Below are 144179 nucleotides of genomic sequence, written 5' to 3'. Positions count from 1 at the left end.
CTGTGCCTTTGGGAAAGATACCCAATTTTGTCCTGAAGGTTGCAAATAATAAGAACTCACCATCTCCTTACATCATTCCACAGTTTACTTAACATAGCTTTTAAAATATATTTCTAATAGAAGTTTATATAACATCAGTTTCCAACTATGCATGCCATGCCTTTTTGTGTTGGGCTAAAATGCTTTCTATTATTAGGAATATCTTCTTCATGCTGTTCCTTGTAGACTATAATCTAGTAATCTGTTATATTTCATCTTCACTAAGCAAATTGATTTTTATTCTGACTACAACAGATGCAGGTATATTTAACAATCAAACCTGTAATACCATCACAAAACAAGATGAAGATTGATTGTTTTCCACACAACCACATTCCTCTACATTATGCTATCACCTTCAATTCTTCACTGGTTACATCACATTATTACCATTACTTAATACAGGATTCATGTCAGCAGTATAGGCTAGAGCCATGTAGACTTTTCTTTTTAAGATGTTGGCACAATATTAACTTTTTCAAGATTTGTTAAAAGTCAACAGTAGTGTTTCATGAGTTTCCTAGCCAACATTTTTTTGGCATAAACTTATCCAGTCCTACAGATCTAAAAATATTTAATAGCTGCTATTTAACATCCTCCCTACTTGTTACCAGGGGAAAGTATTTTGTCTTTTTTATAAAATAGGAATGTATCATCTTTCCAGAACATAAATATTTGTTGAATGCTTCTTCCTCTTCTGCAGATTGATAATTTTACATTTGTTGCATAGTAGACATCTGTCATTGCTAGGTACTATTTTTTCTTATATATTACAAAAACAACAACAATATTTTTACGAACACTATGGGACATAGAGTTTTTAGATCTTTCAGTTACATGCATTCTACTGTTGATTTTTATTCACTATAATCAATGTCTCATTTCCCCCCCTTTTTTATTTATTTCAAAATATTTCATTCCTGATTGGGACAGTTTTCAATTTTGAAACAAAGTTTCTGTTTTGTTCTATGACTAAGCATCTTTTTTTTTTTTTTCTTTTTTTCCTTTTTTTCTTTTTTTCTTTTCTGGTAATCCATAAGGCTTTTTTAAGCAACTGCCAATTATCATTTGCATCTGTCTTTTAAATGCTCTGTTCCTCTTAAATCTGTTCAAAGCTGGTTTTGGCTGTATATATGTGTATATCTACTGCACCAGGGGTCAGCCACCCTCATTGTGAGTGATAAATGGAGAGGTTTTGAATGTCACATAGCAGGGTTGGTCTAGTGCCATGAACGATGAGCCATGAGATCTTGAGAAAGGTAGTGTTTCCCAGTTCTTAGGTCCTACTGAGTTCCGAAATCAGCAAGAGCTGGGAGCCTCTAACTCAAACAGACACAAGACAAGATGGAAAGAAAAATACAATCTGATATATCACTCCTGAAAGGCTGCTGGCTGTTTTACTACCAGATGGGACTGTAGTTTGTTTGCACATAAAAATGAAGTTATACAGTGCCCACTACTACCTTGATAACTGTCAGGAAATAATTTGTTATCCATAAGAACAAAGTCTCTTCTAGAACATTCTTGAATTTCTTTAAATACTTTTTTAACCAGAAAGTTGTCAAGAGTTTTCAGAGACTCCAAGGATATTTCACTGGGTAAAATTTCCTGCACATAACTCCTGATTAGCATCCTCCACAATGCAATTTTTTACCTAGCCATCTCAGATAGATTTTTAAAGAGTGGTTCATCCTCCTCCTAAATTTAATCTGGTAGCCTGCTGTTGACTCCTGCACCAGTACTCTGTCTCATAATTTATCATTTAACATGTTGATCAATAAGCATTCCAAGTCCTATTTTTTTCTACTTTGTCAATGATTTTAGAGCAGATAATGCTATCTTTAGCGTACACTATCCACTGCTTGTCCTTTAGTTTCACTCTCTTTCCTAACAGGGTACAGCCAGTGATTTTAACATTCCAGTGATATGAATCACTCTATTGGATGTGGTACTAATCATATATAATTACTCTCTATAAATTAGTGTATCTACCTAACACGTTTTGTTTATTACTCAGACTAGCATTGGCAATTAGGCAATTAAATATTTTTTTTTAATGTCTCTTGGTGCCTTAATTCTGTACACACATTCTGTTTTCAATGAAAGTTGCATGTTTGAGCATATACACTGTGTTCTAGCCATGGGCAACATCCCTTTAGATGCTAATGTAAAGCCTTCCCAGCTACTTCAGCTGGTTTAGCACAACATGGAAGACCACGAGTGAGTGCATGTCTGTACGCTGTCTATTGGACAGGCTTCCATAATTACTCAGCTGTTTTCTAGCACGTTATTTTTAGAAGTTGGCTTAAATACTATCATAACAACATTAAAAAGATTCATTAATTCAAGAGTTTGGAGTTTTCTTCTCTTTATCAAGAAAAAGTCATGAAGGAGTTGTGAAAGCACTATGATGTTCTGTTGGTCAACATACATCTTTTTTTTTAGGTCCTTTCAATTTTTATACAAATAACAGCACTAATGAAGAGTTTGGTTGTGGGATGGTGAAAAGGAAAAGCAGAAATCTGATACCAAAAGCAACAATGGATCTGGTTCTTGACAGGTTGCGGGATATGCTCTGAGTTTTAGTATATTACAAGAGCAGCACAAATATGCTGAAACATGCTCAAACATACCTATAGATGAACATATAGAGCTTTTTAACTTCCAGGCTGCCAGCATTCTCAGTAGTTGGCTCCATCTTAAGACAGCTTTACATTGTTAAAGCTTTCCAAGTTTATAAATATCTTGGAATCCATGATGTCCTGCCAATTTCCTTCATTTTCATTCTAGATGTCGGTGGTTTCTGGCATAAAATTACGTGTATGAACTGAGGGTCTGTCTACACATATGTAGGTATCCATACTCTCCTACCATCTACCCTTATACATACCACAATAATATGCACTAAGTCTGAGCAGGCCAGTTCCCCTGAAAGTGTGGGTGAGTTGCATTCATTTTGCAGCTTGGATGTAATTTGGTAGGAGTACCTGGACTGATCTATAAATAGTTTGTTAGTAAAATTCTGTTTACAGTTACCTGTATCTGTACCTTCCGACACTTCTACCTGCTTACTCTCTATTTATTTCCTTATTTTCCAGAATCTTATGGCCATACAATTTTCTCCCTGCTTCACATTTAATCTTTTGGTTCTCATGAGCACTGTTCAAGCACAGACATAGCAAATCCCTGCTCTCTTTGCCAAACAAAATATTACCTTCACACATTGTAGCTGGATAACTAGAGGAGCATACCAGGAGGTGTGCTCCAGCATTTCCAACATGCTCCAGCATTTCCAACATACTGCAGCATTTCTGGAGGTGATATTCATATGAGTATGATTTAGCATAAAAATATCTATTATTACTAGGCCATGGGAAAGAAACTGGTGGCATTGACCCATTACTGCACTAAACTGCTTTGCTGAGTACAGATCAAACACTTTCAGCAGCTGTACTACGAAACTGAGGATGCAAATCAAACGTTCAACAATTTACCTGTGTATTCTGGGTTGTCTCTGCTCAGGGGTACTTGACCACAATTTTTCAATGCCTTGACGAAGACCTTGCAATACATGTGACCTGCTCTGTACCCAGCAGGGTGACATGCAGAAAAAAAGGTGGGATAATACTGAAGAGGAATTCCAGGAACAGTCTGCACCCATCTCAGTGCAGACTTGTTCACATCCTCATAGCATCAGTCCCCTCGCCTGGATTATTTAGAAGATATCTGAGAACCTGTAGTTGAGTGAACTCACATAGGCAGCCACTTTCTACATCTGTAATAATCTAATTTTAAAAGGAAGATGTTTTCCGTGTTATAATTATAAAAGATGTTTAAGAGTTGAGCATGTTCAGCTTCAGGCAACAGCTATGCTATCCATTTTTAAAAATAACTTGTTAACTCCTCCTTGTCTATCCTAAATGCATGTTACAAAGTGGACATCAAGCATAGGAAAAGGTTCACACAGACAAATACTGCATATTTCAAAAGGTAGTTTTTACAGTATTTAATACTGATAGGATGGCAGGCTTAGCAGGTAAAGAATACAGAATTTTGTGAATGGCAATAATTTTTGCTCCAGTGCTACCAACTGCTTGCTAGTAGTTTAAAAATCTCCAGAATATAAACTGTGGAGTCTCTGCTGAAGTCCACAGCCATTGCAGTCCACTGCTCATCTTCCCTGCTCTGTCACTTCACTGAAATCCTGTGTGGCCTTGGTAAAGTCACTTTTGTGCCACTAAATACTGTCTAGTTCAGCAGTTCCTCAGAGTTCCTCCTTTTTCTCATCCCAAACAGGATGCTTTTCAAGCATCCAAACAGGCCCATCTCATCAGCTGGTTGGCAATTTAGATGTTCACTCTGTTCATTGATCCACTACCTCATCTCCTGTATTCCTCCTATGCGCATGCTGATGCAGGCTTAGTTTCTTCTGTTTCTCATTGTGGACATTCTACTACCATTAAGTCCTTAATATTTGGGCTACTTAAAAAAAAAAAAAAGAAGAAGCCAGCTCAGACAGGTTTGTATACTGGGAAGAGTATGTTTGTTTGGACTTAACCATCTTTTTACCTTAACACCCCAAAACCCAGATCTTTTTTCCTTAATCTTTTTTTTTCTTTTAATTCTCTTTTCTTGAATTGGTAAGTGCATGTTGGAGCAGCCATGAGGGTGAAGCTCAGCAGTGACCCTTCTTTATGTTGAAGATGACATGACTGCAAAAGTATGAGGAAAGAAGGAGGACTAGAAGTATCTCTCTGGGTTGAAGAAGTAGGTGGCATGAAACACAAAAAGGCTGATGAAAGTATTCCATAGATAGATACATATTCAGGAAAGGGAGCTGGGCTGTGTTTGGATAGAAGAATACACTGAGGTCTTACAACTTTTCGTTTGTGATCTGCTTGAGGTATTATATTGATCTGAATCAATTTGTCAAAAAAATCTTTCGCTTTCCTTAGTAATAATGGCCTTTGAGATGAACAGACATGCATAAATTAACTAATTGAGTTTAATTTAAAGTGAAACCCTCCAAACACACCAGTCCCTTAATACAAAGTCCATAAACAGGTAGTACCTGTATTTGTATAAACTAGTATAAAATTGATTTCAAAGGTCTTCTTCACAAAAGCACTCCCCAAAAATAAAAGCTTTCAATTACTAGAAACTTAAAATGAATACAGCAAAAATAAATTAAAAAAAAAAAGACCGCAGCAGTCAAATGTAATTAATTAAGCATCACATACCTTTCCCATCTATTACTCATCATCACCAACCTGTGTTGACAGGACATGGGCACAGACAGCAGCCAACCTATCCTTTGCTTGTCTTGAGCCTATGCCATGGTGGCTGCAAGGTTAAGACAGGATACATTCAGGTTACCTGTACTGGACAGCAAACTCACTGTCCTGGATCCATGACGTGACTCGTTAGTTACCATTAACCTCACCAGTACTGTGTTCTGTGTAGCAAGTCCCAACCATCTAGAAAGGCTTTGTCACTTTAGCATTGAACAGATAATGCAGGTGACATTGTATTCCCTTATTACCTATACATGCCTTTTTCAGACAATTTTAAGACCTACACTTTTAAGTCCTAAAATGATAGAAATGTATTTCTCTTGTTTCTCTGTCCCATGGGCCAAACCTAAAACTGAGTGCAGTCAATGACTGGGATAGATTGTGGTTCATGTCCTAAGAGAAAACTCCCGATATTTTTTTGGGGAAAAAAATCAAACCCCAAAAAACCCATAAAAAAATGTTCTTCATACATTTGTTCTCTAAAACTAGTGACCTTCATGGGTCTTTATTTGATCTATAGTATTTCAGGCATCTATTAAAAGCCACAATTCAATATCATGGTCAATCTAAATCTGCAGGGGCTGGTGAAGTAGATTATATAGGATGCACTTATATTTCAACAATAGCATTTCACTACTTTTTCTGATATATTTTTAGATTATGAACAGATTCCTCCATTTGGAGAAATGATTTCACTAGTCTTATTCATTAGTTGTAGTTTGGTATCAGCATAAGTGTATTAAACTTGTAATCAGGTGTGTTAGCATCCGTTTTAAAGCTAATATTATATATATAATATACATAACTATATATATGTAGAAGAAGAGTTTCTTATTCTTGTCAGGTTGCGTTAATGTTCAGCCAGGGATTACTCTGTTTGATGGAGAAGCAAAGAGACTTGGATGTTTAAATCTTCATTAATCTTTTCCTTGCTGTAATGAGCAAAGGTGTAAATATTAACACCTCTGATTTTCAAGCATTAGTTCAAGCTATCATCCATAAATTCACTTTCATAAAGACAACACACTTCAAAATTGAACTACTTTGCCCTTAGTGAATAATTTGATACTTGAATCTTTGATTTACTCATATTTTGGTTTCCAAGATTTCTGTTTCTGATATATTTTTAACCATAGCTTTTTTGATTTTGCTGCGCTAATTTAGAATATTTGAAATGGCATCTTCCAAATCATTCAAAGGTAATGGATTAATTTTTGTTATTATTTATTTGCATAGTTTTCTCTTTATAAATTATTTGTTGCAGCCTTTGTATTGTTTTCCTGCTAGTAATTGACAGCTTTTTAATACCTAGGGGCATATTTGAGGTCTCTTTCTCTTTTCAAACACTCTTCTCTATCCACAGCAATGGCTGTTTTTCTTTGTTTCTTTGCTGTCTGTGGAAAGCAGATCAGAGGGTGTTACTGAACGTGGTAGAATATTACAGTCTGTGCAACTAGCAGTTTACTTAAGCTATGTAACTAAGCGTCCTGTAAAAGCAAAGTGCAATTGCCCTGGCAAATCTGATGTTTTCATAAATCATGAGTAAAACTTTTAAGGTTGTGAAAACCTGAAATATTTGTATCCACTTTTTAATTGTTGATGTGCTGATGTCAAGCCACCATGCAGTGTATTTTTAGTAGCTCTCCCCATGACTAGTTACATGTAGAAATAAGAAGTAAGGGGTATCACTTCTGGCAGAACTGGAGTGAATTAGAAATTCTTTTTTCAAGACATTTTAAAATGTTCACTTTTTAAACTTCCTTTAAATCTACCTCTTGCTATATTTTGCAACTGTAGGGATTTAATGCATGATGCCTACATATGTGTACATAATATTCTCTACCTTTTGTCTTTAATATTCCTTGGTGTTTAATTATTAAAGATAAGTATTTGAATTATAAATATTCTAGTTATACAGGAATAGGCAAAGCAGGCACATACCCTCAGGCAAAATTCTTCCATTATCCATAATCCTTCTGCCTCCTGCCTCCATTTCTCTACCTCCTATCTTTATGTCGTCTCAAAAAACACAGAGGCATTCTTTTAAACTAACCTTCTCCTCCCCACTTAAACCATAGAAATCCCTTCTCAATATGTATAGGGGCCTTTTCCTTGAAGTGGGATGTCATACTTGTCCTAAATATAATAAAGTGCTATCTTCAAGGCATTTCTGCATCCAAAACACTCCCCAGAAACCTGCCTAGTCCTCCCATCTAACCAGCCTGAATGTCACAAATCATAGCACAGAAGCTGCTTTATAGTGAATCATTAACATTGTCAGGAATGAGTTGGCAAGGAAAGAAAAAAAGCTTTCCATTAGAGAACTGAGGGAGAATATACAAATGACAGCATTGTCATTTCTCTTACATTGTTTTATAAAGCACAAAACTGATTAGGAAGAGTTTATTATAGAATATATATGCTGTGTACGCATACATGACAATTTTGTTTTCATCCTGTACTGTTTACAAGTATGTATGGATGTGCTTTGGATTAACTGTCCTACTTTAGGTTTTTGAATTATATGAGTAACAGTTTCATTATGTGCAAAGACTGTCTAGCCTTAAAAAATATGTTTGGAAACTAAGAAGTACAAAATTGCAAGATATATGTGGAAGGTATTTTTAATCTACATAAAGATTAATAAAGATATTCCAAACTCCTGTTAGGGAGTATCTGAAAAGGTCCTTTAGGATAATATTGCTTCAGTATATAGACACTGTTATCTGATTACAACTTGGAGGTATGTAACTCCAGTGTATGTAGATGCTTTCTTGTCAGTTTTCCTGTTTGGCACAGCTTGAATGGGATACTTATAACATGTAATACAATTAGTTCTCTTTTGAGCATCAAATATTGTAAAGAAAGTCATTTTGATCAATACATGTGATGCTTTTTATATAAAAACCTAATATATTTGTGTTGTAAATTAGGTTTTTTTTCCCTTCATATCTTAAAAGACAATTGCATGGAATTATACATGGCTTTGTTGTTCAAGGAGATAAAAACGTGTCAAACCATCAGTGGCAAAAAATGTGTGAGGATATACAGTATACACCTAAAAAAAAGGAAGATTGATTTTCAAAGAACAAGTTAATTTGCTTTGACAACGCTGGTAGCTTTCTTTAAATAGTTGTAAATACTAATGAAAAGTATGCAAAGCAGACAGTACTCTTCAGAATTTCACATGCACTTATACAAATAATTTTAGTGTGCTTGTCTTTTTCTTAGGTGGTCACGCATGCAGTTAGGTCATTCTGATTACTGGTTTGGTGTAAGCCTGGAGTATTTAAGCCATTTCAGTTGAGTTTTGGATTTATGCTCATGCCACTGAGCTCAGAATCTGGCTGTATGCTGCATAGTAATTGCTAGCCAAAACCAACGATTCCCCAAACTTTCAGTCTCCTACTGGTATTTAGGTGTGGTTTGAGTGACAGCATTACACAGGCAGAGGGAGTCCATTTTTTTCTCCTCTCAAATAGGTTGATTGTGCAAGGGCTCCTTCAGACAGAACAATTTGCATGGTATCCTTCAACATGCAAACTACTTCCTTCACAGGGGAACTGCCGGGAATATATAGGCTCCAGAGTACTGGGAATGGCATGATATCTAAGACATGGCAGTCTAATCATGCTAATACTTACATGATGTCGCCTCTATAATCCCTACATCTTGTCCCAAAACACGTTTGGGGAGCTGGGTGAAAACTAGTGGTGACACTATTCTTTCTAGCTCTTTGCTGGTGTGGTGGAAGATGATTTTAAAGAAACGTAAGGTATGAATGTTAACAATAATCCTAATAAAAATAATAACACAAGAGTGAGTCTTTTGCTTTGAACATTATTCACATATTCCTTTAGGGGATTTGGGGAGATCTTTGCATAAAGTAAAGGCTTCATGCAATGGCTAGTCAACTCATTTCTCCAAGTACTGTATGAGGTTCTAAGAATTAAGACTTACAGAGCACCGGCAGGAGGTACCTATTATCTACTTGTTTCTTGTATGAAGCCTTCATCTTTCACACAGGAGACAGAACTGCTAGAGCCAGAGCCACTAAATACAGGTATTTTATCAGGCAGTGAGACTTTAAATAGAAATACACCAGAAAAGGAACGGAGAAAGAACAAGATCCCAAACTCCATCAATTCTCCAAGACAGTAAAAGAGGCACACGGAAGAATTCTAACTTAAACAGGCACTAAGATTTTCCCTGCACTGACATACTCTTTGCTTGATCAAGAAAAAAGAAACAAAAGGAGAAAAGAAAGAAGCCCAATGTGATCTACTGACTGTTGATAGAGAACTCTGCCTGATGGGTTAAAAAAAAATGCACATGTATGTTTATTATACATGCATATAAGCGAGTATAGATTATTTAATTACTGAATAAAAAAAATATAAGTTGGTTGAAGGCCATCCCAATGAAATAACTGTTGCATCAATTAGAGAAAATATAGATTTTTCTTCAGAAAGTGACATTGTTAAAATGTTACTATTTTCTGTATGTGCCCAGAAGAAATAATAAAATATTTCGCCCCAGGAAAGCAGGGGAGATTTTTTTTTCCCTTTGAGATTGGTCCTGAGTACAAGGTGAATTTTATCAGAAAGCTGTGCAGTTACACAGTGAATGCAGTCAGGTTATCAGGAAGACAGGCAGGCTGGGTATTAGAGTTCACTGCTTGGTTAATTCCTCAGAGCCTGACCCTGATCAGGTCAAACACCCTCAGCTCTCACTTAAAGACACTCTACAGGTTAAATACTATAACCTGAATTGTTTTTCATTTTGCTCACCAGAACACGTTATCAGTAGCAACTACCTAAACCTCAAAAATAAAATCTGAAGGAAATAATAGTCAAGAAAGTGTGGTGTCAGTAAACAAAAGCCTCCCATCCCCTCAGCCCCCACCAGTGATTCTGCATCAATGACAAATGCAGGACTGAGCCTTGGGTTTTAATTGACAAATGTAAAATATTTCCCAGTCATCACATAACACATGGAAAGAATAACCATCCATGCCCACATCTTCATGCTTACACGTTCCCCTCCCCTTCTCAGTATGGTAGCATCAGTCAAGAAGAGAGACATGATAAAAATGAGTAATAGGTGTCAGTAGAAAGAAGGAAAATATTGTAAACACATGGAAACATATGGCTCAGGAATCCACTGGGAAAATATACTCAGTAACTAGCATCAGACAAACTCTGACTAACGTGTAAGAGCCACCAGCAGCGCACTGGAGCAAGAAGGCAAGAGGCAGAGAACAAAAGGAGGATGATGTTGAAAGGCATGACTTCTGTCTCTAGAGTCTGTCCATACAACTAATCCCATAGCAGAATGCCAGAACCTACACACATGGGATAGCCTTTACTGCAGCATCTCACAGTGAGATGGAAGCATTTCTCTGCACATCAGTTACCCAGCAGTGGAAAGTCTGAATGAAACTGAAACTGGAGAAGAACTTGCAAGTGGATTTAGAATTCAAAGCAGGGGAGAAATGCTGGATGGGGATGCAGACTCGAACAGAGGACAGTGGTATGGGCAGGGATCAGAAGGGACATGGGAAGGAACAAAGTTGCATCTGTTCCCCTCCATATCTGTTAGATTTTCTCTTTTTAGAATGCAAATTCTTCAGAAAAGCAGAGATCGTTCCTGCCTTTGCTCTTGTATAGTGTCTAGCACTGTATTATATGCAGCATAGTTTAACCAGACATCACATATAGATCATACTTTTCCACAGAATCATTTCTAATGCAATTACAGATTTTGTTAGGAAAGCTTTTAATGAATCATTTCACTCTGGTATGCTGAAATTGACTATTTTAAAAAAGTGAAAATATTGGGTTTGAGAAGATAATATTAATTACTGTAGACATTAAATTTTAATTCATTAATTTTGATTTTTGCCTTATTTTGAGATAAAAGTGAGCATTACAATTTTGGTATTTTCTATAGGAAAAAATCTACTGTTTCTTCAGAAAACCTAAGACTCTGAAAGATTTTCTTCTAAAATACCTAGCTGATTTTTGAACTACTTAAATGCCTCCATGTATGGGCTGACAGGTGATAGAAATATTCTTTATTTTGTACTTATTCAGTGGGGCTTTATAGGAAGATGATATGGGAGATACCATTCAAAGCATATCATACCACTCATTTACCAGTTAGAGATTACCTGCTGCATGGAAAAGTAATCTGAATGAAATCACAGGTATTTTGTGTATGGTGTGCTGTGCACAATAAATAGAAATTCTTGCTTATGGAATCAAATTAAAAATACCTCTCTATATTTTTTATGACAAGAAACAAAGACTCTTACCATGCCACTTTTCTCCCTAAGGGTAAGGCCAACTTAAACCACCAACAACGTATTTTTGCAGGGAAAGTTGCCAAGTTATTGTCAGAGAAAATTAGTAAGAAGAAACATGAACCTTTGCCACCAAGATTAGAGGACCAATAGAAGAACTGAAAAAAAAGAAAACAAAGCCCCCAAAACCACATGAAAACTTGATTTTCTCTTTTAATTACTGTTTTCTTCCTTTACCTAAGATAATTAATTCCTGCTTGGTTACTTTTGTTAAATTTAGTAGTTCTGCTTTTCAAAGTCTGCAACCATTTTATTCTAATTTCACTTTAGGTGAGCCTCCATCATTTGAGTTCCACTTTCTATTTCAAATTTAAATGATTCTAAGGATATAGAAGACCTCTTTTTCAGAACTTAATACCCTACAGGCAAGCTCTAATCCCTGTCTCGTTGTTTAAATAGGTATCATGGCTTTAAAAAATTGCTGATAGTAATGCTGAACTCACTGAAGTAATACAGAGCTGTAAGGTGTTTACTAATTTTGTAAGAGTAAACAAGAGCATAAGAAATTGTCATAACGCACAAAAATGAACAAGTAAAGTTTCTTGCAGTGCATTAAGTATATGCAGGAACAAATGATCAGTTCATTATAATTTCTCACTTATCTGTTATCTCTTATTCTCTATTGGGATGTAATTTCCAGTCAAGCCATAATGTCAGTCTCCATTGCCCATTTGTTACACTTTCAAGTAAAAGTTTTTGTATTGAGCTGAATTTGATTTTCTATATAAAATGTCAGGATTCTGTTAGGTTTGTAGGAAGGACATTTGATGCTCCAATCTCTAGCGAAATTTGATGTATTTGTGTAGATAGGACCAATTACATCATTAGTATACTTCTTCGCAGTCATTCAGAGTAAAAAATGAACAATAGAGTAGCAGAAAAGTTTGGGAGCATAGACTTTCCCTTTCATCCAAGGGTGCATGGTTCAGAAGAACTCATTTTCGTCTCCCTAAATAGGAGAGAAGCACTGGCTGCTGCTTCTTCCTTTCTTTTTTATTTTCCCCCAGGAACTGTGAAGCAGAGCAGAGTAGGCCAGAGAATCTGGCCCATGGCATGTTGCTGGCTCAGTCGGATATGATATCCATGTCTAGTCCCTTCATTACCTCATTCCTCCTACATCAAGAAGAAGCCAATGTAAATTACTAAATGAAGAAAGCTATGTGGTGTTTCAAGTTAAACAAAACTCCTTGCATAGATGTTGCATCAGCCATTCATCCACCGGTATACATTGTTTTGTCAAACGAGGCATTTTGATGAATCTCCTACCAAAATGTAAAATGTAACAAAGATTAGTAAAGTCCAGAAAGTTGCCTTTTGCACAAGTTCCCTTTTTAGTCTCACTCTGGTTGCTTTATTATTTGCAAAAGGAATCTCATCTCAGATGCAGCATCTGTTTTTCAGTAAAGTCCTGCTTTTTACCCAATTTTCCAGCTGGATTGATTGAGGCAAAAGCAGGTCGAGTGACTTGCCAAGGTCAGATGGCAATCTAATGCTTTACCAAGGATTAGAATTTAGGAACCTCCTGATTAATAGAACAAATAACCTCCATGCACCAAATCCCCATGGGATAGGCAAGTCACAGAACTGGGCAGGATTAACCAGAAAGGACTTGTCTGCTTGGGTAAGCAAAATATACCCAGCACAGAACAAATACAAACATTTCCAAGTTGCTGAGGCATAACCCCAGGAACCATTTGCATGTGTGCGTTTGTGCAGTTTGTGGAGGTCTTTAAAAGACCAGTAAAGCACGAGGTTAATATTTGAAGCCATCGCATTAAAAGTAGCATACACACATCTTTATTTTAAAAAAATAGAATAACCCATCTCAATTCACTATTATTTTAATTATTTAAAGAGGCTCAGCCACTGACACTGGAGATTTGCACCACAGAAAGCTCTGTCTCCTAACAAAAGGGCACATGCTCAGAACTGCAAGTAAACAAACATTCCAGACATGCCTTGTGTTCCAGCAGCAGTGTCTTTTAAAAAAATCTTACTACTTACAGAGCAAAAATGGAAACTGTCTGTTTTGATTTAAATCTGTCCCCGAGCGATTTCCATGAGTTAACACAGCAGAAGTACAAGTACAGGAACAAATAAACAAACAAATAAAGAAACTTGAGCTCGCCTCCAACAACTGAACCGCCACCAGTTTCCAAAATGCAATCACAGAACTGTCCATTCTTGCACCACAATTAAGAGCAGCTCACAATGGAGGCGAACCGCTCCACCCCAGTAAAGGGAGAGGGCGTTGAAATGCTAATTGCACACAAAACTTCCGTGGTGCTGGTGATTAATATACTTATTGTTATTGTTAAAATTGGAATGACAAAGAGTATAATATAGCAGTTCTTTTGTGTCCTCTGGCTGTTCAAAAGTGTCTCCCTGCACTTTCTTTGGGTGCCAGAATTACTCAACTTCATTTTACGGTTTTCACTTGCATTGAATAGACAGGAGACGTGGAAGAACAGCTACTGGAGTATTTTAAATAATGCAGAATAGGTAAGAATGGTTTTTTGTTTAGGAAACCTGTAGTGGGGAGGACAGAGGGAACTGGTAAGATATGTTCTCCTAGGTGAAAAAAAGAATAGAAGACCTGGAGTTCATTCTAATTGACAGAGTCCGGATTTCTCACTCTTTCAGTTTTACTCGTCATAATCCCCTACTCATTCCTATAAACTACTGAGATTTCCAGCACAACCCACCAAAGGACTTACTTGTATGTTTAAAAATGACTATGAACACCAAATTAGCTGTTACTGGCTGCAGTTATATGCTTAATTTTAAACATTTACTGAAAACATTTTTCCGAGTAAGGTGAAGACATTTTGCATCTTGCAGAATCAAGCTTTCAGAATCTAATTGCTACAGAAAGATTTTCAAGGGAGAAGTGGTTGTTCATACCCTCTGTAAAGCAAGACCCTCATTCATTTCTGTAGGAGTCATAAGAACAACCACTGGAGTCAATATTTACAGATCCTTGCTATATGTCTAGGATGGGACAGCTTATAATCCTGTAACAGTAAGTAGCCTATTTCTGTGCTCACATGCTCTACATTAGCATAAACTAATAATTCTAATATAATAAAAATTGAAGACAAAGAAGGCTGCAACAAATCATAAGCCATTTGGGGAGTGATACTTTTTAAAAAGAATACACTCAGATTCTCTGTCAGAAGACTTCTGATTGCTCACCTCAGTCTCAAATGTCTTGATTCATTGCGCATCATAATTGTCAGTGGCTGTTTACGGTTGACGTTAGAAAGTATTGACTGTACTTTAAAACCAAACAAGTAAATAAACAAATATACCTACAGCATAGCCAGGACACTGTGATAATATGGCTTCTGCAACAAAGTTCTTGCTGACTTTTAAAAATCAACTGATTGCCAGAATGAGGACAAGGAACTTCAAATCAGGGCTGAGGAGTCCAGCTTCTGCTCAACTGGATGCACAGCTGTGGAGGAGCAGGAGAAGGAGGAGGAGGAGGAGGAAGAGAGCAAAGAGGAAGAACCCCTGAAGATCCAGGAAGCTGAGCTCTGGTAGCACAGCTCCAGGGAACAGCAGCAATAGGGAGCAGAGCTTTCTGGAATTAGCCATAAGCAGGTAATTTTGAAACAATCTGTGATTTTAAAATCTGGTTCAGTCAAGCAGAACTAAACCATAGCAAGCTCAGCACAGGTATGTAACTGAAGGTAGTATTAATTTGTGTTAGTCAGGATCTACTCAAAATTAATTTGTGTAATTCAGGATCTACTGAAAATTTCACTTACTCTCCTCAGAAAGATGCTGAGAGAATTAGATCTTTTTAAATAACTCTTATTTATTTATTTCTTCAGACTGCTGAATAAAAATTATTCAAAGAGCACAATAAAAGAGCAGTAATTTTTTTCCCAGGATTGCTAAATGGCAGTTTGGCTTTACGGTCTTTTAAGGATGAGTACTGCCAAAAGAGACTCCCATTTGTATACAACTTTGTGAGAGTGATTTTCCTTCTTCATGTATTGTCCTACAGAATGATGCACAGAAACATGTCCTACTCAAGTGAGGAATAAACAAGACATTCAACACAAGACAGCTGGAGTAGGAAATGGTTACCTAAGCACAGGTTCATGGTGCTGTTTTATATCATCCCCATGGGATTGGCAGATATGGCACAGGATCTATAGAAGACTTGTCCTTCTGGAAAGACAGCTGGAATTAACTATGACATCTAAAGCACAAGTAAATACTTACATACACTTTATGTGTATGTACTTCACAAAAGTAACTATATGAAAAATATTGTAAAAGGTGACAGAATTATTTCAAATGTCCTTAGTACTTCTTAAGAGATACATTTTTCCCATCATCATAGCCTCAGTGTTAAATTTTTTAGAACATACCCCATCTTGAACAACCCTCTGCGTCTGGAAGATGCTCTGTATCCCTTCTGTTTGAGTCTTTTATTGCAATAAAGGAAAATTTAGACAGTCCCATTCACATATTTCCAATTGTCCATCTTCACTCCCTAATAGACATGCCTTAGACTCAATTTATATATCACAAACAGAACTACAGCTTTAAATAACACAGGAAATTGAGCTCTACCTGTGCTAACAAATTAAAAGCCAACTGTTGACTTTACACAGTGAGGCTCTGAAGTTCCATATATCTGTTGCATTAAGAACTTGTGTCTTAGACCCAGATACAATGACCAACAATAGGTGCTGTAATCCTTAAAAACACGTGTTCTTTCTTACCTGAAAGGCACTCCATTTGTGTATCTTTAGCACAAATTGAGAAACTGCACTTCTTGGCACACACGTGGATACATATTTACACCAGGTGCAGCTAGCCTGGGTCTTCCTTTGTGGCTGTGATTCCACCACTTGACGTGGGAGTGCATGGTGCCTTGGCTGCTGCTAAAGGCAGGGCTAGAGCTTCCTTGATTCCCCTGCTAAAACTGCACTCACTTAACATGGTGTTTTCCCATCAATGTGTTTTTCTTCTCGTGCCTGGAAACAGATGCTAATTTGCCAAAGGTGTACATTCAGCATTAGAAATTTACCCCATTTATGCTTGCAAAATCCGGGTCTGATTCTGCCTGACATGTCTTTGGTTTAGAGTGAAGGCAGGGCAAAGGACTCCCTCGTTTCCATCTACCTCCAGACTCCACGGTCCAAATTTGGTGGGCAAGATTATGGGACTGCAGCACATGGCCTGGTAAAATTGCTGCCCTCGGGTGTCCCTGGGGGTGCGACACCTGGAGTCAACCCAGAGAGAGAGCACACCAATGGTGCTTCCAAAGGTGCTCGGTCTATCAATGTACGCACAAAACAAAATGGCTGCACACGTGCAGAGCTACCCATATGGAAAAAACACCAGACATGCATACAGATGATGAATTAAAAATATTAAGTACATATTTCAAAAGAAGGCCACAGATTGGAAAGCAATGCTGAGAGATTTACCTGCATTGTTCCTACGCAGAGCTACACAGTAAAAAGTCCTCATGCTAGTTTCAAGGTACTCCCTTTAGTGGCACAAAGAATATTTTTAGCATTTAAATTCAAGCAGGATTAAATAGGGAACAGACTGAAGAAGAAATTTAAAGATTTGTCGCTTAATACAGATGTTAACTGTTTAAAATGTCCCGAACAGTCAGAGAGGATGAATTCTCCTTTCTTTGAGAATGTCAACACCAGAGGTAGGAGCAACGGCTTTAACCTTGACTTTCATGGCATTTATAGGTTTCTGTCAGACTCTGGCTGTTATTTTAATTGTATATCCAGTTTAGTTAGCAAATGAAGTTTAGTTACTGAAATAAAAGGTCAAGATATATGGACCATGAAAAACTTGATCAGTGAGATATTCTGCACAAACATAAAATAATGATGGAGTAGAGGAACTTCATAAAAGCTGTGTTTTCTTTTCTATACAGTAGTGAGACAAGGAAAAATTAAAAGCAATTGTTTGCTGTGAGGGTTGGCTTATTAGTTTTTGTTAATGAATAAATTATTCATCATCAGCATGTATTTTAGTTAAATTATAAATCTCTTTCCATTTTCATTTGGTCAATGGCTGAGAGATGATTTCATGCCTAGAAATAAACAATTAGGTGACTTAGGAGATGTACTTCCTTAGATTTTTAATAGTAGATTTCAGTTGCTGTTTAATACCACGTTTCCTCTGACAGTGATGTGATTATTGCTGCCATATGTATTGCTATGCTAAGCAATGTATATCTCGTATTTTGTTATTTGCATTTCTTATTTCACAGTGCTTTGCAACCCAGAATTTTACTTCAGGAAAATGTATTTACCATACTCTGTATACGCTGTGGTTTAAGGATCATGACAGGCTGTACCAAATAGGTAGGAGGTCAGTAGTTGGCATTAGCTCTTAATCTGGCATACAAGAGGGGTCAAAGCATTGCTATCAATGAAAACCACACTGCTACCATCGATTATATGGTTCAAGACTTTAGAAAGTTCCTTTCATGTATCCCTAAAGGCCTTCCAGAATTAAATGATATGATTACACAGATGAATGATGACAGAGAGTGAGCCAAACCCAGATATTCAGTCAATGAGCTGAGATTTGAAAGGAAGAACTGGTACAACAAACATGTAAAGCAAAACTGCTCCATGGGACAGATGCATCAAAGGGGAAGACCTTCACACACAGTGCAGACAGAAACCACCACTAGTGGAGAAGTGACAATGATAAGTGACAATGCTGATGAAGCAGCATGGATACAATATTTTCAGACCCTTGTAAAGAGCTTGATTCAACTTTTATGAGTAGAACTTATGATATATGCATCTTCCAGTGGAAATATTGCTACTGATCAGCTGTGCAAAGTCCTCTCCTGGTGCAGATACCATAGTGCCGTTAAATGCACCAGCTTATTCCTCAGATACCATAATTCAGCTTCTATGGAATCCCTGCCTCACTAAAGCTTCTTTATCCCAAAAAGTAGCTTTTGGTAATGTTGGGACACTTTGTTGGTTTTCCTGCTTCTGCTGACAAGCACAGGGCTTTTGATGAGACTTGCAGCTGCTGGACCATCTTGCTTGGGCTATAAGTGTCTTCTAAATATTAGGATGGTTAGAGAGTTTTATGATATTTCACCCTTCAAACTGCAAATATTTAGGTGCTACAGTCTGTGAAAGAAACAGTGAGAACTGGAAAACATGGAAAACTTTTATCTGATTTTCAGAATTACTTTTTATTTTCTGCACTGGGTTACACAAGATTTTTAAAAGCTGTTTACCCACACAGACAGATTTTTACCAGGTTCAGAAGTGCCATAGAGTCATATTTAGGGCACCTACCTGTGATGTGGGAGACTGAGAATAAAGGTTTTGACCGCCACTGCCTTGGCTATTCTGGTCTGAGTGAGACCTTTTGCTTTGACTACCTTGTCTAAAAGCAGTTTAGTCATGCTGTGCTCTGTGTGTGTATCTATGCTGTAAACTCAGGCCCATTTAGAAAGGTCAGTTTGGCTTCCCAATATTTTCCATGTAATATTGTTGTAAAGCAATGCAGTATCTGGTGTGGAGGACTCAAGTGGGAAAGCACAGCCAGGACTATGACTAGTCTGCTCATGCTTGTGCTTGTATTAGGGGTTAGAACAAACTCAGATTGTTTCTCCTGACACGTTTCAGCTTTGTCTCATGTTTTATACACCCAAATATAATCAATACACAGTAAAATTGGGTTCATAATTGTGAGTAAATTATAGAATAGTTGTACTAATTTTGACCAGGAGCTCCACCTTTGGCATTGCTGTGTTTATGTTCCTTCAGAAAGTCTCCAGATAGACTTTTTCCAGAGAAGAAGAAAATTTCTGTCCATAGTGATGGACAAGACATGAATTGATAATGGCACCTTTTCTTTGCGGTTACCTTCATGTTATCTTGAAATATTCGAAAGCAGTCCCAGGGCTGTTTTTTACACTACACTGGTTGATAGTGGCTCCTGAGGGAAGATCTGTCAATAGCCAAAGAGCAGCAGAGCTGCAACCATGACATCTCCCTTCATTTGCAGTGTTCTGGCACTACATCAGCCCACACTGAAGGAATTCACATCTAGGGAGGTTTGCCCAGTTTCTGATCCTTTGGTGCCAGATGACACAAAAAACTGGATCAGAAGAGACAAACTGATCTAGTTGTAAATGGAAAAGCAACATTTCCAGACCTGGTTATTTATGTGAAAGGGACAAGGATTTACTGTAGGTGGAGCCAGAAGTGCTGCCTGCGGCCAAGTTAGTTTGATGCTTCCCTTTAGACTACCACATTTCAGTTGCTTAGAACTACATCCAAACATTAATACGTTGATATAAACTTTTCCTTGCAGAATTGTCTCATTCAGATTCACTTTTTTCCCCCTGAAGATTTGCATAATGATCTTGGGTTTTTTAAGTTTGAGAGAAACTTGTTCCACCATGTTTTAAAAAAATAATCTGCATTTTGTTGAGAATCTAGGGAACAATAACATGAAAGATGACCGGAGAGTATGGGAGGAAGGGTGTCTGTACATAAATAGGACGAACTGACATAAATTGTGTGGAGCTGAGAGCCAGGGCATCCGAAGGTGATGAAACTAGGACGATGATACTGGGATGCTGAAGAAGGGGGAAAAAGAGGTCTGGCACAGTGACAAAGAGGAGAAAACACAGCCCAAATTGGAAATTAGGCTTGGTAGACAGGCAGAAAGGTCTGAGCCTGAAAGCACTCTGTCCTCTAAAATGTAAAAATGAATCCAGAATTCTTAAGCCTTACCAGCAAATATTTGTTGAATGATAATCAAAGCATCTGTCAAAGCACTTACTAGTGCAGAAGAGGACCAGAAAGTCACAGAGAAACTCTCACTGGAGGTCATGGTCCTCCATTGCACTAGTAGATGATGAGATAGATAAGTGGGTTGAAAGCTGGCTCTCTTGTTGATAACCAGTGTTGATGTCAGTATGATGCCATACGATGAAAATTTTGTTTTTCTATTGCCTTACAAAGAAGTACCAAGAACCCCCCCAAAAATTACCATTGTAAAGCCAGGCACTCAAAAGTTAGGAAATGCCCAAGATGAGTTATGCAATCTTAGTTGATCAAATATGCTTCTGCTTTATAATACATCTATTAACGGTACAGTTTTCCACAATGTTTCCATGGGGCTGTGTCTCATGCAATGTACTAGCATGCTTGACTCCCAAAGAAGGGATGGGCTTACATGCCCAAAATGTAAGGATACCCTAAAGATGCCCTAAAAGCAGTTCTTCATATAATATACAAGAAGTCATGAAGCAGAAAATCTTGGCTGTACCCAGAAGTCCTTGATGGAGTCAAGGGGGTGGAACATCTCCTTGATGGAGTTAAGGGGATGGAACATCTCCCTTATGAGGAGAGGCTGAGGGAGCTGGGTCTCTTTAGCTTAGAGAAGAGGAGACTGAGGGGTGACCTCAGTAATGTTTATAAATATGTAAAGGGCAAGTGTCATGAGGATGGAGCCAGGCTCTTCTCAGTGACATCCCTTGACAGGACAAGGGGCAATGGGTGCAAGCTGGAACACAGGAGGTTCCACATAAACATGAGGAAAAACTTCTTTACAGTGAGGGTGACTGAACACTGGAACAGGCTGCCCAGAGAGGCTGTGGAGTCTCCTTCTCTGGAGACATTCAAAACCCGCCTGGACACGTTCCTGTGTGGTATGGTAATCCTGCTCCGGCAGGGGGATTGGACTAGATGATCTTTTGAGGTCCCTTCCAATCCCTAACATTCTGTGATTCTGTGATTCTGTGATTCTGTAAAGAATCAGAGGAATGTAGTGTGCCAGATAGCCCTACTCTAGGGAGGTTGAGATTTATGTTATTAAGGATCCTATCTTCTACAGAATGGTTCTTTGACTATACAGGTTGTGTGGTGAATGAGATGAGGAAACGCAAAAGACAAAAAAGATTTTTTTAAAAATAAGGCAACTGATCCAAATAATTTATTTCTCTTTCTGTCTGCCCTGGGTCCTCCAGATCCAGGACATTGACTATATCACTTAATGCAGGTTTTATACAGCTGGCTACTACTTGTGTTTTACTCATTTTGTGATGCTTAGGCTGGAACTCTGACGCCAGACTGGCAAAAGTTCTGCAAGGTAAGTTAAGGCGAGCAGCAATTCTGACAGCACGAAGGGACAATCTGTGCCATGCATTCTGAAACATTAAGTTGAAGACATCTCAAACTGGGCATCCAAAATAATGGATTTTTTCCAACTTTAGTCTTTGTGCCTTATTTCTCTGTATGTTGCAGAAGGAATCATATGGAAACATATTCTCATCTTGCAGGGGTTTTGTAGAAGTAAAATAGTAAATATTTGTGATGATGCAAATACAGTTACAGAAAAACCCATGAGAAAATTAATAATTCTGTCTTCATATCTGCGTCTCAATAGTATGCAGTAAATAAGGCCTGAGGCCACCCAATGAACAGTAAGAATAAAAAATATATTGGATCACTGCTCGTTAAGTGAGCACCTGTCCATCCTGTGCATAGAACGAGGCAGAGGTCCCAGGGAAAAAATATGATGGCATCCTGTAATTGAAGCCTTTTTCATAATGTACCCAAGAAAGCTGAATTAGCATAGCATGTATCGCCTTAATAATTCTGGGTTTTCTCACATTGACAAGTTTGCCTATTGAACTGCAGCATTCTGTTACCATTGTTGTACATGTATGCTAAACAAAACAAAAAAAAAATCCAATCCAACCCAATCTGAGATACACTGCAGAAGGTGATTGTACACTATTGGTTACTTGACCATTTTCTATTAAGTTAACGAAAAATATTTTTGATTCTTGTGAACAGGTGCATAAGGATATGTCTAACATTTTTTGGAAAGGCAAATAGTTCTGACATCAGAGTTTGGGGATGAATAAAAGTTAAGTAAGATACATACTGTTTTTTCCTTTTCTAAAAAAAAAAATCAAACCTTAATCCTACAACTGCATATTAAATCACTTATTCACTGTGACAGGCAGGAGAACACAGATATAGTAATCTACCAGTCTGGTATCTGGTATGCATTCGGAGTCATGAAATAGATCTCGGCAGGCTGAATGCTGTGCACCCACTCATTGTACAATACTGTTATTACAGTAGGTAGGTGGTTTGGGTAACAGTGAATTTCAGATATGCAGGAGTCCAGTGTAATGTGTGGTATGATTTGCAGGATTTTGTTAGGACACATCCTATAATTGTATGCCTGGTATAAAGTCTGATTGGCTTGTCTTTTGTGCCATTAAGAATCTAGACCCCTTAGGAAAATGATGTCTTTTCTGCAAAATTTTTTTCAAAATCCATTTTAAGAGAAATAAATTAATCAAAACTGATTACGTTGTGTGCACTCCATTTCTGTAAAGCAAATCAAAGTAATTTACACGAGTCACATTTTTGTTACATGAAACATTCTAAAACACCTATAGAACAAAAGCCACTCATAAGGGGACAGTTTATAACCTCACAACTACCTTCAATATAAACCAAAAAGTTTTCAGTATCCTATACAGGCAGTATCCTGTTAACAGAGTTTTGTCTGAATATTATTGATAAAATTCCTCAGGACTGTTAACGGTGTCATCCAATGGACTGCTCTTCCCTTCATTTGGTCATACCTTGCTGCTTTCAGGTATTTGTCAGTCCATCTGTATGGCATGCTCATTATCCCTTACCTTTATGTAGTATATGTTTTAAAAAATGCTGTGTTACTTATAATTAAAATCATAGGCACTACTTTATAAGTGGTAAAAAACCCTGCCAAGGAGTGCCTGCATCTGATTTGGTGGGAGCAGAGAAAGCTGAACCCTTGGTAGAATCATTCCCAACGTTACCAGCTGGTGGCCCATACCACTTTTTGCATGAAATATTCCCCACATGGATTTACTTTGAGGGGGTAGTGCCACTTCCATTCTTGTCACCCGAAGGCACAGGGGTCAGGCTAGGCTGTTTTTTTCATAATTCCAGTCCAGAACTGTCAGATCAGCACTTTCTGTAGTTGGCTATATACTGCTTGAAAAAACTAAGTAAAAAGGATAAGCAAATCTGTTTCCTCATAAAAGAAATCTTTCAAATTAGCGTTTCTTTTAGGTCGATTATGTCTTTCAGTTAGAGGGGAATCTTTTGTGGTATGTTGGGCCTGGTAGCCTAGACAGATGGACCTTTGTTTGGTTGTGTATTGCAATAGTCATCCTTCACATTTAGAAGAGGAAGGTTTAGAGTCTTTTATGAAGATGTAAATAGGCAAGATAAGCATGCACACGTGCAAGACATCCACCTGTTTCTTTATGCCACTTTAGGCATCATGTCACAAGTTATGTTAGTTCTCACCGGGTTGACCAAATAGTAGCTGTTTTATTCTTTTTCTTCAACAGATTGTTCAGAAGGTTTTGTTTGTGACAGGAGAGTCCTATAGTTGGTCAGTTTTGATGGTGTTATATCTAGAACTGATGATGGCTTAGCCCAGTATTCTAAATCCAAATTGTGAAGAAATGGGTCAGGTGAATGTCAGAAAAATTGCTGTTAGGAAAAATGAAGTGTTTTCTATGCTTTCAAATTTGGCTTGCTTATTGTAGCAACTTACTAATTATTAATTGTGCATATCTTCATAAGATAAACTACTGTCTTTTTCTTCAAGCAGTAACCAAATAATGCTGTTGACTTTTAAAATACCACTAGATTGTAGATTTAGCATCATGTTGTGATTAGTATGGCATTTCTCACCTTTCCCAGAGCTATTGTCTCAGATTGTCAGCAGATATCTTTGAAACTGCTTACAAGTCATACTTGAAAGGTTATCTTTGTTGTACTTTTGTAAAGGTTGGCAACTTTCAAAATTAAATATAAATCAAAATTTAGCATAAATGTACCATCATGCTCCTGGCTGCTCTGAGCTGGCAAAGTCTAGATTCTCCTTTATTTTACTAGGAAGAGGTGCTATGCATGTTGGGGGCTATTTCTTCTGAAAGTTCAGCATAGACACCTCTGGTAGACTGGGACATACTTATTGGAAACTTTTCTGCTGAACTAAAAATAGTCGTACTTTCCTCTGATGAAACACGTGAAAAGGAGCATAGCAAGACATACAGGTCTGGCCAAAGTCTGGAAAGAAAAGAATTATCTCTTTCTGGCCAAAAAAAAGACCACACTACCTCTCTTGTGAATAGGGGTGAGCAGCATGGGAATCCTGAGTCAGCTGCAAAGTAATCAGCCTTTCATTGTCTTGGCTCAGGAAAAATGGAATTGTGATGTGGGAAACTGTGATGGAGTTCAGTAACAAAGAATTATTGTAGAAAATCACTAAAATTGAAGGTGGAAAGGAATTTATTCCTGTTTCTCTTCAGATGCAGACTAGAGAGAACCTTCCCAATGTCATTGACTTCAAATTTGATTGAAACAAGTCATGCATTTTAAGAGTGTCTCCTCTGGGCATTTGAAAATCTGGCCACTTTATGTGGATCTTTGAATAGGTTCCAAGCTCATTCAAATATCTGATCCTATACTTAACTTTCATCTTATATATTTAGTTCAGCATTTAAGCTTCTTCACATTCAATTCTCTGTCTTTCAAAACAACATGTAATAAGCTCCAACAAACACACAGCATACAAAATTCTTTCCTAGTCCAGACTCCTTTAATGAGTGGAACTAATCCAAAAATGAAATTAAAAGATTCAGAACCTCAAAAGTAAGGTGTGGATACACACCTCAAGGCTAAGGGAGAAATCCTTTAAAATTGAGGTACCTTAATTGACTCCAGTGGGTCTAGGCTAATTTACATCAACAGAGGACCTGACTTGATATGATTACGTGTCTTATCTGCAATTGTTCAGCACTGGAAATACTGGAGTGGAACTCTTACAAGCAGCATCATCATTATGAGATTTCCAGTACCCCTCTCTTCAAGTCGTGCTATTCTAAAGGAAAATATGCCTGCCAGGACGGGGTAATAACTCTGACAGATTCCCCCATTCATAGCACTGAGAGCTGCAGTTGGGCTGGGTACAGCGAGCATCCTTGTGATCTCCTGCCCCAGAGAATTCCCCACCACATGTAGCCAAAAGCCAACCTCTCCCAGAATACTAAATCCACTGAAGCAGAACCTCAGCAACAATTTATAGCAGGTTTCTAGGTGCTTAGCAGCCATAGTGCTTTTCTTGTTTATGGCCCATAGTTTCCTCAGCCATACTCTGTAATTTCCTACTGAGGTCTTACTCTCAGGTCTGCATATATTTACATGTTTTACTCTGTAAGCTTTTAAGCAGCAAATTATACAAAATAGAGGTGAGACCTCTGCTAGTTGAGTCTTCCTTTTATTGTTTCCATTGTAGTCGTGTCTGGAAAATAAATACAAACTTGAATTGACATAAAATAAATGACAGTTCAGGTTCTATAGGTTCATGTTTATGACATGATTGGCCCACAGCCACTGCAGCTATTTCATAGTCTACAAGATGTCCTTGATTTGCTCTTCCACCAGTATGATAACAAGCACATATAATCTTTGCATACACTGCTAACAGGATTCTAGCCTCTGCCTGATTTTACACATTCAGCTTTTGCATTATTCTTTGCAGAACTCTATCAGCTCTCTTAAATAATCCTTACATTTTCCTCTATATTGTTTTCAGCTTTCAATCTAAGTTGGTTGAATATAAAGAGAAATTCAGGTAAAGAAAATATGATAAATCAAGACACTTGTGAAATCACAGAATTAACAGTCTTCATTTATAAAAAGGATGTAATTTTTCTTCCACAATATTCAAATTATCATAACCCAAACAGCTACCTTAAATATTTTCTGATCTGTAAAAACATCTTCTTCCACTGCCTTTTGAGAGTAACTACACAAAAAAGCCGTATAATGATGGAAGCAATATCGAGACTCCTGGTGCATCCCTGTTACATGCATCTGCTTTTGACACCTCGGTCATGAGATTTTTCTCTCTTCTTCATAAATCTCACAGAAATAGTCTTGGTGTCTGTGGCATGACTCCATTCCTTCCTCACTGATCATATATTGGAGCCTGATGAAGAATTTTTTTTTTTCCCCTCAAGGACCATTGTATAGCCTTCCAGGGGTTCTCATTTTGTTTGCCCTCTTGCTAGGAAGCAGACAGCTGAAATTTCAGGCTGGTGATGGCCCCATATTTACAACTCTCTTGCACCTGACCTTGCTAGGGCTACTGAATGTGCAAGCAGCTTTTGTAAAGGGGGAAGGCATGAATAAGAGCTGGCTGGAATTTAGTAGAGAGACTGAGGCAAGATAAACAAAATGGGAAAGTAACAGCAACTTTATAATGGCAATGATCATCTGTTTGCCAGTTCACGTGGGAGCAGAATTGTTGGAGTCTCAGTAGCTGATCAAATAGCATCCTTGTCCAGGGATTCTTTATTTCTTTGCATTTGCCTTGTCTGAGAGATGACATCCTGGTATGGATATGGTTACTCACTCCAAGCTTTTGCTCATTTCTGTAGTGTGTCATATATTAAGCTGCTCTTTATCTTATCTTGAAATAGTAGCCCACAAAATATTGCAGCTCACACTTGGAATACCTCTGAAAGCAACCCTTTGCCTAATTTTGTCTGAGCTACAGTGGCTTCCTAGTTTCTAGCTAGAACTTCAGCATCAGTTTTGATCTGTGGGATGATATAGTCAAAGGTGGAATGAAGTGTCAAAATCCCACTGAAATTCAGTATGCTTTAACTTTTGCTAAACTCTTTTCAATTCCTCTGAACATCTCTACCAGAAGAACTTAAACAGGGACCAGGCTACTGTGGTTTAATATTCAGGATAGATAGTGACTATTTCTTTTCCTGGAGCAATCTGGGCAAACTGAAAATGAGGCTTGTAGCATTATCATCAGTTACTGACAATCTACTTTCTTTTTCTGAAAATTCCCAAGTACTTAGAATTCTATCTCTGTGCAGTAATTAAGGAGGGTAAAGGTTATTTTGCTCTTTTGATTAAAAATTGAATTTACTTTGTGTTAATGTAAAAGCAGGAAATGTAATAGCAAATTAGTTTTTGTTCTTTCCATCTGCATTCAAAATTAATATTTATTACAGATTTTCTACTTAATTTTCAGATAATCAGAACACACAAAGCTAGTGAGATTGTATCGCCACTTCTTCTCTCAAAGAATTTTTTGTAATTACATGAGAAATGAATCTATATTAACCTTCAAAAGCTACTATTCTTAGCTGAATGACACCAGAAACTCAAGCATTCACATGGTAGCATTACGATTGGCTTGAGAGCACATATCTAGAATATGTTGAGAGTTTGAGGCAGTTCAGGTAGTGGATTAGTTAAGCATAAGTGCAGAGAAGCCCGTGAGATAGGTTTTATGGAATCATATCAAGACAAAAAAAAAGCCATAATGGGCATTGGCAACTGGCAAGTGTGCTGCCTTTGGGCTGTCATCCAGAGAGCACGTAGTTTCAGTAAGCGAGAAGTGGGATTGCTCTTTGGTGTCCAAGTGAAAAATGAATGGGATGAAGAGGTGTCTGGATGAGGTACATCTAATTATGCACTATAAGACTTGGGCATTATATATATATTAAGAAAGAAAGAAAGAAAGAAAGAGAGAGAGAGAAAGAGATAGAAAGAGAAAGAAAGAGAGAAAGGAAGAAAGAAAGAAAGAAAGAAAGAGAAAGAAAGAGAGAAGGAGAGAAAGAGAGAAAGAAAGATAAAGAAAGAAAGAACGAAAGAAAGAAAGAAAGAACGAAAGAAAGAAAGAAAGAGAGAAAGAAAGAATCGATCAAAGGGTACAGAAGAAGAAATCAGACTCTGGAAACATCGTGTTCATCTTTAGAGCTAAACTCTAATTTCCTGAAGTTGAATAGACTTGTTAGAGGGAGCTATAGTTTGACACAAAAGTCAGGAAAATCTTGACTTTGAAGTAGAGGTAGTTAGGAAATTCAGAATCAAGTATTGATGCAATATTTCAAAATGGTGGTAGTGAAAGGAGACACAGAAAGCTGCTGGAAATTTTTATAATTGCTGCAAAAGAAAGTAGAATGTTTAAAATTATCATTTGAAAAGTGAGTCGCCCCCACAGGAAAAAATCTGTTGCTGTATTGACTCTTACAACATCAAAATTCAGCCCTTTGCTTGGAAATTACTATCTCTAAAGGCTATGCATCATGTGTTCCCACTCAAACAGATGAACTATCAAGGATACTTTTTTAATTGCCTAAAAGCTGCTTAGTCTATCACTTATAAGTTGACCACTCTGTTTCTTTAAAAAGTATGTTTCTTTATTGCTTTAGTGAGTAGGCTTAGTACTTACAGTGTCATAGATATTTGCACTAGTTAAGTTATGGCAGCTGTGGATAACATTTGCCAGTATTTTCTGACTCTTACATAAGTATGTCAATAAAATTTGCATTTGAACAGGGCCTCCCCTCTTCCTTCCCCCAGAGTAAATTAAAAGGATCATAATGACATAAAATATCAATGTGTTTGGGGGAAGAGCAAAATTACCAAGTCAGCTCATAATTCAGATTCACAAACATTGATGAAGACTGTAAGACTGCCTTTATAAAAAATATTTTTATGTTGACAGTCCTTTAATGACAGACTCCAACGAAGATTTTGGCTTCAGCTTGTTAGGTAGTGATGATACTCAACAAGGATATCCTTGTTGCTTCCCGTCAGGAGATAGACAACAATTGGGATCAACTTTGCATTAACAAAAAGAGAATTTCTCACTGGATTCATAGTGATAAAAAAAATGTATTTTATAAATATTGCAACGATTTTGAAGTACTTTTTGGCTGTTCCTTTCAGTTGCTTGTAGAACTGGGACTGATGAATCAATACAAATAAATTATGCTAGATCACATAATGGAAAAAGATTATGTGATAATTTTTTCATATTAATATTTGAAGACATGAAATGGATACTCAGAAAATATGAGGGATTTGAAGCCACTGAAGGCTAAAGTTATTTGTTTTCCAAAGATTAGATGGATATTTAAGTATAAGCTTTCGCAGTCAGTGTACCTGAATACTTCAACTGGAAATCTTCAGTACTTTTAAAAGATGAAAGGGTAATTCACTCATTCTGTTTCAGTTGACATATTTTAAAATGAAATACAGAAAAGTTTCCCATTTTTTTCCACAAGATTGCAAGGTACCTCACACATCCTTCCTCTGTAATTTGTTTTAAAAGTAGTAAAATACTCCCTTGATTTACTGAATTTTCAGACATGTAAATTAGTACAACTTTTTGCCATTTGAGTAACAATCTAAATGTCAACCTCCAGGAAAAAATTGACAGCAATTCTAGTCAAAGCCAAAACATTAGCCAAAATATTCTTGTCCTTAACTACATGTATCACACTCTTTGGAATATCTGAATAATGAATGCAATGTATGAAACAGAACAAGTTTTGTCCTGTTGTACATCCTTGTCTACTGAAATGAAAAAACCTTATCTAAGTGCAAAATACATTTATGCAGGGTTCTTTTCAGTCCAATAGCAAAATTCTATGCGAAGACAACTCTGCTTTGGCAGAATTCATATATGTCCCTTTGCAAATCCATAAGTTATGTTGAACTATATCAGATAAAATAACCTAAATATTTTTTTAAGAGGGTGCATTTCTGGTTAAAATTACAATCACACTTTACACACATTTATTTCTTCTAGAAGGAATTATTTACAATGATGTATTATTTAAACTCACCTTCAGTCTCCTAACATTGTAGCCAACTCTATTTTTTCCTTTAAATTCCACCATCTATAAAAAATTGTCCTCTCAGCTGGTTTTATCCAGTTATCAGTGTAAAGGTTGCCAGAGACTTCAATGGGAATATAATCAAACCCCAAATATGTGCCCAACTTGCAACTAAGGTGCAAAAGATTGATTCGTTCAACTAAATCCTCCAGGACGTTGATTGTGTCTTAGTATGTGTTTGCACAGAACCCAGCACAAAATAACATGACTGGAGTCTTTGTGTGATGAAAACTGAATGAGCGCTCAATCGAGACTTTACTTCTGAAACGTCACCCTACAGACAGAAACCACTCTGTGGTCTGTTCGCTGTCTCCTTTGCTCCTGGCACTTGGGTCCCATGTTAGCTAGGGCTTGCCATTCTAAAAACAATTGGCAAGACCAAAAATAACCAATTATTTTACATTTTATTCCCCGATGGATAGCTATCTCAAAGTGTACAATGCTGGTATATTAATGAAGACCAAAATTCAGTGTGGATAGACCACCTATTTTCATCCTTGTATATTTCTCAAATCTCTTCTCTCACATTAGATTAAGGCTCTATCCACATCTAAAGATGTTGAAAAATAAGGTGCAGGGTCTTTGGTTACATTTTTATCAGGTAAAAATGAATTATTTTCTTCTAATTCATTTATGTAAAACCGACAAAAATAACTAAAACCAATGGCTAATAAGCCAGGCTGCTTATTAATCGTTTATCTGTTGAAATTCCTACTTCAGATCCCTGTTGTGTGAGTAATTTGTGGGATGAATTCTTATGGGATGCAAGATAAAAAAAAGGCATGCTTTTTTTTCTGTTTATTTTGGAGAAAATGAAATGTTGGGTTTTAAGGTTGCATTAAAAATCAGATAAAAACAGTTTTTATCTTTATGTGTCTTCAGGAAAAAAAATTCTACCTCAAGAAATTTCTTTAACAAAGAGAACATTATTTCAGACTCTAACATTTCTGTCTGCCTATTATCATTAGTCATAAGCTAAGCCCTGCACTAAATGTCTAGTGAGCACAGATAATGTTCATTTTGTCTGGAAGACAGGTTGCTGCCTGTCAAGGAGAGATGGAATAAATGACAGGTTTGGACTCTGTGCCTTGCAGGCATATTAGGCTAAGAAATCGCCAACATGATGAAAAATTATTTTGTCAAAAATTTGTAGGTCACCCATCATTGTCTAATGTATTCTGTGATTAATTGCTAGCATAGATCAGCATTATGTCTTTCCAGTGAATCGCTTAATTGTTGCCTGCTTCATGCTCTTAATGTAATGACGAGGCATCTGGTCCTTTCACATGTCCTTTTAAATGCCAGCTTTTGCATCCAGGTTACGGGAACTGTAACATTAAACTTAAAGAACTAGTTGAAATTAAAACTTCCGGAAATCCGTCTGTTCTATCTTTTTTTTTTTTTTTTTATGGCTGTGTGCTCGGTAGGCTGAGTGTTAGTGTTAATGTATGTAGATTTTATTTCTGATGAGTGATTATTTGACTGCTCATTTTACGAAGATTTATGGTGTGCTTTCTATCTCCTGACTGCAGTGCTACTCTTATCTTTAATAAAAGAGATGAGGACATTAATCAGCCTTTGTCAGGAGTCCTGACTAAGACATTAAATGTACTGTATGGGATAGGTAAACACGCTCCAGATCCTTCTCTACTCCAGCAGATCAGGCAAAAAAACACTCATTATATTTATCATAATTTCACATCTGCTGTTTTTGAAGCAATGTACCATGAGGCCATAAACTGTATTACAACTGTGCATAAATTCAACTGATTTGTGGCTGGAGTAACTAATTCCTAAAGTACATTTTAGAAAAACAAGCAGTGAGCCCTGAAATTGCAATTCCATAAAGGCACTAAATTACTGACTGCAGAATCAAGAATTTGCTTGATGTGATCCTGCAGTGACCATTTTATAAAAAGTGACAGTGTGCCTGTGATTGAGTCAATAAAATAAGGACGAGTGAGCCGTACACTCAAACAAGATTAAAGAGAAAGAGAATGACAGAGGACAGACACATGGGATATAAATAGAGGAAAGTGTAATGTTCTTCCCTCCAAAAATGGCTTCAGGATGTAGCTATTAATAACAAGGACGTTAATTTGTAAGTAATCATTTAACTATGTGAGAAAAATACAGATGTTTTTACCTAAGTTTTCATCAGATACAGTGTTTCTGTAAACAAGGATGTATTTTTTTATGGCATAAGGGTTGTAGCTCTTATCTTAAAATACCTTATATGTTTAAAATGACTGGATTCTCTCATCTGAAAATCGTAAATAGTTTGAGCAAAATCAATGGGACTGTACCAGCCTCTAACTGTGGTAATCAGAAGAGCAGTTAGGACTGCACCTTTCAAACTGGATCTTTACTAAATTGAAAAGAATGTACTCTCAGGGAGTCCTGAGATGTGATATTTCATGAGCAGCTGAATGGAATTACTTTTACTGCTTATGTTTCAAAGCAAAACAGCGACATGAACAGCAAGATTGCACCTGGCTTATCCCAGACCTGTGCTTTACCTCTTCTGGTAGCAAAGCAACGAGAAGTCAAAAGACCTCTCGGTCTAGGGAAGTGATCGTCCCTCTGTACTCGGCACTGGTGAGGCCGCATCTTGAATACTGTGTCCAGTTCTGGGCCCCGCACTTCAAGAAAGATGTTGAGGTGTTGGAGCGAGTCCAGAGGAGGGCGACCAAGCTGGTGAAGGGTCTGGAGGGTCTGACCTATGAGGAATGGCTGAGGGAGCTGGAGTTGTTTAGCCTGGAGAAGAGGAGGCTCAGAGGTGACCTTATTGCAGTCGACAACTACCTGAAGGGAGGTTGTAGTGAAGTGGGAGTCGGCCTCTTCTCCCAGGCAGCTAGCGATAGGACAAGAGGACACAGCCTCAAGCTTTGCCAAGGGAGGTTCAGGTTGGACATTAAGAAGAATTTCTTTTCAGAAAGGGTTATTAGACATTGGAATGGGCTGCCCAGGGAGGTGGTGGAGTCACCATCTCTGGATGTGTTTAAGAAAAGACTGGACGTGGCACTTAGTGCCATGGTCTAGTTGACATGGTGGTGTCAGGGCAACGGTTGGACTCGATGATCCCTGAGGTCTCTTCCAACGTGGTTGATTCTGTGAAGACTCAGGAGCTGCCAAAGAAGGGGGAGTATTGTTCCAAGTACTATCAATGCTCAACATTTTTGATGTTCATTTTTGGTAAAGCCAAACTGAAAAGTATTAGAATTTCAGTTAATGGTGATATAAGATGGTGTTTCCCTTTCAGTGATATCCGAAAGTTGACACATAATGCTCATGAGCAAAAAATCATTTCTCTTGGAGTATTTAAAAAAGAAAATATTTTCGAAGTCTAAAAGAACTAGCCTTCAGTTATGGTACGCATTGCTCTCATCCTATAGGTAGATGTATAAAAACCGAAACAAAGCTGCAATATAGGATGCTTTTCAACATCCTCCTCTCAGGAGTTAATGGCTTTCCATAGTGTGTCAACCGCCCCTGGTGTGTGTTGGTGGAAATATACATTATGTTCACTTTGGAAAATGAGAGTAATATAATACCCTCTGGTGTTAAAAAATGTGTGTATAGCTTAGTTTTAGTACTCTACTTGACTGCAGTCTGCTAAGCTCGGTCCACTCTTGTGGTTATAAATCTGTAGGGATTATGCTGATATCTTTGTGCTCTGGCCATGAGAGCAAGACAAAAAAGTATTTACTTGACACCAATGCATAGTTTCTATCTAATAGCATCAATCTGTGCATCACTGAGCGTTTCTTTTCCTGACCTTATTACTTTACTGAAATTAAGCTTGAAACAATCTGATGTCAGATACTGTATATCTACTTTTATTGCTAGCCTTGCTGGGCCTCTCCATATTGCTAGTGCTGCATCTCATTTTAGATAGGTTGAAGCACATATATATTCTTCAGTTTATTGGAAGCCTGATAGATTGTTTTCCACATTCCACAACGGCAGGCCAGTCTTTTTCATGAACACTGGAGAACAAATGTAAATTCACATGTATACAGCTGACCAAAAATCATAGTATTTTTCTTGGCATTATGAATAAATCCAGCATATCACTAGATATGAGTGAGAATAGTACAGTGAAGTTGGCTTCAGTTCAGCTTTTCTGATTCAGTGGCAGTTTCAAATGTATTTGAAGAATCTGTAAATTGGTTATGATGATAGATTCAAAAAGATTTGCTCAGACAACAGACCCACACCAGAATGAATTGTAAGGATTGAATAAAATGCAAACTACCTTCAAAAGGAGGCAAGCTTTTGCTGTCTATCCACCCCCTCACCTCCTTCCTCTCCCTCCCCATTACCATATAAACTCAGCAGCTTCCTGCAGAGTTCTACTGCAGTCAAATAAAATTCAATGATAAAAATCACTCAACAGCTCCATTAAAACACAACTAAAATTATTCTCAGGACCATGTCTAGGGATTAATATATTTAGAAGCTATCCAATATTTACATAGCTTTTCCTCATGTTGCTGATCCTGCTCTTTGAAAAGTAGTCAAGACTCATGTGGCAAGAGAGGAAAAGATTTTTCCCCAGCAATCTAACCTCCCCTATTCCATATCCTTGCTGTACCAAACACCTGATCCACACAGAGCAGATGTCTGAAGTAAGGCTGGTGAATCAAAGGAAAATGTCCCTCCAGCCACAGCAGATACAGCTTGACCCAAACCTAGGCTGATTTCCACTTTATTACCCTGTAGGTGATGAACAAAACCACGTTGAATGGTATCCTGGGCAGATCTATTGACTTCCACTGATACGGTATGTGAATGCCTACCAATGCCATGTGGGGTTCCCTATCCGTACCTAGAAGGAGAGTCGTTGTTTAAGGGGATTGAGCCTTCAGAAATACTGCAAAATTCACTGATCAGGCCGACATTATGAAGCAGTCTGGGAACTGTCAGCGTGTGATGTGACTCCGGCAGTGTGCTGACTGCACACAGCCAGCTCTGTTATGCAGCATTGCTGGGAGCTGGGTTGGGACCTGTCTTAAATGAGGGCAGAGGAAGATCCTGGTTCTGAAAAATGGCTGCAGCTCACTTATTTGTGCAGCGGAGAGCATCTGATTGCTGAAAAGGTCTACCCATGCTCCCTTCAAACACACCTCCTTTCACCATCTACCATGATGCTTTCATGGTAGCAGAGCCAGGAAGTGTCGGGGTCAGGGGAGGTGTGAACACATGCTGAGCGAACTGCATTTAATGCAACATATACTATCCCTGCCTGCTGAGACAGCATGAACACCTGCTCCGGAGGCCAATTCCTTCACTTAGCTACTTAAGCACTGTTTGACCCTCTGCAGGACTTCTCTCATCATAGCATGTACTGAAAAACAAAAAAGAGCACTGGTTTCAAACGAACGCTTTCTGTAGTTTTGTCATTTTGCAAAAGCCTCTTTTCCTATTTCCTTACACACCTAATTCTTCACTCTGCTCCCAAGGGAGAAGAATAGTAGAATGAAAAAGAAGTGTTTACTGATAAAAACAAACAAAACATACTTATTCATATGAAATAATGCAATCTCTGGTATATTGTTCTGTGTATCAGCAAAAGATGTGTCAGATTTTTAACTCTGTACTTCAAGTACAAAAAATGTTTTCCTCTAAACAAAGGCGCTTTTCCCCTCTCTATATTTACCTTTATTGATTTTTGTTCCCCTCCAAATGCAAAAAAGCATTACATTTTCTTCTCCTTGAAAAACTGACATGATATGAAAAGGGAGAGAGAATGTAACGGCACCTGACTATTAGAGGAGATGGACTTGTTTGCAGCAAGGGGCAACTGGATTTTACAGCGGGCTTTTTCTTTTAGCCTGCTATTTTGCTCTTCCTGAAGCCTGAGCTAGAGGATGGTGAGCTTTAAGGAATCAAGATGCTACATGACAGACCACTTACTGGTAGATGATTAATTCACAGGAAGCCTGTCCCAAAACAGCTATGTTACCTGGCTCTCTTACCTTTGAAATCTGCATATGCAGAAGGAGGGAATTTACAGGGGTTAGAATAAAGGGATTCCCCCACACAATGACTACACAGGACTGTAAAAGTCTACCTGGGAATTTATCTAGTACTTCTGTGGATAATTATTTTCAGGTAGTCATCCATAAGAACACAATAACTTTTTTACATCAATATAGAATATAGATTTCTATTTACAGAAGGCAGTAAATATATTCAGTTCAACATGCCCAAACACTGGCTAAGTGAAATGGAATTTGACTACTCTCAGTCATGTGTTAGATTTGCCTCATGCCTAATCTGTATTTCATGGAAAAAATCTGGTTAATGTTGTTATTTACATCTAAATATATATGTGTGTAACTTAAAATGACACTGAGCAATAATGACTTCTCAGTTAAGCAAATTTATCCACAACCATGTGTATTTTGGACAATCTAAACATCGACACACACATAGAGCCCCTGGAACAAAGGGAGAGACAACAGTAAAACATTGAGGTCTTTGTATGCGACAATACTTTAAAAGCACTTTCAGTGTCTTCTTGCAATTTTAGTTATATCATCTTATGTTTATCTCATTTATGGAAGCACAGTGTTGAAGGAAGTAAGACCCAAAGCCTGAAGATTTAATCAGTTATTAATGAACATGTTGTACCAGCAGTTGTTCTGAAATGAAATATAGCATATTCATCATTGTAAATAGCTGATTAAATTTATAGCGTAACATTAGGTATTTGGATATGTCTGTCATACTGTTACTGTTCTTTGCTATGCTGACTGCAAAATATAGTAACTTCTAAGCAGTGTGTAAAACAAAGTGCTCAATTCACTTTATTAAAATATCCAATAATAATTGATTTAAAGGCAATAAAATGTGTTCATTAGAGGGTTTATATTCAAGAAATATTGAAAGTATACCTAAAACTGTCACTTTTATTGTGAATGAACAGGATAATATAATTTGAAAAGAGTGTGATCATACTAAAGATTTGTCCTGCAGCATTATCTGATAGCTCATAAAGTGATGAAATTTAATATGATGCTTTCAGTCAGTTTAATTGAAATTTAATTGCCACTTTGGGCAGAAGGTTTAGATCTGATCAATAAAATATTAAAGATTTTGCGCTTTCGCTTGGAACAATTTCTTAGCCAATGCATCAAGTGTAGCCTATGTTTTAGGAAATATTTGTTTGTTATAATTCACATAATGTTCAATATCACTTGCTAATCTGAATGTTTTAACACACTGCACAGATAAATAGTGGAAATAATAAAGCTATAGTTGATCCATTTAATTACAAGATGAAAGAAATAACGGTCACCTTCAGATTCATGAGAAAGGCATTAATGTAAAAGAGCTATAAATATTTTGAAATGTCAAACCTCAGAAAGAACAGAGTCCAACATGAGCCTAGCTGTAAATCAGGCACATAGAAGGACCTTGAAAAAAAGATGGTTCTTTGGTATTTTAGAAATAATTACTAATACAAAAAGGGTAATGATGAACCTATAAATTACATTAAAAAGGGCCATTAGAGGAGGATTAGTTTATAAAGCTGAGAGATGGTTCCTGAAAATTATCCCGCTAGTTATTTCTTCTTTTCATTTCATATTATTCACGATCCCCAAAATTATCTGATTAATGATTAACTAATTGATTGCTACTTTGCAATTCAAATGCAATGGCCAACTTTGAGTCTCCCTTTACTGTAATCTATAGAGTGCCTTCATTTTTATTCGTCTTTTTTGGTAGCAGTGTAAAGAGGAATATTCTAACTTATTCTCTATAATGTGTAGGGGCAACTTCAGTCTAAGCGGCACTGCCACAAAATTAATCTGTGCAGTTGGCTCAGGCCCCTTCATGCCACCTCTTCATGTCTGGAGAGAGCCTGGTGTCTCTGTTCCTCCATCCTTTTCCCACCTAGACACTCCTACAGGACCTTGGTGAGAGCGGACACAGCTGGAGGTGACTGAAATGCCACTCTCTTAGTTTCTTCCAGGTCTTCAGCAACGCTCTTGAACCTAAAGCCCACAGTGCGTCTTATCAAGACTGCAGTTTCCTGCATGAGACGATACCCTATCTGATGACTGGCTACCATTCATAAAAGTTTTCATCCTTTCAGATAATGAGCAGTGCTTCGAACAGCAATGCCTGAGTTCAGCTCTGATCTGTCAGGAGTAGAGTAAGAGGCTGGGGGAGCATCTGAGGAACAGAAAACTCTCTCACAGGCATATATGCTATGATGGCCATTTCATTGCAAGTTACTGCTTGTTTGAATAAACTATAATTTCCAATATATGATTTTTTATACTTAAGATTGATACAGGCATGCATGGGGCAGAGGACAGCACTGGACAGCACGGAAAACAGCTGATTTATGTTGCTGCTGGTAACAGAAACACAAACACAGCAGGATCACCTTTTTGGCCTGAAATCAATGGTATCTATAGTGCTATGTCCCAAGGATCACAAGAAAAGATGAAAAAGTACAGTAATTCTCACTTCCTCTCCCACAGCACACAACCATTATCTGAAGAATTGATGAAATAGCCCATTCAAAGTCCTCTGAAGATTGCAGTGGTCTGTTTCTCCCTTCTGTGGGGTTTCCTGCAGGAAAGGAGTTGAAGTTGCAAAGGCAGATCTCTGAAGATCATTAACTTTTCTATACTGACTTCTTGCCTACTTCTGCTGACAGTGGTACGTCTCTGCCATTGTGAGGGGCAGTATGAGTGTTGAGTGTCGGGAGTAATTTAGGTCTTTGGGAATTTGATTAGCATGCAGAACAAAATATCAGCTAATCTGACAACTAATAAAACTCTTGGCCACATGCCTGCTAAAATGAAACATTTCCTGGCTTTTTGCCTTCAAACAGAATTTCAGACTTCTGGTTATAAAATTAGCAATTTTGGCTCATAAATTTGAATAACATTGGAGGCAAGAATCTTGGGAGACAAAATGGTTGGATGGGTAGAATTTGGAAGTGGAAAAGAGGACTAACATCATACTTCTATACTTGTTGGACCATTTCCTCTATGCCTTTCTCTGTCTCCGGGATGGGAAGATGATACTTCACCAACCCACCTGTCTAATTGTGATTATTGGAAGACTGAATAAAATAATACTCTCATGGACTGTGCAAGATGTTAGGTGCTGCGCTGACCAGGACAGGCCTGTGGCATTAGATTTTTTATGATCTTTATTTCCCAATTTTGCAATCTTTTCTTCAAGTTCTCCAGGATGCATTACTCTGGGAATATTTATTTGGAACCTATAATTCATTTCTGAGGCTACTGAAGAGTACTGAAGATGGTTAGAAGGAAGCAGTAATTCCACATGTTGCAAATTGGACCTGGCTGTTAGGCCTCTAAGCAGCAAAACTGACATTCCTCCTTGCCAAAGCAGCAAGATGGTACAAGTTCCTTTTCTATAGTACTGAGAGAAAAAATAGTTAAAACGCATGATATATTTTGTCCTTTCAAAACAATAAATTTCTTTCTTAGCTTGCCATAAGTAACTTAACTTTCATTAAAAAATACAAAGGATTTTTTTAAAGTTCTGTTGGCTAAAACTCAGGCAGAAAGCCCCCAAATCTTTAACACAGAATCCCAAAAGTTTGGCAAAGACCAGATATGGATTTGGTTTGGATTACTAAAAAGGTAAAGGCTGACTCTGACATTCTGTTCAGATGATGATTTGGATTTTCAGCCTCCCAAAATGCTTCCATTAGCCCTAGGGTTTTTTTCAGACCCTTTCTAATAAGTGCGGTGTTTCAGCTTGAATTTTATGCACTGTCTTTTTTTGAGACTAAATCACAGTCCTTAATGGATTTAAACCTCATCCTTTGATCACAATATTTTTGTATACACTCAAGTAGCATTAGACAAAAGTGATTCCTTCATTTATTCCTTAATTTCCTCACATTCCCACTTCAAGGGCACATTTTTCACCTGGAGGACACTAAAACTGGTGTCACCTTTCCTCTGCATTGACAGTAGAGGATTAAAATGGTTGTGCTGAAGCATCTTGTATTTTCCCTTCTTCTTCTAATTTATCACAATGACATATTCCACGAGAAGTTAAGGTGGAGAGTGAGAGAGGGGAGGAAAGATGCCCAGCTGATAGACAGCACCTCTACCTTGCAGAAGATTCATTCCACTGCACGTTTTGAATCTGCTGACAAGAAACTTGCAGCACAAGTAATCAGAGCCTTCACAAGATTGATTTTGTCCCCTGCTGGTATATGGCATACAGGGGAAAAGGGTTCTCATCTCTCAGTGTAATCTTAACTATTTAGAAGCCATTATTGCAGGATTACAAATCATCTGAATACCTTTCTTGTGTAACTTAGTTATTTATTAGCAAGGCCAGCAAATTAGTCAGGTAACATTATATAGTGTTCCAGTCCTGAAGCTCTTATTCAGTGTGCTGCTGGATTATTCCCTCAATTTGCAAATGCTAGTAAATCTGTGAAGTTCAGTAAACAATACTTCATAGTGCTGAGTGCAAATATTTAACATTTTTTTCTATTTTTTCAAATTACAGGGAAGGCTTAGCAAACTATAAATATATACAGTTCACTTTTCAAAGTGACTCAAACAAAATTGCACATGTATTCTGTCCTAGGTTTGTAAGAAATGCTTAAAGTCAACTTGTCATAGAGACTAAATTGAATCTGCTACCTATACAGCTCTGGAAGGGAAGATGTAGGAAAAAAAGGAGAAGCATGAGATTTATCTGATGTTTGGTTGATGTATGGCTATATAAAATCTTAAGTAATACAGATAATGTCACACAATATTGCAACATATATTTTCAGTTGAACATTATAAGACAATAAGGCATAAATGGAAATTAAAGGAAAAAAATCTGAATGGTTGTCAGGGAACACTTTTTCATTCAGAGAATCATAAACATATGGAATGGTGTGTCAGGCAAAGTTTCTGAGATAAGAAGAAGGGAATAATTACAAAATGGATTTATATCCTGAGGAATAAAGTACAGACAATGGAAAAGTGCTTTAAGTCAAATGATTTTTAAACCTCACTAGAAAAAATGTTCATGATAATCGTATTTAATAGGTTCCATCTAATTTGCTGAAGTTTGCCTTCTATTCTTTGGTCAGTAATGGAATATAAATAGACATACGTAAGTCATCTACCCATGCTCAGAGCTACCATGTACTTTTAATACATATCAGTATATCAAAACGCAAACATAGAAACTGAGATATGTTCTGTAGCTCTGTCCCTACTGAAATAAATTACTTGTTGATGTGACGATATTGGATACTCAAAGCATACAAATTTTTGATATTAGAAAATATGGCACTCAGAGTGACTCTTCTGTAGTGATGTGTAAAAATAAATAATAGATAAATGTGTTAAAAGGCAGCCTCCAGGGCAAATAAAAGCAGCAAACATATTTTCATGTGTGAAATAAGTAATTAGAGGAAAAGTGATAGAAAAATGCAAAGCAGAACATTTCCCCATTGCTATTCCAAAGCAGGGCGGGTGTGGGAAGGACGTCTTTCAGCCCTTAATCCACTTCACAAGATTCAGGCAGGAGCAAAAACTTTTGTAGAACATTTATAGTCCTTAGTCATAACAGTAATGGTGGGTTCACAGATTCCATGTTTCCTCATAATCTCCCAGTATATATACAAATTATGTTGCCAAATTAAGTAAAGCAAACTATATTTACATCTATGTTCCAAAGAGCTATGGAAAGACATGAGTTTTAATTAGTTAGAAGAGAAGCCCAACTATAACTCACATACCTAACTGACAAATCCCATTAGAGGTGTGTCCAGTGGACTGTTCGTTTCTCTCAGTCATTCCTCTACTTTCCAATCTTACTTGCATCTTCACTGGGCCGAACTTTTTTTTCCTTGGTCAGAAAGATATAAAGTAGAGAGAGCATACTATCTAAATGAAAAGGGAACATGCACATCTAAAACTCCTGCAAAACATATCCAAGGTCCTATTTTTTTTCTAAACTTTTCTGGCCAGAAATATATGTTTATATGCTACACAACTGCTGTGCAATGAGGCTGCATCTTACTGCATCTTGGACATGGAAGACCTACCATCCAAGTTCTGCACAAATAGCTCATATATGGACAGTAAAGTCAAGGCAATCTTCTTGTCAATGTAGAAATTTTTCTACAATGCATGTACAGTGAGTACAGTGTACCAAAATCACCATATGTATACTATGGCCATTTGTCTAGGACCCTGGGACACTGGGCATACCCACTGGAATTATCCCTTGCACAGACAATGACTCCAGAAATCCTAGCCAAATGGACAACTTTGTCTTTTTCTACTTAAAAAAAATTCTGTGGGTGAAATATAGAAATAGAAGGGGAATACCAGACATTCAATAGTCCTATTCTAAATAATCTCATATGCTGAGGATGAAAAAAGGTGAAGCCTAACAGAAGGCTACATGTCATGGTCCTTGAGAAGAAAAATATTCCTTTCATACTCCTGAGAAGAAAGAAATTTTCCAGTAAGGCAAGTTAAATCACTCTAATGAGGAAAACCCTGTGGTTAGAGATAGGAAAAGCTAGATTTAACAGACAGCATGAACACTGTCTGTACCTATCACTAAGAGATCATCAATCATAGCTATCCCATAACTGTAACAAAATCCATGCTTAAAACAGAATGGCAGGAATCAGAGACACCTATATTATCAAAATGTGACCAAAGTTACTCCAACATTACCTCTCAAATACCTCCAGTAAAACAAGAGACAGATTTCAGCACGGCTTTTTTACAAGTAGTGAAGGGCAGGGGTCCAACTAGTAAATCATTGGATGTAATTCTCTTAGTATTTCTAAGACTTCATTAAGAAAAAGGATGAAACTCAAGCCAGGAAGCAGCACAGTTCAAACCTGCCTTGACTCTGCTCCAGTTCATCAGTGCAGATTGAAGCTTAAAGAAAGAAAAGATGTGAAATGCCTTGCAGGAAGAAAATATTAGCACTAAAATCAAGTCAAGCAAGTCACATTCACCACAGCCTTCCATCTGAATGGTTCTGCTGGACAAAAAATTGTTGTGGCTGTAGCAAAACAGTCTTCTCACTTTCACAGTTATTGGATGGAGGGTAAAAATTTTCTAAGCAGAAATCTGAGTTTTTGACATCAATGAGAATTAGAAGCATGTAGTACCTTTAAAATGTTACTCATAATCAATATTTTAAAGGTTACTGCTACTTTTCTTGCATTTTTTACAAACAAATTTTTTATCATAAAGGCTAGTTCTAAGTGTTGCCATGAATATGACATTTGTTATTTAGCAGATACAAATTAATTACCTTAATTGAAAAGAAAAATTATAATAATAGCAATAAAAAGTGTAATTGTATTGTTTGGAAAACGGGTACTAAAGGCAGAGGATATGACTAGAAATAGAAATGGTCCAATAAGACCATATGTGCTGCTAGTGAATGTGGAAATATGAATTTTGCTCTTCAGTAGAAGTGCCTTGCTTCAGATGGAAGGTAATGAGCCTAAGTTTAGAGGGGGTCTAACTCAACTTTTAACCAGCAAAATGGCAGCAATATTGCCAGGCTTCAAAGCTGGAGAACTGAAAGTTTTAAGAGTGGTTGAGACGCGGAGGTCCCTCACAATTTCAAGAATGGTAGAGATTTTTCTCATATTTCAAATAAAATGGAAGGAAAAAATGTGAGTCATCCAGAAACTGGGAATTAGAAATCAAAGCCCAGGCTCTAAATTTTGATTAAGCATGAGACTACTCAAATGGAGCCACATTACATATGGAGCCAAATGGGCATCCCCTTTCTTTGTCAGTCTCCAATATGAAAGTGGTGTTTGAGTTGTGGTTTCTTTAGAAATTATATGACCAAATCCCTCTCTCATTTAGCACTTTTTCCTTACATTTTTGTAAAATTGTACCAAATGCATACATTACTAATTTTGATTCCTTTAGAAGGTCTTTCTGTCTTTGGGAGCTCATAGGAATGATAATTTCCATATGTAAAGGTAGAACTTGCATATTGGCACTGCCAGTTTCAATCTGCTCCAGGTCAGACTTCTATTACTGAGAGTTAAAATCTCACACATGGCTGTGAAAAAATATTTGGAAATCCTATTTCTGTTTGACAGTGTGAAGTGCTTGAGTGTACATCACACGGCAGCTGTAACAATTGACTCCACCTGCACCTGTCTTGGCTCTCAGATCTCTCAGTTCCCTTGGATGATCAAGCTGCAACCTTTCATGGGATTTCACTGAAAATAATACAAGGATATATTCAGTTTTGATTTATCCAGAGAAGCATCAAAGCAAGCTGCAAAAATAGTGTCCGTATGCAGCACTGGAACATTTTGTGACATGTAGGACCAAAACCCAGCACCAACGAGGCAAAAACCCATGAGACTAGAACATGGAATGAAAGGGTAGTTAATTTAAGACTCCTTTCATGGTGATTTCCACAGACATGCAACATATTTTTTTTTGCATTATTATCTCAAATCTGCCTCTAATTTTGGAAATCTCATTAATATGAATAAACCAGATTTTCACCAACTTCTGCATGGCTGCTTGACCAGTGGTCTGCAGTTCAGAATGAAAGCAGACATGAGTAATCATCATCATTGTGTAGTATATTTAAACTGTAGGCAGAACTGTGATGTGAATAGAAGCTAGGATTTAGCCTTAGCGAATAGTTCCATTGAGGAAATAAAAGTGATGAAACAACGATATTTATTCCTGGGTTGCAAAAAGAGGGCTGTTTGTGCCAAACAAAATGAGTACTTGAACAAGACATATTCAGACTGTAATGCATATGAATCGCTTTGTACGTGTTGCTTGATAGGACACCCGTGCATGATGTTGTTAGTGTCACTCTAGGCATGTTATGGATTTACTGTATTACATACAATGCAATTATTGATTTACATAAGTATTGCTATTTTTCCTGAAATGTAACAGATTTTAGCTGAAAGGACTATAAACTGAGAGACTTGCTATGGTTTAAAATTGGCAGCTGGTCGGGAGATGAATGCCAGGCAAAGTGAGTGTACAGGAGGTTCCTGCTGTTTCCTCAGGGAAGCGTCCCTGGGCGAGACATCTGCTGCTCAAACTTCCCCACACATTTTATCAGGTGACACTCTGTTGATAAGTAATCCAAATTTCTTCTGTTGTAAAATGTCCTGGTTAAATGAAAATATAACAACTTTCCATTTTCTATTAAAAATGGCAAATCCACTTGATTTTCCCCAAAAAATGTTTTATTAATGAACGTATCTTTTTATTGGCATTGCAAGTCTCATACACAGTAACTTACTTTCCATGCATATTCATAATTTTGTGGCATGAATCATAAAATTCAAACCCATACGTGCACATTCTATTTAAAATACTTATGCTGCATTCACTACATCAGTATCTGAACTCTCAGTCTATTTATCTGCACGGTGGCTCTTTTAGGTAAAGAACAATTGAAGCAGGTTCAATATGGGATTTAGAAATCTAAAATTGTCGTGTATGTGTCCCAAACGCCTAATGCTGAGAGATTTGCTTCCCACAGTACGCTCTAGATTCGCAAATGGGATTCCCTAAAGCATACGTGGGAGTTATGCATCCTTCTTGTCTTCCACAGGCTCTGGAATTTTTTCTGCACAGCAGCACTGCTTCAGCAGAAGAGGTGAAGAATGTTCCCACCCAAAATAAGCTCTAGTCAGGAGATTAAATGACTCTTGAGAGGTGGGAATTGAGAGGCTGAATTCCCTCAGGAAGCGAAAGAAACTAAATCTGTGTTTCACACGTCCTGACAAGAGCCCTCACCACTGGACTATTGTATAAAGGGGCATGTCCTCTCTCTGTACGTTAAAATAGCAGCTGCAGCTGCGTTTGGTGAGGATTGCTCTTCTGTCTGCGTACCAGATGCACTCTCAGAACCAGATGGAGCCTTCCAGTCATCTTAGGTGGATGACCCTCTAGTTTCTGTATTCCAGCCAGGCTTAAATACAAGATTGGTGACAAGCTGCTCAGTCCTATTAATTTGGAAACACCACGAAATTACAATGTAGGCACCCAGAGAACTTTTAAAGCAAGGAAGTAATATGCTCAAGTGCTGCAGACACCTTGAGGGTTAAGAAGCAGCTAAGCAGGAGTTTTCAGCAACACTGTTTTTGAATTAGATGTCTCTGTAATTTCCGTGAGAACTGGGGAAGGCTAACTAAGGTCATAAAGGGAGTCTGTGGCAATGCACAGTAATGGATCCAGAAGTCTTAGGTTCAGCTACTGGAGTATTGTTTTATTTTAATTGCGTAACTATTAAAAATGTTTCTGTGGAAGAAATAAAGTTGCAAGAAACAGTTGGTGATACATTCTACTCATTTTGGTGTGTTTTAGAAACACCGTTAGCATAAATCTTCTAGTGTGATTTGCACTTCACTTAATTTTATAAATATATAGACAAGCCTCAGTCTGCACATCAGAACCAGGAATGTTTTTGTATCAAGAACCTCAAATGAGAAAATCTGTAAATGAGTTGGCTGTTTTCTCATCTGTTCTGTGCCCCTCTTGCTGCCCCTTCTGCTGTCTAAGAGGAAACTGCTTTTTTTTTCTTCCTTCTCCCAGGTTCTGTCTCACAACTGCTACTGCTTGACTGATGGATGGAGGGACACAGTAGAAATAAACACAACCTTAAATCTCTAACACACAGCAAATAAGCATACCGTAGCAAAACACTTTAAGAGCAAAAAAACCAGCAGCTGAAATCAGAAAGTGGTTTTACTCCATAAACAAATTTCTTCACTCTGATCACGTCAATTCCTTTTACAAAGCTTTCCACTTGCTTTAGCTCCTATTTTGGGCATACTTCAGCTCCTCATCCTTAAGTCTTTCCTTGGTTCTAGCCAAGGCCCAATTTCAATCTCTTGTCATCTGCTCAGTTTGTTCGATGTAAGCCCTTCTCGGTGTGCTTGCTATTCTTATTTTTGATTTTTTTTTCCCATGCCTCTTTCCAATTTCTTGAGTCGACTCACTCAGCCAACCTTTTCCAAGCCTTTTCTTAGTACGTGTCTCACTACAGAATAGGAAGATACATCACAAAGGCAAAAGCCAACATTTTCAGCTGTTGTTTATGAGAGTAGGTTTATTGACTTAATGGGCTAGCTGAGGATCTTATCCCTTCAATTAAAGCAAAAAAAAAAGCCTCTCTCCCTCTGTCCTCCCACAATGTTCTCTGTTTTTTCTCTTAAGTAATTCACTGAGGATAGTACTTGTATCACTTTCCTTGTCACACACAGAGTTCAAAACACTAAGCTACCAGCAAGTGATAGATAAATATCACTTAGGGCTTGTTCCCTTGACGTTCTTTTCTGAATGAATTGTTTATGAATTATAAGAAATGCCTCTTGAAATAAACCTTCTATAAATCCTAACTGTAGATACTATATTATGAGTTTGACAGAACTAGAATGGGAAAATATTGGATAACTTAACAAAATGTCCTCTTTTCTGCTAGGTACTACAAAATATAATGTATGTTACTTCGCAGATTCCACTTGCTACCTCTTGTACTTCTTGGCATTGAACATACCTCTCCAGCACTTCTGTTCTACCCACTTCCATACAACCTGACTGATGACACATGTGTGAGAGGAAATGAACGAAGATACAGGATTCATCTTACTTTTGCAACTCAAAAGCTTGGTAGCACTGACAGTGTATAAGACTTGTGGACCCTTTGAATAATCTGTTCAGTGTGCTCATGATGGGAGGCAAACCTCAACTCAGATATGAAGATGACAGGAAACAGTTTTATGGACCACATGACATGCAGCACATGGCTGACTTCAGTTATCTCCAAGCACCTCAAGTTCTGAACTCTTATGTCTGGGGAAATCACTTCAAACATACATTACCTGTTTTACATTGCTTGATGGATTGAAGTAAATAAGGAAAGATCCTCATGTCTACACAAATCAAAATGAAATTGAAATGAAATTCATTACCAACCTGATAATTAAGGTAACATCAGGAAGAAAAAGATGTTTTCTAGCCTTTGTGTAAATAGACCTTTTTCCTGTTTCAGAGGGATAACTAATACAGGGAGGGTCAAATCACTCCCAACTCTAGGTTGATATTACAGCTATGTCTTTAGTGCTGATCAGGCAGTTTGCCCAAATTATTGGTAATAAGATAATGGATAATCTTCTCTTCTTCAAATTATTAATGTTTAGATGATAACTAGAATATCTCCCTCAATAACACAGGGCTTCATGAAATATTCAAATCCCATTCAAAATGGTACAGCTTGTTACATTAAAATAAAATAATTTTAATGATGATAATGTCACTTTTCTAGCTTAAACATTCAACTTCTCAACCAATAAGACACCCATATGATCATTTTAAGAGTAAGATTACTTAACCTAAGGCTTTTTCAGTGTTTGCAACGCTATTCTTTTAGCGCTGTTCTCAAATAGATTATGTGGTTTTTATCAAACACACACCCACTCTTACCATCTGCTGGAAATTTATAAAAAGTATAAGAACGTTGAGGTATATTTCCTCCATTTATAAAATCTGGGAGAATTTAAATCAGAAAAAAATATAGCTTAAGAGGGCTGTTTCAGTTCTGACGATTTCTTTCATTTAGTAAGATGCTGATAACTGTCTGAAGCTCCAACAGCATGCAATACTGACCCCAACCAACAGCAAGTTGGAAAGGGTTAGTGAAAGACATGATGGCCTTCCTGGCTGTGACTCCACTGCAGAGCAAAAAATGCCACTGTAAAAGACATCAACTCAGTTTAAAGGAAGTGGTAGGTTCTTCAGACCGGGATGACAGAACAATTGAGGTTTGGAAATCATCTAGTCCAACCCCGCTGCTGAAAGCTGGGTCAATTACAACAGGTTGCTCAGGGCCCTGTCAAACTGAGCTTTGAATGTCTTCAAGGATGGAGACTCCACAACTTCTCCAGGCAATCTATCCTGGTGTTTGACCATCCTCATAGTAAAAGTGTTTAAATAGAATATCCTGTATTTCAGTTTGTGCCCATTGCCTCTTGTCCTTTCACTGGATGCCACTGAGAAGAGTATGGCTCCATCTTCTTTATTCCCCTTCATCAAGCATTTATACACGTTGATAAGATCTGCCTGCTCCCCCATGACCTGACTTCTCTTCTCCAGGCTAAACAGTCACAGCTCTCTTGACATATATCAGATATTCCTACCCCTTAATATCTTTGTGGTCTTTCAATGGACTTGCTCCAGTATGTCTATGTTGCGTTTGTACTGGGGAGCCCAGAACTGGACACTGCGCTCCAGATTTCTCACCAGCGCCAAGTAAAGGCCAAGGATCATTTCTGCCAACTTGCTGACAAAGTTGTTCTTAATGCAGTCCAGCATGCTGTTGGCCTTCCTTGTCACAAGAATGCATTACAGGCTCATGGTCAGCTAGTTGCTCACCAGGGCCCCCAGAGCATTTTCTCCAAAGCTGCTTTCTAGACAGTTGTCCTCCTGCCTGTACTAGTGTGTGGGGCTATTCTTTCCCAGGAGCAGAACTTTGCACTTCCCATTGTTGAACTTTACAAGGTTTCTGTCAGCCCATTTCTCTAATGTCTCAGGGTTCCTCTGAATGGCAGCACACCACTCTGGCACATCAACCACTTCTCATCTGAAAACTTGCTCAAGGTTTGAGCACCTCTGTCCCATCATCCATGTCATTAATGAAGATTTTAAGCAGTATTGGCCCCAGTACTGACCCCTGGGGTACACCACTAGTGACTGTCTTCCAGCTGACCTTTGTAATGCTGATCACATCCCTTCAAGCCCAGCAATAAAGCCAGCCTTCGATCCACCTCACTGACCACTTCAGTCAGTCAATGAGGATGTTATGGGAAACAGTGTCAAAAGCTGCACTAGAGCCGAGATAAACAACATCCACCACTCTCTGCTCATTCATTGAGCAAGTCATCTTATTGTATAAGGCTATTAGGTTGGTCAAGCATCAGTTCTCCTTCATAAATCCATGTTGACTACTCCCAGTCATCTTCTTGTCCTTAATATATTTGGCAACAGCTTCCATGTGATTTGCTCCATGACCTTCCCAGGGACTGAGGCAAGGCTGACCAGCCTGTAGTTCCCCAGATCCTCCTTCTTACCTTTCTTGAAAATAGGAGTGACATTTGCTCCCTTCCAGTCCTCAGGAACCTCCACCAATTGCCATGACTTTTCAAAGATAATCAAGAGTGGCCTTGCAATTACATCAGTCAATTGTGTTCCTAAACCTGATCCTCCTTTACAAAGAAGTCCTCACTTAGCCAGAATTCTGCGACTTGAGGCTCCCAGTAAAGAAAGAAGTAGAGAAAGCACTGAGTGCCTCTGCCTTTTCCATGTCCTTTGTTGTCAAGTCCCCTATCCCATTCAGCAGCAAGCCCATTTTTTTCCCTAGTCTTCCTTTTGCTGCTGTTGAACCTGAAGAAGCCTTTCTTGCTGCCCTTTGCATCCCTCAATAGATTCAACTCCGAGTGGGCTTTCACTTTCCTAACACTATCACTGAGTGCTCAGGGTCTCTGTATTTCTCCTGTCCTTGGTTCCACCTCTTATACGGTATCTTTCTGCATTTCAGTTTTGTCAGGAGCTCCTGGTTCATCCATGCAGGCCTCCTACACCTAATTGGTGGTTGGCCAGCCTGTTGGCAAAGATGCTTTTGCCCCACTTGGGCAGGTGGTCCCATCTCTTCCTAGCAGTTCTCAATCCCCAGAGAGGGTCCTGACAGTTGTAAAAGCCAAATCCCTTCTGTCAACAGCACCTGAGCAACCTGTTGTTGACTTCACATGGTGTGCTCACTTCTCCTGAAGCTCTTCACCCCTTCCAGCATGATTGAGGACAAACTACCTGGGCCCCAATGGTTTTGACACATGGTCACAGAGCCATATAATCACACTTGCTATGCTCAGGGTCACCCTGGCAATGCCGTTGGTGTCCATGCAGAAGAGCAACAGAAGTTATAGCCCAAGGGTCGGACAAGCTTCAGCATTCTCTATAACATCCCAGATCTGAGCCCTTGGCAAGCAGCAAGCCTCCCTAGGCAGCAGGTCAGGTAGGAGGACAGGGCTTTCTTCCCCTGCAGCAGGGACTCTTCCAATTCCATCACTCAGTGGCTTTCTCCTAGTGCTCCTGTGTGTCTCAGGCTCTGAAGGCTCAGATGCTTTCTTGGACATTGCTCCCAGCCCCTTGTCTATTACGTGGGCATGAAACCTATTCTGTAGTTACAGATGGAGCAGGAGCCTTGTTCCTGGTGCCAGAAGTCACAAACTTCCAGCATTTGCCATCACAGGACTCTTAATTTCCCAAGCTAGTAAGGACAGACCTTGCCTTTCCCTCCCTCAGTACAGGTTGGGGGTTGATGATCTTGTACCTACAGGGTCTCAGAGAAAATCTGACCAATCTCTTTTTCCTCATCTCTGACACTGTACATACAGTCTGCTGACCTCCTCCCGCAGCTCCTTTACTTGGCAGCAAACCCATCACCAACATACATGTCCTGCAGGCAAGGACACCATCTCTCCTTTCCCCAGCCTCTGCGAGAAACCACAAGCCACACCAGACCTGGAGATCTGCATTCTCCTGAAGCTCTGAGTTGAGGTCTCTCATGTCTCAGCACCTGCTGGGTGCTGGGAACCATGCTTTATAGTGAACAAAAGCTCAAACATCCTTTAATCAAGAACAGCTGACAGAAGCTGCTAGATTTTCCTTGAAGTCACTGCCCTCATGGAGCTACCCTTTCCTGGCAGCAGGAGGCACCATTAGTTTCTTCAAAGGATGCACAGGAGTCACTCACTGATCCCTGAACGTGTTCCCAGAAGAACTACAAGATCTAGAAGCAGAGCCTGGAAACTGCTATACAAACTGCTGTGTCTGTTGGCTGCCTCTGTTAGGTGCACTTAAGGTCATGGGATGTGGTCCTGGGATGTTGAGTAAGAACGGTGTGGGAAAACACACTGACAGTTAGGGGAAAATAGGAAGGGTGAAGCACAGAAGTCCTCTGCTTTTTCAAGTACACTGTCTGGGCTGGTCCCTGAAGGAAAGAGTGGTGTTATGCTTCCTGCCTGCTCTAATGCATAAAAGAGTAAGCAATGGCTCAGGAGATCAATGACTGGGAGCTAGCAAGCAGCTACTATAGGATGAAGCTTTGATCTGGACAAATGTTTCTCTGGATTTGACAATATGAGTTTTGGTACTAGGAAAAGAGGGAGGCTTTAAGCAACAGACAGTGGTTATGAGTTTTCATAAAGGAAGGTGATCTGGTCAGTAACTGAGGATCTTGAGAGCTAAACTTTAGTTGTGCTTAGATACCTAAGCCAAAGAAGAGTCCTTCAGGATTCCTACGTGACAACTTATGTGCTGGAAAATCCATTTGTAACATGGCCTGAGCAGCTTAATGTCTACATAGCTTAGTTTGCATTGATCTACTAAGAAATGATCTAATCTGTGCTTTCAAAATACCCAGTGAACTGATCTCTAGATGCTGCAATGTTTAGTTTCCCAGTACATTTATCCCTTTAGGACTTCTCTTTAGAGACATAGCTCTTCCAATATTCATCTTGAAACAGCAAGTTGAGTATTTGTTTATTTTTTAAAAAAAATCACTTGGCTTCCTTCACATTTCCAGCAGATCACTTCTTACTTTTTTTCTATATCCTCCCTCATTCATCCACACTGCACACTTGTAAGATTCTGCCCTTCCTCTTGTGCAGCATGCATAGAACCTTAATTATCATATGAATACTTCAGTTTATGAATAACATACATTATTTAACATCAAAATCATGCCCCACCGTTGTTCTGTGCATGCAACACAAAAAGAGATATTGACTTTGAAGGTCTCAGTAAAAATATAATGTAGACACCATTTGTTTATTTAAAAATGTCTTTTCAGTATGAACTAAGCATTTCCAAACATTAATAATGAATATTTACCTAGAAAAAATTACAATGTAAGAACTCTATTGCCTGAAGGACAATATTAATTAGTAATAGTAGTCCATAACTTAGTTTCAGAAAATGCCTTCTGTCTTCTCTGTGTATGGAGAATTATTACACTACCATTGGTCAAATTATGTCACTTTTTTGAGGCTTTGTAAATATCCAGATGTTATCTTTTTCACCTATGCAGCCAAGACTGATTTTAGGTATTTTATTCCTTGTTGCAAGCCTCCAGTAAAGACAGAGAATGACCCTTGTGATCCTCTAGGTTATATTCTACCCTCTGTATGCCAGCTCTTCTGTAGAGGGCGGGAGCTATACATTTGTATCTTAGAATAGAATATAATCCCTAGGCACTGTGTTTTAAAATCAAGCAGTAAATATTCATCCCATCTGGAAGCAGAATGCATTTAAACTTGTTAAAAAGATTGTTTACAGAAGCTGGTGGGAAGAGTAGGTAGTATTTATTTTAATTATTTATTCCTTCATTCATTTTCAAAGTGCTAATGAACCCTTCCCCTTCTCCCTCCACCCAAAAAACCCCATCTGTTTAAAAGCATATGTTGTTTAGGACAAAAGTAATAGTAACAAAAATGGATCAATATTTTTTTTTGCTATTGTTGAGATCCTGTGAATATAATTCTTTACACAGTTTTGTGACTGTTGCCAGCATTTAAAACTCTCACAGGTAAACCTTCATCTTCTTGATTTCAGAATAACCCTTGCAGAGCTTCCCTTTGTGTGTGAGAACACCTGGCCTAATGAGGTCTGCAATGCAAATTCTAGCAACTATATATGCAGGTGATAGTGTTCAAAACATATGTGTACACCTGCTTTTAAGTATGTAAAAAAGGCTTTCCCCATCTTGGATCCTCAACACTTCATGCATTTCAGGACACTAGTACATAAATCCCGTGAAATTAAAGGCTAAAAAAAGTCAATCAGAAGAGAATGCTTAACTTCTTAGGGTATATGTTATGTCAGCAGTGGACATTTTAAGAAGGAACAGTCTTCTATAGAGACAAGAGTCACTTGCCCCTTGTTTTGAAGAAGAATTTTTGCTTCTTCCCAGTGTGGGACTCTGCTAACAGCAAGAGATGGAGGAAATATTTTTTCTAGTCATGCTGGAGTTTCTGCTATATTTGAAAATAACATTTTTGCTGCTACTCAAATATCCAGATACAATGTATGACACCTCAGTACTGGGAAACTGATTTAGGGATAAAATTCTAACCATTTTCTGAATTTACATCAGTCTTTTAAAATATACTCTTGTAGTTTAATCTCTTCTTGTTACAGTTACTTTTTTTCAGCACTCACAACCTTGTTCATGTTTTATACAATGTCAGATAGCAAGTGTCAAGTGAAATTTAAAATTATAGTTCATTTACTCTAGTTAAACATAAGGAAGCAAAAGCAATTACCAGAGCAAAATGAAGGAATTAAAGATTCTTCTTGCAACCTAGTTAGGTATTTAGTGTTTGATGAGTGTTGCAAAATATAAATATATTTTTCAGAGTGGACTGTATCAATCTACAATCATGAATGAAAGCCACTGAACATGATTTAGATATCAAATATATGGTTTGCAAACAATTATCAGTCTTGGACCAGGAGGCTGGAGTTAGCTGAGAGTATAATTTTTCTTTGTCCTTCAGAAGACTTTTTTTCTTTAAGTGGTAAATAATGTCTTATAAACCAATTTGATATTTATTACTGAACACATGCTTAAACAAAGATTAAATTTTAAAAGAGATCCTGCAGATGCTCTGCTGAAGAGATATATATATATAAAATCCCACATAAACAGAATAGATGAATTCTTACTATAAGGATAAAATGTTAATTAGTTTAGTTTAATTAAAAACTTACTACATGCTAGAAGTTGAAATTTAGTGGATTGGTGATTCATTTTGATGGATCATAAAAAGTGAGCATAGACTTATTGTTGTGGTGACTAGTCTAAACTGTATGCCATGTGCATCTATAATTTAATCTGTGATTCATACTATATGGCACATTACACATAACAAAATCTTTTTGATTGTTAAATATAGAGAACATAAATTCATCTAAGCCTTACATATAAATATCAGATGCTGTATAAGAATGAGTTATAAATTGAATGCTGTCATTATTTTGATGTGGCTTACTGTAGTTACAGTTAACTGTGTTCAGTTTAGGTTTACTGTGAGATTATAGCAAGGCAAATAGTTGTGCTGCCCTGGAAACAACCATTAAAGAAGAGCAGAGCCTCATCATTAAAACTCAGAAAGACTGGGATGGTAGAGGAGGAGAATGATTTCCTGAAGTTTTTTCTTCTGGATATAACATGCTTCTTTTTACCAGTTTCCTTTGGGCTTATTCTTCTTTTCCACTGACGTTTGCAGGCAGAAGAAAGAACTGGGCTTAACCCCTGCTCCCTCCTTGCTGGGCCAGCTGCAACACGAGAAAGGTCCACATTAATGTGAAGAAATCCAAGGGACCTTGTCCTCCTTTGTGACACATATTCTGGCTAGTCCCCACTCTTCTACGACAGCGTGGGGAAGCAACCAGAGCCAAGTCTCCACATACTCCGCATTCTACCCTTGCTGCTTGCCACCGGAGGGATATTTCATATTCAGCCTCCACACTTTGGATCTGGAGAAAGGTAAGACACTCCTCATGGTGTTCTTATGAAGCAGAAGACCTCTTAGGAGTCAGCATGTTTTGACTCAGTTTGGGTGAGGATCTACATATGTAAATTTTAATGTTAGAACTCCTTTATAAAAATTAGAATAAGCTCTCTCTAGATGCATCAAGAAATTAAGAGCAAGTAATACACTGGGTAGAGTGTGTTGGGTAGTTGGGTATTTACGATAAATTTATAATACATTTGAGAAAGATAATAAATGTATAATGACTTTTTTTTTAGAATTGGAACTGGCATGCAAATATTTTTCATCTTCCACTTTCTTTTTAATACACCCAAACTTATTTTACACAAATAGCAGCTGAAGCAAACATGTTTCTATTCCTTTTATTTGCCTGTATAGGGACAGAGTTCTTCTTGCAGGGAGTTATGATTCCTCATGTCACTAAAGTCTATTCAAGCATGCATAAGGATACCTCTGGTCCACCTCCATCTCTGAATGTCTTCCTATTTTTAGACGTAACAAAAATGTACAGAGGGTTTCTTAATATTTTGAAAGATCTAATTGCAGAGAAAAGAAAGATCATTTCAAAAGAGTGTGATAGTCATATTCTTACCTGCATAACTAATTTATGTTCTTTCAAGATTTCAGACGTAGTTTCGTTTCTAATGTTGTAACTTGCAATCTTGTTTTAAATCTAATCTCTGTTTTTCTATTAAAAACAGGAAAAATTATGACCAGCTACTTATATATATAGAATAGTAAAAGAAAGTGAGTCAAATGATAAAGACAAGGAAACATGACAGAGCCAAAGCATTATAAGTTGTGAGTTGCATTAAATATACATAGCAGTATTATAAAAGTCTTATCACTGATTAGAAAGTGCTTTGCAGCCACTACCATCTGCTTGTATTGTTGTTCTTCATAAGGTTTAGTATTTTTTTCTGGGTCTAGCCAGCCTGCTTGTGTTCAATAATCTGCTGTGCTTTTATACTTTACTCAGCAATCATTCACATTTTGTTGCAATACCAGCAAAACTTTAAACAACTACTTCTCATGTTTAATTCATGTTGGGGTTATTCTCAGATGGTCTTAGAATGCACCCATTCACTACAACCTTCTTAAAATAGCCTTTGGATATACAAACTTACAGACTCTTTTCTCATTTTCCCAGAAGGAAGCCTTCCACTGTACTGTATTTCCACTGCACATAATGCAAATTAGAGAAAAAGGGGGGAAAAAAAAGAGAGACCAGTTTCCCATGCAGATGTTCTGCACCTCTTTTCCACGGCCTTCAAAATTAGTCCTCTAGCTAGTGTACAGTGAAATGTATGTTTAAGAGAAACAAAGCTGTTCTTTTTTCTAAGAAATAAAATTAAAAAAAATATTTCCCACTTCCTTGTTATACTCACATAACTGGTAGAGATCAGTCTTTTCTGCGGCCAGTAGAGACATGCAAAAACTACAGACTATTTTCTCTTCAACAGCATTTTGCTATGTTTATTAAGATTAGGTAAAAAGCACCTTTCTTTTCCTCCCTTTCCTACTACTGAATTCAATCACGCACAATAGATTATCAGATTAGGGCTTGAAGATTTTTTCTGAGATTTACGTAATTTTTTCCAGTAAGTCTGATCAATGAAATAAAGCGGACAAAGGTACCTAATTCTTATCTGTGAAATAAGAAAATTCCCAGGAGGTGTTTGTATAGGACATAGACTTCCTCATATGGAAAACTATTTCCACGGAAGCAAGTGTGGTACTGCAGAATGTCTGGCATCAAGAACCTCTGATAGAAAATGGGAATGAAAGCCCAGATCCATTTTGCGCTTTCAGCTTTGTGACTCTGTGATTGTATTTAATAGAAGTTGGAGACACCATTATCCATGCAAACACTTTGAATATTTAGAATGTAACATGGAGGTTCTCTGTGTCTCTGCTATAAAACATATATATATATATATATATATGAAAGACAAATTCAATGGTCCATGAAATGATGCACTAATCTCTAGAATTCACATGTGATTTGGGCCATAGTTTCATCTTCATGCACCTGCAATTGTAAAAGCAGTTTCACCCTGAAAGTAAAGTAAACTTACAAAGTATACGCATTTCAGCTACAGCCAGAAAAGTCTCACAGAAAAATAGCTTTTTTAATTATGAGGTAAAATTGACGCAATTCTTGCAAAACAACTTCTATAGCTTATGTTAATTTTATTTCATTTTATTTCCTTTCTGTGATTGTTGATTATTGTTTTATGTCAGCAATATGGAACTGTTGGGATATTCAGTCCTTCTCTTTTTGTAGATTTTTTTTTAGTCATTTCCTGAATATGTTTGTGGATTTTAAAAAATAATTAAAAAATTTAAAAAGATATAAAATAAATATTTAAATATAAACACTACAAATATAATAACAGCATATATATAAAATCGGATAGAACTGAATGTCTTCTGTGCTCTTCTTCCAAAGATCTGATGTTGTACTAAAAGCATTGCTTACTTCCCAAAGTGGTTGAGATTTATGTTGGTGTCGTGGTTTAACCTCAGCCAGCAACTACGCCCCACACAGCCACTTGCTCACTCCCCCCAGGGTGGGATGGGGGAGAGATTCGGAAGGGTAAAAGTGAGAAAACTCGTGGCTTGAGACAAAGTTTAACAGGCAAAGCAAAAGCTGCACGTGAAAGCACAGCAAAACAAGGAATTCATTCACTACTTCCCATGGGCAGGCAGGTGTTCAGTGATCTCCAGGAAAGCAGGGCTTCATCATGTGTAATGGTTACTTGGGAAGACAAATGCCATCACTCCGAATGTCCCCCCCTTCCTTCTTCTTCCTCCAGCTTTATATGCTGAGCATGACGCCATATGGTGTGGAATATCCCTTTGGTCAGTTGGGGTCATCTATCCCAGCTGTGTCCCCTCCCAACTTCTTGTCCACCCCCAGCCCACTTGCTGGTGGGGTGGCGTGAGAAGCAGAAGAGCCCTTGACTCTGTGCAAGCACTGCTCAGCAGTAACGAAAACATCTCTGTGTTATCAACACTGTTTTCAGCAGAAATCCAAAACATAGCCCCATACTAGGTACTATGAAGAAAATTAACTCTATACCAGCCAAAACCAGTGCAGGTGGTTAAAAATTTATCTAGATTCATTTACTATCTCGAAATAGTTCTTTGAAATGATGCAATTTGAAATTATTGAAAAAGAAGATTTAGAAGGGTGGAAAATGAGAAAAGGAAATTAAAAATCTTTTGGAGAAATAGCTAGATCTGCATATCTCAGAACATACACCACTCTCACTGGAATTAGGGAGAACTTTCCATGCTGGGAAACTCTCCGGACTTCTTATACCTCTCCTGAAGCACTTGGAAGTCTTCATGGTCAGAACCAGAACAACGGACTAAACCTGGTCTGGGCACTTGATATTTCTAGCAAACCCTGTAATATTCCCATGGATTTGTTTTAGAAACAACTGCCACACAGCGAGGGCTAAGACTTGATAAAGGCATTGAACCAGCTCTTGTTAGGTGTGTGTCTATGACAGCTTTCTGTCAAAAAAATTCTCACTACTGTTTCACCACCAGCAGCAGCAAGAGTAAAAACACTACTGCAGTTACAAATACTGTATTTCCTGGCTGCTAATAGCAACGTTGCTCTGAGCTATACCATGGCTAAATTGTCAAAAGCTATCAGAACATAGGCTATAATAAAGACACAATTAATAACGTTGCAGCAATCTTTGCAGTGATGGGAAATTTTTCCCATAGATCTGCGGTGTAGGCAGGATCCATAAAACGTTGGGAAAAGAATGGGAAGGACTTTGCTGTAGGCATCAGAATTGTTGACATGCAAAACAATGCACTCATCTGAGTATTACATGCAGAGGTAATATTATTTATGTAAGAAAATGAAGTGTTTCTATGTAGAGAAATGCAAGATTTACTGACTTGGTCCTTTTATGACATGAATAAGGCAAGGACCTAGTGGAAAAAGCAGTATGTGATTGGAGTTTTAAAGATTGTAATTAGTGCTATTAAAATGTTCTGCTAACTTTATGAAAGGGATTTTTATCTATTTTTTCCTAAATATATCTAATTTCATCTTAAAACACAAACACAATAAAATCCAGAGGATGAAAAGCAGAAACCTGAAAAGGAATTTTTGTCTCAGAAGTCTGTATTTGTTTGGTTTGTTTGTTTTCACTGAAAGCTCAAACACTTCAGGAAATGTTCAGGCAAGAAATGAAGGCATGGACAGCTATTGGTCTTGGAGTTTACAACTGCAGTGTAGCTTCCTATTCTCTCTTCTGCCCCTTACACCCAAGAGTTGTGGATGATTGTGTCCTGCATATTGTCTCTGGACTTAGGGTGCTGAAGCCATGTGCTGGATGTGCAGATATTATCAAGAGAAAACTTTCCTTTTGCCTCCTCTTCATCTTTTCTGCCTGCTCTTAGGAATTCCCAGCAATGTCCTTCCACTGTCTGGAAAAACTTATTGAGGATTTTCAGTGACTTTGGTTGACTCTCAGAATTTTCTTTATTAATGTAAGTAAGGAAAGGAAAATGGTGATTTTTCTTTTCTTTTTACCATTTTATGTGTCAGCTAAAACTAAATGAAATTAAGCAGGACGTAGGGGTGGCATTCACAGAATCACAGAATCAACTAGGTCGGAAGAGACCTCTATGATCATCGAGCCCAACCTTTGACCTAACACCACTGAGTCAACCAGACCATGGCACTAAGTGCCACATCCAGTCTTTTCTTAAACACCTCCAGGGATGGTGACTCCACCACCTCCCTAGGTAGTCCATTCCAATGCCTAATAACCCTTTCTGTGGAGAAATTTTTCCTAATGTCCAACCTAAACCTCCCCTGGTGCAGCTTGAGGCTATGTCCTCTAGTCCTGTTGCTAGTTGCCTGGGAGAAGAGGCTGACCCCCGCCCCACTACAACCTACTTTCAGGTAGCTGTAGAAAGCAAAAAGTTCTCCCCTCAGCCTTCTTTTCTCCAGGCTAAACAATCCCAGTTCCCTCAGCATTTCTACAGCTTGAGGAGTTTCTCCCTGCCAAATACCATAAGACAGCTGCAAAAAAAGAGAATCCACAGAGTTTTTTGCAACTGAAGGTGCTAGCCACATCATACCTAGTTTATTTATAAGGTTCAGCTATACTGCATGTCTGGTATCTCTTCCTTGTGAGGAGAGTAAATTGGTGTTGCCTGGTTGAAGTTAGTGTTATAAATTGAAGTCTAATAGACAAAAATCTGGCCCTTGATGCATGATACTTAAAACTAGCCATAAGAGAAAAAAGAATTGAAAAGCAGTGCTGATAAGAAAGCATCAAAAATCAGAATTAATGGGCATAAATGTACCGAACGGTCACCTTCATATCATATAGTGGCTCCAGCTTCTGCTATTCTGTTAAGATGGCATACTAACCTGTGAGAAGCTGTCTTGGGGAATATAAACAGCGGAGGGTTGCAAAGGGCTACTAACTGGTTGCCCCTTTTATGATCAGTTTCTGGGAAGCTGTTTCTTGTCATCTCACTGTTGATGCATTTCTGACAAAATTCTCTACGGGGTACCTTTTGTTCCAGGTAAAATGTATCATGTTTATTACTTCATGCAGTCCTTCCGTGGCATTTATTCTGCACTCGTATGAAAGTGTTTTCATCATTGAGAGGGAACAGTAGATAGCATTAAAATTTATATCAGAAGAGTGAATTGTATTTAAATAACTCTATACTTATAGTTAACTAAATAAAAGCTTTTGAATGTTATGGGCCAGTTCTTTAGCTGGTGTAAACTGGCATCTGAGCAGAGTATCTGACCCATTGTGTTCAGGCTGGTTAATGCAGCAGCGGGGAAATGCAGACTTATATGTCAATTGAGAATAATTCAAGTGGATAGATGACTCAGAAGGACAATGCAACAGCCCTGTATAGCTATTAATAAAGCTCCTTCAGTTGATCATCTCTGAAAGAGTTAGAAACATGTTACATTCATGTGAAGAGCTCTTGACTCAACAGCCAAGAGCACTTCACATGAAATGTGAATGCATGTTGAATGTTTATTCTTTCATTAAATCATTCCTTGCTATTATCAAACCAACGTATTGTTATGGGATTTCCTTTTACTTTCAGCTATTTCTAGGTTTTAATACAAGTGCGGTTTGCTGTTAGTATTTGACTAATTATACTATTGTTGATGTATTAGTTTAATCTAAGCCTGTCACCTTGACTTTCTGTTGTTATGCACCCCATTCATTCAAAAAGAGTCTTGAATGGACTGGGCAAAATAACAGATGTTGAAACTATCTCATCACTATTTTAAAAATGTATATGAAATGAGTTATAACCTAATGGAATCTCAGAGAGCACTCGTTCAAGGACTTGCTTGTGTTCACCATAATGAAATGTAAATAAGGTTTCAAGCAATAAAAACTTCACAAATGTACAATAATTGTTGTTTGCTTGAGAGGTTTTTGCGGGGCAAGGAGCTGTTTAAAATCAAAAGTTTGAAGTCGTGGATGACCCTCCCCGGAAATGTTCAAGGCCAGTTTGGATGGGGCTTTGAGCAACCTGGTCTAGCGGAAAGGTCTCCCTGCCTGTGGTAGGGGGGTTGGAACTAGATGATCTTTAAGGTCCCTTCCAACCCAAACCATTCTATGATTCTAAAATAATGGCAGTCAAACTTTTTAACTTGACCTTCAGGTAGAGAAAATAAGTGTTTTGCTTGGTTCCTGAGGATGTTGTGCTCTCTTAGACTGAAAAGTTGTGTAATTGAACTGAAATGCCAATTATTTTATATTTAAATATATGACATTGTGCAAAATCCTACCCTTTCTACAGCAGGCTTTTTAATTTCAGACCATTACATTTCTGCCACTGATTTTTATCCCTCTGTTTGTAGCAGTGGTGGAATGCCGCATATAGATGAGGAATGTTTATTTTAAATACCAAAGATGGAACACAACAAGTGACTTGTGTTCTTAAGAGACTTGTATTCCAAACGAGTTACCTTCTAAGTATCAGCTTAGGTGGGGAAATAATTCAGAAATTCTACTTTTTCACTCAGCTGTGATACCAAAAACTCAATTGCAGTACTTCATCACTCACCTTTAAAGATTTCTAGGTACTGAAACTGAAGGGCTGAACAAAAGAAACACAAACCACCACTTCCCACTTCTTTAACATTGTGCTACACAGAATCACAGAATCAACCAGGTTGGAAGAGATCTCAGGGATCATCGAGTCCAACCGTTGCCCTTACACCACCCTGTCAACTAGACCATGGTACTAAGTGCCATGTCCAGTCTTTTCTTAAACACATCCAGAGATGGTGACTCCACCACCTCCCTGGGCAGCCCATTCCAATGTCTAATAACCCTTTCTGTAAAGAAATTCTTCTTAATGTCTAACCTGAACCTCCCCTGGCAAAGCTTGAGGCTGTGCCCTCTTGTCCTATCGCTAGTTGCCTGGGAGAAGAGGCCAACTCCCACTTCACTACAACCTCCCTTCAGGTAGTTGTAGACTGCAATAAGGTCACCTCTGAGCCTCCTCTTCTCCAGGCTAAACAACCTCAGCTCCCTCAGCTGTTCCTCGTAGGTCAGACCCTCCAGACCCTTCACCAGCTTGGTCGCCCTCCTCTGGACTCTCTCCCACACCTCAACATCTTTCTTGAAGTGCAGGGCCCAGAACTGAACACAGTAACTGAACACTGCTACAGCACTGCTTTCCTTCTTGCCCAGTTCTCTTGCATGGGGTGTTTCTCAGCTGCATGGTTCTTGCATTCCTATATGCACAGCGTTCTTTTCAACACAATTCTTTTTTTTTTAAAAAAAAATAGTACTGACTCCTTCTTGCATTTCGTATCACGCCTGACCCTTTGAGCCAGATTTGAGCCAGCAGGCCATGTAGCTCTATTGATACTGACTCCAAGTGTGCAAAAGAACAAACAGGGATATTCGGTAATTGTGTCAATGATGTGTGCAACCTTTTGGCTTCCTGGTAAAACCTCTGAATGGTCTGCTCCCTTATGTTTTTCCAGCTACTGTTCCTTAATTACTGAATTGAAATCCAAGAGCACACAGGAAAAAGAGAGAATATTTCCAGTTCTCTGTTAAATACTGTTTAGCGTCTGGACTACCTGAAAGGACGTTGTAGCTAGTCTCTTCTCCCAGGTAACAAGTGATAAGACAAGAGGAAACAGCCTCAAGTTGTGCCAGGGGAGGTTTAGAACAGACATAAGGAAAAATTTCTTCACTGAAAGGGTTGTCAAGCATTGGAACAGGCTGCCCAGGGAAGCGGTTGAGTCACCATCCCTGGAGGTATTTAACAGACAAGTAGATGTGGTGCTTAGGGACATGATTTAGTGGTGGACTTGGTAGTGTTAGGTTAATGGTTGGACTCGATGATCTTAAAAGTCCTTTCCAACCAGAATGATTCTATGATTCTATGATTCTATGATTCTGTCTAACAGTGTGGACACAGAATTGGCATTCAACAGGAGTAAGATGGAGAGCAGTGTAGAAGATAAAGATACCTGATGAACTGGATTTGTAGAAATGTAAATAAGTGCATGAGTCACAATTGTCTAAAGTTAGCCTTTTCTCTAACGAAAATATTGTCTTTGTTGTCTAATATGGCAAGCCAAGGCTAACTTATTACTTCGATTACGAATAGGGAAGCCATGTTACAGTTTTACCTTTCTTATCCCACTTAGAAATCTTCTCTGACTGACATTTGTGTGGAATTTGCTGAAGTCCAGCAGCCAAGTCAAAGCAGTGTCTCTGACCAAACTGCTTGGACATGACAGAAAAGTAACCACAAGGCAGGCACAGAATGACTGTGAAGGTGCTCATGAAAGTATCTGATACTTTATGCAAACGTTGCTTGATGTGGATGTCTAGATTTCTGTTTTGCCTCTTCCAGAATAAAAAATGAGCCTTAGAAGTAATACCTGTGCTTGAATTGTGGTTCTGTGTCTGAAAGATTAGGTGTTGTCAGCATTGCTATCAATAGTATAGCTGAAACTAGAATATCAATGACATTAAATATTCCTCATCGAGATGCAGCCTAAACTTCAGATAAGAATGACACCCATGCTACTTGAATATTACTATTTATTGGAATATGTTAGCCCAAGCCATAGCTGAAGCTCCTGCTGTAATACTTCTGTGGCAATGGCACCTAGATAAAAAGGACTGATTCTGACAGCTAAATGCACATGATGTTGTAAGTTAAAGTAGCATGTGACACCATCCAGTAAACACTGGGCACAAATCTTTCTGCTGTGATAGTACTGTTGACATGCAAATACAATGAGACGTATGCTTTGTTTTGATTTTTCTTTTAAATACAAATCAAACATTATAAACCTTTTAAAAATGTATGCTTATGAAAGCAGAGAGTAATGAAATAGAATATGAGTATAGTTATGGTAAATCATTGTATAATATGCAATAGTTTCAAGCTACTCACACGTCACTTCACCATAACATTTGCAGTGTAATGAAATGGTCCACAAATGATTAACATTCTTAAGTGCTTTCCTTTTTCTCTTAAGTGCTTCCAGGCAGAAAACAGAAATATATTGCACTATCAGTGTTTGTGTGTAGTTAGTGTCACAGTGTCTATTGATTTTTACCTCCTGTTACAAATGCACATTAAGAGGTTTTATGTGTATTTGATAAACAAATTGGGGAATGTATCTTGAGCTACAGCTGTAGCTGGTATAAATGGTGGTGGCACCATTGACTTCATTTGAATTATGCTTATTTACATAGGTTGAGTATGTAGCCCTCGTCTTCCAAGTGAACTGAGAATATTCAGTACAAGTAATACTTTATCTCCCTGTCATTTAGATGTCTTTGGGGACTCTGCTTCTGTTCTACTCCCATGACTTTCACTTGTATTTCTAATGACTGAAAATACTTTCTCTGAAATTAAAAATTAGCAGACCTTGATTATTGGGAACATGTTAGCTTCCTAAAAGTGTCCGTGACTTAATTTTATTATTGTACCTTTCTATGTAGGTAATATCACAGAGGGTTAGGATTATATGAAATTGCTTGTGTCTAAAAAAATGGTATGTCTTTCACAACAACCCTTCACTTGGTCGCAATCTATAGGTAGGCCCTGTATTTTTAGCACTTCTAATATGCAGATGTTAAATATTAGCATGATAAAACATAAGAGTTCTCTTAAAACCACAGTGTCTACAGTTACTGCAACTGAGCTCCAGTGTGGAGAGCATCACTTAAACTTGAAGGGTGGCCTGAAGAAGTCAATTTTCAGTTCAAGAAGCAAAAAGAAGCTTTTTAATTCTTATGACTGTTATGAGGATCTTGGAACGATCTGAAATATTTTCAAAGATAGAGAGATATTCAAAACCAAAAACTTGTACGTTTGGGGAGAAGGAGCAGGAGGGTGAATGAAAAAAAGGAAAACTCATGATAATTAAGCCAAATCTTAGCAAGGCTGAAGTGTCTTCCTTATGCTGCTTTTTCTGCATTTGTTCTCACCATAGATTCATGAAGAACTGGAAAAAGAACCAGGAAAATTCTGGCAGAGAAAATATAGCAAAGAAGCAAGCCAGTCTTGGCAGGTTTCAGTTAGCAGTAGGAATGTGGAATTTTTGTCGGTGCCCTCTCATTAGGTAATGGTGTCTTTTCCAAGTGAAGAGACTGAATAAAAGTCCTGCTACTATTGCTGTGGAAAAGAAAGAGGGAAGTCTTTGCCATCACACTGAAACTCCATTCATAAGCACACTTTTTGTTTTATTAAAGGTCCTCATTTCACTATGAAAGAGTAAAAAAAACTGAATAGCATTAGTAAATAAAGTAATAATTTTTAAAAATTTAGAATTATTTTTATGCATGTACATATGTATGTGTATGGTTATTTCATGGAAGCAATTGCTGGGAATCTAGAGGATGAATGGAAAAATCCTCTGACTTACAAGAGAGTTCTCTGAAGAGCAGTTTTTGAGAGCAACAGGACCGAAAAGACATCAGAAGAAAAGGGCAGAAGGTGAGTTTGCAAATGGGCTTGTGAAGAAATAGTTTTCTCAGGATTCGTTGCTGGACCATGAAGGAGATCTGCTTTCCTTTACAGTGAAAGGAGACAGAAAAGGCCCTGGTAGTGAGTCAAGGGAAGTCTAAAACAGGGATGCTTATGTTGGAGGATATATCAGGAAGTTCCTGTTTTTCAGTGCAAATATTGAAACACTGATTTAGATACTACCCAAAACTTGCAAAGGTACAAAAAAATACTCAGCTAGGCAGGTATTCTAAAGTCTCATGGAACACATCCAGTGAAACAAGTATACATCACATCAGCCAAGAGGCAAAGGTCACTCATAGATATGCTGCTAGAGAAAAATGAAACAAAATTGAGAAGGTGCATATTTGCCTACTTGACTAAAAATGGATAATACTTAGTTTTGTAAATCTTCTTTGTCATATAATGGAAGTAATGTTGAGTGGAAGTTCCTCTGCTAGAAAGTGCTAGCTGGTCAAATGTCTGAAGTGGAAGCTGTGGCCAGACTTAGAAATGTCCATTGTCTATGGTGTTTTGGAGATGAATCTGGGAAGGAAAACAAGAAGCCCCTTCATCTAGTCCAATGTCAGAGGCTTTGAATGACAATATCACTTCAGTGTGAACACAAATTGAAAACACTTTTTTCCCAAAAACTTAAAATTGTTTAAATAATTCCCAGTATTGTTTTTATAAATTGTTCTAAGCAGCACAGACATTGTAAAATAGTTTTTAACAGAAGATAGCAAAAATATTGAAGAAGATTGCAAAAATATAGCAAGATCAGAGCATCCCAACAGGTAGGAAGTCAAGGAAGGGTACCAGGAGACCTGCATGGTTGAACAGGGAACTGCTGGGCAAACTCAAGTGGAAGAAGAGGGTGTACAGATCGTGGAAGGAGGGGCTGGCCACTTGGGAGGAATATAAGTCTGTTGTCAGAGGATGTAGGGAGGCAACTAGGAAAGCTAAGGCCTCCTTGGAATTAAACCTTGCAAGAGAGGTCAAGGACAACAGAAAGGACTTCTTCAAATACATTGCAGGTAAAGCCAACACTAGAGGCAATGTAGGCCCACTGATGAATGAGGTGGGGGTCCTGGAGACAGAGGATAAAAAGAAGGCGGAGTTACTGAATGTCTTCTTTGCCTCTGTCTATACTGCTGGAGGCTGTCCTGAGGAGCCCCGGACCCCTGAGGCCTCAGAAGAAGTCAGGATAGAGGAGGAATCTGTCTTGGTTGATGAGGGCTGGGTCAGGGACCAATTAAGCAACCTGGACGTCCATAAATCCATGGGCCCTGATGGGATGCACCCGCGGGTGCTGAGGGAGCTGGCGGAAGTCATTGCTAGGCCACTCTCCATCATCTTTGCTAAGTCGTGGGCAACGGGAGAGGTGCCTGAGGACTGGAGGAAAGCGAATGTCACTCCAGTCTTCAAAAAGGGCAGGAAGGAGGACCCGGGTAACTATAGACCGGTCAGCCTCACCTCCATCCCCGGAAAGGTGATGGAGCAACTTGTTCTTGGTGCTGTCTCTAGGCACATCAAGGATAGGGGGATCATTAGGGGCACTCAGCATGGCTTCACCAACGGGAAGTCTTGCTCAACCAACTTGATAGCCTTTTATGAGGATGTTACCCGGTGGATAGATGATGGTAAAGCTGTGGATGTGGTCTGTCTCGATTTCAGTAAAGCGTTTGACACGGTCTCCCACAGCACCCTCGCAGCTAAACTGGGGAAGTGTGGTCTGGATGATCGGGTAGTGAGGTGGATTGTGAACTGGCTGAAGGAAAGAAGCCAGAGAGTAGTGGTCAGCGGGACAGAGTCCAGTTGGAGGTCTGTGTCTAGCGGAGTTCCGCAAGGGTCGGTTCTGGGACCAGTTCTATTCAATATATTCATTAATGACTTGGATGAGGGATTAGAGTGCGCTGTCAGCAAGTTCGCTGATGACACAAAACTGGGAGGAGTGGCTGAGATGCCGGAAGGCTGCGCAGCCATTCAGAGAGACCTGGACAGGCTGGAGAGTTGGGCGGGGAGAAATTTAATGAAATATAATAAGGGCAAGTGTAGAGTCCTGCATCTGGGCAAGAACAACCCCATGTACCAGTACAAGTTGGGGGCAGACCTGTTGGAGACCAGCGTAGGGGAAAGGGACGTGGGGGTCCTAGTGGACAGCAGGATGACCATGAGCCAGCAGTGTGCCCTTGTGGCCAAGAAGGCCAATGGCATCCTGGGGTGTATTAGAAGGGGTGTGGTCAGCAGGTCAAGAGAGGTTCTCCTCCCCCTCTACTCTGCCCTGGTGAGGCCGCATCTGGAATATTGTGTCCAGTTCTGGGCCCCTCAGTTCAAGAAGGACAGGGAACTGCTAGAGAGAGTCCAGCGCAGAGCCACGAAGATGATTAAGGGAGTGGAACATCTCCCTTATGAGGAGAGGCTGAGGGAGCTGTGTCTCTTTAGCTTAGAGAAGAGGAGACTGAGGGGTGACCTCATTAATGTTTATAAATATGTAAAGGGCAAGTGTCATGAGGATGGAGCCAGGCTCTTCTCAGTGACATCCCTTGACAGGACAAGGGGCAATGGGTGCAAGCTGGAGCACAGGAGATTCCACTTAAATTTGAGGAAAAACTTCTTTACGGTGAGGGTGACTGAACACTGGAACAGGCTGCCCAGAGAGGTTGTGGAGTCTCCTTCTCTGGAGACATTCAAAACCCGCCTGGACGCGTTCCTGTGTGATATGGTCTAGGCAATCCTGCCCCGGCAGGGGGATTGGACTAGATGATCTTTCGAGGTGCCCTTCCAATCCCTAACATTCTGTGATTCTGTGATTCTGTGATTCTGTGATATTGCCACCCTACAGTGCTAAAGCAGAGAAGCACAGAGAAGTTACAAACAGGGCAACTATATCACAAACTGCATGTAACAATGCACTGTCAGACACAGCATTCACAGTACTTAATGGAAATGCCACTATGTGTTTTCTTCGGTGATACCATGATGAGACTTTGAATTGACAGAGCAATGAGGGCAACATTGTCTAGAGGTTAAATGAAACCTGATTTTCATGCACAGCCAGATAATTTTGTTGATATTGTGCCCAACAATGTTCTATCAAAACGAAGAAGAGATCAAAAACAAGTTTGGCAATGGAAGACAGTTATTTTCTATTACATTGGCACTAGACCTTTTTATTTTGGAGCTTTCAGAGATACATCTTACCAGAAGCTACTTTGAGAATACATGTTTATTAGCCAAGAGCCAAAACCATTAAAAAGTTGTAATATAGCACTATACAATTAATGTATTAAAGATTATAAATAAATGTACATAAAATGGGTACTCAATGATATCCCACTATATATTCACATTTTAAAACAAACGTCCTATAACGCAGGTGTGGCTATACATGCTGAGCAAAGAACAAAGTGAGACACATATAAACATGAGCTTAAGTATGAACTGATGCACAGTCAAATTACACATCTGCAAGGTTACTAATTCACAGACCATAGTTTGTATCTTTGTGGAGAAGCTGCAGTGTGTGTTACATTTAATTACTTTCCCTGTGGCTTTAAATTGAGCAGGGTTTTTAATACGTAGTTGGAGTAGGAAAGAGTTGATTCTTGACTGTAGCTAATACATGTTTGCAAAAAGACTCTTTTTTGCTTGAATAAACCTTGTAGCAGTTAGCATATGAAACTAACTTCTACTAAAAACCGTGTGATAAAGGTCTGACTACTTAAGGGCTTTTTCTAAAGCTCATGAAAATCGATACAAATACAATTGATTTCAGTAATCTTTGAATCTGGGCTTATGCAAGAATGGCTACTACTCTATAATAGTATAATAATACTATAATAATATCTAAAGAAAGTATAGTGCAGTTTTAGAAGTGTGCAATTTTTACATTTTTTCCCCCCTCTTGACTAGATCTTGGCATTACTCAATATTAGATCACACTGAGAGCTAATGAAGGTTTGAAAAGCTAGACACTTGGAGTCATGGTCAATTTTTTGTGGTCATTGATCAACAGTATGGCATTTTTCGTAGCATAAAAATATTGAGATGGGATAAATAAAGAAGTTTAACTCGTAGATCAATAACAATTGTAGAATATCTAACATAACACTGAGCAAAGGCTTTATACATGGGCCAAACAAACTGCATGAGATGAAAAGGCAAAATATTCTTGCTTTTTTATAGAAGGAATTTTCAGATTTTTTTCTCAAGCGGCTCTGGAATATTATGAACAGGATAATATAACACCTATATTAAGAAGTTCATGATTGTTTCTTTCTGTGGATTAATCTTCTGCAAACATGTTCATAGGTGCCATGAATTCTAACACTCAAACTGCTAGAATTTGGTATTTTGCAAGCAATTAAACATAGTAACTGTTCCCTTCTGTTGTCCCAGAAGAAAATTCTAATTAATGTGTAAAAAATATACCTGATCACATGAGTAGATCCTTCCCTTCTTATTTCCTCATTTTAAGTTTTTGTCTACATAAAAAAAAAAAAAAAGAAAAAAAGAGCTGTGGCACAGACCCAGAAGGAGTTCTGCAGCACATGTGAACAGTCTGTTGTGCTGAGGAGACCAGGCCAAATTTGTTCTTGCTGTAACTCCATTGAAGTCACTGGAGCTATTAATGGGGATGAATGTTGCCTTTTATCACTTTTGACTTTGTATGCTGTGAGAATTAGATCTCACAAATTTTTGAGATTTCACTGGTTGGGCTAAAAATAATGCAGTGCACATTTTTTTTCCCCTCTAGATTAGTATGCTAAATGTAATGCACCTTTCAGCAAGGAAGATATTAGACTTGATAATATGATGTCTCCAGTAGCAGAATCTTTGGAAAAAGTAGTGATAGGCCATTTTCTATATGTAAAAATGGGTTGAATTAATACATTCGCTGGTTATTTAGAAAAACAGTCAAGTATCTGGTTTATAAAATTGACCAGTGTCTGGGAACAGGTAATATCTGACCAGTAAACTTCCTGGCTGGAAAATGATCATATCCATTTTGCACATCTCTTCATGTCAATGAGGTTTTAAAATGCCTAACCTTAAAAAGGGAAAGTGTATTAATTTAGAAAAATATCCCATATATTCAGTAATTCAGAGTTTTCAAATGGAGCTTTTTAAGTTGTAAAAAGCACGGGCAAAGGATAAAATTATATCTTTGAGACTTTCTCGGCCTAATTTGTATACACGTTTTAATACCTGTAAGCTGATATTCTTCGCAAATTTGAGAGGTCTTTTGGATTTCTTTTGTTGAATTGAATGTTGTCATTGAAAGGAAGCTGTATAAATGCCAGTGTTGTGGGTTTTGTTTTATAAAAAGCAATATTCTTCTTCTCTTTCTTTTGCTGAATATTCTTATCAATTCACAGAAGACTTAGCTGATTTCAGGAAGCAGATGCTGAGTCTTGGGAACAGATTTTTTCCAACGTCAACATCTGGAAGTGTAACTGTCTCCACTAGTGGTGAAACTGGTGGCTGTGCAAAAGCCTTCAGGGCTAATATCCTGGGTCAGGCTGCCTAGGGAATTGCTTGAAGTCTTTCTCAGGAATATTTCTTTGAGTTACTGCTGACTTCAAGGAATCTGTTTCTACTCTCCAACCCCCATTAAATACGATGATTAAAAAAAAAAAGGCAAACAATTTTCGCAGTAAAAGAAAGATATTCCCAGGGAGCAAGATACTATTTTCTCTGGTTTATTTAAAGATCGCCCATAAATAAAATGACTTGAAGTCTGATGGATTGGTTCTGAGGGTCATTTGCCATCTCATTCCTATTAATTTCTGCATTCCTTAGAGTTGTGATGCCAATAATGATACAAGTTGCATTTCTGGTGAAAAGAATGAAACAAGGAAGCTCATTATCATAAAGAGTAAGTAACTGCTAAAAGTTAAATATCATTAAAAAGATCTTTGTATTCATAATCTTTGGATGACAAAGTTTGAGCAATAAATTTCAAACTTTTACTTAAATATTACTGTGCAGATTTTAGTGCTAGCCAGAAGTCCAACAAAGCACAAATCCTGGAAAAAGGATGGCGTACTTTACACATTTACAGTGGCTATATTGTTGTCCTTGGGGAGTTCTACTATTTCACACAAATTAGAGCGCTCCAATGCCTTATATTAATAGATTACAGGGACTGTATTGTCAGTGCCTGATTTGTTGATATATCTTCCAACAAATGTGCATGTGTTGATTTTTAACCTTTAAAAGGAATTACAGTACTTTAATTCTCACTGACAAAAATGGTGTGGGCCATATATACTTCAGATAAATGATGTGCTGAATCTTCCAAACTATATGCCTCTTTCATGGCTATGGTTCTACCACCTTTGAATCTCTCCTTCAGAAGTATAGTTACACCATTTACACCTGAGGCCTCTGCCCCACTTCTGCCTACTGATTTCATTTTATCTCCCCGAAAGACTGCAAATGTTGCACTAAGTCCATTCCTGAAACAATGACACTGTCTTCACAGTATGAATGTTGGGAAGAATTTAAACCATTCTTCAGAAATAAACAAACCTTCTGTAACTTTGATTTCTGTGTGTGTTTTACACTTTGATATATCAAGTCACTTCTTAGAAAGGTGGTTAATAACAGGGTTCTGAAGTTTCAGTGTCTGAGCCTGCTGTTTTTGTAATCCTCACTCTGTCTCATTGCTATTCTAATTATTATCTTCATTATCATTATGGTATCTTTTCTCTGTAAGAATAAACAGCCAGGGTTCCAAAGAACAAAACAATGACAACTCTTTCCTGAACTGCTTATGTGTACACAGTACTTGAGACATTCATAATGAGATTGATGAGCAAAAGTATCTGTGCAGAATTCTTATATGACAACCATAAAAGCTGAATTAATACAACTTACAGAACTGGGTTTACACCAATACAGCTATGATCAAACTGAAGACCTGCCAGCTTTAATTTCTTAATGAAATAAATGTCTGCCATAGAGCTTTTTTTTGCTTTGCCTAACATATAAACCTCTCCCATTAAGAAAACTTTAGCTTCAACATTCTGTTTGATTCGGCTGACTTTTTTCTTGTATAGAGTATCTGCAAAGCAGCGCTGTTCTGTACCCTCAGGTAGTTGAAAATTTCCTCAGCAAAAACAATCAGTTTCATGTGCAGAAAGACATGATTCTTGCATCTGAAAAAATAACCCAACCCAACCACTGTGAAGCAGTGTTATGAATCTCTATGGGGGGTAGGCTGTGAAGTGGAAATAATCTCTAAGTGGCTTTTTGGAGCAATTGTATCATGTTGCCAAGTTTCTGTAAGACTCCATGATATTAATACTATTTGATTAATTGCTGCATAATGGATAAAAACTGCCAACCCTACTACAAGGTTGCAGTTAAAAAAATAATATTTTATCATTGACAATAATTTTACTTTGCATTGATAACACCCTCTAGAAAATTAATTAAATGAACATTCTTATAATATTATTACCATTGACACGTGTCCTTTAAGAGTATGATTTCATTTGGAAATGAGGGCTCTGCACTGCATTTGACCTCAGTGATCTAACAGTACTTTTTTGTATTTCTAACTTTTGTGAATTCCCTGTATTAATTATTACGAGATGTAAAAGGGCATGCTGCATTTGTCTTCCATGTGACATTCAACATTGAAGTGGCCAAAGGATTATGGAGTGCATTGCTAGAACAATTGTCTGCTGGATTAGAGGGAGGAATAACATAAACTAAGGCATTTGCACTACCAGCTGTTGTTCTATTTACTGTGAGAGCACTAGCATAGTGTATATGTTCTTCAAACATACTTCTGAACATATATGTAATTCCTGGGTTGAAACAGTGGTAAATCTCTTCTAGACTTTTGTATGATTGTAATCTGTAACCTGCTAACCAGACTTACTGAAAATTCTTGTAAACAATGTACTTCAAACTGTGACTCAATTAAGAGACATTTGTAAACCACTGTTTTTCTAGGGATTTCTCTGAGACTTCAGATTTTTTGTGAAGACCTATCTTCACTGCAGGAAAATTCAGTGAATATAATAAAGTTTAAAAGTATTAAATAGCACTTTGTGTATCTTTCTGTAAAGTCTGAGAGAACATGAGAGCTATATAAAAACAGAATACTCTATGAGATGACATTTTTGCTTAAATCTATATTTATCTACTAATAGCATCTAAATAAGTGCTAGTGTTCCTCCATAAGTGATTGCTAGAAGGCTTATGAAAATTTTTAGTAAATAAAATCAGAAAGAGCCTCTGTTCCTACAAGAGGCCGTAAAAAAAATTCCAAGAACTGTCCACACAAATACTATACATGAACTTGTGCACTTCAGAAGGATTATTCACATCAAATTATACATTATCATTGAGGTAAAGTATTCTTAAGCTTATTGTTCCATTTTTCTTTTATGAAACTGGAAAGCCCTTCTTTTTCTGTTTTCCTTCCAGACTTTGCAACCCAGATGTGTTATTTGTGGAAATTAATAATTTACATCTGGCATGACACTAAGTCTAAATCTTACTGCAAAATGTTTGCATTAAATAAAGGGAAAGGATAATGAAAAAAAAACCAAACAGAAAAACTGCTAAGAATGTTAGTAAAAAACCAGTAAAACTGATCTGAGTTAAATGCTTAACAACTCCCAAATCAAGTATTTTATACACTAGGCATCTCATTTAAAATATATGAAGAATGTTAGCACCATTTCAATTTGCTCAGTGTTACTGGATATTAGGAAGGACAGAAGGAGAGCTCATAAAGTATTTCCATTAATAAGCTTTCCTTCCTGTATCCTTCACCTTTCTGTTATCCTTCACCAGAACACCCAATTCATGTTAAAAAAAAAATAGACCAACAGAAATCAAAAGCTATACAACACAGATGCTACTCCAGCCATCAGAATCAGGTCAGTTTTTAACTTCATTAAATTGCTGTCATATGGTGTCTGCTGACATGCATCAGACTTTGGAGAGTCTTACTCATCAGGTATTCTCTAAGATTGTTAACAAGAACAGCAACTCTCATCAGGGGTCCCCAAAAAGCAGCTAATTAGGGGACAAAGGTTGCTCAGATTGTGACAATTACACCTGTAGGTCCCTGTAGAAACACCAAATCTTGAACAAATGTATGTTTAGTTGCTTAGCGCAAGAAATAAAGAGCTAGTCCATTAAAAAAATGAGAGGCAGAAACTGTCAACCATTTGAAAAGCTTTACGAAAATGATCATCCAATTAGTGGCTATGATCAAATCAGGCATGAACTCTCTCTGGATGGCTCCATAATTTTCCTTCTTGCATGGTGTAATTTCATATAGCTCAAATGAACTCGTGAGAGGTAATTCAGTTCCAAACAGTTTTCTCATCACTGCTAATTATACTAATACATTGAAATGCCTCCTACAAAATGCATGAGCCCTTTAAGCCACCTCATTAACGTGATATAATTTTTGCCAGAATATATATCAAACCTATTATCACCACAGGTTTTCTTTAGTATTTTTTTCAAAATGTCTATCAAAAAAAGCTGAAAAAGTAGATTTCTTTCGTCTATTCTCAACACAATTAACTGTTTCTTTGAACTGTGGTGGTCTGTTGTGGTATTTTCTTTAAAGAGTATTGGCAAAATACAGTATGATAGGGGTATTCCTCATACCTACAGGTTCTTTTCCCTGAGTGTTTGATTCCTTAAACCTTTTTTCAGTTGTAGCTGATTCTTTAAAAGGCAAATGATGCATGCAATAATGTGCAAAAATGAATTATACAAACTGAAAGCAGGGGTGTAAAAAGAAGCATCATCTGAGACTAAAATAAAGACAGATTTTATGGTATTTATGTCAGTTAATTTAACTGCTGGTAGGGGCTTTTGTTGAAACATGAGTTAGTTCCAGTGTTTAACCTTGCAGCATTAATTTATGCTTTATGGCATGAGTACTTCATCACTCCCTCCTTGGGAAGACAGTTATCTCATTAGCCAGAATTTAATGAAATGCAAGGATACACTTCTTAATTTCAAAGATTACTATAACACAAATCAGGTGTAAATCTCAGACTGACTGTTCCTTCCCTTTACCCGTTAAAAAAAATAGATTCATTTTGCAATCACATAACAGAAATTTGTCTGGTAGGATAAATCCCACTACTGCTATTCTAAAGGCATTTCTCATCTGTGAAAACTGGTTTAACTTTGCATTCAGTAATATTGGTGACATTTAAGGTCTGTACAAAGTTTAAGGTTTGTAACCCTTTGTAACTACTACCAACAATTAAAAATGTATGGTGTTGGGTTCGCTGGGGAAGGATGTCTTGCACAAGAGGTGTGGGGCAGAACCTGGATTCATTTTCACAGAACTGCATCTAGATTCGTAAGAATGTGAGTGTGTACACTCTATCTTATCTAAGATATAAAACATAACTGACAAGACTAATGTAGGTTTTTTACACTGGTGCCTATCACCATATCCAGAATCCCAGTAAACACAGAACACTATACTGCCTTGTAGTCTCATTTCTTTGAAGGACAGGGTGCTCAGACACGGTTTTACCACGTTTTTCATACGCCTTTCTTTCATTACTTAATGGTTGTCATAAATTAACTTAGTTTCCTATTGAAATCTCCATCCTGCAGTTCTCTGTATGGGAGTGTACTTCACTGAACAATAGCAGAATCTAGAGAATTCATTATGCAAAATGTTTTTTCAGTGAAAAATGCAGGTGCTATGCTCTTGTTCATAATAGCAATTCTTTGTTTCAGTATCAAAGCAGGCAAATTTATGAAAGATTCTTGGTCTTATATAATGTTAATGCATATAATATTAAGTTATGTAATATTTACTTACTGAGTGCATCAGTATGAAGACATAAACACATATTTTCCCTAATGTTAACATATAGTAATAGCAGTGCTTTACACTTATAGTCAGGTACAAATAATGTCCCACGTTTTAAGACTAAGAGGTCTGTCCATGAACAGCTGGATACCTTATGTAGAACATGAACAAGAAAATATGAACAAATTCAGAGTAAGTCCTGTATACTAGTATCAGGCTGGGTTTTCAGACTATGCGTATTGATGGAAGGAGGGAACATCCTTGTGCATGGTGTGGCTCTAAGTAGGGCAAGGCATATACATATTAATTAAAGATATTTTTATAGCAGTTTATTTTTAAATTTTATTTCTATATAGTAGAAAATAGCAATCACAGCTTAAAGTCTATACTAGTCTGAAATGTGATTATTTTTTCAGCAGACCAGGAAAGGACTGTCTGCTTCCAAAGTAGAGTGTCGCCTTTGGTTTCTGCAGCCATAATTCCTCTATCTGTTTTCCAAAGGCAACCAAAAGTTCGGCATGACCAGGCCACATCTGTTTGTCATTAGACAGACTTTGAAACTGGACAACGCAGACAGCTTAGCTATGAACTTCAGGAAGTGCCACTAAAAGTATAAAACCAGGCAAGTCACATACTCTGGGAATAAGTGTTTACACTGCCTCATAGTCTGTGGATCCACATACTTGTCCATGAGACTTTGGTATGGAAATCCATGTTGTTGGTCTGGCTCTGTACAGCAATCTGTATGAAATAAGCTGCCTCATGTTGATTCAAGACGGTTAAGGAGGACATTCATCCACAGTCTAGAGTTTTCCATCTGTTTTAAATACCTTCAGAATCTTGTCAGAATAGATCATTGCTTTTTCCTTCACTGAATCTAGCCCTGTCAGGGTGAAGTCCATGTATTGTGGCAGGGACTGTCATGTCATTTATTATGTTTGTTTAGCACACTGGAGCATAACCTGACTCTGCCAGTTAGGTGCCACTATTAAACTGTAATAATAATAAGGCACTATGGAGAAGGGACATACTGAACAAGAATGCTGAAGCATATCTGTTTTCATTTGAAACTCGCTGTGCAAAGTCCAATAGAGTTATAGAGCAGACAGGACTTCAGTTGTCAAGATTTTACGTTCTACAATAAACTGCATTTCTGCATTGCAACCTAAAAAAAAAAGGGGTTGCTGCACCAGTCCTCCTAAATTCATACTTTTTTCAAAAAAGTCTGGCTTGTTCACACTAGATGCAAGAACGACTTCAAACATTATTACTTTATACTGCATTTAATATATTGTGTGACTACACATATATTACTTGGTGTCAAAGGATGAATTGGCCCCTGGAGAATCTTGGTTTCAAGAACACCCTCTGCTATGCTCAGCTTCCCTTCAGGCAGAAGGGCAGCTCTCAGGCAGAAACTGAGAGAGCAGACTGCAGGGAAAAGTATTTGTAAGAAATCCCATGTTAGGAACAGGATCTCAGGATGATTTGCCATAGTAGTAAGAGAAAGGGGGTTGTACTGCCATCCGGAGGGACCTTGACAGTCTGGAGAAAAAGGCTGACAGGAATCTCGTGCATTTCAACAAAGGGAAGTGCAAAGTCCTGCACCTGAGGATGAATAATCCCATGCACCAGCACATGCTGGGGGCCAACCAGTTTAAAAGCAGCTTTGCAGGAAAGGACTTGGGGGCCCTGGTGGACAGAGTTGAATGTGAACCAGCAATGAGCCCTTGCAGCAAAGAAGGTCAATGGTGTCCTGAGCTGCATTAGGAGAAATGTTGCCAGCAGGTCGAGGGAGGTGATCCTTCCCCTCTACTCAACACTGGTGAGGACACACCTGCAGTGCTGTGTCCAGTGCTGGGCACCCCAGTACAAGAGTGATATGGAACTACTGGAGAGAGTCCAGCCAAGGGCCACTAAGATAGTTAAGGGACTAGAGCACCTTTCCTATGAGGAAAGGCTGAGAGAGCTGGAACTGTATGACTTGGGGAAGAGAAGGTTCAGGAAGGATCTTATCAATGTGTATAAATACCTGAAGGGAGGGTGCAAAGAGGATGGAGCCAGGCTTTTTATAGTGGTGCCCAGTGACAAGACCAGGTGCACAGGTCCTGCCATCTGGACATCAGGAAACACTTTTTCACTGTGAGGGTGACTAAGCACAGGCACAGGTTGCCCAAGGAGGTTGTGGAGTCTCCGTCCTTGGAGATATTCAAAAGTCATCTGGAAATGGTCCTGGGAAGCAGTGCTAGGTAGCCTTGCTTGAGCAGGAAAGGGTTGGACCAGATGACCTCTAGAAGCCCTTGCAACCTCAGCCCTTCTGTGAATGGCCTGACTGAGAATACCTTACATGCCTTTGGCTGTACAAGATATCTACTGAATCAGAAACCAGTAGGCGAAGCTTGACTTTCGATGTTGATTTGTTTGTGACTTTTAATAATCATGTGTCTAAAAGAAAGTTTTAGGATATTAACTTCATAGTGGTTATGCTGGCTCTTTGACTTTTAGGAGAGTATACATAAATGAGGTGGACTTGAAATTTAGTAATGGACTTTGTCAGACCTTCTGTTATACAGAAACAGTTTTTCTGAAAAGTAGACAAAAAGATTAATAACATTTCAAATTATATCAGGCAGTAGAGTATGTGCTAACGAAGGCCAAACTCAAAAACTTTTGTAATTTTTCAGATCAAGAAAATTTTTTTGAAAATTCTTGAATTTTTCCAGGAAAATTATGAATTTGTGAGCTTTTCCCATTCCCCCTGTTGAAGGATATATAAGCTTCCATGCTGGCAAGAAGTGTATTTTCACCCAGAATTTTTGTCAGTTCTGGAGTAGATTTAATCCATTCATCTTCTATTTCTCAGAAGAACGGATGATAGCTTTCAAAAAGAAACTTTTATTCATGACTGCTCTCCAGTTTACTTTATTTTGCCTTTCCAGCCACTCCTTTTCACATATCACCTTGCCACAAATACTGCCTCCCTTCCAGTGGCTTGTATACACAAGGCTCAATTGCCCTGGCCTTCAGAAGTTTATTTTTATTTAAAGTCTAGACACACATGTGAAGGTGGATGAAGGTCCAGATCTTGATTTCTAAAGAAATAACGTAAGGGGGCAGATGGTAATTATTCGCTGTACTTACAGATTGAATGAAGATCACTGCTACTCAGCTTTTTGACAACATACTTCCTTGCACAAATAAATATTGCCTTGAAATCTATGAATCTGAATTTTGTTTAATGATTGCAACAGGGAACTAGAAACCAGGGGGACTGGATTCTATTCTAATCTCTGTTATTTAGGGCTCAGCTCTTTGATCAATTTACCATTGCTTTAAGAGGCACTATGTGAACTCTTAGCCTTTGGCAAACCCAAAGTAAGGTGCATTAGCATAACCTTCTTTCATTAAAGTTTAACCTAATGTGTTTTGCCTTGTGTTTGACACAAAGAGTGAATAAACAGCGACCACGGTTCAGTTGATGCATAGTACTAACTCATTAACCTGTATGGCTCAGAAGCATAACTGTTACTGTTAGAATATACTAGCTTAAGTCACTCTTAAGTTTCAGCCAGTTTCATGAAGCAACCTCTTCTTTGAAGTAACTTTTTTTTTAAGTCCTCTTTTTCAGAATCGAGGAAAGCCCAAATCAATCACCCTAAATATCTGCACACTATGGAAAACAAGTGAACTACATCTTCTTTTTTTTTTTTTTTTTTTACATAGCTGTAAAATACAATTAATTTTATTAATCACACTTACATAACCAAATGTAATCTGGACTGCCAAAATTTGTTTCCAGTTTTTTTAAAATCCTTCAAGGTTCTTTGCACTGGCAGTCTGGATTTAAAGTTTTTAATACTGATGTTTTTTATTTTAAAAAATTAGTTAGATTCTCATCTATTAATCTCAGATTGAGACCTTTTACAAAGAACACAAATTTTTTTCCGAGAACTGGTAATATTTACTATATATACTGTGAGATTCTCAGAGGTATGTGGCTATGTAAAACCATCAGATTTTTCACTGAGGCCAATGACTAAACTTTCATAGATTTTGGCAAGTGGAGGAACATGTCCTGTGTAGGTGAAATAACTGGGGTAGGCAAATTTATTTGGAAAATGGATTTTTAGAAACACAAAGAAAGTGTATATTCTCATCTCTTCATCCTTTACAGTGATGATGCAAGGGTGTGCATTAAACTGATGGAGTAAGTTGGAAAAATTATCTTCCTGTATACAATATTCTCTTTGTGTAAAGCATAGGTATATGCAGAAAAGTTGTAGCAGTAGAGGTTGTGTTTATTTAATCCAAAATAATTTCTTGACCAATGTTTGAAGAACATGACCCAGTTTATTTTAACACTGCAGATGATAATTTATAATATGTCTCAAATAAATTAACACAGAACCAATCTGGATCTGCCTGCAAGAACAATTAAATAAATAAAAAATCATGGCTTCTCCCAGTCTAATCTGACATGATGACAGACAAAGTGAGGAAATTAGTAGCTGGAAATTGAGGTCTTAGCTACCTTTTTTTTTCAGATTTGCCTGTCCTGTGTCTGTCTGAATATATTTGTTACTTTAAACTTTCTAGTCAAATAATAAGGCTTTTTCTGACTTTGTATTCCTATGGCCTCCAATTATGCTTATATTCATTCTGCTAATCTTGTATTTTCTTGATAACCTAAAGCGTCAGTTTTGCTTGGGTTAGGGGACTGCCACAAACAGAGGTTAAAACATTACAATAATTATGTACCCAGCAACAAGACTAAAACTTGCATAGATCATCTGATGTTTAAAAAAACCTGAATTCATGTTAGCCCATTCTGTTGGCATGCAGGCAGGGGGTCTTGATTTATTTGGGTGGGCTACTGAGAAGTGTCAGCTGACCATTAAGACTATCTATCTATAAATTTAATTCTTTTAGAGGTCAGGGAGCAACACTTAGTCTTGTACAAATTAATTTTTAGATTTCCATTGTGGTATTAATGAAGAAAAGCTGCAAGAGAAAACAGACCATTTTCAGGAATGTGATTCAGAACATTAACACCTTAATTTACATAAAATTAGTTACATACTGCTGCAGTAATATAATTTATTTGACCAGGACTTTGTAACTGTGAAAAATAGATTCAGAAAGGCAAATCAGGACTCTCATATGTTTTCTCCAAGTGGCTGATTTCACGACAATACAAAATCAGAATGATTTAATGGCAAGACATCAAAAAATACAAAGTGTTGCCAAATTTGGAAGGCTTGGATTTGGAGTAAAAGGTTTTGAAATAGAAACTAAAAAAAAATCCACAAACCCTGTACTTGAAATAATTTCTGTTTTTCTCATGTGTACTGAAAAGGTGGTAAAATCAAAAGTTGACTGTAAGATTTTGACATACGGTACTAGAAATCAGGTATGTAGGCAAAAGGCAAAAGCCTTTTACTTGAACAAAGACACATATGAAAGAAATGACATAACTTCAGAGGAAAATAGAGTTTTTTGATTTTTTTTCCTTAAAAAAAAAAGAAGAAAAGAGCATTATTTGTATTTCTAGGCTCCTCAGCTGAAAATGAGATACAAGACAAGCTTCTGCATCCTGAGTGTTCAGTTCTTCAATTTGCAGAATTCACCCATCATCTTTCGTCAATAAAAATTAAAATCCACTCTTCTTTATCCTTTTAAAACCTGTCTTCAATTCAATTCAATTATCCATCGGGATTAAATTGGAGTTGGACTATACTGGTGTAGTTAAAACAGTTAAAGCTATCTGGTGAGGACTCATTTAGATCAGTAAAATTATGATAGATACTATTCTTAAGTCCCAGCATGAGTAAGAGCATCTCCTCTGTTCCTAATTCTGAAGTCACATTAGTGAAAAAACATGAAGCTATGCTCAGATATTTTTAACAAAATCTGTTATAAAATCAGGACAGTAACAGTTCAGATACTCTGTGGCAGTGGCACAGGTTGGAAAGCGCTATGTGTATGAAGTTATAACTAGGCCCTGGATGAATGTTGGGAGAATTGGCTTTTCAGCATGATGAGAAAACCATCGCAGTATTTTTGGTTTTCATCAAATACTCTGAGTGGGCTTTTTAATTAATAGATTTATAAGAATAGCCTATGCAGTGAACTGAATCACACAAGAATATATGGAAGTCCTTTTGGAAGAATACCAGATAAAAGAGTATACTTGATTAAAACCAATAAATGTCCATTGTGCCAAGAGATGAAAAAAATTCAATAGAAATTTGAATGGATAAAAATCTTAGTTTTAATGATTTTTTTTCCAGTGTACCAGATTAAAACTCATTTCATAAAACAGCAGAGGCTTTAAGTGAATATCTGCTGAAAGAATTGGTCTGTGAAAGTAGTATTGTATAATTTTTGTGCAACAAGGATATCCATTTAATAGGTTTCCACACCAGCTTTGATCACATTTGGAATTATTCTGCTTTTTGTTACATATTCTCAGTTTTTTTTTAAACTTTTTAATGCTTTCTTTGAAATATATGAACCTTTTAATGTATCGATAATTTATTCAGCTCCTAAATTTAAATGCCTTGTGGGCGTAATTTTCCTATTTTAGTTTACTTCTATAGCTGCCTTCGCTTTGTCTGGAATATATTATTCATTGTCTCCAAATTATAACAGGACTGACGTGTTAGAGTATAACTCCTTAAATTCATTTCAATATTTCAACTATTTGCATAACAATCCAGGGGGGTAGAAAGCTTCCCTGGTAACCTCTTTGTCTCAAAGAAATTGTCAGGAAAGTGCAACATATTTTAATATGACCTGAAGAATATGAACATGAAGATGTTTGTGCCACTACTGTGACTTTTTTTGTAATTTGAAAATGTTCTCACAAATTATGGGTTATTAAGTCTGTGTAAAGGTGTAGATCTTAAGCAGGCCAAACTCTTCATTGACATAACAGGAGGGTTGTGACAGAGTCAAAACTGATGGATTTATTTTCCAGATTAAAACACATTTTTAAGTGTTTGTTAAAGCATATTCCATTGGATCATAGTGTTATTTCATCATAAAAATAAGTTTTGTGCACTTAGAAGGTGAAATGCAAACTACTGCACTGGGCCACCTGCAAGGCTCCCTTGTACGGCGCAGCATGTGATGGAAGAGGGAGGAGTTCAGCAGAAGTGTGGCTCATGGACATGCAAAGTGAAACTCATTTTGTGCTGGGCAGGGGTGGAGTGGGGTGATGAATAATGACTCAGCAGAACTTTGTTTCACAGCATAGCTCTTGGGCTGAGAGGTATAACAGGACTTCGACACTGTCAGAGATTTCTGCCAGCACCTTTTCCTTAAGTGAACACCCCAAAGTGCCAAAAAAGGGTTGTTTTAAAACACAACAGCAAAACAACAAACCCCCCACACCTTTAAAGCTAGATTTTACTTGAACATAAACCTGAAGAACACACTTAAAGAAAATTCAGGAGACAGAGCCTGTAAAGAAATCTTCCCTGCCTGACAGTGGCAGGGGTTGAGTTGTCTCTTCTATATGGCTCCCTAGTCCAGCATCTGCTTTTCAGTCTCTCTGCCTCTTCCAGGAAAGATTTTCTTTCAGTCCTGGTCTCCCTGAGCCACATGCTCTCACTTCTGTCAGCTCTCTTCTGCCTCCCTTCTGTTCTGTGGGCTGACATGGGGTCCTGGGCCATGGGCTGGGTTGGGGGAGCCCCACAGGAGGCTGAGCAGGGACAGTCAGGGCTGGGACCGCCCTCAGGGCCCTGGTTGTTTCCAGCATGAGCAGGTTTCCTTTTGCTGCCTCAGGACACGTTTTAAGAGGAATGTAACAAAGACACAAAAGGGGCGCCAGCTGCAGAAAAAAGGAGAAGCTAAAGACCTTGCTTGTTAGGACCTGCTAGAGTGTTATGGGATTTGCCTGGTGGATTTTGTTGTAAAATTTCATGCAAGACTCTAGAAAATTTTAGAATATTTATGGTGTAAAGCGTGGCCACTGTCAGATGTCGTAGCTGTGCCAAGATTCCCTGTTTATATGATAATTAAGGAGACAGAGCGCTTGACCCAGAGGCAGTAACATTGATGTAGTAGATCCCTCAAATTCAATTTACCATTTAGGACAATACTACTGTTATCAGGCATAGAAACAAGGCTCCAGAATATTCTGTAACCTTTTCTGGTGAAACAGAGCAAATGTTCAGAAAGAAATAGAGGATTCATAGAGCCAGGGGGAGGGAGTAACATAGGCCATGTGTTCACAGAAGTCCTGTTGACATCTTATGGAGACTTACTTCAGGATCAGCTTAGATCCTGCAATAAAGACCATATTTTTATAAGTTATCCTATGTGGGGATGTCTTTGTAGATCTAATCTGAAGTGTCTTTGGCACTGTAGGGAGCTGAAGCAGGGATCATTCAAGTCCTAAACTAGACCTTTAAATGTGGACAATTTTTCATGTCTTGCCACGAAGAACATTAGATGTTGAAAAGTACAATTCTATATCATGTAAGCAAACCCAAATGATATGTCTAATAGCTAAATATATGTGTCCTAGAGAATTTACTAACTTAAAATAGAAAAAAAGTCTCTGTTTTGAGATGTGACATAGCAGAGTGGAGTCATGCTAGGCGACTATTAGTAGGAATGATGTCTACTATAACTGTTCTTTGAATTTCTCTGAAAGCAGGTATTTGGCAGGGCAGAATGGGTAGCAATAGCATATGAAAGAGAGCCGTAAGCTATGTAGACATCTTTGCCATTCCTATCACCTCCTCTGCCCACTCTACTCCCTCTCTCTCTCTTTCATAGGATTCTGAAAAGGCAAGGGCAATGAAACAGGTTTCTAACCAGAAATCCTTTTTGTAGAGGAAACTGGTTCCATTACACGCACATGATAGTACAAAGAAGCATATGGAGCTTCAATAGGGAGTAACTGAGACATCAGAAAAACCTGTCTCAAAAAGAGTGGGACTAGTCAGCCTAATCGAAAAACTTGTAATGATTAGAGTTTCATGAGTATTAACGCTATTGCAAGTTTGTCTCCAATATTAAGAAATGATTGCTAACTATATGCAGAGCTTTTTCTCTAAATGTTAAATCAATATCTATTTTCCGTTTTGAAGCATATGAAGTTTTTTGTAGCATTAAAAAATGTAGAAATATATTGAGCTGAAACTTAATTTATAACTTGTAATTTTGGGCAACTGTATTTAAGCTTCACTATCAAGTATAGGATTATAATTATTAAGCCATTTGTCTTTGGGGGGGAAAATATTTCAAAACCAGCTTAATGTTTATTTCCAAGCAAAAGAATATAGATTAACTAAAAAATAAAATATTGTTTCTCAGTGTGGTCTTAATAGGAACATTAGTTTTGGGGTTCAAAGAAGAAATATTCTAAAATAGGTTATCAAAATTTAAAGTATAACTATTGCCACAGTGGTGGTGTTTTTAATTTAGTCTCCTGCAAGGATCAAAACACCTCCTCCATCTTCCAATCCTGGTGGTGCCTTTCTATTCCTCCCCAGTCTACTCAGAAGTTACATTGCTTCAGTGGTATAGATGCCTAGCCCATATATAGAGCTTCGATATAAATTTCAGAATTTTTTCATATTTTTAAAATGTCAGACAGATATCTCTTGGTTTCAGAATATAATGTTAGACACAATTCCTGCAAGACCACTGCTCCAAAACTCTTAATTCATAATGGATCTTGTGGTATTTTATATGCTTTGTATGAAGTAATAAAACCAAATGACATGTAATAGCAAGTGTCTGAAATTTGGGGATTTTGTGTTTTTAAAGTGTAGATCTTCCATCTCATGTGCCTATGAAGCAAAGCTTGAAAGTTAGAATCGAAGGCTTAGATTCCAGAAGACAAATATAAAAACTTTCAACAGGCTAGTTTCTTTCTGAATATTTCATGTTCTAAAGTCAATTTTGTGATTTGAAGGACTTGACACTTGTTTAATATAGTGTTAAAGTTTTAATCTCAACATTGCTGCAGGAACAAAAATTGAGCTGAAGGGAATTTTGAGCAACCATTTAAGATAGCTCCCAGACCCAAGGCATGGCCAGCTACACCTGAACTATTCTGCAAGAAGTCTAACCAAATTATGCATAGTAATACTACGATGTCAAATAGTGCTTTGTCTTTTGTGACATTAGAAAACAGTTTCTATTTCAAAAGCATTTTGACTCAGTGCTAGCAGGGAAGATGGAATTAGGACAGTTGTGAACATGTTTCAGAGACAAATGCACCAAGTGATAAGATTATTGGTGTTGTGTGGTCCTTGAGTGAGCAACGGTAAGCCTGTGAATGGCAGTAGATCAAGCAGCACATTTGGAATAGGTAGAACTAACTCTTGGATAATGCTCAAGCCTGCCATGGATGACTAGCCCTTGAACAATATATAATTCAAATGTACATAGATCAAACATTGTGATGATTGTGGAGCAACTTGGGTGTGATTGTCTTTGCCAGTTGGTAAGGAACACTGCCCTGCATTTTGTTGAGGAAGTTGAGAGATGTGGCAGCAGTAGCTCCATTTCAAACAGGGAATGCCTCTCTGAAGCTTGAGAAAGCCTTTGTCACTCTCTAGCAGGTAGAAGGGAATAGGTTCTTATAGCAATGGATCTTGCCATTGTAACTTCTCCCCAGTTCACAAGCACGAGCATGCCTGAAGTTAAAATCTGACAGTATATTAAGAGGAGAGTAAGGAAGTGTTTTAGCCCTTAATATTTTCCTGCAGTTATGGTCAGTCCTCAGCCGGCTCCTCCATCTAGCTGTGCAACTTACCATGCAAATTTGGTTTGTTCATTCTGTGGTTTACGAGAACAGCCTTGCACGGCTGGAAGAAAGTGAAGAGTTGGGGTGGCGAGTGCTTATGAAACCCTGCCATTTCAGTGGGGTTGCATATCTATATGATCAAACAGGTATTTTTAAAAAAATTAAAATCCGAAATGTAAAAACGATGTAGCTACCCTACATCAATTGTTTCCGTCTCTGTATGTAGCCTGTTCCCCCTGATTGAAACATGTAGAAATGAAAGTGAATATTTGAGTCTTGTGGGATCATATTTGGAGGAAAATGGACACTTGGTAAGTCAGCCATAGAAGACATGAAGCTTAAGCACATAGCCTTGCAAGAAAGGTCACCTTGAGGAGAGAAAATAAGGAAGAACTGCAGTTGAGCAACTAAGAATTGAGGAAGGAAGCCAAGAGAAGCCGGATGAGTAGGTGGAACACCAGGAACTAGAAGGACCAATCATTAAAGAGCTGATTCGCGTGCTTGCCGCGTGCAAAAGGACTTTAGCCAATAGGAATATGCGTGATCGCTTGTAGGGAAAGGAAAATTGTATAAAAGGGACAGCATCGCACAATAAAAGGGGCTTCTGCTTGATTCACATTCGATCGTGTGGAATCCAGTTTTTTCTCCTCAGATGGTGACCCCACGTGATACTGATTTAGCGGTAAATCAATGGCAAGTTCGGGGAACAGCCCAGAAGGAGATGCACTGTCTGGAGGAAGGCTCAGCAGGACTGAGACTGGGGCGGGGCGGAGGACAACCTGTTGCACGTATGTTGCAACGGAACACCCAGTAGGTGAGCAGCCGGGGGAACGGAGATGGGCCAAAATATCTCTAAAGAAAAAAGTGCAATAGTAAGGCTTCTCCTACATATCCTCTCAAAGAGAGGGGCAAAATACGATGAGCATTCGCTCCGGAGACTATTGATATGGTGTCAAGAACATGCTTTCCCCCGTGAACCACAGAGCGCCTTTAAGGTGGACACATGGGAAGCGATTGGGAAGGTTTTATGGGAGGCAGTGAGTAATGGCGAAAAGGACACTAAAGGACTAGCTACCGCATGGAGAGTTGTTCTTACGGCTCTGCAAAATATGAAAGCAGAACGTTCTTCAGCGGCAGGGGCATTTGCAGCTCTGGGCCCTTCAACACCGGAGGCGTTCCCAGCGGGTATCCGAGTCTTTAGGCAGTTGCCCGCTCCGTCCCTTTCTGCTCCGTCGGCGCCTCCGGTGGAGGAGGAGGAGGAAATGGGTGGGCAGAAAAACTTTTAAAGAAATTGGAGGAACTGGAAAGGGAGAAAATATCGCTGGAAAGGCAACGACAAGAAGAAGTTGATGCTTTAAACCGCTTACAAAAAAACATTGAGGGGCGGAGGCCGGATAGGGGGGGTGCGGGCAGTGAACATGTAAATGATGATGGGGACCCGCGGTTACAATGGAGGGGAGTTATTCAGAATGCATTAGTGGAAGGCAAGATTCTTCCAACGGCCTTCCCAGTGATTTTAGGGGGTCCGAAAAAAACAAATCAATGGGTCGGCTGTCAATGGGAGATCATTAAAGAAGCCCGCAAGACGGTACAACAAAATGATTTACATTCACCGTATGCACAAGCGTTTATCAATAACATTTTTATGTCTATGCTTTTAACCCCATTTGATTGCAGACAACTTATGGCCATGATATTAACGCCTATGTAAAAAATATTGTGGCGATCCCGATAGCATGATGCGGCACAACTTGTCGCATTAAAAAATTTAGAATGTGGGGAAGGCGACCCCTTGCATTTGGAGACTTATGATAAACTCGTTGGGGAGGGTGATTTTGCTGACGCACAGCTCCAGGCTCGCCTGAATGTGGAAATCTTGCAGCAGTCGGCAACTTTGGCGAGGGAGACAGTTAGGACCCTCCCTGAAGATGGAAAAATAGCGCCCTCGTACACCAAAGTAAAACAAGAACCGAACGAGTCTTATATGCAGTTTTTGGAAAGGTTGCGTCTCACATTAGAAAAGGCATCACTAACTGATGTTGCTCGTGAGGCTTTATTAATGACATTAGCGGTAGACAATGCTAATCCCACTTGTAAGCGTATTTTGCAGGGACTGCCGAAAAATTCTAGCATTGTGGAGGTGATGGATGCTTGTGCTCGAGTCGGAACGGCTGAAGAAACTGCAGGATACATGGCGTCTGCTTTTGCAGCCGCCATCAAACCATTAATACGCTAACGGAAAGGTGATTGAGGTCCAAAGAGTTATAATTGTGGGAAGCCAGGACACATCAAAGCTCAGTGTCGCTTGGCAAAGCAAAAGGGAGGAGGTAACTCGGGAAACAGGGGGAGTGGAGGCAGCTTTGCAGGGACTTGTAATTGTTGTCAGAAATATGGCCACCATGCAAACAAATGCCGATCTAAGTTTAACAAGGAAGGAATTCCTCTGGGAAATGGGGATGCGAGCGCAAAGAGACCCAGCGCAATGACACAAAACGGGTCTTCAGTCCGGGCTGCCTGGATGGCGTCACCGCTGCCACAACAGGGAGTGCCGGAGTAGACATGGCCACAACAGTAGAAACTACATTAGTGGACTCGCAAGTACAGTGTATTCCCACCAACATGAAGGGCCTGCTGGGTCATGGCTTGAGCACCCTGCTTCTTGGGCAGTCATCTGCAACTAGGAGGGGTCTTTTTGTGCTACCTGGTGTAATTGATGCTGATTTTACAGGTATCATATCCATAATGGTGTGGACACCTTTACCTCCAATCCACATACCTGAAGGAGCCAAGACTGGGTAACTTATTCCTTTTAAATCAGCCGTGCCTACAACTGAAAATTGAATAAGAGGAAATGGGGGATTTGGATCAACAGGCCAAACTGAAATTTATCTGGCAATGGATATCAGTAAGGCGAAGCCAATGGAACGGGTAACACTAAAAACCCGGTGGGAAAACTTGTGTAGTCACTATGTTGATTGATACTGGAGCAGATGTTACCATAGTTAGTTGTCCTGGTTTGGCCTAAACCAGGCCGATTTTCCTTTCAGTGATTTTAGTCAAGAAGCATGGCAGCATTCGTGGCTATTGGAGATCCCACCAACACCCATTATGGGGGTTGGGAGGATACAGACTACTAAAACCAGTAAAATGTGATTTGTTGCAAACTGAAGGATGGGAGCACGTGTGCAGTAAGACCATATGTGAGGCCTGTCCCCATTTGTTTACTGGGGAGGGATGCATTAAGTCAATTAGGGGCACGTTTGGTAACTAACAGTGAGGGTTTTTAGTGGCGGCCATTGATGGGGGGTGACCAATCTTAAAATTAACCTAGACAACGGAAAACCCAGTTTGGGTTGATCAATGGCCGCTGTCTGCGGAAAAAATCACCCACCTTGAAAACTTGGTACAGGAGCAACTGGAAAAAGGTCATATTGAACCCATAACAAGTCCATGGATCACCCCAGTATTCACTATACTGAAAAAAAGTGGAAAGTGGTGTTTGTTACATGACCTTTGGAAAATCAATGAGGTCATGGATAATACAGGGGCATTACAACCGGGGCTCCCATCCCCTAATATGATTCCTAAGGATTGGGACATTTTAATCATTGATTTGATTGTTTTTTTACTATCCTGTTACACCCTGATGATTATCAAAAATTTGCCTTTTCGGTACCATCAGTAAACAAAGCTGCACCTATGAAACGATATCATTGGGTTGTGTTGCCACAAGGAATGAAAAATTCACCAACAATGTGTCAAATGTATGTGGTCTGGGCACTTGCTCCTGTATGAAGGAATTACCCTAATTTGATCATCTACCACTATATGGATGACATCCTAATAGCGGGGAAACATCTAAATGAGAAGCAGATGATAAGTATGTTAGAGATTGAATTGGGAAAAGGAGGGTTACAAATAGCCCCGGAAAAAATACAAAAGGAAGAAGGTTAGAAATATCTTGTGTGGGAAATTACAAAAGCAACTGTTAGGCCCCAGAAGTTAGAAATCCGTGTGAATGTCAATACTTTGAATGACGTGCAAAAACTGTTAGGGGACCTCAATTGGATACGAACAGTATGTGGTCTCACCAATGCTGAATTGGCACCTCTAATGCAATTGCTAAAAGGAGGAGGCGGCGTAGATGCCCCTCACACATTAACAGAGGAAGCTGAGCAAACACTGAAACGCATTAGTGCCAAGATAGCTGTAGCATACACGCACCGCTGGGATCCAGATTATAGTATTGTATTATTGATTATTAACCACGATCGACATCCCATGGCATTGATTATGCAGTGGGTATCCGGAAAAGATCCTCTACGTGTGCTGGAATGGATATTCTTGCCAATGCAGCAAAAGCGTACCATTACTACAAGAATAGAAGCCATAGCTCAACTTGTAATGAAAGGGAGACACAGGACTGTGGAGAGGGCAGGTGTGGAACCCGCTTTCTTGGTTGTACCATTAGTTGCGGAATATCTACAACGGGCATTGCAAAATTCAGTACAGCTGCAGGTCACATTGTTAGATTACAAAGGTGAATTGTGAGTTCATTTGCCTCCTCATAAATATTTTTCTGCCATGCAAATGGGACAGTGGGAGGAAATGCCAAGACGATCAGAATGCCCAGTTAGTGGCGTTACCATCTTTACAGATGCCTGGGGGAAAGCTCAAAAGGCAGCATTAACATGGTTGGATAATGGGCAACGGAGAGATGTCATTCTAGCTGATACTCATGGGTCTACACAACAATTGGAATTGAGAGCAGTGGTAGAAGTCTTCCGGTGATGGAAGACAGCTCCTGTAAATGTTGTTTGTGACTCCTTATATGTTGTTGGAATTGTCCAGCGGATGGAGCGTGCATTGCTTAAAGAAATAGCTAACGAACATTTATATCAACTTTTTTATGAACTATGGTTTTTGCTAGCAGAACGACGACATCTGTATTTCATCACACATATCCGCAGTCACACTGGAATGCTTGAAGGTTTGGCAGAAGGGAACAACAGAGCAGACAAACTCATCGCGCCTGCATGGGCTGCACCACCAGTTGATCGCTTCGCACAAGCACAACAGCCCCATGCCTTCTTACATCAGTCTGCAAAGATATTGCGGCATCAGTTTGAGCTACGCGATACAGATGCACGTGGAATAGTTCAGTCTTGTCCTGACTGTCAACATTTTGGGGAAGGATTAGCATCTGGTGTCAACCCCCGCGGTACTGGCCCTCTGGAGGTATGGCAAATAGATGTCACACACATTCCTGAATTCAGGCGATTACGGTACGTCCACGTGAGTGTTGACTGCTTTTCTCTCGCTACCTGGGCTATGGCACAAACTGGTGAATCTAGCAAACATGTTCAGTGACACATGCGCTCAGCCATTGCAGCCCTGAGCATTCCAAGGACAGTTAAAACAGACAACGGTCTGGGATATGTGGCTCTCGCCACACAGGACTTTTTTCCAACTTTGGGGTATTACACGTGTAACGGGCATACCACACTTACCAACGGGGCAAGCTATTGTCGAGCAAATGAATCAAACTTTGAAACGCCTCTTACAAAAACAAAAAAGGGGGAGAACCAGGCCTATCCCCTCCAGACAGGTTGAGCAAAGAGCTTTATGTATTGAACTTTTTACGATTACCGCAGGATTGTTCCGTACCTCCGGCGATAAAACATGGTGTAGGATTAAAAGGGGGTATGAGGGATTTTCAGAAAGAACAGGAACAAGGCAAAGTAATGGTAAAAAATGGAGTGACCGGTGTGTGGGAAGGTCTGATGAAATTAATAACATGGGGTAGGGGATATGCATGTGTCATTGCAGATAATGGGGCCAAATGGGTACCAGCGAAGTGGGTAAAGCCATGGCTGTCAGAACAACGTGACAACGTACCTGACCAAGACAAGGGTAGTAACAATAACGGGAAGGAAAATGGACAGGCCCATGGGATTTAATTATCTGGGGACGTGGATATGCTTGTGTTTTTACAGATGCAGGGCCACGGTGGTTTCCTACCAGCTGTGTTAAGCCTGCTTTGGATCCTGGAGCTGGCAAGAGGACACCAGCCGATAGTCCTTCCGCCGACACCTTGGGAGAGGAGTCACAATGTTTGGGTGACTCTGATGCGGAGCCTGAACCAGACGCAGTTTTGTGCCTCCTTAGCTCAGCCTGAACAACCCTTTCATACATGTCTAGTGGGGGTTCCCTTAAACGGATCTGAAAGCAAGGAGATAGTGTCAGGGTTGAGTAGGCTGAAACAGAACCTCTGTAAGAATGCAATGAGTTGTGGCGAACATTGGGATTCCTGGGACGATAACTTGTCTGTCAGTCCCTTAGAGCCCCAGGAACTCGACATCCTAGGGACTTTAGGGGTGGAATCCTGCGTGTTTTTTAATTACACAGAGGGATCAGATATTCATCAAAACAACATGACAGGATTGCAAAATGTCACACCCAGTAATCCATTGTGGCAAAATGAATCAATCTGGTGTGCAACTGTAGGGCGCAGTTGAACAGATCCAACCCCGGATTTGGCCATGCCTAGGAAATTACCAAAAGGTTTATTCCTAATTTGTGGGGATAGGGCTTGGCCAGGGTTGCCCAGTAAGAAATTGGGAGGTCCGTGTACCATAGGCAAATTAAGCCTACTAATGCCTACGCAAAAGGTCATACTAAACCATACTGACCTACATAAGATCAGGCAGAAAAGAAGTGTCACTACCTTGGGGGAAGAACATAAAGATGAGGTAGAACTATGGTCCAGGACCGAAGTAGTTCTTTCTTCCATTTTCACCCCGGGTGTCGCTGCTGCACAAGGGTTAGCACAATTGCAACATTCAGCTTGCTGGGTTTCGAAAAGAGCCAACCGAACTTCTAGAGTTTTAGAAGCATTAGCCAATGATGTAGATAGTATTTGACATGCTACCTTACAAAATAGAGCTGCTATAGACTTTTTATTATTAACGCATGGTCATGGATGTCAGGATTTTGATGGAATGTGTTGTATGGATCTGAATGATCATTCCAAGTCAATTCATAAGCAAATCAAAGAGCTTATAGACACAATGCAGGAAATACGAGAAAGGCATGGGCTCTTAGATGACTGGTTGAATCAACTAGGACTCGGGGGGTGACTGACAGAATTGATAAAGATGGAACTTATGGGATTATTTGTGGTTTCTATCAGCATGCTTTTGTTACCGTGTTTATTCTCTTGTTTGCAAAGGGCCCTGCAACGGATGATAAACATGGCCTTTTTGGCTCAAGAACGAAAAGGGAGAATTGTGGGATCATATTTGGAGGAAAATGGACACTTGGTAAGTCAGCCATAGAAGACATGAAGCTTAAGCACATAGCCTTGCAAGAAAGGTCACCTTGAGGAGAGAAAATAAGGAAGAACTGCAGTTGAGCAACTAAGAATTGAGGAAGGAAGCCAAGAGAAGCCGGATGAGTAGGTGGAACACCAGGAACTAGAAGGACCAATCATTAAAGAGCTGATTCGCGTGCTTGCCGCGTGCAAAAGGACTTTAGCCAATAGGAATATGCGTGATCGCTTGTAGGGAAAGGAAAATTGTATAAAAGGGACAGCATCGCACAATAAAAGGGGCTTCTGCTTGATTCACATTAGATCGTGTGGAGTCCAGCTTTTTCTCCTCAGAGTCTCAAGTTTTGGGGAGTATGATCCATATCGTCAAAATTACAGGAAGGCTGACATGTGGTTTAGCCATTACACTGAGAATTGAGAGGTCTGAGTTCACTTTATTCTTCTGTGTGACATCATGGAAATAACTTACTCATTCTGTGCCTTAGTTTTCATCATTAAAAAGTAAATAATATCCTCTTCTCTCGTCTGTATTATAAGCTCTTTTAATTGGTGATGGGCTGTTTCTTATTTTGCATTTCTAAAAAACCCCAAAAGGCACATTATTTATTTGACTTTCTTGGCAGTTCCATAACGGAAATAATAATAAAACACTAAAACACTCTTTTAATGTAGTTACTAGGAAAAAAGTAGGAAACTAATAAGTAGAAAATCAAATAAAAGCAATTAAGTGATAGAGCAAGATTCTTTACTTTCTATATGCTTTACACATTTAAAAGCAAAAATAAATGAAAGCTAGGAATAATATTTGAGAAATAGACATCTCGCAAAAGGTAGAAGCAAAAATTTAAAAAGAAACTGAGGAACTGGTGATTTGTAGTGTCTTCTATTTGTTTAACTCTAAGACGATACACATTAACTGTACAATTTCAAATTGCCTAAAAGGAGACAATTACCAGGAGCACAGTACGACATTTAAATTGTACTCACTAATTATATTTTATTACAAGTTATTGGTTTCCCAAGTACACCAACCTGGTTTGATGAATGCAGAAGTGTGTGCTGATAGAAATATTTAGTGATCTATAACCATATTCCAAGTGACACGAGACTTGTTGATGGTTTTGTAGTGAACATGTCCCCTGCTATACAGTAGCTATCTGTAACTGCGGCTGGTTTGAAATGCCCTGGCAAGTCACGCTGTTGCAGCAGTTATATGTTGATCTGATCTACAGAGGCAGTGGGTCCAAGTTCTGTTGATTATTTGTCTTACTTAACAGTAAGTTAAGCAATGTGAAAAACTGTGCAAATGCTCTTTTGGGTCATTACGTTATTGTGCATCATCTACAATATATTAATATATTTTGAGCCTGTATTCATGTCTTGTTAAATTTATTTGTTTTTAACAAATCATTTTTGAAAACCTGTGCACTTTATCACAACTGCTTCTTAAATCTAACATATTTATCATAAAGTATTTTATTTATTGAATTTTATTTGCAATCAAGAGAGACAGACATGAATATAATGTTTAAAAAGATGTCTATTGATGTGAGAAAAATGCAAGCCGTGTGGTAGAAGCTCAGTGAGTGGGAGAAATGTAAATGTTCTCTGCATTTTATCTCACATGACAGAATGCATTATGGTCAAAATAGTGTCTTCTCAGAGACACAGGTTTCTAACGTCTGCATAATACACACTTTTATGTAAGCTCTTTATTCTGCATGCAATTGTTTAGTTAAATGCCCTACAGTCTCATTTATAAGACCCTCTTTTATGCTATCAGCTTGTATGGGTTCTGTACCTTGGATACATATAACCCAATTACAATTACCATGACAATACATAACACCTTTTTGAAACCCTCCTTATGTGATATAGGGGTGTGGTACGTACTGATGTCAGAAACAAGCTATTTTCATCAGACAATTAGTTGTCTTTGACACAGGCCTGCATTTCCCACCAATTAGTCCAAACAGCAGGGTGCATTTGCAGAATTTTGCAGAGCCAGCAGCTCGTGCTATTAAGCAGAATTTAGGATATTTAAATAAGTTCCAATACATATTCTGGTTTTCTTAATTTGCTAAAATCAATAGCTGCTTTTTGTCTGTGAATCATTTCTGACTCATCATAATGCGCATAGATTAAAGGTCTTATGAGATTTATTCTTCCTGTCAACAAACAGTTTTAGTTTTAATTTTAGTCTTTCATACCTGGTAAGTGCTACTAGCAGCCATTGAACAAAAGCTCAAAGTTACAATATCTGCTCCAGTGGTTCAGCTATTAAGCCAGGACACGTGATGTTAACAACTAAACCAGATGATTCTGTAGCACAGCCTTCTAATCAGACATGCAAATACAAAACTAGTATGTTGGTCAGATTTTAATGGATTTCCATATATTATGAGTAGCTATAAAGAAGTTGGGCTCAGGTGTCCTTCTCTACTGTGCCATGAAATCATCTTAGAAATGTCTTCAGATGTTACGGATCTTAGTTGCACAGCCAGCAATATGAGTCAGAATAATTTAATGCTGCTGTGGTCAATTTTGCCACAGTGGCCGGCAGTGCTGAAGGGCTAGTGCCTGATCAAAAGCCATCAGAACTCAGCAGAGACTCCTGTTTGTGAAAATGGGCTTTCAGTGTGTCCCTGAAAAAAAAAGGGGGGGAGGAATGGCATAAGAGCATCCTACAGACTTCTTCCCAAGGGTACTGTGGTCCACATTCAGGAGGGTTGTTAGTAGCTCAAATTGGCATGTTTAATTGTAAACTGAAAGGACTGAATAACAACTGTGCAGTTGCACGTGGCCATCTCTTTGATGGACCAAACCAACCACACTTGACAACACTGTAGGTGTGTTCAGATAGCACGTAGTATGTTCTTACTGCTCTTTCCCTGCTTCTGTCTACCCCAATCTTTTTTTGTTACAGTGCTGCTGTTAGTTCACTCTAGTTTTCTTATTTTTTTGCTGCGTACATTTTCTTGGAAAGCTTCAGTTAATTAATTTGGATTCACTTTTCCACACCCCCCTTCTCCCACACTTTCTCTAAGTGACATTGAGATGATAAAAGACAGCCTTGCCATACAATAGGGTTCCTAGCTGCTTGAAATCTTGGTGCCCAGCTGGGCATAACTGAAGTCAGAAAATTCAGGCAGCTTTCGTTGGAGCTCCACGGGATCATTGCTATATCCATATTTTCTGTATGCCAGGGGATAGCCAGCATAGATGGCACATAGATGCACTCTGTGAAGGCTTGCTAGGCTGAAGCCATGATAGCCCTGGACTGCGGTTCACCCCCATCATTAAGCTGCACAGGGGAAACCTGTGGAATTTCTTGCAGCTCAACTTGTGCAGGGCCTCCATTCTGCTGAACTGGACCCATAAATACATATTGTCCCATTGATGCATGGAAGACCTGGGCTCGTAACACCCATCATCAGTAATGGAGGCCAGGTACCTAAATTCCTTGCACAGCAATGAGAGAATAGGCCCCTTTTGATTTTAGAAGTCTTTCCTACAAGGATTTCCCTTGTGCCTAGTATGAGCATATAAATGGACATTTTATTGTATTAAATATGTATCACATCCATCATTTTAAATGCTGTGCTGTGATGAAGGCTTCTCAGTCCCAGGATCAGTTCTGAAAATATTTAAACTTGGCAAGCTAAACATGCTCAGCTGAATAAGCCTAAGGGTCCCATTCATGGAAATGTTATATACCACTTATGCTTGTTTTTTTAGTTAAATTGCACAGAAAAAAGTTGATAGAATATTGTTTCAGCATGAATTACAACATTTTAATATTCATTAATCCAACTTCTTGACTGTCTTTAGAGGTGATTTTTGCATTGTTCAGCTTCATTGTTATGCAAACGTGGAAAAGAGAGGGGAAAAAAAGAGTAGCAATCCATAACTGAAAACACACAGATTAAAAAAAAAAAAACAACCACCTCCTCTTCTGGACTAAACAGTGGATGATGATGGTTTAAATCAGCTCTTCAGCTAGTATGAATAATTAGATTCATGCCATAGTGTTCATTTGGTTTTGTTAAGTGCAAAGATCTCATTTTGAAAGCCTTCATTCATTAAACTTTCCATTTAATTGTTTAAAAAGAACCTCAGCAACTCCAAAATCAACAAAATAATACCAGAGAACTGAGCATTAAGGAGGATCGGTACAAATAAGAATAACAGCACAACATAAAGCAAATTTGTTTTCATTTTTAAAGGAACGTTATACCTTTCAAGTGTTTTATTTGCAATTCACTTAACTAAGAATAAGTGTATTTCTGCAACACATTAGCTCTGTTATAACAGATAAAGCAGAATGGGAAACATTCAGAGGTTACTTGTGGATCTATTAACTACCATTTCTAATAGTGTTTTGTAGTCCAAATCAGTTAGTTTTTACTCAGTACCTGCAGTTGTATTTGTAATAAAATTTTTATCCCTTTAATTTTCTAAACAAACCATTTTTAGATATTTTTTTGGTGTACTAAGAATGGTAAAATTTTTAATTAATTTGTACGTAGACTTGTTTTCCAAAATGAAGATTTTCTTTTAAATGAGATTAGTTTGTGTACATTTCACTTTATAGTTCTGCAATCATATCTCATCATTAAAGGAAAATGTAAACTGAACTGTGTCTAAGCTTACAAACCACAGGCTATTTCAGATTGCATGCAGCATACATTTTTTTTATGAACTATGAAACAACCTCCTTACAGCTCCTCTGACTCTGCTGGCGTGTACACTGTATAATATTCTACAGCAGGAATGGAAGGTAATTGTAAAATTGAAAATTAAGAATAACATATGCAGTAGTCTCATATATTAAGACTATGAGGACTGGATTATGAAAGAGAGTGTGTGTATACGTGTGTGTATGTATCTTAGGAAGACAAAGGCCTAAGGCAATTTATGTTCGGGTTTACAATGGTTTTGCTGCAAGCATGCAGAACTAACTGGGTTTAGATTAAGGCAGTCTAATTAGTGTCATGTCAAACTGGCAGTGATCATAAGAAAAGAGAAGGGTCACTCTTGTCATCTGCTTGGTCTTTTGCCCTTAAATATAGAGCTGCATAAAGCACAATCTCCTTCTTGTTAATGGAAGCAGAATATGTATAATCTGCACATGAAATGAAAAGAAAATGTGTAAGGAAATTTCTTTTTCCCATTTCCTCGTCAGGAGCTGTGAATTTTAGTGAGAATTAAAGTAAGGCTAATTCTGCAGTCATCTTCTGACCTGTCAGGTTAGCTGTCACCCTCACATCTCTCAATGCAGGTCTTTAGCTTCTTCTTGCTGAGTGCAGCCTTTGCCAACTGACAGAAAAATACCGACCATGACAAGAAAAAAGAACATAATGTCCTTTTCACCCATCACTACTCAAAATTGCTCAATCTTTACTGACATATTATTATACATTGTTTCTCAGAAAAAGCACTTGCTTTCTTTTCTATAAGAAGTATGAAACTTTCAAAAGAGAAGTCACTGTTCTTTAGAAAATATTAAAGCATGTAATTATTTTAAAGCGTCTATTAATATGCAATATGTTGTTCTTTCACAGGAGTAAGTTGTCGCAGATCTACAGTCATTATGATGGCGCCCACTAGTGTCCCCGGGCTCGTGGGGCCGGCTCTGCCTGCAGCACCTGGCGGCAGCCATGTTGGCCTCCGCGAGGGACATGTCCCCAGAAACACAGGCTACTCACTTCATCCAGAAAACATATCATGAAGATAAATTGAAGACGTGCATATTGTGTGAAGAGGTGCTAAAATCCTGTCGGATCAACTACTGAAACTTTTCTACCTGTTTCAGTGTTTTCGTCCAATTTTGCCATGCTGCCACAAACCAGGGGGCTTGACCCGTAAGCACGACTTGCACCTAATTGCTCCTAAAGGGCTAACCTATGCCTCTTCAGGCACACAAACTGGGAATGTGTATGAAAATTCCAGTAACATCACCTTCTATGCTGCTGGGGGATTGGAAGGGCCTGAAACACGGGATGAGCCTGCACATCGTAGAAGATGGACTTTCAGCCATAAGTGTCAGATTTTTTGCTTTTGTGAGTTTCTAATCTTTAATGTCACTTGACAGTTTCTTATGATTAACAGTTGGCCTTTTGTTTAAAAAAACAGAAAAATCTAAGTGTTTGCTGTAAGTAAATGATTTAAAAAAAAATCTAATTAGAGTAGTGGTGATTAATGCATTTACATTACATGGATTAACACTTCAGAATATTAATCTGTTTGCATTTTTTCCTAACTCATAATATTCCTTGATTTTTTTTTCCTGAGAGAAGCATGTGTTATTTCATCACATGACATTGCTTTGAAAAATCTTTCTAGTCTCAGATGTGGGCCTTAATGCATTATGCAAAACCCAGGGATTTAGATTTTTGACATTGCATACACTCAAAATATATTCTAAAGGGAGACATTATATGCTAACTTCTTGTGAAATCCTGTAGCAGCTGCTTGGTTAATATAATATGTTGAAAAATATTTATGTAGTTTGTTTTCTTCTCTGTCAACCCCAGTATCTTATGAATTTTTTTCAAATGGCCAGTAGCTGAAGTAGTGACTTTAGTTTGACTTAATATTATGCCACATTGACAGATGAAAACTCCTTCTAAAAATGTCATTTGAGTGCTCTGCTAATTTGCATTTAGCTCGAAAGCTTTTAGTGCTTTGCACGTTCACATTATAAACATTTGGGTGAACATTAATACCTCCAGCTAAACAAAAATGCTATTCACTTCAACCATTTCTTCCACTACATAAAAACTATAAATGATTCTCCTAAAAAAAAAAAAAAATTGAATGCAACCCGAAAATCAATTATAGTAACTATTTAGAAATGTAAAGGAAAGGCAATGTAAAAAAGTGACAAAAAATCTTTAATTGTAGGGAAAATGTGCATCTTTTTTTCCCAACGTGTGAATAAAATGCATTTCCTTCTTTAACAATCACAGTTACAATGGATCTATGCATCTCGCAGGAAAAAATTGACAATTTGATTATGACTTGTACTTTTTGCTGGGGCCATGAAAGTGGTTTGTGTTTGAAATGTATCAGCTGGAAGGTACTTATTACTCATAAACGCTGCGCTATTTCACTCTCTGCAAAGTGAGCTGTTAACAGATACAATTTGAGCAGAATAGCCAGAGGAGGCCTTTTGATATGCAGAAGAGCTGACCCGCGTGCTGAGCCTTTAATTGGGTTTTTAATTTTCCAGGCCATCTGACAATATCAAACATGATCCCAGTGCTTGAAACGTTGATTGGAGGCTAAGCAGGATGTACTCCAACATGGCATTACGGAGAGAAAGTGGAAAGGACTCAGGTAGAAAGGAAGGCACGGAGAGTTAAAATCGTTCAGGTCTCCATGTTTGCTATTCTCCAGAATGCTCCAAAGTAGCTTAACATTTCTCTCGATTATTTTATGGCTGGAGTTTTAAAACTCTTAGAATATTTTAGTAGTATTGATCTGCAGCTTATTATCTTGACTGTATCTGTTAAAATGAACTGAAAGCAAACACTGTGCAAAATAACCATTAACAATTTAGCACCTTTTCTTAAGGAAGAAGAAAAAAAATAACTTCCCCCCAAAACAGCTGCAAGAAAATAGTGTATTAGTGTCCATCCTCATGTCTTGGATAAAAATAATGTTTACAGTCAATGTTTCCTTTCCTCTTCTGAAGTTTTCAATTTCACTTTAAAAATGTGTTTAAAGAAGCAGCATTGTACATTGCTTCGTGTGTGTGTGTGTGTGTTGCTTCTATCAAAAGGACTGGAGAACAGTAATGTTTATTTTGTTAACTTCAGACAGACTGCTCAGTAAACATTTTTTTTAATTTGTTCATTTGTAAGGATAAGGCAAAGAATACAATCTAATTTATCATTTTATTAGAACTGTGTATCTGAGTGATGCAGGACTGTGGATTTAAGAAATCTGTAAATCTCTTTAATAAAGGCCTGGGGAATTATTAGTAGGGACAAATGTAAAATGCCTGACAGTTGCATTTCCAAAAGAAAACTACAACAATCTCATTAAAGAAATTACTGACGGCAGCTCACAAATGTTAATGGTTGAAGCAACAAAGGACATACAATATCAAAAAGCAAAGATTTTTTTTAACTATTGATCTGCTAACTTATGGAGCATATCAAAATAATGTGGTAGACAGTTTCTTAGTGAACAGACATCTTCCTTAGCAGTTCTAGACAATGCAGTGCCAGAAAAGCTGCTGACGTACAGTGGCTACTACAGTGTAAAAAGATAAAGAGCAGCTACAGTAATAAATAGTGAGCTGCTAGGAAAGACGTTTTGTGCTATAACTTTGCTGAAACCTTCAAATATTAGAACGAAACAAAAAATTTAAAATTAAATATGTCTTGAAGCATACACTTGGCATGAATATTGAATATTTAAAAAGTTTTTCCTTTTGTGTATCTATGACCGATAAGTCTTATAATGGTGACAATTGCTTATTTCTTTTAGGAATAAGCAAAAAATATTTTTTATCTTTTCTTTCATATTTGAGTGCTTATATTAGACGAGCTTTTGTACAAGCGCATGTCCAATTTACTTTGCTATAATTTAGAACTTTTGAAATATTTAAAGAAAAATAAAATAAAAGGCCTATTTCTGACCTGTTTATCTGCAGCTATAACTGACATGAAGGAGTGCTTCACAGATATGTCTGAGATTAGTAAAATTAGTAAAAATCTTATTTTACAGTTTAATTGTATTTTTTCCATTTTCTGCAGGCTAGGTTGTCAAATTATATACCTATGAACACTAGCAGACTGTATACAGACATGAAGAAATATATCAAGGCAGTTAACCTGCTAGAGAATCTTCTCTATGTCCTGACATTCATGATAGACTTTTGGCCTTTTACCTTTAGTTTTTCAAAGCCCATCATAATTGATCAGGAATACTTTAGTAGTAATAATTATCTCTTTGGAGCAAAAGTAAAAATAATGTATTATATAAAAGATTATATATGTATGATTTTTCCTAGAAACCTTGAAATATTAATTCTCTGTTAATTCAGTTCATCATCTTTCTCCCTAAAATGTAATCCATGGAATTTCAAGTGCATTGTTTCAACTCCTCTGTCTCATGTCTTGATCCTTGCAGTATTTTACTCTTTATAAAAAGAGGAGGAAGAAGAGTGCCTAAGGAAGTTCATAGAGATAGCATATGTAGTAGCAAATGACCTAGTTCATGCATATCATCCAACAGGTGGAGTCCAGTGTTTGCAGGAATTTTTTAGCTTTAAAATAGAATATGAGCTGAGTTTTGTAACCAGTTTTGCAAATTTTATTTTTTACTCCTGTGAGCACCCGTAAAGGTGCTTCTATTTCTGCTTCCACATGATTCTATTCAAATCCATTAAAACCAGTTACTTTGTTCGTTTCTTCAAATGTGCATACAAATCTCCCAGTGCAAGCACCAGGAGATTCACTCCTAAGAACGTTGTGAAAACCTTTATATTCTATCTACTATTTTAATAACAGATTAGAGCCTAAAGTTTCAAAATTAATCAAGGCACAAATGCAGACTCCCTTTATTGGCAGATTGATATCATTACAAGTTCTAGTGTATACTTAGGATTTTTTTTTTATTGATGTGTTTTCAGACTTGTTTAAAATTAAAGAAAGCTTTAGCAGATTGTGATGTGACCACATCCAAATCTATTGCATGTGATATAATTAACGCTTCTTATAATACCAAGGTTTTTTACATTACAATTAAGTAAAATGGTAAACATACCAGTTAATTTTTTTTTCAAGGAAAAACAGCTAATAGGAAGTGGTAAAGATGCATACTGATTAGAAGAAATGGCCTTTTCATTTGTTTCACTCACGTGACCTTCAACACTATGTTAATAGGGGAAAGCTTCACAATCACAAATGGATTCTATTTTCACGACATCCTGTCAGTGGCTTGTAGGGCCATGGTTTGATAAATATTAAGCAAAAGCTTAATAGTTAATAAATAATGATATTTGATAAATAAAAACAAAAGCTTAATATTTGACAAATATTAAGAAATAGCAGGCTAGCGCTTGTAGAAAGCTAAGCCAACGGAGGAAGTGAACCCTTCTTCATGGTCCCAGTTAAATTCTGTCTCCATTAAGCCAGTCTTCACAGCTCTGAGAAGACCTCTTTTATTGGATCAGTAGTATCTGAGGAACAGTTGGGATTCCATGCAAACAAATAATGAGAAACAGACCGATCAACCTTCAGTAGTGGGAGGCACTTTTCAGGCATGCCCAGAAAGAGAGCTGCGGTGTTACCAATGTGACTGTGACCCCACTCATGCGTTGCACCTCTGGACATGTGCACTGTGAACTGTGCATTTCTAGGACACTGAGCAGTCAGTTTGAGTCACTTGGTGCTGTGAATAGAAGTCACCAAATTGTTTGTTGTGAATATTCCATAAAATTTATTTCCGTTCTTTTATCCCAGGCAGTGTATCCATGTGAGTGTGCTTTAATTTGTATTATTTAGTCAACTGTAGAAAGAATCAATAGTATTTGAGCAGTGTTTTGTGCTAACTTTTGTGCAATAGACTCACCAGTTTACAAAAATGAAGCCAGCAGTATTTCTCAGTGATTGTTAAAGAGGGAAGCTGTGGAAGAGCATTTCTTGTGAAGCATTCCTTGCAAAAATGTAGCTATCTCCACAGTGCTGTTAAAGTAGGTTGGTAGCCCTTTGCAGGGAAAGGGAGCTTGCACTACTTAATGGTAGATATGTTATTGAGTAGAGCCAGTCACACTGCAACATGGTTAACCCTTTTGTCTTGGAACCATTTTTAGGTTATGTTTGTGGTGTAGAGCATTCCCTGGGTCATATTTCCCAAGGTTTCACAGAACAAATAGATCCTGGAAAAGCTGTAAAAGCCTGGATTGCACAGCCACAGGCACAGTGACCCACTCTAGCTTCAGACCTCTGTACAAGTTATAAACTAGGAGAGAGGGAAAGATGAAACGGGAAACACCTGTGGCTTTGTCCTGGTTGAAAGGAACTCAGCACAAAAATCTTTATGGATAGGACCTTGTCCCCCACAGAGGTAGCTAGATACTCGCTCTTGATTTATGATGGTGGTAGTACAGAGTTCGAAGATGAAGACGAGAGAGAAATATTTGATATCTGTGGGTCATGATTAACAAGGAAAGACCACATTATCTAAATTTCTACATTTCAGGACAAGATTAACTCATATATCTGTAAATTGCCTACCACACACTGGGAGCAATATAAATCATAATTATAAAGTAATATGACACAGTTGATTAATTGCTTAATTAAGCCTTAATTAATATTTGTAAAGCAGTTTAACATCTTTGGTTGAAAAGTCTCATGAAAGTGTGAGATATTAAATACTACTATTTACAGTCAGAGATTCTGGCCTGCCCCTGTTGAAATTTCAGAGAGATGTTTTGATAAATCAGTATTAAACTGTGGGTATTATTAAGAAGGCAAGAATCCCTCTCTATTTCTACCATGGACTGAAATAAAGTCCCATACTCTTTGGATACACTGTGTATATTTCAATGTCTTCTTATTTCCATAGTCCATGCTGATGTAATATATCTACAGACGTTCATTATACAGTGAAAAGAGGAAAATCTTTTTATTGACTTATTTCAGTATTTTATCTTTTGTTGAAGTAGCATCTACTTTGCTCTAGGCCTCACCTGTAATGCAAAAAAATACCCAAACCGCAAAAAAAAATCCCAATTGCATGTACCCTGAAGAGCACACTATATATAGCCCTTGCGCTGGCAAACCCATTTATAGGATCAGGGCCTAAACAGGATAATAGGTATTGTGGAGACTACCATAAATTTCTCTCTGGTGTCCTATTTTACCACTACTTGAACTAAGTGGATAATTCCGGTCATTTTTCTTGTTATGATATATCAATTCAACACCGTAAATTTACTGCTATTGGTCTAATTTGTCCACAGAAAATCTTTGCAAAGCTAAATTTATATATATTTTTTTTCCCAAAAGCTAGTTAATTTTGCTGGGAAAAACTCAACAATATTAGACTAGAAATGAACAAATAGAATTCTTACAAAACAATGAACATGGAGCTTGGTAAATGCAAAAAGAACTCATTAAAGACACATCTAGAGATGTGACAAACTGCCCTCAAATAATCTGGATACTCAGTGAACCACAGTATCTGCTGGTTTGCAAGTAGCCAAGGCATCTCATTGTCTGCTCTGCGTGAGTCCACACATATACTTATAATTAGATACCTGTTCTCTGAAATGACGGTGGCTATCTGATTTGAGAATGAGTGTTGTTCCTTAAATGTATTCTGTTAACTGTATTGTGTCATGTTGTGTTACATAGCATTCAGTTACTTTGTATCTTATTATGACAAATACTATTTTGATACAAAGGAAAGTGAATGTTAAATTCTGAGAGAAACAAGACTTTTTAGGTCAGATTATTGCTGTACCATTGAGTTTTTTAAAAGAACATGAAAATTATTATTAAAGTCAACCTGACTGCTTTTTCTGTAAGTTCTGACATGAGTTCTCTTTTATCATTTCCAACTATTTTCTTTTATTAACCTTTATTTTGAAGTTCTGTTAAAAAAATCTTGCACCACCCTTAGTAGGCAAATTGCATAAACTGTGTTTGCCATAAGCAGCATTTACGTGTTATCAAAAGCCCATTAACATTACTCCTGCTGTTTTCACTTCACTAAGTCAGTGAAAGCCCAAATAAGTTCTAAATTTAATTTAGATTCCAGGATGTGATTTAGATGCAGAAACACAGGTATCTGGGGCCATTTGAAGTGCCCTGGGATGTTACAAGGTATCTGCAAGAGCTGACAGATGGAAGGTAAGACCTGCAGGAAGTCTGCACCCTTCTGGAGTGGGTAGGACAGGCAAGGGACCCAAGCATCTCTGGTTGACAGTAAGCACCTATGTTTAGGTGTCTGAATCTCACCCTCTGTAACACAAGAGTGCCACCTTATTACTTTTCAATTCTAATTAAGATACACTATCAGCTTCCGAATTTCAGTATTCTGTTGTATTATTTTCACATTCCAAATTTTCAGGCATAGTCTCTTTATTTCTGATGACACTAATAATTTCCTACATCATTAAAATTAACTTCACTCTTCTTCTATGCCTGCAATTTGTTACTAGTAAAGCAAGAGCAATTTCACCTGCATCTTTGAAATAAAACATTGTATAAATATTATGCAGAGCTTAATGTTCCTAAAAATGTTATGCTTTATCATGTTAAAGATGCTTCTTTCAGCTGGAGTCCAGTGAAAAGCTCCCTACATTTCTGTAAGGACAGGTTTTAGGGCACAGTGAGGAACAGGTACCTACCAGTATGTTGACTAACAGGCTAGCTGACTATGATTACAAATGAGTTTCTCTAGCCTGCCCAATGTATAGATCAGTTTGCCTTATGTTCTATAAGCAGTATAAGGAAAATGCCCAGTTCCTTTAGAAATCATACCTTACGGCAGCCAAATAAGTCAAGAATTTCCTGATTTAGTAGTCAGCATCACTTCCTTGTATTCTTCAACTGTTGAGTCCTGGTTCTTCTGTAAAGTATTATTTTACTGTATGTTTGATACTATAAGAAACAAGACACTAATGGCATTTTTTAAAATGAGGAAAATACTAGCAAGTATTTGTGTGTGAAATGTTACTGTCATCTTCATGAAGGAAGGAAAATACTTTTGATTTGGGCTTCTTTATAGAGGAATTAAAGCTGCATGGCTATGTATGTTCAGTAATTTTTTATCAAGAAGAGGGACCAGTAGTAGCAGTCCTCAAATAGAAAGTGTCCTGAACAAGTTTATTCAATATAAGACAGAAAATGCTTGGTGACTCGTTTGTACTAAACAGAGGATAGAAGTGATTTTGAGCTGCAAAGATTCAGTGTTTTCCTGAAGCATACCTAAATTAACCAAATTCTGCCATTTTATCAAGCGTTCTAAGCAGTCCTACAGAGTAGAGAATACAGAATCAAAACCGTTATGATCTGGCCTAACCTAAGATGTTCTTAAAAGCCAGATAACATCAAACAAGGTAAACATTCCTAGTGTATTTGCATGTACTTTCAGCATTTTACCAGTGTTTGGATTTTCTTGGAATAACTTCTGATTTGAGGAATTCATTCAAATCCTGTAAAACAATGATAGGCAGAGGTTTTAAAATAGTCACTGATTACATGCAAGTATTATCTTTCAAACAGTATCTTTTTCAAAGTTTAATAGGAAATAAGAGTGCCCAGTGGTTTCAGAATGAGGATGAGATAATACAAGCACATGGTAAGGATGTGCTTATGAAGACAAGCCTGGGAAGAGGACATTACAATTTCAAGGCAGTGAAAAAAATTCAATTCAAGTCTATAGAGACTGTATTACAGTGTCAAGACGATGGCAAAATTATGCCAATGTAAGTCTATGGAGACCACTTTACTATGTCAAGACAATGGTAAAACAATGTTATATAAATGATTGAGACCACATTGCAATGTTAAATTATGATGCCAAAACCTTGTCATTTCCTGGAGTAATGACACAGGATTCTGCATATGTTCCTCACAGCATCGCCGCTGGACCTGTGCTCCAGCTCAGAGTACTTCTGTAGTTCCAACCCTGGGTCTTTCTTAAGTAAGGACCAACTTTTCTCAGACTTAAGGGTGAAAGCTGAGGGCATTTGAGTTGTTGGAGCTAATTATCTTTGCATTTGCAGGTGCAGGGCTGATGAACAGCATTCTACCCTCATCTCCAGTTTTTTAATTTTTATTTTTCTTAATAGTATGACACAGCCTAACATTATTGACTTTCGGGTGCATTGCCAGCCTGTCTTGTTACATTTTTTTTATGTAGGGTTCATTTGAAAGTAGATTGATGGCTCTGTTTTGGGAATGTTTATTACTTTTTATTATGCCAGTTATTTACAGCATTACAAAGTTTTAGTTACTGTACATATATGCAAACAATCTCACAAAAGAAAGAACTAATTCCAAGTACTGCTGCTGAAATTTCCCTCTTCAGTGTGAAAGTGCATGTATTTGATGTTCTTGCAAAATGACACTTTGAAAGCTTGTTTTTTTTCACAGGACAAGAAAAGTGTTGATAATGGTAGAGCATATGTTAGCTACTTCTCCTCCCAGTATGTTTCAAGCCATATATAGAGAGAACAAACTCTTAGCAGTTCAGTTCTTTTCTGTTCAGTTCTTGGTATCATCAACAGAGAGACCAGTATTGATGCTGCTTAACAATTTGCTCACTCTATTATAATGTTCTCTAATAAGAACAGCAGTACCATATCATATCAAAGGTCTGTCCATCCTAATATCCTCTATGAGGCAGTGGCCAAGAGTAGATGTGTAGCAAAGAGTACAAGAGCAGGACAAGCATACAGTGATACATCCCTTGAATGTTCCACTTTCAGACTTCGCTGCCCAGGCTCTTCATTTGAAAACCATGAGGAAGGGTTCATTCCATATGACATCATGAAATAATTTGCATGATGCTATCATTACCTGATGGCTGCAATGACCTATATTTGAAAGAGGGAAATAGGCCATTAGATTAATTATAAAATTATCTAAGATGCTTGATTTTGCACAGTCACTAATATTGTCAAACTATCTGATATACAAGTTCTGCTGTAAGTTCTCTTATACCTACAAGGTGATATATTTACTGATTAAACCATTTAAATGTGAACTTTCATTAAAAAAATGTGTGAAATATTTGCAATTTGAAATCTGACATGTTCTAGTTCTAATGAGAATGTTCAAAAAAACTACTCAGGGATAGATATTAAGAAAAAACAAACAATCAGATCTTTCAAGATGTCCAACTTTAAAGACACCCCTGACTTCTTTATGATTTGAAATGGCAGCTCTAGTCATTTCTCCGGCCATTAATCTGATTGAAAAGATAATAAGAAGCCAATAAGAAGCAATATTCTAAGTGGTGTTAAAACGCTGTGTAGTTGTGCAGAGACATTTCCTATCTGAATTAGAGGAGAATTTATCTACTACTGTATAAAGATAATATGTGGATATTATTTCTCAGTAGAATTTAAAAACCAGAAGGCCCCAAGACAGAATGTTTATCTGTTAGTTATCACACAGTGAAATGACTCTTTCTCATGTCTCTATGGTATTGTCAGTGACAGGATTGTTGCTATCTACCTAAGCTTTCCAGGAAAGGTATATTGAAGTTTCTTAAGAGGATGAAAATCTTTTTCAGATGAAATTTTAATTCTTTCCTCTTCTGCAGAGGTGTTAACAAAGCATTTCTCTGCATAATTTGGTTCTCAGAATTATGTTTGAAAAAGCTAATCATTGCGATTGTGTTACGAGAGTTTCTGCATTGCTCCCATATAAATTATCCCTCTATGCTTTGTGCTACCTCAGATGTCCTTCTCATTCAACACTATCAATGAGAAAGCACTCTACTAACTGTAGGAATCATCACGAGCTTTTGTTTCATGTGAAAAGTTCCATGATTTCACGGTAATAGCAGATTCACAGTATGGTGTCTTTTACAGGTTTATGCTTCTATAATATTATTTTCAGTAGCTTGTGAATATGATACGTTGGATGAGAGAGTCATGGTTGAAGGGATTACATGGGGATTAGGACAGAGGCTGCAAATAGTGAGTGACTGGACAGTGGTCAAAGAGTGTTTTGCAAACACTCGTAGTGCCAAAGAATGTATTAAAACCCATGGATTGGTTAGAAAAAATTTTGGAGGCAATGTTACTCTGCAAGAAGATGGGCACAAAGCTGAAGAGCCACAGGTTATAGTCTTGTGCTACTGACTTATTTATTACTGTGGAGTATTAACATGCCCTGTCCATACCTCATTTTCTCCATGTAACATGGGGATAATGGTACTTATTTTCTTTTGTAAAGCACTTTGAGATCCTTGCATGATGTGATAAGTATTACTATTAGTTTTACTATTACACATTATCAAAAACCAAAGCAGTCTTTTAAAGAATTCATTTAGATGTTTTAAAAAGCTCGTGTTACCTAATGTATTATGGGAGATATATAACAGCAAGTAGCTTCCCACTGTATTATACATATTAAATTTTGTTTCCAACATTTCATTGTGTGTGCCACCAACAGCAGCAAGTATAATATGCTATACTTGGATAACTGCCAAAATTTGATTGTATTTATTAATTCCATTCTAACTATATTCACTGCTGGACTTCTTTGAGCGGGACATACAAATTGTTGCCATTCAGACATTGTTATGGGCAGATATTTTCCAATAGAGCTTGAGAAGAATAAGTCCCAATGAGCTAGAGATTAATTTTATAGCTCATCTGAAATAAAAGGTTTCAACTCAGTGAAAGTCTTACTGTGCTTAAATATTATCTGGAATGGCAGAAAGATGTGCATGAATTTGCAGACAAATAAAATTTAGAGATCTCATATATTATAGAGCTAGCATGAAATGCAACTCTCCATTCAGGAGGAGGAACTGAATATTTCTTCTCTAAGCACCTGAGAATAGATCAGAGAAGACAATATCCACAAATAGGAGGTTTCAGTCTGAGTGACTGGGAGTTGTTTTGTTTACTCTTTATCCAAGAGTATAAACTGTCCAGAAAACTGCTAGCCTAAAAAGAGACCAGAAGTGACATGAGGTTTCTCTTCATTGTTCCCCCACAAGACTACTATCACCATTGCTAGTGGTGGCAGTTATTTCTTGGACAAAGGTGTTACCACCTTTGATAATTGAAAAGCTGTCCAGCTTTTCAGCTATGTTCATGACTTATCTTTCTGCATTCCTACCAAGGTACCTGTTTGAAGGGCTGCAGCTATTACAGTGGCTTTTCACAATAAACTTCTTCTTGATTCTTAGGCATCAGCAACACTTTCAGAAGATATGCAAGGCTTTTAAAACCTCATTCCCTTAGATTTTATTCTCTTTCAGGGAGGGATTTAGGCTCTTTCATGGCTAATTTTTTTAAAAAACGAATGATGATCAAACCATTAGGCATTTGGGAAAAATGTTTTGCAGGAAATGAGATCAGTGGTTCAGTTTTATGTGCCACTGAACTTCTAAGATGGTTCTAACTTTCAGTTTTAGCACCACCATATCTGTTGCTGAGAAGAGGAGAGCTATTCCCCCCCTGATTTTCTCCCCTCCATTACAAGTACACAGAGCTATCCAGTCCCCTAAATGCTTGTATTGCAGCTTGCTAACAACTATTGCTGTAAACAAAACAACAGGCATGCCATCAAATTGGATATGGTCCTTCATCAGTTTCCTCTGTCTTCTCTGAGAAAGCTGGAGATGATTACAAGCACAGCTCAGGAAATAAGCCTAGCAGAGCCAAAAGTTGCATGAATTCACAAAGCATCTTACAGGGGTAAATGAGGCATTAGAATATAAATAGAAAGTACAGTCAGTTCTAAACTGGTGCTTCCAAGGTCTTTGTGTGCTCTGATAGCTTCAGATATTCAACACAAATGAATTTTACTCTACACACCATGAACTCCATGGTTAGCGGTGGCAGTGTTGCTTCTTAGAACTTTTTTTCTTCATGATTTAGAAATAGTGAATAACACAGATTATGTACTTTTCCTGTTTAGCACTGTAAATATTCATGGGTTGACTGTTTCTATTAGCAAATTATATAAAGTATACAAAGTATTACAATTATGTTATGAGCTGGTTTCAAAAATATAAATTCTAATATATCTTTTATCTTTCACAGTCCCACAAGCAAACGGGGGAAGTAGTTAGGACTAGCACAGGCATTTTATGAAGACTATGTACCAAAAAGGAAAATGAGGAATTAATATGCATTAAGATCTTTCATTAGTGACCTTGATAATGTGATTAAGCGGTCTGCCTTGAATGAAGCTTTGTATATTCACTTATTCTAGAATCCAACCTCAAATTCTACAGCAATAAATGAGGAGGTTTCATAAAACAAAAGGTGATGGTGAGAAATCTTATTTTTGGAGCCTGAAATGGTAATTTCATTCTATCTATTTTCTCTTATCTATCCATTTTCATGTATTTATTCTTTCTAGATAATGCTGTAAAACAAATAGAACAAATGGTAGCAAAAATAATATTTCCAGTTCAGCTGAAAGGAGTACATTACAAGAAATTATACAAAACTTTCTGAATTTTCCAGTCACAACAAATGAGACACAAATCAGAGAAATCTTTCGAACCTAGGGAGGTTTCTGTTGCCTCTGTGTCAATGGGATTCATACTTCTCCTTAGTGTTTGATCCTCATAAGGCATATGAGGATATCGTTACATCTGAGTTGCACAATTTCTCTGTTTAGCTCTGTTTGGATAAAGAAATGTTTTTCCCCCCAGAGCTAGTAATCATCTGTGTTGATGTAACAGCAAAGGTGGAAGGTAATATATATGCTTATGTCTTTTACCTTTTGGTGGAAAAAACTCAGGAAACAAATTTTATAGCTAAAATGTATTGGTTAAAACATTTTAACTTTAAATTTAGTTGCACTAAACTGAAACTGGATGACCATATGGGAGAAGATTGTAAAGCTTACTGTTCTATGGAAATTTTCCTTCTTAGAGCTTCACAGTCAAAAATAATGTTTCAAGACAAACCAAATAAAATCTTTTTCAGTGGCTTTTTTCCTAAATTCCTGCTTACATTCTCAAATCTCAGCAGCTCCTCCATGATTTTTGTCCCTGTTCCCAGTTTAATTAATATTCCCAAATCTGGTGGTTTTGGTTTGTTTTTTTTAAAAAAAAAAATTCTGAATGCAGTCCTCCCTCTCTGATTTCCTTGATTCAAGTTCAGTGGATCTAGCTTTATCATGTTATTCCTCTTTTTATATTCTTCCTGTTTCTATTCTACCCAACCCATTTTTCTTCTGTGACATACTAGATGCACAATGCTGAGGTCTGTAAAATGTAGTCATGCTCAGCTTACTTCTCCAGAAAAGCTTTCTCTTTTGTAGATGGCCCAAAATGAACTGTAATTCATGACTGGAGTCCAGGGCTTATAATTTGAAAAGAAAATTCTACCTAAGAGTATTTTGCTGAATATGAACTTTTAAATGTGAGATATCTCTTTATGTAAAGGGGTCTTATTTGAAATGGATGGATTTGTTAATGGAGTAGGTTTTGGCTTGTTTCACTGTTTTTGAACTGTCTCAAACAATTCTAATTATAAGCTACAATCTAGAGCTGTTACTATTTGCCAGATATTTCAACCTTGATAAGCAAGACTCTTTAGGCTCATTTGGAAAAGCTTACAAACAAGGAAATTCAGTGCTGTTCACCCGCTGGGCTTGGGACAAAAACCAAGTATGAAAGCTGCCAATATTTCTATATTTGCTTGTTTCATCTGAGTGGGACCAGTGCAATGACACAGAAAAAGACTCTCTGAGCCCAGAGCGAAAATAACACACTTGAAGTGCTTAATGGGTTTCTTCTAAGAGATTTCTCCATCAGCTTTAATAGAGCTGGGTGAACTCCTTGTATGAAAAAAATTTAGCTGATGAATTTCAGTCTTTTTTTTTTTTTTCAGTGTCTGAATTGTTCACCAAGGGATTTGATTTTGTTTCTGATTTGTAATTACTCACAAAACAGAGCCTGAACGGTGCATGGTCTGTATATTTCCGATTAGTTACTTCCACTATGAGGCCATCTGCTTTTACTGCATTATGGTGTCTGAGTGAAGCAAATGGTTGCCCGTGCCAGAGCCAGGGGGAAGGGGAAGAACACAGCACTCTCTTATAAGAGAAAGCTTTAAAGACTTTGAGCCCTTTGTCCTATTTGGAATTAGGTCAACAACATAAACATTTTACACCTTACATATTTTAGAATACTTGTGTAAAATCTTGGAAAGCATTGTAATATTTCAGTAAGATATCACATTTTACATGAATGCTCCTTCATAATCAGTGCAAACATATATACATAAATGACCTAATGTCAGACCTTTGTCAAACTTATTTTGCCTTTGTTCAAAGGCTGTGAGAATAGTATTCACTCAACCCCAGCAACAAAGAGTATAGTTACATTACCATAAATAAATTGCATCATAATTAAGTGCATCTCATTGTAATCCAGAGCCTAATGAAGGCAATGAAATCATGCTCATTGTTTGGGATCAGGTGCTTAGTGTTAGCATTTTGACTCTAGACTTGAGAAACTGTCAGCTGAAGTAGCTTTCACAGACTCATAGAATGGTCGAGGTTGGAAGGGATTCAGAATCAGCTTTCATGGAAAGAGACAAGCTAGGACCTTGGTTTAGTACCAATGACTGGAATGGGTGCATTACATCAGTTTTCTCTCGGAGCAGAAAATGTGAAGTGAATTGTTCTAGCTGCTCGTGTAAGGGCGGGGAAAAAGTGGGTCCAGGCTTGACTCCAATGTGAGTTTTACCTATCCTTTTTACTCAATGAAAGTCCTTTTCACTCAATGAAAGTCCTTTTCTAGTTTTTATAGAAATATAGAGGTAAGTCAGTGAAACAGTCTCTGAAAGTTAGGCAAAATGTAATGTTCAAAGGTTAAATTATTGTTCTTTGCATGAATATCAAACTCTCTACCCCCAAATGTATATTAGGTTGAAATTGTGGGAAGTTCTTTTATTCTGACAGCCTTATAACTGAGATATATTTTCACCTGTCATGTAAATCAATAAGATATACAGTACTTAATACTTAAATGTTTCACTATTAGAATCATTTTCTGATCCCTCTGGATTAACACATTGTAAAACAGAACACTCAGTTTTGTATGAATAAATTGTGTTTTGCAACTTACAGTAATGAGATAGTTGGTTCACATAACTTCATAAACTGGTTACATGATACAGCAATGCAGATATCCAGTTTGGAAGTTTGCCTTCCTTAATCAGATAAAGATCCTCTTTACTCCACTGTCTGTTCTATTTGAGTAAGGACAGCAAATTTGATTAGTGTTTCTACATTCTCTTTTTTTCATCTCTTATAATTAATACATTTTCCATCAGACTTTATTTTTCTTTTTATTATGAATTCTTAAATTTCCATAAATTTCAGAGAAAAGATAGTGCAGGCTGTAAGATAGCCACATTAATTGCTTTGCTTCCTGAAAAGTGCCACAGAAATGCTTCTTCTTTACAGGAGATAGTGACAGGTCCTAAACATATCTTTCATGGAGTAGCAGAGGAAAGGTTGTAAAACCTAGTGGCAAAGGTTTGGCAAACTATTTATAAACAATTTATGAAAATGGTCCTTGAAACTAATCTGAAGCATACAGATTAGGAGACTGTATGGGCATGAGTAAGGAACATTTAATTAAGTTCCCTGAAGTGAAATGTATTTGTAGATGAAGGATTCTTCTTCTACTCACTTAAGCAACTGGAGTTGCACTTGACACCCTCACAGACCATCCCAGTGGAAGCAGCTGGAGTTAGGGTTGACCTCTGCTGCTAACAAAGTATCAGAGATGTGAAAATAGAGGCTTCAGTATACATGAATAAGATGTAAACAGCTCACATTAAGAAAGACTAATTTATCTATCTTTATCTAAGTAAATTAGGATTAGTTAGAACTTTCTTGAGCAATCTAGCCATGCAGCTAATTATAATGTAAATGTAGCAGAAGTTAGGTAACAGTTATAAAAATACTGAATGAAACCTTTCTATATGACAACTGTCCACTTGTTTGTTTACTGGCTAATTAATCCCAGCTTCTGTAACACAGTGATTAAGATTGGGTTTAGAATTTGTTAGCTGTATGTTAGAACAGGTATCTGTAAATAAAAAGCTAAAATCATTCTTATGTATGAATCACAGAATCACAGAATCACAGAATCACAGAATCAATCAGGTTGGAAGAGACCTCAGGGATCATCGAGTCCAACCGTTGCCCTGACACCACCATGTCAACTAGACCATGGCACTAACTGCCATGTCCAGTCTTTTCTTAAACACATCCAGAGATGGTGACTCCACCACCTCCCTGGGCAGCCCATTCCAATGTCTAATAACCCTTTCTGAAATGAAATTCTTTCTGATGTCCAACCTGAACCTCCACTGGCGAAGCCTGAGGCTGTGTCCTCTTGTCCTATCGCTAGATGCCTGGGAGAAGAGGCCAACTCCCACTTCACTACAACCTCCCTTCAGGTAGTTGTCGACTGCAATAAGGTCACCTCGGAGCCTCCTCTTCTCCAGGCTAAACAACCCCAGCTCCCTCAGCCGTTCCTCGTAAGTCAGACCCTCCAGACCCTTCACCAGCTTGGTCGCCCTCTTCTGGACTCGCTCTAACACCTCAACATCTTTCTTGAAGTGCGGGGCCCAGAACTGGACACAGTATTTAAGGTGCGGCCTCACCAGTGCGGAGTACAGAGGGACGATCATTTCCCTAGACCGGCTGACTACACTATTCCTAATAGAGGCCAGGATGCCATTGGCCTTCTTGGCCACCTGGGCACACTGCTGGCTCATGTTTAGCCGGCTGTCGATCAGCACCCCCAGGTCTCTTTCCACCGGGCTGCTTTCTAACCACTCTTCCCCCAGCCTGTAGAGCTGCATGGGGTTGTTGTGGCCGAAGTGTAAGACCCGGCACTTGTTCTTGTTGAACCTCATGCCGTTGGTCTCGGCCCATCTATCTAACCTGTCCAGATCCCTCTGTAGGACCTTCCTACCCTCCAGTAGGTCGACACTCCCACCCAGCTTGGTGTCATCTGCAAATTTGCTGAGGGTGCACTCAATCCCTACGTCTAGATCATCTATAAAGATATTGAACAGCACCGGCCCCAGAACGGAGCCCTGGGGAACACTGCTAGTGACCGGCCACCAGTTGGCCTTTGCGCCATTCACCACCACTCTCTGGGCTCGGCCATCCAGCCAGTTTTTAACCCATTTAAGAGTCCACCCATCCAAGCCCCGGGCAGCCAGTTTGTCTAGGAGAATGCTGTGGGAGACAGTGTCGAATGCCTTACTGAAGTCTAGATAGACTACATCCACAGCCCTGCCCTCATCTACTAAGCGGGTCACTTTGTCATAGAAGGAGACCAGCTTGGTCATGCAGGACCTGCCTTTCATGAATCCATGCTGGCTGGCCCCGATGCCCCGATTGTCCTGCATGTGCCGTGTAATGGCACTCAGCATGATCTGTTCCATCACCTTGCCTGGCACTGAGGTCAGGCTGACAGGGCTATAGGTCCCTGGATTGTCCTTCCGACCCTTCTTGTAGATGGGCGTTACGTTTGCTAATTTCCAGTCATGTGGAACTTCTCCAGTTAACCAGGACTGCCGGTAGATAATAGAGAGTGGTTTGGCAAGTTCATTTGCCAGTTCTTTCATTACTCAATCACAGAATCATAGAATGGTTGGGGTTGGAAGGGACCTTAAAGATCATCTAGTTCCAACATCCTGCCATGGACAGGGACACCTTCCACTAGACCAGGTTGCTCAAAGCCCCATCCAACCTGGCCTTAAACACTGACAGGGAGGGGGCAGCCACAGCTTCTCTGGGAAACCTGTGCCAGTGTCTCACCACCCTCACAGTCAAGAATTTCTTCCTTAATATCTAATCGAAATCTCCCCTCTTTCAGTTTAAAACCGTTACCTCTTGTCCTGTCACTATATGCCCTTGTAAAAAGTCCCTCTCCAGCTTTCCTGTAGGCCCCCTTCAGGTACTGGAAGGCTGCTAGAAGGTCTCCCCAAAGCCTTCTCTTCTCCAGGCTGAACAGCCCCAACTCTCTCAGCCTGTCTTCATAGGAGAGGTGCTCCAGCCCTCTGATTATTTTCATGGCCCTCTTCTGGACTCATTCCAAGAGCTCCATGTCGTTCTTATGTTGGGGGCCCCAGAGCTGGATGCGGTACTTCAGGTGGGATACTGCATATGGAAGTATTGTTGTGAAGATACCCTCTTTAATATTTTTGAGGGAATTCCATGGTAACCGCATGGCAAACTGGATTGAGAAATTCATAGATGTGTTAAGTTTATGTAGAGTAAGAAGATACTAATTATGACTTTTTATTAATATGCATTCTATTAATTTTAAATCTTAGCTGTAAACAAATGTTTGGCCAGTGACAGTGACCTAGGACCACCAGACCTGCAATTTCATCTCTTTTGATTGGGTAGCTTACATACACCACAGACATTTTTGGTTTAGCCATTTGTAGTTATCTTTCCATTTGTCATGTTGACATACCACTCTGTCTTACACTGGACAAGATCTAGTCAAAAGTGGAGTGGCTTTTTCTTTCTTTTTTTTGTGCATGCTTTCAAAGAAGAGAAGAATACTGACTAACAATTATGCAGTTTGGATCTGAGTTATATATGTAAGCAATTTTTTGTAGCTTCTTTCCGCTCTCCTCTACTGGCTGCCCAATGTCAAAACAGGAGGTTCTCTTTTCTTTTGCAGTAATCATCTCTGACATGCTGTTGGCAACATTATCCTCCAGGTTCTTTGTGTTGTCTTCTAGAAGACATCTTCCCCATGGGGGAGGAAAAAAAGCATTCTGTCTTTAAACAAGGAATTAGAAAAGCAAAGGTAGAAGATACTTGTTGGAATTCAGTGCCCTGACTCTTGCGCACCTATTAAAAGTAAAGTTTTATTTTACCAGTGCACAGAGGACTGTTTAAAAGGGTTGTGTATACTTAGCCTTTTATTTCCTTTAACATAGTGTTAGTAAGATTAAAACAGGATTTTCTAATAGTGCTGTAAGAGGAAAAATGGGGACACTATTGCTTAGAGTGTTCAGAAGAATATAATACATGGTTCTTTTGCTGATGTTGTCTGAGGCAATTTAGCATTAGTAGAGATTGGACAGAATAAACTAAAAGGGTCTTAATTCTTTTTTTTTTTTACACAACTAACAGAGGCATGGGACAGGCAATCCACAAACACACCCTTTTTTTTTAGATAAACTTGGGAATCAGAATGCATGCCAGTACAAAGAAGGGACCAGTCGTTTAGGTACAACTGTCTTTTTACATATTAATTCAAATGAATGAAAAAATGCAAGATATAGAAGTTTCTTTCCTCATAGATCAAATGATTACAGTCCAACTTAGAAATCACGTCTTAATGATTCCCTAACAGTCTAATAGACCTGCACCTTTCAAAAAAAATGTAATTCTGATGGCAGAAAAATAATGAAACTGGTTTGCAATGGCTTCATCCTCTGTTTCCTGCATCTGTCAAGAATAAGTATGTTAGGCTTCCCTCAGGCAAGGCACTTTACCTGGCTAAGTATTTACACAATACGTGTCAATTTTGGTTAAAATTTGTTCAAACTAAGTTAAAAGTCATACATGGTTAAGAGAAACAGACATTGATACAGAGCATAATCAAATCACCATTTTTTCTTAAGGGAACAAGATTAAAACTCTAAAATTACAAACTGCTTCTGTTTATGAGATAGAAGAAAATGAGAAGCATGAGATTGTAGTAGATAAATGCTGGTTCCCTAGAAGCTGAGGGAAATTTTGGTTTATGTTTTTAGTATTGCTATAACCTAGGCCTTATTGCTCTAAATTTTCTCCAAGTAAACCATCGCTACTAAACTCAGAAGTTTTTCCTGTGTCCAGATCATAGGGTTGGTCTCCAGAAGTCTAACGTCCACATTATATTTGTGTTTGACAGAAAGGATTTCAGTTTCCTTCCTCCTTGTATCGTTGTGCTTTTGCGAACTTCCTGTGAACAGTAGAGCTAAGGTGGCTATGAATATTCATTTGCACTTTGTTTGTATCTTTCTATTGTAGTTGTATATGCTTATTTACAAAATATGTTGACAATACAGTGAAGAATGATGTATTTACCAAAAAATCACTAAGTAACATTTAAAAAAAATATTGTTCTATGGAATTCTATTTATAGAGGATAAGTGACTGTGTTTTAGCATTTATCATTAAATAAATATGCAGTATCCCAAACATGTATATCTTTATGTTTTTATGTGCACACATGGTTATATCCAATAACAAATATTTTACTCCACCAAAAGAAACCCAAAAAACCAGCCTATCTTGAAAGAAGTCCGATGGTCTTATTAATGGTATAACTACAGTTACAGACAGTGTTCTCTTCGGAAGAAAACAAAAAAGAAACAAACCCTCAGATATTGAAGTTGATATTAAGCCTTTCACCTTATGAATAACATATGTGGATGGTAATTGTTCATCATGCTGTTAACCAGTAGAAGATGAGTCCAACCTCATCCCTGCAAAGGAAGTCTTTGGGGTGGAAAAGTCATTGTAGGGTAGAAAGATGATTTGGAATGATGTCACCTCTATAGGGGCAAGTTGTGCAGTGTCATTCGCAGCCTGTGACACTCCAGTTTGAAAGTTCATAGAGAAACAACCATTCTGTACCAGGTTTTTGGAAAAAGGGCCACAAACTTTGAACAAGGAAAAGGTGCAATGCAAATTTGCAGAGCACAGCTGAATGATTTCAAGGCAAGTAATAATCTGAAGTGCTTGGGTTCCTACAGCCTGGTTCTTAAATGCATACATGCATCCCTATCAGAAATGGACAAAGTAGCTGTCAGCTACTCCCATCTTCCTCTGAATCAACTCCGGTAGCAGTTGGCAGATTCCAGAGAGGTACTGTGGCAGAGTTGTGTGTTAGAAGAGATCTGAAGGACAAAAAGGTAGTGGACTTGCAGACCAGTTTGGGAAGAGTGCTCTGTGCAAAGGGAAAGATGGTGCAGGGACATTTTGGTGAGAGACAAATGAGGCCAGCATCGTTAGCGGAGCAGAGGGGATGAAGGATGATGCTGTATAACCTCCTCAGCACACTTGGGGACATTTCTGTTAGTCACTGGCCCTGTTCTCATTGCTTGTCAAAGTGCAGCCATTAACTCTTCTGACCAAAAAGCTCCTCCCAGCTGATTACAAAGAACTGTGAATAATGAAATTTTCCAAGCTTCATGCACTTTTATCTGTTAATCTCAAAAACCTGATTGTAGTCACTTTGGTTCTCTGCAGTTCTTTCTGAAGGCTGCAGGACAGAGAAAGATGTAAAAGGAGTAATCAGTACTGGTGTATGCTGAAAAACCAGATATAGAATTCCAACATGTTAGGGCAACTTAGCCTAGGTTTTATATTTCATTATCTAGGAAACTGTGGGTTTTGTGTATTCCCCTAAATGTTTCACCAATGAGACACACTTTTAAATAACACATAGTAAAAATTAAGTCCATGTAATTTTTTTACTATTGCAGATTTCATTATGAAACATCACAAGATTAAATTTATTCCAATAATCATTACAATGATGAAAAAAATTCCTTGCTTCAATAATTGATTTATGCTTCATTTAAATGTATGAAGTAGTTTCAATATCATTTCTTATTAGCTCTAATGACAAATTTTAAAATAGCAGGGCTCTGAAATAAAGATGAAAATTTGCCATACAAGTTATTACATTTAAATGGACTTAATATTTAATATTTAAAAAATCATTTGATGTAAATAGCCATCATGAATCACTGCAAATATGCTTAGATGTAATTAAACTTTTTTTTACCCATATCTAGTTGCTTCATAATATATTATTTTCCTTTCTCTTTTTATTTTTTTAGGATTTTCGTGAATTTGAGCTGGAAAAGCCACAGTTTTCTTCTGACATATCAGCTTTGCTTACTCAGATTTTTGTTATTGTATTGGTCAAGAAATTAAATGCCGTGTCTTAAATATTTCCTTGTGTTATGTGTATGCTATTATTTTATAAATAATGCTAGTATTATCTCCCTGTTTGGAAGTTATATGCATGCTATACTACACATTTTGCTATAAAAGAAAGACAAATACAACATAAAGATGTCATTTGGCAGAAACCTGTGACACTTCTAAAATATTTTAAAGTATAATAGCAGAAATATATGGCAGAAATTAAAAAGAAAATATCTGTCTTTGAGTAGCCCCATTCTGTAGTTTGTTTTCTCTTCATACGAGATTTACAGGGAAACGTTATGCAAGACAGGATCCTACAGGCATGGCCAGAAGGCAGCTCACTGTCTTCTGAGACACCTGACTTGGCTGCTGTATACTGACCACAACAGTCCCAGTTCAAGTCACAGCTGCTGTAAATCATAGGATTTCTGTATGCTGAATTTACACAGTACGTTTTGGATGCTAAATAATAAACCATGGCATTTGGTAGGTACTCTACTAGAGCGGTAGTCCCAACATTTACTCACCTGTTTAAGCTTAGACACACACAAAGGTTTTTCAGTGACAAAAATTTTGTGACAGTATCCATCTGGTGACAGAGCTGGTCAGGTAGCTGCTTGATGTCATCAGTAGAAAGTGCATTTTTAGAGAAATTACGCATGTGCTTGTATTAGCGATGCTGTAGCTTTACTTCCAGCTCTTTAAGAAAATTGTGTTAGTTCCATGCAAATCCTTAACTGAGAGTGTTCTAGCCTGACACTTAATTTCTTTACTGTTCAGACCATAATTTTTACATGAAGCATCTAAAAGTAATGCAAGTAACAGGGGAATAATTGGGAGTGATACACCTGAAATTGTTGCACTAAACCAGAAACAGGCTCCAGAGATGAGGAAGAAAACCACCGGCATTTGAATACATAAGCTGTTGAAGCTTTAGTTGCTTTCAGAAAGATAAGTCTGATTAATGCTAAGCAGAAAAGGATTCATTAAATGTTTTCTGCTTAAAAAACATAACAAAAAGATGAAAAATGATGGGAAAGAATGATTTGGGTGAATAATGTGGTAGCAATTTTCCTGATGATACTAGGTCATTAGTAGTTAATATCAGTGCTGACTGAAGAACTGCAAAGAAATTCCTAAGACTGAGTGACTGGGTAATAAAATGGCAAATGAAATCCAGTATCAGTAAATGTAAAATGATGTAGATGGGAAAAAACAATCCTAACTTCACAAATAGGATTGATGGTCCCTATCAGACCATTGCCACTCAAGAGCAAGATCTCAAGGTTATAATAGATAGTTATAACTCAAAGATTGCAATCATCTCTGTGCCCAGGAGTCAAACTTAGTATTAGGACTTATTAGGAAGAAAACATATAACAAACCAGTGTAAATCCATTTTTGCTTCTGTATCCCGTAGGCAACTGTCATCCCTTCCACCTCATAGCAGTGTATAAGGCACAACTGAAAAAAGTAAAGGCAGAGTTGGGAGGGTGATCAAGGGTGTGGAATGGCTTCCCTATGCAGGACATCTTAGTAGACTGTGACTCTTCAGTATGGAAGAAAGAAAATCTATAGACTGATATAAGTGTGATATAGACTGAGCAAAAGTATGACATAGAGCAGCATGGAAGGGGAGAATAGGCATCACTGTACTCTCTCACTCCTGGTACAAGAACAGGGGCACCAAGTGATTCTAGCAGGTGGCATGTTTGGAATGAGCACAAGGGAACCGTTGCCCCATGTGTACTGCAACACTACTCCTTAGTACAGGCCCTTGCGGATGCTAGAAGTTTATCTGCATCACGATGAAACTGGGCATGTAATGCTTGCTTAGGAAGTCTCTGAGACAGAAATAGCTGATAGCTGGGATAGTTTTCTAGGGAAATGTGCTTGTTTCTTATGTATTTTCTTATACAATTTCTTTGACATCTCTTTCAGGCCAGTGACAGAAGCAGGATACTGGCTAGGTAGATGGACCTATGGTTTGACCCTACGCGTCTGTTCTTAGCTACCAGTGCTCATTTACAAATAGTGTTAGAAATGCTTTGATACGACCTGGGATTTTTTTTTTTACAGTTTGTGAAGAATTTCTTTCCATTTTATAAGAAAGAAGCATTTGCTTCTATATTTATTTTAGATTTTTCTTTGCAGAAAAACATTAGCAGTATTTTTCCTTGATCAAAAGTGAAAACAACAGGGCTTTTTTTGTTTGTTGTCTTGTGCAATAGGTCTAACTTCATACATTTGGTATAATTTACCTTAGAGAAATGTAGTTCAATGGGAAAGATAGAGCTGCTTTGAAAAATATGACTGATCAGTAGAGATGTAGACCACTTACTTTCTGAAGAATTGTTTTGAAAATTATATGTGGCTACTTTTACTCAGATACTGCCTGTCATGCCTATGTTTTTTTGCAGCGACTTCCACTTGCCATAACAACAGAAGTTAACAAATAGTATTTATGTACTGCAGGCATAGTAGTGTACATAAACATAAAAGAAAGTAGCAGAATGCAGGTTGCCAATCACACCATTCAATTCTCCCCAAAGCTTCCAGATAGTTTTACTTTGCTAAAAGTTTCTTTCTTTTGTAGCTTTCTGAATTTTGAAGAATCTGTATTTTCTGTGAGGAAAGTTAGTTGTTTTCTGCATGGAAAACCCAACTGAAGAAAAGATTTCTTCTCTTAAAAACACACATGTAGCTTATACCTGTATTGCAAGTAACATTTTTGGTGTCTGTTAATACACTACAGAGCTGTACTGCTTTAAGGGAAAAAAAAAAAGTTAAAAGCCAATATTAACCATTTAATGTTCCTGATTCAAGGCCACTAAAGTAAGTGGATTCAAGAATGGGCTGGAGAACTACACATGTGAATGCATCTGTCAAGCTAGCTAGTTATAAAACATTTGCACCTTTTTCCTAAAGGTTGCATCAGCACAAGTAGCATACATATTCTGCCTTGAGCATTTGCTTCTCAGAAACACAGAAAAAGAAGTTGGAGATGTGAGGGAGTTTAGCCATAAGAAATAAGCATTTCAAAATTCCTTTTATGTAGATGAGAAGTATTTCTGTCCTGGCAGCTCTCTAACAAAAACTAACAAATGGAAGATAATCATGGGTGAAACACAAGAAGAAAGTCAACCTAAGATAAAATTGTATAAACTGACAAGAAGCATGGGGCAATAATAATGTATATTGGAGAAGGGCATATATTAAAGCACATATGATAAATTCTGGAAAAACTTGAAATAATAGATCTATAGTAGGGGATTATTAAAAACGAGTCACCTCAAAATATGGGCTAAATTTGGCCATGTCCTAAGCTGGCTTTTATACTTCAGTCTTTAAAAAATACAGTATTGCATTTATGTTGAATTTGTATATATGTCCATGATTTTGTCCATAACTTTGCTAACATAATCATCTTAACAATTTGTCACATTTAAGCATTAATTTGAAGGTAGTATTAACTGTTATTCCAAAGCAAGCACTCCAAATATACTTTCCTTTCAAAACTGACAGTCTTAAAGTTATGTATGTGCTGCATATCTAACAGAACAAACCAAAACCTTTTGTCACTTTCTAAGTTTCTGATTTCTGATTAAAATTATAGTATGTTCATCTAATTGCCTTAATAATAATCTTTGACAATTGTATTAAGTTTTCAAAACAGTTGAGCTTTATGCAGAAATCATGTAGAATTTACGGTTTCTTGTGTTTTTGGAGCAGAAACAGCTAAATCTCTTTGATTTAACTCAATTTCACTGTTTTTTCCTTTTAAAAGGAAAGCAAAATGAAATACAGTGGAATGTTTGTGTTGAACCTGAGCATTGATACAAGATTTAAACAACCTAGCATATGAACTTTGAGATTATCCATATAAATAGTAGAATGTTAAATTAAAGCAAGGGCTAAAAAATATGCTGCCTTATAAATTAAGTCGATCATTTAGAGTTCACCATGCTTGAACATAAAGGAGTTTAGCAGCATATGGTAAGGTAATCATTTTATGCCATATAATTTATTAAGATGGTGTAACAGTTAAAACATATTTCAAATGCAATATATATTTTTGGCATGATAAAATAATTTGAAAGATGTCAACTTGAATCACACAACAGTGATTATTTACTAATGTCAGATAGAGTCACTTTGATTCTAATAAGAAAATGCCTGGCCTGAAGTCACACCTTCATATGCATCTAATGGTGCTCTCATTTTATCATATTTTAAAAATCCACACCTCATATTTTCTGTTTCCTTATATGGATGGTGCTAATGACACACATAGTAAACCTTCTAGTAGCTTTGTACTTCAGTAGGATTTGTTTAATTTCAGCTGTCAAACAATATGGAGAAAAAAAAATCCACTTTTTTGATAACCCCAGGATTTAAAATGCATTATCAGTATGACAGCAGCAAATGTTTCCCAATCATATTTATGGGCCGTGTTCTTTCTTGGCATATATACAAATCTGAGCAGCATGTGAAATACCTCATTTGTTTGCCATAAATTGTGCCTATTACTGATACAAGATTTATTATGTAAGAGTGGTTGAGAAACACAGCATTGGTACTATTGATACGCAACTATTTACCTCTACTCCCTTACTCAGATCTGACTAGAGTTGGTGCTGAGAGGCATTATCAAGTGATGACTGTTCAGTAACCAATCCTGTGCAAAATGTATATGCTAGTCCACCTCCTAATGGAGAGGTACTTTAAACATATGTGAATATGTAAAGCCAGCTATGAGAACCGACTTCTCATCCCTAGAACAGATGATTTAAATTCTGCTATAAGGGCTGGGCAGTACAGGAAGCCACTATTGCTGTTTGTACTCTGAGAACAGAAAAGCTGCTGTTTCCCCTGAAGTGTCCATCAGGTGCTTCACTGATACCACCACAATTTCTTCAGATTCATATAAATTTACATAGCTTTTCCTACAAACAGGAAATTTCTGTGAAAATTAGTCACTGAAATGTCCCCATTCTATCTCAATATGTTTTGCAGCTCTGCTCCCCATTTACAGAACGCATGGCCATTTTACAGAATCACAGAATCACAGAATCAAACAGGTTGGAAGAGACCTCAGGGATCATCGAGTCCAACCGTTGCCCTGACACCACCATGTCAACTAGACCATGGCACTAACTGCCATGTCCAGTCTTTTCTTAAACACATCCAGAGATGGTGACTCCACCACCTCCCTGGGCAGCCCATTCCAATGTCTAATAACCCTTTCTGAAAAGAAATTCTTCCTAATGTCCAACCTGAACCTCCACTGGCAAAGCTTGAGGCTGTGTCCTCTTGTCCTATCGCTAGCTGCCCGGGAGAAGAGGCCGACTCCCACTCCCCTGCAACCTCCCTTCAGGTAGTTGTAGACTGCAATAAGGTCACCTCGGAGCCTCCTCTTCTCCAGGCTAAACAACCCCAGCTCCCTCAGCCGTTCCTCGTAAGTCAGACCCTCCAGACCCTTCACCAGCTTGGTCGCCCTCTTCTGGACTCTCTCCAACACCTCAACAACTTTCTTGAAGTGTGGGGCCCAGAACTGGACACAGTATTCAAAGTGCGGCCTCACCAGTGCCGAGTACAGAGGGACAATCACTTCCCTAGACCGGCTGGCTACACTATTCCTAATAGAGGCCAGGATGCCATTGGCCTTCTTGGCCACCTGGGCACACTGCTGGCTCATGTTTAGCCGGCTGTCGATCAGCACCCCCAGGTCTCTTTCCACCGGGCTGCTTTCTAACCACTCTTCCCCCAGCCTGTAGCGCTGCATGGGGTTGTTGTGGCCGAAGTGTAAGACCCAGCACTTGTTCTTGTCGAACCTCATGCCGTTGGTCTCGGCCCATCTATCTAACCTGTCCAGATCCCTCTGTAGGACCTTCCTACCCTCCAGCAGATCGACACTCCCACCCAGCTTGGTGTCATCTGCAGGTTTGCTGAGGGTGCATTCAATCCCTACGTCTAGATCATCTATAAAGATATTGAACAGCATTGATTATTAAATAAAAATAAAGATAAAGATATTTACATTTTGATTGTCCTATTCAGCTCTATTGAACACAGAACTTTGTGCAATCTCTGACTGCAATATGAATTCTGAACAAATACTATCAATTTTTTAAAGGCATAGTGTACAAAAATAATATTCTAGTACTCTTTATTTGCCTTTTTAATATTACATTATATTTCTTCGTATGGTATTGATAAAATCCTCACCATGATAAGAAATGTAATCATATTTTTTTTTAAATTGGAAAAATTATTTCACGTTAATACATTACCAAAATCAAACAGTGTATCATCCATGCTTCTTATGATTTTACCACAGCACTGTGCTAATATTGAAGTATTGTGAGATTTTTTTCTAAATAATAAAGTCCATCTGTCTTTACCCTACGAAGATATTCAATAGTGAGAAAACGAGATTTTTTCCCAGCTGCATATGCCCGGTTCAGAGGAGGCTACAAAGACATTTTGAATGCATCCTCTGCTCCATTAGAGTAACTGAGTACTTGTAAAAACATTTTATAGGCTTTCCTTTATGAATGTGAAGAAATTGTAGATACATGTCAGTAGTTCTGCAGCTTTTTAAAGGATCGATATAGTTTCTGATGCAGGACCTGGCCCTGAAGGCAGCTCTCAAGTAGAAATCCCCAACTGCACTATGGAGCCTTTCTGCATAAAAGACTGTACAGCGTTACTCGCAGAGTGGCTACATTCATGACTGCTTTAAGCTGTAGAAAAGCGCATCAGGAGACAGGGTCCCAAAGCAGAAACATGAGTTTTACAAAGTACTTTTGTACTTTGTATTCATTTTGTATTTATCTTTAGTACTTTCTGTACTCATTTAATATTTAACTTTCAATATACCTATAAATCCCACTGAATCAAGTTTGATTAGGATTGAAGTGGATTCAAACATAAGTTCGATGTTTTCCTGAGGTGGTAGATGTATGTTCCCAAACATTTTCTGAGCCTTGTTACTTTTAGCTGTTTTACCACACAGTTTAACAGAAATGCGGACTGCTAAGGGCTAAGCAAATGCATGGTGCATTGGATACAATTATTTGAAATTCCAGGCTGGGAAAAGCAGTGGCTGCTCTAGTGTGTCAGTTGGAAGTGCCAAGGCTGCTCTGCTGGGACGGCTCCACTGTCGCCACCAGGAAAGGCCCGTTCCTCAGGCTCCTTGGCTGTGTGTCTGCCCAGCCGTATTCAAAAATCATACCTCCAGCCTTCACCACGTTTGAAGAAACTGTCTATTTCTACCTTTACAGGCTTCTGACTGACTGCTACTGAAGAGAAACAAACAGGGCAGCTGTCACTCTGTCCTGAATTCGAACTAATAATGTGTATTGTACAAAGAGACTTCAGACGTTGTGAGGTTATACCCCACACAACCTTCCTCTTGTTTTCATCTGCATTTTCTCTTACTGACTGAAATGCAAACTAGCCTTTTCAAGCTCATGCTTCCTGCAAAAATGTGGAAAATGTATATATAATATTTTTCCTTGCACTTGAAAAATATGTTCTAAAGGTTGGTTTCATCATGTAGATTTAATAATTCTGGATAGAAGAGCATGCTCGTGACAGGTCTGTATTTTCTTGGACATATTGCATTTGATTCTGAGTGCAGTTTTCAGCTTTTTTAAATGGATTTTTGTGGGGTTTGAGCGTTTGTTTTTCATTATGTTAAACATAGAGCACCCATATGTTGCTTTCCATTGGAAACTTTGAAAAAACATGCAGTCATTTAAATCTGGGCTATTTTATCCCTGCAGTCATAAAATTCCTGTAGAAGAAGACTTCTGCCTTATATGATATATTTTTCTCTCTCGGTTGTTGCAAATGTGTGTTCTAATTCCTTTCTTCATTATACTTTGTATGACAAAGTTGCTGCAGGTAAGTAAACGTGCATAGGGTATGAAACAGACTCTTAACTCCTGTGATATGCTCTATAACTCAAAATATTGACCAAAGCGCTCAAGTCATATCCCTGGTTCATGACCTTCAGGCTGGTAGAGCACAATAGGAAGTATAATAGCTGGCTTCCATGGTGTAATCTTTATTGTAAGAAAAATACATGAGTTCTTACACGCTTCTACCAGTTGCAAATGTTCTTGTAGCTCATTGTACAATATGTCAGATGAAATGGATTTCATGATCTTTTGTATAATGCATATGTTCCAATAGTAATTTCAAACCTAATTTATTTCCTTAGAAATTCATTGATCTTTTGGGTGCCATTTTTAACTATCTTAATTTTCTATTATACAAGCACAGGGGGCAAATTCTTTACTCACATATACATGTCCCACTCCCATTGGATTTTGTACAAGATTTACAGTATCTAAGGGACAAATTAGCTTTGGAGTATTTTTATTTTATCACTATCATACAAGTCCTTTTTCTGTTCAAAACCTAGTAGTTATTTGGCAGTTGATTTTCATTTTGGCCTTGCTGTGATAACTAGAAATGCTTTTGAAGTTACCATTTTTTCCAGATAATGCACCTCTGTAAATGCCAAAGTTGACTTTTTATTTTTCAAAATACATGTATGTTACTGGGATTTTTAACATTAGCTGCATGTCACTGAAAACAGTTATTTCATTCTTCCTTTTTTTTACTGTGCTGATTGTTGTTGGATGATGGGTGTAGAAAGTGAGGAAAAAGGAACCTGCAACATTTCATTGTCTGCAAATGCCAAAGAGCTCCTGAAACCACAGGCACAGTTGTTTTTACACTTTTGCTTTTAATAAGAAGAATAAGAGAACAGGGGATTAAGGTAGCCAAAAGAGCTTTTAGAAAGTGTATTTCATTGGGAAGAGTGGCATTCTGGCAAGAACAAACATATTAAGCTGCAGGGCATTGTTAAATAGAATAAATTTTTTGGCCAAAGGCAATGTACAAAATGACAGCACCGGAAATTCCTTTTTTTCCCTTGGAAGAGAAGGGTTTTTTCAGAGAGCAATGTAATTGGCAAGTTTAAATACCTCTTACATACAGTAGGATCAGTTTATCCATTTGTTCTGGAAACTACATGGTAATATTTCAGTCTCAGCCCTCTTTCTTATTAAGGAAGTATGGGCTGAGTATGTCTCTAAGGTTTAACTGTTACAGTGCATTTGCCTTCCCTTAGACTATGAAATAGTGTCTGTAATTCATATCTACAGTTTTATGCTCCACATTCTCCTCTGTAATATTCTAGTTCTTTTACTTGTCAATATGGTATATGAAAGTCCATCTAAGACATGGCATAATTACCTCTAGAAATCTGTTTGGGTAATAATGTGAAATGAAATAATTTTAAAAATCAATGAAATAATGAAAGAAGGTGTGTGGTTTTTTTTTTTCATCTTAAGGTGTAAGGCAACCAATACTTTGGATACTGAAGAATAGATTTCTGTATCTTTCTGGAAACTCCGGCAGATAAAAAAAATGCCAGAAAGTTCTTCAAAAGTAATTCCTAATTCAGGATTTTAGAAGAGTACATACGTTAAAAAAATCCCACACAATAACATAGGCCTAAAAAATCTAGTAAGAAATGACCTTTGACCAGATCTCAAGTAGGAAAAATTATAAAAAGTGTGAAAACAAGAGTCCAAAACACACCTAAAGAGAAGTATAGCCTCTAACAAAGGGTGAGTGATGCCCAGGAACACCATTTTATGAAACCATTGGTTCCCCAGTCCATTGGTGTCTCTTTCTCACAAATACAGTAATAATTTCATAGAATCATAGAATCATAGAATGGTTTGGGTTGGAAGGGACCTTAAAGATCATCTAGTTCCAACCCCTCAGACTTTAAAATATTGATTCATATGAAGTCCACCTGAGGGATGGTGCCATTGCTCAGCAAGTGTTAGTACTGGTGCCTGAACTGTACGTACTTATCAGAAGGTTTACCGGCTGAAGTTGGCAAGTAATAAATGCTGCCTGCAATAGTTTATATATAGACACTGGTAGTCAGTCTCGGGGAGGCATCAACTGGGACAGCCCTACAAATTGCTATGCCTGGTGGAGGCAAATGAGGGAATCAGTTGTTGATATACATATGAGAAGACAAATATGGATGGAAGAGTTAGATATACAGAAGCAGGGTTGTTCCCAGTGCAGTGCTTAAGTGCTGTGCAAATTTTAGTATTCCTGCCTTGATGGTATAATAATGGGCTACGCTTCTTTAGGTAAACTACATCAGCATCTGTTCACACAGTTTCCTGGTAAAGAAATCAATGCAGTTTAAGAAGGCTCAGAATTACTTTTCTTTTCCTTGTTTTAACACTGGAGTGTATCAGTGCTAATAATATCTAGAATTTTAGAAAACATAAGCAGTCTTGTATACATCATTGTCATCATTTTTTTCAGCTTATGAGCTGAATATGTTCTTGGCTATCCCTGTCTTTTCAACATCTGAAGATGTGAAGGGTCATATGATAGTACTATTCATTTGTTCATATTTTTCATAGTTTAGACAAATTGAGACTATACCTTGAGTCATAGCATAGTCAATCAGAGGGTGAACTGTAGCAGGTTTTTTTTTTCAATTGGACACTGTATCTCTGCAGTTTTCTATTTTGTATTAGCACAGTCTGAACAGATTACTTGGATGTATAGCCACAATTAACTGCTCCTTCCTTGAGTCTCTATGATCACTGTTTTGTGAATTTGCAAGTGGACAACTCTGCTACGCAGATTCTTCTTAGGTTTGACAAGTACGCAGCTAAATTCACCTGTTACATATGCCCTGCTGACGTGAATTTCTCTTTGTCTCTAACAGCTATCAATGTCTCTTGAATCTTTGTAGCTTTTGGACTCAAAGTGTACAGAAAAACCTCCTGTTCAGTTTGCCTGAATTCTGCTCACACATGCACATTTATAAGAAGTGAAAAAGGAAGGACAACTTCCATTATATATACATGAAGTGTTTCGGTTTGCCAATATGTTTTGGAATATTTCCCAAACTGGAAATCTCAGTGTTCACCACGATCCTTAAATAAAATAAGGAATTATTTTGACAATTTCACTGCTGCCTAGTATAAGTGCCTGTCATTGATGTTACTATTACAGATCACGGATTAAGCTGTTCTCTGCATATGCCTGAATAAGAACAACAAACGGTGCTAAATGAAAATTGTGATGTCCCTTTATAAAAATACATAATACCCAAGGAAAAAAAAAAAGCAAAAAAAACCCCAAAGCACTGATCCACGTATTTAAAACTCAAAGTCCTATTTAGGCAGATGATCAAAAAAAAAAAGCAAGATCTAATTTTAAACATTATCTCTGGAGCTATGTTTTTGAAAAAGACCAGTGTAATTCAGTGATTCATATACACGGTTACCTATACTGATAAGGTGGAACTGTTAAAATGTCATGTTATAGACAATGAATGGGGTTTTACCAAATTTATCTTTTTCCAACAAAGGTGTTCTGCTGGCTATGTCTGCCCATGTATAAAATACTGCCACCGTCAAAGCTGTGTCATTGTATTATATTCAATATTTGTTTTACCTTTCAGTGCATCTGCATGGCATAATTGGGCAGCACTCTTTTGCTGTGCCTCACATTCCTCTTCCTGATGGCAATGGTTTATCACCAGCTGCTGCACAGTGACAATTGCCTTCCTCTCAGTACTGTTTACTTTCGATTCTTCCTGAATGTGGTACATTTTGTTTTATGTCGTGTCACTGTTGTTATACTTACATAATGTACTTAAGTATTGTTTAGATTGACACAGTGTTAGTACTAAAATTGAAAATAAAATGTCGTTATTGGCAAGAACAGCTGTTTTTATGCACATAATTTTCTGAGCTTCAGTTTATTAATCAGGCTAAGCGGGACTTTTGTACAAATGGTAGTATTTTTTCTTGAAGAACTCTATGGACTTTAGATTTCCATCATAACAGAATTGAATAGTATAATGTAGCAGAAATGTTTGATGTGATTAAAAACTGTTTATTCTGGGTTTGTAATTGATTTAATTGTAACATCTAGAGGGCTGCAATTTTGAAAAGTTTCAGCTCGATTGCCTATTATTCACATGACAATGCTGAAATAAAATGACACTAGTAAATGAAAACATAACAAATAAACCTGGTGGTTCAATAACATTTTGAAAGAAAATCGGTAGATGTTCTGCAGAAGTCACCTACAGGAACAGCAGAAAGAAAACCCATATTTTAAATCAGCTTTTGTAAAACCCCACTAAAAACTGACAATTGCAGGAACTATCATAATGTTACTCATCCAGTAAAGCTGTTTTGATTGTCTCCTACAGTATTAAATAATGCCTGCTTGTGAAGTGCAATCAAACATTAGGAAAAAAGACTTCTTACCTATGCTGAAACAAAAAGGCTACATATCCCTACCTCTCCCCCCCAACCTTTACTACCCTCCAAGTAAAAGCCAAATGTAAAATTCACCAAATTCACTGGGAATCTAGGAGTGCTTAGATTCTGAACCTGCAAAAGTTGTACCTGGTCCTTGATCACTCACGAAGCCTGGGTGGTTTTAATTGGCTTTGCACAGTATCTGGAAGCTCTTCTTATGAACTGAGTTTATAGAATACGAAAGCCCTGGATACAGTATGTTTCAACACTGCCTCATTATTGTATCATGCACAGTATGCTCCCATTAATTCCTGTAAAGAGAAAAACAGGATTCAAATTATTAACAGTACAAATGATGACTATTTACCAGCCGTGTTCCTCTAAGAACAAAAAATTTTAGTTGTTTCACATATTACTATGAATATTAGTGCCATGTTTTAAGTTACTGGACTGACATATCTTGCAAATATTTTTCTTTTCCTTGATGGGCATTGATTGTATACTCTACATTTTGTGATGAACTAGTAGGAAAAAGTTATAATGGCTCATCTTTTAGTGTTATGTGTTATTACATACATTTCTGCTTACACATGAAGGACCTACATTTAAGTCCTGAAATTCAAACTTTCAAATTGAAGCCATTAGGCAATATCCATTCCTTTCCTGTTTCACCACTGTAATTGTAATCAGCTTTTTGTGTGTAATTGAGTTTTATGTAATTGCGCTGTAATATATATAAAGGCCAGTAAAATCCATTGGCACATTATTCTGGTATAGGCCTTGAACTTGCATAGTTATTGATTTTACATAGTTCCTTGGTGCTTTATCTGCTGTTGTTAAGATCACATAAAAGCTTTATAGGCTTTGCTTATACTAATCTTTTATTTTATTTTTTTTTCCCTAATTTTATTGACTTACAATCAATTCTGATTTTCACCAATGGCTGGAATCAGGTTAACATTTTTCAGAGTTGTTTAGATGACTATGACTGGATCTTTGAGAATATGTGAGTTTCTTGAACATTACTACATGTAGTCAACCTAATCTTCAAAGAGAAAATAATTTTGCAAACTGCTTCTAATTGACATTAGGAGGTGATGTGTTAGATTTTTTTTACTTGACTAATTCAGTTAAATATTTGCTGGAAAAAAAATAAAAATGCTTCACTGATGAGACTGGATTAAACATTTGCTGTTGTTTCATCAGTGTTAAATGGTTTGTGTGCTGTTTCATTGAGCAAGTTTAATTCTTTCACTCTTTGGAACAAGCTCTTAACAATTTAGAGCAACGCTGTTGCATCATTGAGAGGTATTTCATAATCTTTCATGGCAAAAATGAGCCTAAAAAGGAGGCAAAATGTATCTCTAAACAGACTTCCTCTGTACATAAGCAATACAACTTTTAGAAATTCAGTATTCACTTTTTAATGTTTACTGATGTGGTTTAAAGTATTCAGGAGTTAAAAGGAAAGACAGAGAACTGTCAAGGAAATTGAGACTAAAGCTACTGTGCTTTATTTCTGTACTGATTATTCTGAAAGAGAATTGTTGCTGGAACAGTAATACTACCAAGGGCAATTGGTTAAAAAAATGGGAGCACAAAAATGTTCGTTGAAGTGAAAGTGGCACATTGCTACGTATACTCTGCAGTCTCAAATCACAAATGAGAGATTATAATATATAGGAAGAAATATAACAGAATGTAAGATTTAACAAATTCCTTTGAAAATGTGATCTTTAGTACCATAAAACATGTATGACTAATTTTGAACTCATCTTATTTTGTTTTTGAGAGCCTCTGAATCGTTTAAAACATAATATACTGAATGTCACTATGTCACTATGCATTGAGCTTCAGCTATGCATTGCCAAGAACATAAAACATATTTACTTTAGTATTCCTGAATAAAGGTTAAGTAGATCTCATGGAGCTTTTGAACACTTGAAAATGTTCAGAAATGGATCCGTTGTCAGATAGTATCAGAGAACAAGAGATGGTCTAATTGAGTATGATCCTATCCTATGGACATAAGCATTCCTTTGCACATTGTATGGAAAACTAACTACAGATGACCTGTTACAAGTTTCTGATTATCATCTTACCCTTTTATTTTTTTTTCATACCCTAGAGTAAGATCATGTGCTCATTTGGGCTGTTTACTAATTTATGTAATGAAGGACTCACGTTATAATGAAGAAAGTATCCCCTCCTCCTGTAGAGGAATGACAAGCCACCAAAATGCCTTGTTTTACAAAAAGTACCTGTCACATGATTTAAGGCATCCTTCTCAGCTGGTCATCGCCTTCAGCAGAATCTGACTATGAAGTTGTTATCTGGGCTGGTGCTCACAGCAGAGAAAGTATAAGGAACTGACACAGGAATTGCTTCTTCTGCAAGATCTGTGACCTTACCTGGTAGCGCTAAGCCTGGCCAAAATCCGCACAGGTAGTTTTTACCACCTAAGCTGTTTCTTGAAGACCTGAGACTTCAGTCTCTCTGTGTAGTGTTTTCTGTGCCTTCTGACAGTGACAGTAAATTTTGAATCCTTCAAATGTGACTGAATTATTTTTTTCTTGTACAAAACGAAAGATTTGTGGCAGAAACAGAAGACAATCAAAATGGCTTAGAAGAATGAGCATCCTTTTCCTTCACAAAGTGTACCACACTGTGCTTACTGCTGTACACAAAGGGAACGCGAATTATTACACTGAGAATGAAGCAAGCTACCTAATCACAGATGTGGTCCAGTGTAGCCTTTGGGATCTCATTTATACTCTTCTAGGAAGTTCTACAATAATCTAAACAGGTGGTAATAGGTCTTACTAAATAACATTTAAAGAGAGTTGTATAAGAATAACATAGTTAAGCTGGCCTTGTAGGTCTAAAGGCCTATTTCCTAGCCTGTCTGCAGGATCAAAAAGTGAATTGGTGTTTTTTAGAAAAGGGGATGGAAAGTAGTTGTTTTCTGGGAGGATATTTCAAGTGAGCACTGTTGCTCTTTCTTCCTTGCTCTTTCTCAGTATGACAGGCTTTATACCACATCAAGAGTCACTGCCTCTTGAAGTGATACTGGGTGCAAATCCTCTGGATGCTATTGAAGATAAACATCTTGAGAAGTTTATTTATTAAGTGCAGTACAACTAAAAAAGACTGTAACTGCTTGTTATCAGTGAAATAAGGTGAACATTTTAATCTTTATCAGTGTTTTTATGTTCATATGAGTTGTAACAGCATGGGAATGATGCTGGCACTGCTAATACTGAAATTTAGACTTGCAGAATTTCCTTACAATGGTTTATCCTCCACCTACATGTGAAGTTCAGATACTTGCTATTAAGTTCATTGTTCTACCTAAAAGATTAATTTCATACACTGCTATGGCCCTCAGAAAAGATGAGAAACCTGAGCTTTTTTAACATACAATAAAATGTACTTCTGCAAGATCTGCCAAGCTTGAGAAACTAACAAACACAAATAAATTCAGCATAATTAGACATTATTTTAAAATAGTTGCGTTTTTGTCATGAGAGAGCTTATTTGGCTTGCTAGAAGTTATGTACTACCTATTGCATTAGAAATTAGAGAGCATCTTCAAAGTTGTCCTTTTCCCCCCATCCAAATGACAAGGATTTACAGTGACAGGATAGTTCAGTGATTTGGGCATAAAAGATTTGATTCACTGTTTCCTTTATAGAGGTGCTCTCTTCCTTCTCTGGAAAGCTGGTATATAATATTTCTCCTTTTCACATGAAATAAGCACTTTATTTATTGTGGAATGTTATGGCAATGGTTACTATAAATACATATGCATATACACATTAGAGATGCTATACTCAAAGTAACAAACATTTCCTGATTTTTCAGGGCAAGATTCTCAAGCTGGAGACTGAGTGAAGTGAACATTTCTGTGTGTAAACAGTAAAGGGAACTGGGAGAAATTCTAGGGTCATTGATTAGGGACAAAATAGGAGAACACTTGGACAGGTGCAGACTGGTCAAAGCCAACCAGGACATTTATAAAGGGGAAGCTATGCTTGTCAAATGCTATTAACTTGTTTGAGGAGGTGACAATGAGAGCTGACAAGGGTGAAGCAACAAACATAATCTGCTTGGACATCAAGATGGCTTTTGATACTGTTACACTGAAGACCATATACAGGGTTAGTAAGCATCCGATGATAAAGTGACTGATAGAATGTCTCTAAAATCACTTAGAGTCAATCCTGTTCACATACTACAGCAACACATGTGAGAAGATGTACAAAAGTGAGAGATATATATGAATTTGGTAGGGATTTTTCACACTAAGAAAAAGGATGAATGAATCAGAAAGATTGTGAAGGGTGGAGAGAGAAAAAACAGAGGGGTGGGAGAGGAAAAGAACTGACCTGTTCATATATTTTTGAAAGAGAAAAGGCTATGAAGATTGGTTTATGGAAGATCACTGTAGAAGAGATGAGCATAGAGACACCTGACATATCCCTCTATATCTGTGTATTTCTGCCCTTAACTTTGCTACAGACAGGAAGTGGTTGCTGGAGGGAACAGATGATTTTAAGTACATGCTGGATGTCTGCTGGGAACAAGGCTTGTAAGACCTTCTTGTTGAAAAGGGCAAAACTGAGGGTTTATTCCTACCTAAACTAGATTTAATTATTAAATATTAAGCAGTCCTGTGTTTGGTACATTCTTGTTATTCCTTTTAATGGAGAACAGAAATAGAAGTGTAAAGGGTTCTTGACTTCAGCTTTTTTACAGTCATTTCTCTAGATACGTTCACATTTTATTTTGCATGGCAATGTTTGCCTTTCATCTCTTTCCATTTGCTAAGGGAAGCAGATAGAGTACTTAACAAACAAGTAACAAATATAATAGGTCTCAGCTGCAAAAAAAGTTAGTGAAGTTATTCTTGAGACAAAATTTGTAGTTGGAGTGGATAAGTATATGGAAAACCTGAGCTAATAATCAAACAATATATGTTATGAAATCTTTTCCATTCAATCACATGTTCTTCATTTCCAGAATGATGCACGAAGTTCAATATGCCTTTTAGTTTTTAGATAATTGGTACATAGACAAAAATATTCCATTGTGAAAAATGGAAGTGTAGATTACTGATGTGGAATAGCCATGGGTAAAAAAAAAGAATAAAAAAATCTAATGAGAAGACCTAAATCTTTACTGATAAGGTATTTTGGGGTTTTTTTGCTAGGCATTTTGGAATACTTTTCAAAATTTTTGACAAAAACTTGTTTCATGTCCTCTTCTAAAATTTAAAAACAAAAAGAAAAGGGTTTTCAACATATCCTTTAAATGAATTAATCCATTTTATTGTTTTTACATTTAAAATGTTATGTTCTAGCTCAAAATTGTGATCTGATTGTTATCATTTAATTCAGTAAACAAAGGCAGAGAATACTGGTCAGAAAGCTGGCCCCTAAGAAACAGGAACAGTCCTTTGCAACTGAAGAAACAGTACAACAGATCCAGTTCTTGTCTTGAACAGAAATGCAGTGGATCAAGAATGCAGAAACACTGTGAAGCTCAGATACAGGATGGTGGTGTACCGACTCTCCAAGAGAGGGCTGAGCTAGTTTTTGATCTACTTACTGAGGTACATAATTTGGACATCCTCTAGTTCTAAGCAGCTGTGCAACTGCACCTCATCTTGACTGAAAAGTCTTATTTGCATTTAACTTTTGTGACTAGAAGAAAAAACAACTCTAAGTTTAGGAAGAAGTTTGCTTTTGTGGGTTTTCTGTTAGTTAAGAGACAAAGTTATGCCATGATGATGGCTTAAGTGACCAAATGTGCTAGAAAAAGAAGAACACAGAAAATAGAGGGCTATGTTCTTATTCTCACTTATTTAATGCTTTTGATTGATTTTCTCAGAATCAGCTCATGTTTGGAGCAGTTCCAAAACCAAATTTGAATAAGGGAAGGGTCATCATGGGAAGGAGGCTAACATTTAGGGACAACAGGAAAATATAACACCAAATTTAATTTTTTATTTGTTCATTTGCTTAGCCCTTTCATCATCACATCTTTCATGTGTTTTGGTTTACGTCATTTGAAGCAGTTGAAGTATAATTACTGCACTATATGAAATAAAGAATAGATATCTTTTTGAATAAGGAAAATAATGCATACTGGAATAAAACAGGAAAGCAAAAAAGTAAACTTATGAAATAGGGAATATTGTGCATTTATATATTTCTATGCATTTTCTTAACAAACTGAAATTTTAAAGCTACTTTGGATGCTGACAAGAGACAAGAAAATTAATATTTTTGTAATATAGATGTCATCTTATATTTCATGCCTGATTCATTTGAAAATGTAGATTAATTTGCAAACAGTTTAAGAGAGGTGAACTATTGAATTGAGTTCTATAAGATTTAGAATTTGTCATCTTTTAAAGTTGACACCCAGTGAGAGCTTGTCAATTACAAAGAAGTGAAATGAAGTGAAAATAAGCCCCATCTTCATCTTCTTGTTATATGCTTGGTTGGTTATAGAGAGACACCATTTACAAGCTGAGAATAATTACTTGTAAAGTATTTTTCACTTTAAACCAAAAATATTTATTATTTTATCTCACCCCATTATGATATAGCAGTTACTGTAATTTCTCAATCTCATAACCAAAATATACTATCAGTACTGATATAAGTTTGTTTGGATTAAAAATGAAAACTGCTGTTTAGAGTAGGATTTTTTTTAACATATTATTAATCCTTTTGTGGTGGTTTATTCAGAATTTCTTCACTTCATAAATCGACAACAGCGTGTAATTTAGCAAATATACATATGATAAAAAGAATGTCAACAGTATGAACTTTGATTTACACACAAACACATCAACATCCTCTTCCATCTTAAATGTCTATTATATTACCAGTCTCTTGCTTATAGATTTGATTTTTGCACAGCTCCTTCTTTTAAACCTTTCCATAGGCTGTAATACAGACTTTCTGATGTGTTTTTCTCAAATTGAACTGAGTTAGCACTTTTTCCTCTTAGCAATTTTATGCAGTACAATGAATGTTTAGAGCAGTTCTGTAAGCATATAACTTGTGTCATTCTTTACATCCAGCATTCCTTCACTTCATAAATTCCTGTACTAAATGTTATTTTATCAAAATCTGTGAGCTGTTTTAGAA

This window comes from Nyctibius grandis, chromosome 4 (genome assembly GCF_013368605.1).
Source record: "Nyctibius grandis isolate bNycGra1 chromosome 4, bNycGra1.pri, whole genome shotgun sequence".
Taxonomy (NCBI): domain Eukaryota; kingdom Metazoa; phylum Chordata; class Aves; order Nyctibiiformes; family Nyctibiidae; genus Nyctibius; species Nyctibius grandis.
The sequence above is the reverse complement of the archived record's forward strand: the minus strand, read 5'-3'. Positions refer to the sequence as shown.